Below are 144179 nucleotides of genomic sequence, written 5' to 3' on the forward strand. Positions count from 1 at the left end.
TTTTGTAGAGAGGACAATCATATTTAATGTGTCCTGATTTCTTGCATTTGAAAGACACAAAATCTCTTTTCTCTTCCCATTTCTCATTGTCACCATGAGAAGAAGATTCCTTTTTAGAAAGGTCTCTTCTAGAAGTGAACCTTCTTCCTCTAAACCTTTCACCCCTCATGAATTTGTTGAATTTTCTTTTGATGAGGGCTAAATCTTCATCTTCTTCACTTTGTTTTTCTTCTTCCACTTCTTCTTCTTCCTTAGTTGTAGCTTTGAGAGCTATGCTTTTTTTTTGTCTTCACCTTCTTGTTGCTTCTTTGCCAAATTGATCTAATATGTCATTTGATTACTACTCAAAAATTGCTATTTGATAGCTTTTAATTAACTCTTTTAAACACTTTTGAGTAGTAGTTATTACCTTTTAACTCAATTGGCATGTTAAGGACCCTTGCAATCAATTCTAATCAAATTGTGTTAAGTTTTGGTGTCTTGATAGCTTTTTGATCACCAAAGCAATATGAGATTGAGGAGAGTTCTTTGGAATCCATGGCAAAGCAATGGAAAGCTCAGAAACATGAAGAACCAAAGCTTTGAAGTCCTTTGCCATAAGCAAATCCGGAATGCAAGGAGGGGAAGCAAAGAGAAATCTGCCATGAAGCATTCTTGATGTCAGTCATGTCAGCCACTTTTGGAGCATTTCCTGAAGTCCATTTTCTACATGCTATATACCATTTCAAAGCTCAGGAAGTCAAGATTCCAATGCTTCAAACGGTGTGCGATTCGGAGTTGAAATGAAGGAGTTACAGCCATTGGAAGCCAATTACTCCAAGCTGAAGGAAGAATTTTGCACAGCTACGAAATCACCCTTTTGCTGCGAAATGATTTCCCAGCCATTTTGCACAGTGCTGTGGAATCCCTCCTGAAGTTTCTCGATATTTGCGACACGTTGGAATCCAAACACCGCAAGCTGAAAGCCAACTTCGCAGCGCTGTGAAATCAGCCTTTTGCTACGAAGTGATTTCGCAACCCTTTTTGTGCGTCTGTGAAATCTCGCAGACCTCGTTTTCACCTGCTAAATGGTCCTTAGTGCTTCCCGATATTTGTGACCGACACTTTTGGATATTTTGCTTCAGATTTTTGATGTCTAAATCCCCATTTTCTCCTTGTAACCCACAATTATAGGATTTCTTAGTTATGAAGTTTGGAAAATGGGTGAATAACCTCAGATATTTTGTTTTGCAATTTTCTTTATATATAGCTCTCGGGAGGATCATGTAATCCGACGGGATAGAGATAGATATATAAATATATAGAATATACAGAGCCTTGCTCTATTTTTTTTCCTTCTCTTTCATTTTCATTTTCTTTTTCTTTCTAGCCAATCAAACTCTGAGGATTTTTTCTCAGAGGATGAGAGGCTAGACTCTTCGCCTCTTGGAGCTAAGGTAACCGGGTAAGTTTCCGCATGCATAAATTGGAAGTTTTGTTGTTTTAGTTTTTAATGAAGAGAAAGTGTGACCCATTAATGGTTTTTATCTTTTTAGTTAACTTAAAACGCCTTTAAGTCACCTGGGCTAACACTTGGTAAGACAAGTGATCTCCGTCCATGGAGATTCACTAGTTTATCTCTTGCGAGCCTTTGGGAGGTGGTTTGAAGGTAGGATTTTCTAGAATAGCCAACACTTGGTAAGCTTTTGGACTCCAAGGAGACATCCATTAGTTATCTCTTGCGAGCTTTTGACGGGTAATCCAAGGTTAAAGATCACCTTGAATGGCAAGTGCTAGGTGAGAGGTATGAGCCATTGCAAGGTGCATCAGTGAAAGGGATTTAGTGTTTGAACCCATTAATGGGAAGCATCTGTACAACACCGGTTAGAGAATTAACTATATGTTAATTCTCTAATGCGAGGAAAAGAAACAAGTGACCGGAACTCCCTTTTTGTATGAGGAACCTAAGCCTAGTGATTTGAACTCCAAGAAACACTTTTCTTCATAAGTAATTCCCATTACTTTCTTTTTAGTTAGCTTAAAACCAAACCTTTTTCATTCAAACATCTTTATGTTTTCTTTTAAAGCTAACCTTGAAATGAAAAGGCACCAATTCAGCTTTGAATTAATATCATTTGCAAAGTGAAAACCCATCCCAGTGAACGATCCTAGAGCCACTATGCTATAGTAGCTTTGTCTTTGCTACCCTAGTATATGGTGTAATAGGTTATAAATTTTGTTGATTACTCCCTCAATCAAGGAGCACCAGCTGGACACGAATCAGCCGAGACACCAATTGGGTACGAATCATCATTAATGACCCTATGAGCTCCATCATAGGTAGCTTGGTCAAGTCTTTGGCTTCTTGAATTGCGGTGAATGCCACTTTGATGGAAGTGACCTTAAGATCTTCATCAACTTTTCAAATTCTTTGTAGGTCTTTCCCAATGCTTCAAGACCATTGACAATGTCGGTGAACCTAGTGATCATCTCAACGATAATCTCATTATCTTTCATAAAAAACAATTCATAGCTATGAACAAGTAAATTGATTTTTGACTCTTTCACTTGATTTGTTTCTTCATGAGTTATTTCAAGCAATCTCCAAATTTCTTTAGCCGATTTGCATTGACATATTCTATTATATTCATTTCTATCCATAGAGCATTGCAAAGTATAAACGACCTTAGCATTTAATTGAAAGTTTCTTCTTTCACACTCATTCCATTCTTGCTTAGGTTTTGGAACCATGACTCCATCAACTAGTTTTGAAGGAAAAGTTGGGTCATCTTCAATGACATCCTATACATCTAAATCAGTTGATTGTAAAAACCAAGTCATTTTAGTTTTCCAATAGGGATAATCGGTTCCCATAAAACATGGAGGTCTATTTTTTGCAAAACTTTCAATGTGGGATGAGCTTGATGGAATAGCCATTTCCTCTTAGACGATTAAGTCTTAAACAAGAGGCCTAACTCTGATACCTATTGAGAAAATAAAAGCTAATCTTAAATGAGAAAAACACCCAATAAGGGGAATGGTGAATTGGGTTGTTAAAAAAAATCCTTTTTAAACACAACAAATTTAAGCACAATAGAAGCAAATAAATAGAGATAGAGTTAGAAAAATCAAACATGGATTTTATAGTGGTTCGACACTTCCTTGCCTACGTCCACTCTCCTCAAGCTCCTAACCGAGTGAGGGGTCCACTAACTTGAAGCTTCAACCAACCTTCTAATCTCCTTTACACTTCGATTCCAGCTCCAATAGGCTCTTACACAATCTCTTCAATATTCAACTTACTTAAAGGATTTAACACTCAATTTATAAGAATGAACTTCTCTCAATCTAGCTCAATAATAGCTCAAATTCAAATCAAAGCTAGGATGAATCACAAAGGTGCACTAAAAGATATGCAAATGGGATTTAATGCACAAAGAAAATAAATGAGAGCTTTTAAGGCAAGAACAAGTGGGTAGACAAATAAATGCAAGTGTACTCTTTCTCATAAATGAAGTAGAGCTCTCTATTTACAGGTTTCTAACCTCTGGAGCCAAGAAAATCAAAAAGCAACCTCAACCGGTCGAGTTAGGGGTTGACCGGATCACTAGCCGTTGGAGCATTTAATGCTTTGGTAGGTTACCGTTGCTTCAACCGGACTTCAATCGGACCTCAACTGGAGGTCGACTAGGAAGGGAATTACCTCGATCGGGAAAGGAAGGCTATTGGAAGAGAGAGAGTGCTTTTTGCACTCCTCAATCAAACCTTGATCGGACAAAGGGAATCGGTCGACCGGTACCCTAGCCGGTTGAGCCGATTGGCCAGTGCCTCGACCGGTTCACCATTTTTGGCCTGAAAACCTATATTTTTATGGTCTTTTCTCTTCTAACACTTAGGCAAGGTCTTTAGGTAAATTGATATGCCAATTTTGAAGTAATTTGCCTAAGGTTCATTTGATAAAACTCAGGTTTTGATGAAACTGTAACTTTGAAGAATAAACCGAGTTTCTGAAAAATGCATGAAATGATATGTAAACCCTAAGTGCACCCATGCATTCATCTTATATTTGTTTCCTATGATTAAAGGTCTTCCAAAGGTCTTGATTTTGCATCCATTAGGTCTTTTGATGAATTTCCAAATTAATACTTGAAATTCTTTATAATTCAAACCAATTAGTAACATAACCATGGTTTGTTATCATCAAAACCTGATTAGGAGAACCCTTGGGCTGACAATATATATGATTAAAAACGCATTTTGATTCATAATTTAAAATTTTGATAGTATGCCTTTTTTTAAAGTTGTTTTCCAATAATTGATCTCATCAATAAACTAGGTTTTTGAATTGTTTTAGAAAAAAGATAATATATCATCAAATTATATTGCCCATAATTAACATTATATTTACTTTATATTAATTCAACTTCTTTCTTTCACTTCATAATTTTTTAATAGAAGTTATGTTAATTATAACTCAATTTAACATACTTCATGATTGTGACTTAACTTTATTTAAATGGACTTTACATAATATATCAACTTGTCGATCGAATGCATCCTACATGATAATTTACTTTTTTTTTTTTTTAGATATTCAACAAACAATGAAATAAATTATGATAGAAAATTTATACAATTTAATTATTTTGTAAATAAACTATTGGAAAAATGATATGTGAACTAAATGGAACAGAAAATAACTCTTGATGAATACTATTGTATAAAAGAATGTATGGTTATTTGTCCTTGTGAATATTTTCAAGCTGATGGTTACATAATGTAATTATATAGTAGAATATATCAACAAGTCATGTATAATTTGGAAATTTCTATGAAGTGGTTTGACAAATATGTTCGTTTAATTTGAAAAATCATATGAACAATTAGAATAATAAAAAGACATAAGTTTTGTTCAAGTATGCTAATAATCTTTTGTTGAAAGTGTTTTAAAACTAAAATGTGATCATGTTTTAAAACTCAATCATTATTGCAAAAATTAAATAAAAAAATAAAATACATTATGAAACTTTAATTAAGATCCGAAAAATTCCATTTTATTTAAGAAAGTCATTGGATAATCACATGACAATTGGCTTTGAGTAAATTCCCTTGATTTTGGTTCATGTAAATTTGATTTATCTTAATTTTCTGAAATAATTCACACATATACACTTAAAAAAATTTAGTAATCCAAACTTAAAAAATATATAGGATTTTTTCATTTTTTGAAAACTAATTTTATATCTCATTCATAACAAGATCAATCTTAGTCTCTTTATAATGGATTGCTTTTATATTTAAAACCTATCTTAGTCTCTTTTAAGTATAAAATTTCAATTTCTAGAAAAAGAAAAATGCTACCCATTTTATTCGATATGCAACTCGGAAAGGTTTTTAAAAAAGAATTTTGGTTTTAAATAGTGAATTAAAATTCATAGTTCCAACTAATGGATTCTTTATGAACGGATTCATGTATAGATTAAATGGGATTCAATAAATCCCTACATACAAAATTCTTTTTTCAAAAATGAAGTTTTCCATTGACACTGTTGATAGCCCACTCCATATTTGAAATCGTAAATTATAATCCAACCATTTATAAACTCTTTAAAAATTTTCTAATTATTCCATGATATTCTAGACTCTTTAAACTTAATTTTAGAATTTTATTTCATTCAAAAATGATTTCTCAACTAAAAGATATAAATTGTTCTTTCAAAAGGTCCAGATTTCACTCTGTTTTTTTATACTCAATCTTACTTTGCAAAATTAAATTATTAAACGATCTCATTAAAATCATTGAATTTTTTTTTCCCTTAACCTAAACTTCCCAAATTTAACTTTTGACACATAAAATATTAATAAATAATTTATTTTGCAAGCAAAGTTATAAAAATATTTTTAATTAATTAGTATAAACCACTTTTCTTAAATGAAAATAAATTGAAATACTTTTGTAAATAAGATTGGAAGAATTCATCATTTTTATTTAGCAAAATAAACAACAATTATTTTTATTGTAAATAAAACTAAATTGATTTTTTTTTAAACAATGAGTGTAAATAACATTCTTGAAAATTGAATACAAACGAAATTGAATCAAATCACTTATTAAAAGTAAATTCAAACTTTTTTAAAAAAATAAATGAATTCTAATCATTAACTCAATTTTTTTCATTAAAATAAATTCTTTCAAAATGTCCTAAAATTGTGTTGTGAAATTTGAAATAATAAAAAAATTTTAATTAATTTAATCAATCAATTCGTGTCTTTATCTTTTCATTTATTTTGCCTATTCTTGTGATTTGATTTTAGCATGACTTGTACATATTTATTCATATTATTCTTGGTATTCATGATTAATTAATTAATTGTCACAGTTTCTTTCATTCATTTAGTAGAGACTATATGCAGATAGGCTTAGACGGGTGCTATGACTTATCACGTATCTTTCCAATAAATAACCTAACCCCTAGATTTAGACTCGATTTTTGCAAACATGTCTTTTCCAAATAAGGAGTCACACAAGGTTTTCTTTCTTATTTTGTTTTCCCTTTTAAAAATAAACTAAAATATGTGGCAACTCCAACTTTTTCAAAAAAAAAAAAAAAAAATCAAATTTTCACCAATAAAAAGCGAGTCTAGTCGTTTAAGTGGGGGTGCACTTGAATAATGAGGTTCCACAAAAATGCAATTCTACTGGGGAAAGCATAGAGGGTCAAACTTGAATTCAAGTTGAGACAAATGTGGCATTTGATTAATCAATCTGTGGACACCGACTCATGGTGCCTTTGTAATATATTTGCATGTTTTAGGGCACGTGAGCATTGACATGATGATTATTTTGAATACATTTATTGAATATGTCTTACTATATGTTGATTCTTGTTATCATGTGTGTCTTCATATATTTGTTTATGTTTGTATATATATCTGTTTTGAATGATTGTGTACTACATGACCACCATTTTTTTGCATGATGATTGTCACGCTTGATTGTGTTATGATCAGTTGTGATGTTGAATGTTGATTATATTGATTAATTCTCTTGCCATGATTATCCTGCTCACTTTGAGATTCATATTCACATTATCTTATTCGTCTCGATCTCTATTGTACATCATTTTGATCAACTTTGAGTATGTTATTTATTCTTATTGTATATTCATCTCCTATTTTTTTTCTTGCTTAGCTTGTGTGTAGATATGGATGATATACTTGCTTTTGGTATGATTTCTTGTTGCATGACTACACTTTTTCTACTTAATACATGTATTGATAACTACCTTGAAGGTTAAAAAATAAAAGATGACTCATTTTTTTTAAACATGTTTTTTGTTCTCTTAAAATTATTTAAATTATTAAAAAAAAAATTGTCAACCAATTTCCAATGTGGGACACACATCTATCTCCTTATCTCCAATTCCTTAGTCTCGATCGACCTTGTTTCCCTTGATCTTGTATTTGATATGAGACTTGTTGTCTTGTTTGTTCTCTAACTAAGCTAGTGATTTAGAGTAGAGTCTAGCGATGGCCTGTACTTATGTTTAGGAGCATTTTGGAGGAGGTCGACATTTTGATGTTGATTGGAGTCTGATTTTTAAAGACTTGTATATCCTAGAGCTAGATTTTAGGATATTTGTGTGACTGATGTGTTTTCTTTCTAGTTTCATAGGATTTTCAAATGCACCCACACCATTCAGTGTGAACCTTAGATCGCATTAAGTAATCAAAGTTGTGAGATGTGTCAACCATTAGGAAAGCCTTCACCATAAGAAATCCCTTAGGATGCGAGGTAGTGTATGTGTGGAGGTGATGAACACTTTGCATGGAAGCGCCCCATCTCTTCTGAGGCATGCAGGAGATTGCGTACCGTCAAAGGGTATGACCGCTTCTACTAAGGATCCTTTAAACTCCACCATTTTTCTTTTTACAATTGCCTTGATCTTGTAAGTTGAGCCTTAGATCCTTAGGATTCCTTTCCTACACATAGGAGCATTTGAGAGCCTTTAAGGCGACTGTGGTCACAATATAGATCCAGTTCTCCATTTTTTTGGTCTTTAGTTGAGTGTGCTCAAAGATCGGTGTGAGTTTGTGTATTAGTTGAACCATCCTTTGCCACGTTGCGTTAGATTCTTCCTTTCGATCTTTGAATTTGATGTGTTTTCTCCCTAGGGCTTTATTTAGTCTCTTTTTCTTAACTTGACACATTCTTTAGTTTGTTGTTACATCCTTTGCTTGGTACTTTGGGATATGTTTGTCGATCATGATCATTTTTTTGTATTATACACCTATCACAGGCTCTGTACCTTATTCTTTATTTAATGTTTGATTTCATTTTTACTTCGATGCTCGTATTTTCACTACCAAAACGTGAGGGGCATGTTTTCACATTCACACTTTTTTTAAGAGATTCGTCTTTATTACCTTATCATTTTCCTTTATAGAGCTCGGTTTGGAAGTTGAGTTAAGTACATCTAGTTACAAATGGAGTATTGATCTCGTGATAGTGTTATTCTACATACCTCTTTTATCTGGGATTATTGATATGAATTTTCTAGTCACATTTGTAGCCATCTCACTATGAACATCTTTATGACTCTAGAGTCTTTATCAAACATCCAAATTTTGCATTGCCACTTTAAGACCATGTGTTTGCATGTCACATTGTTATCTTTAGAGTCTTATCTTGTGTTCCACATCTGTTTTGATTGCTTTGCATTGTAAGGAGTTAGTTTAGGAATTGGTTGGGTCTGGAGTTGCAACCTTAAAGGAGGGTTGGAGGCTGATTGACTAGATCAAATTCATATTAGAGTTTGGACAGGTCACTTGAGATGTCAGACGAGTTAGCTGCCACACCGACTTCTATTAAGGAGTTCATGGTTGGGATGAGTGAATAAAAATCTATCTTTACAAAGAGTAAATCAAAATTCAACCTTTTATTTCATTATTATTATTATTATTATTATTTTAGCAAAGCTGTCTCTTTAAATATTTAAAAAAAAAAAAATTAAGTTGGGCAAAATCCTCTTTTAGATAAAATTATAATACTTTTTTAAAAGACAAAATTCTTTTTTTAAAAGTAAAGTTAGATAAGAATTCATTTTTAATAAAAGTCAAACAAAATTCCATTTTTCTTAGATAAAATTATAAAAGATTTTTTTTAAAGGTAAATTCTTTTTCTAAATAATTTATAAGCATCTTCTTTTTTCAATAATAAAAGTAAATCGAATTCTTTTTTTTTTTTTAGATAAAATTGTCAAAGTGTAAACTTATTTTCAAGCAAATAAAGTCCTTTTAAAAGAAAACAAAATCAAATTAGAAAATCAAAATGGGATGCTTTCATGAATAAAATATGAAAAATTGATTTTCTTTAAATAAAATTGGATAAACTCTTTATTTTATTTTATTTATTTATAAAATTCAAATCTTTAAAGACAAATAGAATTAAATATTTATTTTTAAGTTCTAATAATATTGGAAAACTTTCCTTTAAATCAAACAAAGAAAAAATATCTTCTTCTATCAATCCTTTTTTAATAAAATCAAATAATAAATCATTTTTGATAAATAAAAAAAGGAATTAAGACACTTTTATAAATATTTTTCAAAAAATTCACTTTCCTATTAATAATTTTTTTATTAATAAAATTTGATTGAATTTTAATATTTTTGTAAATAAAGCTATAAAAGTCTTTTTAATTAAAATTTCTTTTGCAAATAAAGTTATAAAATATTTTTTAAATAATTAGTATAAACCACTTTTCTTAAATGAAAATAAATTGAAATACTTTTGTAAATGAGATTGTAAGAAGAAATCATTTTCCTATAATAATTTTTTTTATTATTAATAAAATTGGATTGAATTTTAATATTTTTGTAAATAAAGCTATAAAAGTCTTTTTAATTAAAATTTATTTTTCAAATAAAATTATAAAATCTTTTTTTAAATAATTAGTATAAACCATTTTTCTTAAATGAAAATAAATTGAAATACTTTTGTAAATAAGATTGTAAGAATTTATCCTTTTTTTCTATAGCAAAATAAATAACAATAATATTAATTGTAAATTAAACCAAATTGATTTTTTTTTAATGATTTTTTTCTCTTAACATTGACCGTAAATGACTTTCTTGAAAATTGAATACAACGAAATTGAATCAAATCACTTATTGAAAGTAAATTCAAACTTTAAAATAATAATAATAATAATAAATGAATTGTAATCATTAACACATATTTTTTAACGAAAATAAATTATTTCAAAATTTCTTAAAATTGTTTCATGATATTTTAAATAAACATAATAAAATCTTTTTTAATTAATTTAATAAATCGATTTGTGTCTTTCTCTTTTTATTTATTTTGCTTATTCTTGTGATTTGATTTTATCATGACTTGTACATATTTATTCATATAATTATATTATTGGTATTCATGATTAATTAATTAATTGTCATAATTCCCTTAATTCTTTTAATAGAGACTGTATGCATACCAGCTTAGAGGGATGCTACGACTTATCACCATACATTTTCTATCAATGACCTGACCCTCGAATTTGGACTCAGTTTTTACAGAGATATTTTTTTCCAAATAAAGAGTCACATAGAGCTTTATTTCTTATTTTGTTTTCCCTTTTCAGAATAACTTACAACAAATCATGATTTTAACTTTTTCAAAAAATCAAATTTTCACCAACAAAAAGCGAGTCTCGTAATTCGAGTTAGGAACATACGTAAAAAATGCGAGTCCACAGTGTTATAAAAAATTATTTTAAAAAAACCAACAATCTAAGTGACTTTACAAAAATAAATTTAATTGATTTTTATTTATTTTTAAATATTTTTAAAAAATCTATCACCAACCTATTTTCCTTTGGAAAATATTTGCATATATTAATAAACACTCTTAATTCTTATAAAATTACTCTTAAGTAGATTCTAATTGGGTGTTTAGTAAATTAACTTAATGTCTTAATAAATTCAACATATTTAACAAAATAACTTAATATGACAACTTAAAGTTAAAAACAAATTTAAGTGATAAATTAAAATGAATTACTTATTCTTAATTCCAACTCTTCATTTTACCAATTTGGCATAATTTCAAACATGTTAAACTTGATTAACTTAAACCTTATTACTTGTTTTTTACTTTAAGTATTGAAGTTGTTTGATAAAGTTATTTTAAAATTGATTCTAAATCATCAAATTAATATATTTACCTCGCAAATTTTAATTAATATTTATATTTTTACTATTTGCACCCAGGACGTACAACAGTTCATGCACGCAGTAATTAAATAATTAAATCTGTCTAATTATCTCCAAGCATAAAAACTGAAATAATTAATGTCTAATACTGTCTAATTTATTGCAGTTTTTATGCTTGGAGATAATTAGACAGATTTAATTATTTAATTACTGCGTGCACGAACTGTTGTACGTCCTGGGTGCAAATGGTATCAGAGCCATTTTCTACTTGAGAACCAAGTGGTGTTATGAATTGGAACAGTAATTAATCGCACATTTAGTCTTGACTTAGTTCGGGTTGAATTTCCTGTGAACGGTTTGGTCAGCCTGTGATAAGCGGTGTTTAAGGGCAGAAGGAGCGTAAGTCCCGTGTTGATCCGCTTGTGGTGGTCCCTGTTCAAGAAATTATCTGAATTAATTAAGGATAAAATTGTGATTATTTTCTGTGACGATGAGTAATATTATTAGGAGATTAAGTAGAGGTAGTTCTTCCAAATCACTTAGGTCTAATGATAGTTCTGCATCATCATCTGCATCATTAACTGCATCATCACTCACTCAAAATATAGTTAATAGTCAAGAAATAAATATTGCTCAAATAGAGAGTCAACTTCATAATTGGTCAATTCCGCACATGAAAATTAATACAATATATCAACAAGGAAATTTTGAATTTAATCAAAATTATTCAATAAAAACTGAAGAAAAAACTATATCTCTTAATCAAAACTTAGAAAGTCTTCAATTGTTAAGTCAAAATACTATTAATCATCATAGGAAGAAATTCAATTATATTCATATAGGATTAGTTCAAGTTGCTATAAAACCTTTATTTAGGCTAGGATTAGATATTCCTGTATTTACATGCCTTAGAGATGCTAGATCTATAAATTTTACTGATTCAATACTTAGCATGATAGATTCAAACCTTGCTAATGGTCCTATTTATTTTAATTGTTTTCCAAACTTTTCCATGAACATAAATGATCCTAGTATACTTTCTAGTTTAACCTTAAATATTAAAACTAAAAATATGAATTTTGTAGAAGAAGCTCAAACTATAGCAATAATTTATAGGATATATTATAAAGTCATGACTACTCAATTAAATCCTAGAGCCATATGTCAATCTGTTAAGGATGAAACATTATTATTACAATATAATCCTAATAATACTCAAGCTTTTGTTCCTAAAAAATTAAAATGGAATGAAATTACTCAAGGAAGTCAATGGGAATTAAAAGATTTAACTAATCCAAAACCTATTAAACCTTTAACAACTCCTTCAAAAATTATTCAACATACTGATGGTACTATTCAAATAGAATTTTCTCCAGCTTCTAGATATTCTTTCAATCAAGATTTCGTGAATTCAAGACCTTCTACTTCAAATGCTAGTTTAAATAGTGTCAATTTTGCTCCAAAAATCCCTATTCCTGTTTATCAACAAAATGAATCTCCTCTTGTGTCTCCTACTCATTCAGATATGTTTCCTAATCAAGTCAACATAATTCATAAGAAAAATTACAAAAAGACTCCTTTTACTCCTAATATAGAATGGATAAAATCAGATTATTTTTCTCCTAAAAATGATTCAAAAAGAGTTTATTTTCAAACATTTCCTCCTCAAACTAGAAATGCATTAAGAAAACAATATGAAAAATATATGAATCAAAAGAAAATTACTATTCCCTTTTTCTATTGGTTTTTCAAACTTAAAAAACAAAGAAAACAAATTATAACTTTAAGAGATAAAGAAGGACACCAATTAGCCTTAAAACACTCAGAAAATATTCAAAAAAGAATTTTAACAATAACCTCAGAATTAGGTTCACTACCACCCTTAAATAATCATCAATTCAATTTTGACAATAATTCAATTTCTGCATCACCCTTTAAAATTCCAAGAACTAAAGATGAACAAAGTCCCATAATTTACAAAGACATTAGACAAATTCAACAACAATTAAATTATACAAATCATTCTCTTCAACATGTGAATCAACAGACAACAAAAATTTCTCAATTTTTGTTTTCTTCTGTCCCGGGAGAGAGGATAGGAGAAACAACATCAAAATTACAATTTTCTTCAAAAGTTTCTTCAACTTTATCATCATCATCATCTTCGTCATCATCATCTTCTAAGTGTTCAGACCAACCCTTTATTATTCCTATAAATGCTGCAAAATCAAATATTCAATTAGCCACACCAACAGAAATAATGTTAAAAGAAATACAAATGAGATTAGATAAACTCAATATTAATGGTATCAATCAAACTAAGAATCAAATTCAAACCATAACAAAAGGAAAATCAGAAATCAATAAAATAGAAGAACAATTCAAAATGTCTCCGGATTCAATAGTAAAACCTCCTGCAACAGTCAATGCAATTTCTAATAATTTTGTAAGTAGAAAAAATTATTATTCAAAACCCTCTTTTCTTGATGTCCAATTAGAAGAAAGAAATTATCAATTAGCTGCTAGTTATGATGGTAGTAGTTTTTATGAATGGAATATAGATGGAATGAGTGAACATCAAATAATCAATTTACTTCATGAAATGATGATGGCTGCTAATGCATATAGAATCAAGACTAGTAATTCTGACTTTCATGCTGCCGGTGCCTTGGTCATAGGATTCACTGGTTTGCTTAAAGGATGGTGGGATCATTATTTGAGTCAAAATGATAGAGAATATATATTAAATGCAAAAAAGACAATAATCAAAGAAGAAGGAACATCAGTCCAAACTTATGAAGAAGATGCTGTCAATACTCTAATATTTGCAATAACAAAACATTTTATAGGAGATCCAGTCTATTTTCAAGAAAGAACTTCTGAAATCCTTAACAATCTTAGATGTCCAACACTTCAAGATTTTAAGTGGTATAAAGATATGTTTTTAGTCAAAGTTATGTCAAGACCTGATTGTGGAAATCATTATTGGAAAGAAAAATTTATATCAGGATTACCCACCTTATTTGCAGAAAAAGTTAGACAAAGAATAAGAAATATTCATAATGGTAGGATTCCTTATGAGTCATTAACATATGGAGAATTAATTACTTTTGTTAATAATGAAGGTTTAGCTCTTTGTACAGATCTTAAATTAAAGAGTCAAATGAAAAAAGAGAAACAATATAACAGAAAAGAATTAGGAAAATTTTGTTCATATTACGGTTATGATACATTAGTTGCCCCTTCAAAAAGAAAAAATAAACAAAATAAAATAAAAAGTAAAAAACCTTCAACAGAATCAAAATTTCAAAAGAAGTTTGTAAAATCTACTCCTAATAAATCAAAACCTCCAAATAAATCAAATTTAAAAAAGAAAACACCTACCTGTTATAAATGTGGAAAAGTAGGTCATTATTCAAGAGATTGTCAATTAGAAAATAAAATCAATTCATTAGAAATAAGTGATAAACTCAAAAATTTAATGATAGGATTAATGATTGATAAAGAAAATGATGAATCAAGTGAAAATTATGAATCAGAAGAAGATAATCAAATCCTCATAACTCAAGAAATATCAAGTGAAGAGTCAAGTCTAGAAGAAGAATCAGATAATCAAAAAGATTGTGATGGTATTTGTGCATGCTCATATAAGTCAATAAATGTGATTTCAAAATATTCAAAAACTCATTTTAATATCATTATTAGAAATTATGTTCCCCTCATGAACTCAATATATTTTCAAATTTGGTATGATAAAGACAAAACCATTAGATATTTGTTTTATTCTTCAATAAAGATACTAACATTTAAACTTTGTGTACAGATGGAGCAAGAAAGAATTACATTTGGGAAATTTACTCTTCTAGTATTTCCTAAATGTAATATGTCATTTCGGATTCATAAAGATATTGAAGGTTTAGACAGATCACAAAAATGCATTTTAGACAACCTCTGGAATGCAAAAAGTGATATTCAAAAGTTGGAAGCTTTAAATGCATTATCTTTCCATTTTAAACAGTTAAATGATAAATTAGAAAGTTTTTCTAACCCTTCAAGTTCTGATATACATTGCACACCAATGGATACAGATCTTGAAAATTTCATTTGCAGGAAAAAAGCAAAAGGATCCAAAGATGCATTTTCTAAAGATTTTCAAAATGAATTTCAAAAAGAACTTTCAAAACTAAATGAAGATTCAAAACTTTCCCAGGAAGGCCAAGAATGTCAAATTTCCAGATTTTCATTTTTCAAGTTGAAAATTTTGGACCTTCTTGAAAGCATTAGACAGATGATATGTGAAAAGGCTAAAGCTACAAGAGAAGCAAAGCAAGAGCATATCATGCAATTTCTTGCTGACTGTAGCACTTTTGGAATTACTATTCAAGGGATGAGCTTCACTTGGATTTCTTGTTATGACAACACTTATAATAATTGTCCAAAGACCGATCCCTTGTGTAGAGAAATTCCATTAGAAAGGCATGACTGTAAGTGTGCTCTTACTTACAGTATATGCAAAGCCAACATTAACCTAGACAGTTATAAACCAATAGTCATTAAATTCAACAATGAGTCAATAGAACTAACTCCAACCCTTCTCATGGACTATGGAGTTCTTTATCAATTGATTTTCTCTCATCCTGATCAAACTGATAAATTTGGAAGAAAATTAGCTATTTGTGTTTTAAATGCCTTCATCAATGATTTCAAATCTGTTGAACTCATCATAGAAAGTAAACCTCCTGAATGGTCGAATGATGGAGGAGTCTACCCTGCTCAGCATCTCATTTTACTCAAAGCCAATCAGAGAAAACATCAGTTGTTTGGTACAAAGGACCCTTGGCCCTGTACTAAATCCAGTCTCAAAAAACAAATCAGACATTGGAGATCAAGAATGATTGCAAGAGACCTTGATTCCGAGATTTATAGTTCTTCTAACTATAATCTCATTACTGAAGACAATATTCAAAAAATCATCTCTGCAAATAACTTTCATGAAGTCCCTCTTTTGTTTCAAACTCAATTTACTCATCTTGTTGATAAGTATAAAAAAGAATATGTGCTTGAAGAAGAAGCCAGAAAAACTTTTGAGAAATATCTCTTAGAAATGCTCGGCTAAGAGATATCAAGAATCAAGAATCTTTTGTACATCTGTAAAGTAGCCCTCTTGTGATTATCCAGTATAAAAAAAAAAGAAAAAAAAAAAAGAGAAGAACAGTATATAAAGTCTGATGAAGTGCACAGTGCACAGTTTGTAAAAAAAAAAAAAGGTGAATAGTGTTTTGTGAATAGTAAAATCCGTCCTTTAAAGTAAAAAGCAAGATGACTCATTGCCCATGTGATGAAATGAAGAAGAAGAAAGCAAATTTACCTCCTGCATACACGTGGAAGACATCCAAGGCATAAAGTCTTCAAGCCTTTGCTATAAATAGGGCTCAAAGGCTTCCTCCCAAGGCAGAGGTCGGCAAGAGAGAGGTCGGCAAGAGAGAAGTCTGCAAGGGTTCAAGAGTTTCAATAGCTAAGAGAGAGTTTCAAGAGTTTTGAGAGTTCAAAAAATTAGTGAAAAAATTCTGAGAGTTCAAAATTTTCTCTTGTAATTTTCTTTGAGTTAGAGTCATTCCTCTGCTGTCAACAACCTGTAGTCATCAAACTCTCTGTAATCAAGGTATATTTTCAATAAACAATATTTTCAGATTCAAATATTTGTGTTATTATGCTTAAATTTCTGCAATAAATTAGACAGTATTAGACATTAATTATTTCAGTTTTTATGCTTGGAGATAATTAGACAGATTTAATTATTTAATTACTGCGTGCACGAACTGTTGTACGTCCTGGGTGCAAATGGTATCAGAGCCATTTTCTGCTTGAGAACCGAGTGGTGTTACGAGTTGGAACAGTGATTAATCGCACATTTAGTCCTGACTTAGTTCGGGTTGAATTTCCTGTGAACGGTTTGGTCAGCCTGTGATAAGCGGTGTTTAAGGGCAGAAGGAGCGTAAGTCCCGTGTTGATCCGCTTGTGGTGGTCCCTGTTCAGGAAATTATCTGAATTGATTAAGGATAAAATTGTGATTATTTTCTGTGACAATGAGTAATATTATGAGGAAATTAAGTAGAAATAGTTCTTCCAGATCTCTTAGGACCCATGATAGTTCTGCATTTGCATTAAATAATCCTGCATATAATTTAGAAAGTTCTTCATATAAGTTAATGAGATTTTCAAATGCATCCACTACATCATCATCTGCATCATTACCTGCTGCATCATTAGCTGCATCATCATGGTGTCATCACATAAAATTTAATAATTCAAAATTTAATAAAGAGTTAAATCAAATAGAAAATCAACTAAAAATTAGTTCAAACTTTGTTCCTGAAATTTCTCTTTTTGAAGAAGAGTCTGAGTCAAAAATTTTATCTCATGATAAACCTCCTTTAAACATAAATATCATTAGGAAAAGATACATTAAAAGAAATCCTTTTGTTCCTGACGTAGAAGTAATTAAAGCTAATTATTTTTCTCCTGAAAATACTGCAAAAAGAAATTATTTTCAACAACTTCCTCCTCAAGTTAGAAATGCATTAAGAAAACAATATGAAAAATATATGCAACAAGTTAAGATGACTATTCCTTTTTTCCTTTGGTTTTTCAAATATCGGAAACCCCTTAAAAGAATTGCAACATTAACTTCAAGAAAAGCAATAGAAAATTCTCCACATAATAAAAAACTGTTAGAACAACAAAAAACAAATCTAGAAGAGTCAAGTAAAGAATCAAAAGAAGAATCAAGTGAAACAAAATTTAATCAAATTTTGTTTTCTTCTGCCCCGGGAGAGGTGGAAGAAACAGAAACAAAAACAGAAACAAAAACAAAAACATCAACAGAAACATCAAAAACAACAAAGATAGAAAATCCAAAAGAAATCAAAAAGATAAATGTAATATCTTCAAAAGTAGATAAGCAAATATTTTTTGATGTTGTAGACAAAATTCAAGATGAAGAAATACAAAGAACTTATTTACAAAATTTAAAAAATTTAATTCTCACTGAAAATCCAAATAAAACTCAAGACATCAAACCTAATCAATATTCAATGGATGAAATTTATAATAGATTCAAAAAGACTCAAAGGCCAATAACCATTAAAGACTTGGAAGAAGAAATAAAAGAAATAAAAAGTCAAATAAATCAATTAAAATTAGATAATGAACAAATAAGATTAGAAAATGAAATAATAAAACAAGAAAATGATCAAATAAAACAAGAGAATGAACAAATTAGAAACGTAATACAATATAAACAAGATTTAGCTGAAACTTCTGAAAACCAAGAACCAGGAATAATAATACCCAATAAAATAACTCCTATAGAATCATTTATAAATACAATATCAAAAATAGATTTTCAAAGATGGTATACAAATATAAAAATTATAGTTGAAGATTTTGAAATAGAAATAGTAGCATTAATAGACTCAGGAGCTGATATGAATTGTATTCAAGAAGGAATAATTCCTACTAAATATTATGAAAAAACAGAACAAGAACTTTTTGCTGCAAATAAAGGAAAATTAGAAATAGAATATAAACTTCAAAATGTTCATATATGTCAAGATAATTATTGTTTTAGAACTCAATTTATATTAGTACAAAATATGAATGAACCTTTAATATTAGGAACTCCTTTTATTACCTTACTTTACCCTTTTCAAGTAAATGATGAAGGTGTCAAAACTACAATATTAGGAAATACCATATTTTTTCCCTTTATATATCCATTAACTAAAAAAGAAATACATCAAGTTCAAAGTGATTCAATAAATAAAAATATAAATTTAATTCAAAGAAAGAAAGCTCATATAAATTATCTATCAAAAGAAATTCAATATAAAAAAGTAGATGAACAACTTTTAGAAGATAAAGTTAAAAAGAAAATAAAAGAGATTCAAGATCTTTTTCAAAATGAAATTTGTTCTGATCTTCCTAATGCTTTTTGGTCAAGAAAGAAACATGAGATAAGTTTGCCTTACATTCAAAATTTTGATGAGTCCAAAATTCCTACTAAGGCTAGGCCGATTCAAATGAATGAAAAGCTTTTAGAATATTGCAAACAAGAAATTGATTCATTATTAAAGAAGAAATTAATTAGACCCTCAAAATCTCCTTGGAGTTGTGCTGCCTTTTATGTTCAAAATGCTGCTGAGATAGAAAGAGGAGCACCTAGATTAGTCATTAATTATAAACCTTTAAATAAAGTATTACAATGGATAAGATACCCTATTCCTAATAAGCAAGACTTACTCAAAAGACTTCATAGTTCTGTCATTTATTCAAAATTTGATATGAAATCAGGATTCTGGCAGGTTCAAATTAGAAAAGAAGATAGATACAAAACTGCTTTTACTGTCCCTTTTGGTCATTATGAATGGAATGTCATGCCTTTTGGTCTCAAAAATGCCCCTTCTGAATTTCAAAATATTATGAATGATATTTTTAATTCTCATTTTCAATTCATAATTGTATACATTGATGATGTTTTAGTATTTTCTGATTCATTAGAAAAACATTTTATTCATTTGAAAAAGTTTTTTAATGTCATTAAAGCAAATGGAATGGCTTGTTCTGCTCCAAAAATGAAATTGTTTCAAACAAAAATCAGATTTTTAGGTCATGAAATTTTTCAAGGAAAAACAAAACCAATTCAAAGGTCAATAGAATTTGCTGACAAATTTCTTGATGAAATAAAAGATAAAAAACAATTGCAAAGATTTTTAGGTTGTTTAAATTATGTTTCGGATTACTTCAAAGATTTGAGAATCATTTGTGAACCATTATACAAAAGACTAAGAAAAAATGCACCTGCATGGAGTAATCATCATACTAATTTAGTCAAAGAAATTAAACAAAGAGTCAAACGTTTACCATGCATCAGCATCCCTCATCCAAATGCATTACTCATTGTAGAATCAGATGCATCTAATTTAGGTTATGGAGGCATATTAAAGCAAGAATATAACAATCAAGTGCATATAGTTAGATATCATTCAGGGATCTGGTTGGGCGCTCAAATAAATTATTCAACTGTCAAAAAAGAAGTTTTATCAATAGTTTTGTGTATTTCAAAATTTCAAAGTGATTTGATAAACAAGAAATTTCTTTTGAAAATTGATTGCAAAGCTGCAAAAGATATTTTACAAAAAGATGTTAAAAATTTGGTTTCAAAACAAATTTTTGCAAGATGGCAAGCTTTACTTTCAAATTTTGATTTTGAAATCGAATTTATCAAAGGAGAGTTGAATTCCCTTCCTGACTTCCTTACTCGGGAGTTTTTGCAGGGTAAGGATCCTTCTCCATCCTAATGGGTACTCCCGTTAGGCCCCAACTTCCTTCTTCATCAAAGAAAACCAAAGCTTCATATGCTATGATTTCAAACTTTTCAAATGTTCGTCCTACTTTTCCTTTGCAAACATCAAATTCCTTTCAAGTTTTGAGTCCAGATTTTCCTCCTCTTCAACCTTCAAAAAGTTTTATTCAAGCTTCTAAATCATCTCCTAAAAATATTGTTGTTCAGAGTCAATCCAGTCCCAACACTATTTCGACATTACCTTCTCCTTCTCAGTCTCCTTCTCCTTCATATTCTTATAGTCAATATGTCAAAAAACCCAAAACCTTAGAAATTGCTTTCATTGAGCCAGAGTTCAATTTTGAAGAGATTCCTAAAATTCTTCCTTATATCTTTCCTCAAGGAGTCAACTTCAATTCAAATGATCCTTTGAAAACTCGTCAATTCTATGAGTTCATCTTGGTGGACACTGATTCAGTTGAAATTACTCATAACACTGATAAAAACATCCTCAGAGGATTGCTTTTTCCAAATGTCAAATTCTCAGAGTCATGACCATTGCAGATTGGAATAAAAAACCCTTCACTTGCAAGGCTTTTAGTCAACCTTTCCATCCCATGAGCTACAATTACATAGACTACATGAATGCTTGGTACAATATGTTTTACTTGCAAAGCTACCAGCATTCCTGGTTCATCCAATTTTCCAGAAGCTGCAATACCAAATTTCCTGCTTGGTTTCAAAAATGGTGGACTTTCTTTGGTCTACTAGATTCAGTATTTCCTCCTGATATTCAAGAAAAATTTAACTTCTACAAGAGCAAGACTTCATCACAGAATATCATTCAGCCTAGACTCCTGACGTTCTGTTCGAGATTAAGAATTCCATGGATTCTCACATGGAACATCATCAAGAAGCAAGAGCAACCTCTTCCTTTTCCATTATCTCTTTCTAGAGAATTCAGCATCAAATGGTGGGACAAATTCAATCATGATTTTGTATGTCAACAGAAGGTTTTGCAATTAATATCAACAAGGCCAGGTTCATCAAACTCAAAAGATTCAACTAGTTCTTCTCAAGGACCGACTCAAGAAGAATTCCTAACTTTGAAAAGCAAATGTCAAGCTTCATTAGCAGCCGCTACTGATTTAGAGCAATATTGTCAAGGACTTATTCAAACCCTCAAGAAGTTTGGAGATCAAGAAAATGAAGAAACAACTGAAGATGCAGTCTTATCAGATGATTCATACGTAGACCCTGAGTTTATCCTTTACGGAGGACCTATGGGTCAATCTAGATAAAAGATTTCAAAAATCTTTTGTACATCTGTATATCTGTACAATTGTCTCTTTGTGTTTATCCAGTAAAAAAAAAAAAAAAAGGAAAAGTATGAAAGTGTAAAAAGTATGTGAAATCTGAAGGTGTGCAAAGTTTGTAAAAAAAAAAAAAAATCCAATAAGTCAAAAGATGAATAGTAGACTTTGTCTACCAACTTACTTGGAAAGCAACGTGGAGCTTTGGGAAAGAAAAGAATATCTCTTCTCTTTCTTCTCTCACTCTTTCTTCTACAGAATGCTCCACCTGGCCTACATGTGATGGAATTCAAAAACTTTCAAGATTGAAGATTCATCTGAAGTCCGAATCCTCACCTATATAAGCAGCTTCAACCTTCTTCATCAAGGCAGAGGTCGGCAAGAGAGAAGTCTGCAAGGGTTCAAGAGTTCCAATAGCTAAGGGAGAGTTTCAAGAGTTTTGAGAGTTCAAAAAATTAGTGAAAAAATTCTGAGAGTTCAAAAATTTTCTTTTGTAAATTTCTTTGAGTTAGAGTCATTCCTCTGCTGTCAACAACCTGTAGTCATCAACTCTCTGTAATCAAGGTATATTTTCAATAAACAATATTTTCAGATTCAAATATTTGTGTTATTATGCTTAAATTTCTGTAATAAATTAGACAGCATTAGACATTAATTATTTCAGTTTTTATGCTTGGAGATAATTAGACAGATTTAATTATTTAATTACTGCGTGCACGAACTGTTGTACGTCCTGGGTGCAGTTAATGATGCAGATGATGATGCAGAACTATCATTAGACCTAAGTGATTTGGAAGAACAAATAATAAATTTATTTATTAAACATTCATATTTAAAGTATTGTAGATATATAACATAATTAAAAATAATACTTAATGTAAGAGATGAGTTGTAAGGACAAACTTATAATTGTAAAATATAATTTAATTAAATATGGGTAAATGAAGTTAAAAAGAAATTGAAATTAAGAAAAAAGTTAATTATCTTAACTTAATACTTAAAGTTATTTTTTTATTTTAAGTTGTGATATTAAGTTAATTTGTCAAACATACTTAAGGGGTATTTGGTAAAACTTAGTACTATTATTTAATGACTTAAATTAACTTTAAATTAAATTATACTTAAGTTGTTAACTTAAAATTTATTACTTAATTTTTATTTTAAGTATTAATGTTATTTGATAAAATTAACTTAAAATTTATTTTAAATTATCAAATTGATATATTTATTCTCATTAATTATAATTAAGGTAAAGAAAATCGAGTAATAATGAAGGTTATAGAATAACAAAAAGGATCATTGAGGTAATTGGAACATATGAAGATAAAAAATATAGACTTAAAAATAAGAATAGTTTTTACTTATTATTTAAAATTATTTTTTACTTTACATCATATTATTTAATTATTTTATCAAATATATTTAATTTATTTAATAACTTAAATTAAATTATTAGGTAACTTTAAGTTTGAAGATGATCATTAACATCAACCAACATCATTAAACTAAACTTATTGATAATAAGTTCACTTTAATTATGTTGGTTAGTATCAATAAGGTATTTTTAGCTGAATAGAAAAAGCCAAAATATTTAGCTTTTTCTATTCAGCCAAAAAACAAACACCACCTTAGTTACCGGACATAGTGCCAACCGGGCTAAAATGCTTGCACACCATCCTTCCAAGAAACTGCCATCTCTGTTTTCTCTGTACACAAGAGTCCACGTGGTTTCGTCTGACTTGGACTTAGCTTGTCCAAAGGCATTCCAAGCGTTATCCACGTGTCTACATCCAACGAATTACTGTATCTTTCTCAGCTTCTCACTATCTAAACAAAAAATGACATGCAGACTTGATCGGCTGATCCTGTGGGGCCAGTTACTGTATCCAAGGAGGGAGGTCAATCCATCACAACCAATTCGGGTTAAGAAGCCCATTTGATCGGATTCGGGTGGGATCCGAAACAACCTATTTCCAAGCAGAAGGTTCTCGAGCGTTGGCTGCATCATCAGATTCGTCCTCATCAGAAGTGAGTCTTGCTCGGTCATCGTCTTCTTGTTGATCCTAAAAACTCAGGAGGCAGATAGTATCATCAGATGGCTATGAGATATACTGTGAGTCAAATCAGACTTAATCGTTTCATGGAAGGTTATAGGAGAAGTGCTCCTCGCTACTTCAGCGATGACAAAGGCAGGGTTCTGAGCGAGGAAGAACGAGCTGCTGAGAACGTTTACATCCAGGTTCTTCGTTAGTTTAGTTAGCTTTCTCTGCCTTTTTTTTTTATTAATCACATCCGTTTGATTCGAGAGATATTGTAGGAAAGTAATGGAAAAGGAGATTAAAAAAAATTTGAATCATAGATTTTGCGTCAGTAAAAGCCTGCGAATATAAAAACTCCTGATAAGCGATGCGTTCGTAACATGTTTATTTTATTTTTCTCAGCGACCAAACAGATCTGCTTGTACGTTTCATTTTTTTTCTTTTATTTATTATTTATTTTTATTTTGCTTTCTCCGAAAGCAGAAAATGGAGAGAGAGAGGATGGAGAAACTGAAGCGTAAGGCGGAGAAGGAAAAGGCAGCTGCAGAGAAAGAGAAAGCCGAGAAGGTATTGATCGTTAGGGTTTCTTGGGATTTTTTTTTGGTCTCTTTCATATATATATATATATATATATGAGTGTGTGTGTGTGTGTTGCAATGGTGGAGGAGGATTCAAAACTAACAGTTGATTGTCAACACGGTTTTGTTTCAATGGAAGCCTAAATGGTTTTGTAAAGTTTACTTAAATTAATTTGGGGCTATTTGTTATATATGAGTGTGTGTGTGTGTTGCAATGGTGGAGGAGGATTCAAAACTAACAGTTGATTGTCAACACGGCTTTATTTCAATGGAAGCCTAAATGGTTTTGTAAAGTTTACTTAAATTAATTTGGGGCTATTTGTTGTGTTTTGTGGTTATATATAAATATGTAAGAAGTGAAAGAGGCTGTGAACACACACACACTGATATATCTGTGTGTGTGTTCACAGCCTCTTTCACTTCTTATTTTCTTAACTTTAAAATCAAAAGTGTGTTTTGGAGAATGCATCCTAGAAGGACTGTTCAATGGCCAAATTAAGTGAAGGAAAATGTTGTCCATGTTTGGTCCAGGTATTTTATTTTTCCAGGAAATGGAAAATAATTCTTTTTTTTTTTTCCCTTTCTTTTGTTGTACAAGTTGAAAAGAGTTTTGATTATAATTAAACTAGAGATCCTTCCCTCTTCAAAAGTCCAAGCTTCCAATTACTTCTGAAATCCTTCTTTTCAAAACTCTCTAGATTCTCATTGTCTAAGAAAATCTTCTATTTCTAAAATTTTCTTGTAATGGAGAAGAGTGTTACTCTGTTTGTGAGATGAATACTATATGGTAGCGGCATGAAATTCTTTGGCACTGAATCAGGCTATTCAGGAAGAACAGGTTGTTCCAGCTCCTTATAGGCTTTTTATATGCTATTCATTCTACAAGAGTAAGTAAATTAAAATAGAAATTTGTTGGGCCTAATAGAAGTGGGTTTTAAGGTGTGCTCAAATAGGTTTTCTGATCACCAAAGTTCAGGAAGGAAATGTTATCTGAATGTCATTTCCGTTTTGTGATCTTTGATTGAGCTTAACTTCATTGTGGAGGGATTATTGGATTTGGGTTGTATTGTGCTCAATATTTCTAGATAACACTTGGACATAGAGTGCAGTGATGATTAAGAAGGGTCTATATAGAAGTCTTGCAAGCTAAGGATATAAAAATATAATATTCAACTTGCAAACATTTCCAAATCAAACTAAGAAGATTTTGATGAGATACATTGGTTACTATCCAGCATATCTCAAACATAATTAGAATGAATCAAATTGTAATATCCCATTGGTGGGGATCATGGGGATTTAGCCAAAAGCTTAATGAACTTGAAATTTGTTAAAGTAGTCCTGTTTCTCACATACTAGCTTTGAGTGCCTAAGGCAAGGCTTTGAGGGGCTAAAGAAAGGGATCCCCATGGGTCATGTTGTTGAAGAACAGGACCCATGGTTTGAAAAGCAATTGAAGATCTTTTTAATATAATATCAGAAGACAGGAATAATTGGAAAGAAAGAAGGATGGAAGGAACTTGAAATCAAAAAGAGATAGATTCAGATATGTTTGACCTGTTCTGCTGTTATGAAGACAAATTGAATTTGATGAACAATGGCTTGATATTTATAACAAACCCTGATAATGGTTTGTATATAAGCCTTAGAACCTAAATGTAGAAACTAAAAATTTTCCAAATATTCCAACCTAATCAAATCCAATATGCATCAAGTAAAGAAAATTGTAATGGGAGACACTGTTTCAGTATATCTCATACATTATTGCAACTTTCCTAGTTATAACAATCCTATATGGTGTGGGGTTTGGGTGCTTAAATCCTTATGCTTTCAATTGTGTGTGTCTACATCTCAGTACATCTCATGTATCTATTATGTGCATATGCAATTTATTTATGCTATATTATATATATTTAAATGTTTTTATGTTTGCACCTGTGTAATTATAGTGTACCTTGGTGATCTATTTTGTGCTGTTGAACCCAAGTTCTGCTCTCATCACCCAGATTGAACATACTGAACTAAATATTTTGGTCTTCCTCCCAATCCATTGAAGGATTTGGAATTTGGTGCTAGAGTTCTTGTTACTAATAACACTAGGTCCTCTTTACTTAAGTAAATCTGATTAATATTTATAGATATGCGTCATCTTGTAGATATTATGATGGGAGCTTGTCCATTTTTGTTTTTAAAGATAATTTTGGGTTTGAAGCTGTGATACAACCATTCTATATCAGTCTTCTTGAAGTGGTGCTCTATACATACATACATACATACATATGTACACACACACACATATATATATGATTGCAAGAATATTTTCTCATCTGACAGTTAGTCATTTAAGTCAGATTCTTTGTGTTTGCTCATGCACATGCATATAATATGGTTTCCTTCATTTGAGTTTAGCAAGCTGGTTTCAGTTTGTGAGTGTGGCACAAGGGGAGCTGTTTTATAAAGGGGGCCTCTTATTTTAGACCTGGGCATGCCTATTAGACATCCAACTTGGCCACTGAGAATATCTATTGCGGTTCAGTTTGTTTTGAATCTTCCATGTAGAATATTGTCCATATTTCTGTTTTTCATCAATATGTTTTATTTTATTTTTTACCTTTTTACATAGAAGAAGACATATCTCTGTAACATATTTTAGATGTGTGGTTGAACATTTATAGACTGATAAGGATATACTTTTGAGTGTTTCCTTGTATCCATCCTGTGTTCCAGGTTTTGCCCCCTTCTGGTGCTTTTCTATGAATTCTTACTTGGCCTATCATGAAGAGTTGGGGACAAAATGTGGGGAAAAACATACTTCTCACATTTTATTTAATTAGTTTTTCTAATTAGAACCCTAAAATAAATTTAGGAAATTATGAAAGTAACTTAATGCTATGTTCAAGTTTGTGGTGCATATATTTTATTTCTGATTCAGGCTTAGATTGGTAGTACCAATTTCCCTCCTTCAGATTCATTGTCTCTAACTTTTGTTCCTTATCATCCTTCTTAGAAGGCTGAAGAAGGTACCCACAAGGGCTGACATGGTCAATCTTTGCTTACTGCTGAACTCTTCTTGGAGGCAGCTATGAGGAATAAATGTATATAACATACATAAACTCTTGATGAGACTTGGCTTTTGTAAGGAGTTGGATGCTACTGGTTTTGTCTCATAAACAGTAATAATCTTAACTGTTAACAGGTGCTGTCCTTCGAGCCTTTACCTTAATTACCTTGTTCTGTTTTTCATTATATTTTTGCATTTGTGATTGGTGAACTTTGTTTTGTTTTGTTTTGTTTTTGTTTTTGTTTTTCCGTCTTGTGTTGTATGTGTTGTCTGCTGTCTGGTTTATTGATTTGATGCATTTAAGTACTGTATGTGTTGTTCAGATTCAGGATTTCGATGTAGGTCTAATTTACCACTTATTTGACAGAGTATATAATTCCACAATCATGAATTTTGCTTAGGTGTTTGGATGTGCATCCTTGTTTTTTTTTTTTTTTTTTTCCAATTTTAATTTATTTTTTATGTGAATATATTTTACATATCAGTGATGAAAAACTCGAAGCCTTGCAAGAGATGACAAAGCTTGCTTGGAAGGGCATAGGTGCCTCATAATTTTCTATAGGGTTGCAACTTAGGCAGATTGGTTGAGTTGATGACTAGTCTTAACCCAAACTCGACTCGAATTAAGAAACACCCAATCCAAGCTCAATCCAAGCCCAACTCAACCTCATTTTTCTAAACTCGGGTTGAATTCGGGTTGGTAAAGTTAGACTCAGTTTGATTGGGTTACACTTGGCTTGGTCAGATTACTTGGGTTGCATGATTCAAAATCCACATAGAGTGGTTTTTAATTTTTTTTATATATATTTATGCAAAAATTTAAATAACAAATAACACAAAAGTTCAAGATAATAATAAAAAAATAAAAAAAAACTTTTATATCTTTTTTTTTATAAAAAAAAGTGTATGATATAAAAATAAAATAAACTTGTATATCTTTTTTAAAAAATGAAAAAATATATGATATAATTATAATTTGATATTTAAAAAAAAAATCTAAAAAGAAAATGAATATTGTCATATGGGATAATAAACATTATACATATTATAAAAATATTAAATTGAGTTCAGATTAGGCTTAGGCTTGGCTTGGGTTGTTCGACCTTGACTCGAGCCTAATCCAAATTAGGTTTGAAAACCAAGTCCAAGTCCAACCTGAGTAATGAAATTGTTTGTCCAACCTCGTCCAAACATTGGGTTTGGGTTGGGTCGGGTCGGGCCAACTTGTCTAAGCTACACTACTAATTTTCTATATGTGGGTGTAAGCATCAATTTTCCCACATAAAAAAATTATAGACAAAATTGTAAATTTGATAATTTGAGGGGATGATCTCCAATATGTGCTTTGATTATTCTTACAAAGATGGAAACATTCTATTAAGCTATTTACTTAATTTTGAATCGGTTTCATCTACAATTTCAATTCTTCAAGAAATTTTCGACTTTTCCTAAAGTCTTCAAGAAACCTTGAGTTTTCAAGGAATTTCTTTCTTTGATCTTCCTAATGTTAGGAATTTCTTTAAGAGTTATCCAAATTTTATTTTGATCTTCCTAGCGTAATTCAAGAGATATTTATCTTATTTATTATGATAACTGTTTATTTTAATTATGGAGATAATTATCACAATTACATTTTTTAGAGATAATTGTCTTATTTATTGTGATAATTGTCATTTATTTTAATTATCATAATAAATTAATTATGATAATTGTAATATTTGTTTATTTTTTTAGATTATTTTATGTGGCATGTCAATATATCATCAGCCAATTGTTGACATGTGACAATTAATGAATGAACAAAATTTGTCCCTTTATCAATGCCTTCAAAAATTTGTTCACATACACAATTTGAGAGTAAGTGAACAATTTTTTTTTGAAACTTTGCTTTACCATTCTTTTTTTATTGATTCGTATTGTTTTGATTTTTTATTTTATTTTATTTTTTTATTGGCAATTAGGAATCCTCATGCAAAAGTATTTGAAATAAGAAATTTTATTGACCAAAATTTTAAGTTAATGATAAAAGTTTTTGAAACTTTGGAGTTTGTTTAGTTGTGTGATATAAAAACAATTTTTTGTTTTTGAAAGGACAAAATTGTTCTTAAAATTTTCTAACATTGTTTAATCGTTAGTATCTAAAAAAAATGAAGTGAGAAAATAATTTTTAGAGAATAAATAAAAATTGTTTTTATCGATTTTTTAAAATGAAAGGAAAATATAGATTTTTTTTTTTTTGAAAAAAAAACATGAATATGATATCATTCCCTTTCTCATTTAATGTTGATATTGAAAACCTTTAAATATGATTTTTTTTAATTACACATGTTTTTCTAAATCTTTTTTAACTTCTCTAAAATTTTTCATTAAGTAAATTTCAAATCAAATTGTACTTGATACATAAAATATATTATTTTTAAATAATAATTTAAAATTTAAACATCAATTTAATTAAAACTAAAAAGTCATGAAAGTCTATAAAACATATCTCCAAAATAACATGGGAAGTGATAAGAAACCAATTATCGATCTTATTCTATTTATCCAAGTTTGATATTTTCTCTCCACTTCATTTTGCAATAGAGTCCTTGGAGTATATAAATGAGATATAATCCTATGCTCCAATGGAAAGAATCAAACGTATTAGGTATACCACCACAATCTAATTGAAGTGATTTGGTATGTATACCCAATGGTTATTCGACCTTGCCTTGAATTCAATCAATATATCTAAGACATCGGATTTCCTATGTGCATATCCAAACCTAGAGTATTCATCATTAAAAGTGACGAAATACTCATACTCTCTCCATGCATAGACACTAAAGGTTCCGTACTTGTCGATATGCACTAACTTCAAACATTTTTTGGCTCTAGTCTCTTAATCATTTTACCATCTATATAGGATTTTCAAATGGGAAGATCTTTTGGAATCAAAGAGTCCAAACTTGACCAATTTTTGGATCTTATTTAGATTAATATGACTTAGGTCTAGATATCAAATAAACTCCAAATTAAGTAAAATTTAATATTTTGGATTCATAACAAATCTAGTAATTTTTAAAAATAACTTGAAATTCAAATGAAGATCCAAAAAATTTATGGACAAAAATTGGTTTAGAATGACTATTGTTTCTATTTTACATAGAATCATTATTTTATATTTTTTTTCATTGGACAAATAAATTCGAAATGAAACAAAACTTAATGGGTTAAATTTGTTAATAAGTTCAGTATTTTTAAAAATAATTTGGGACTCAAAAAATAAACTTATTAATTCAAAAAATTTATACATAAAAATTGGTTAATAATGACTTTATTATTTTTTTTTGCACATATTTATAATTTTTTTCAATGTAAAAATGAACTTCAGGTACACATAAACAAAACTTAATGGGTTAAATTTGTTAATAAGTTTAGTAATTTTTAAAAATAATTTAGAACTCAAAAAATAAATTTATTAATACAAAAAATTTATGTATAAAAATTGGTTAATAATGACTTCATTATTTTTTTCTCCACATAATTATGTTTTTATAATTTTCTCATTATAAAAATGAACTTCAAATCAAGGGACACTTTGTATTGAATTTATTAATAAGTTTAACAATTTTTTAAAAATAATTTGGAACTAAAAAAATAGATTTAGTCATTAAAAAAAACAATAGATCAAAACTGATATATTATGAGTCATGATTTTATTGTTTTTTATATACATAATTATATTTTTTGAATTTAGGTAAATCAATTATAAATTAAGATATAATTAATAATTTAAATTCTTTAATGGGCTTTTTAATTTTTAAAAATAATTTTGAATTTAAAAAACCAATCTAATTGATTGCAGATTAAACCAAAATATTCTAAAATATTATATTCATAATTCAATATTAATTGTGCACATGAAATAAAAAACTTGACTCATTTACATGTTAAAAAAGTTAAACTTTATTCATTATTAATTTTAAATAATATATTATTAAAAATAATTATTTTTAATTATTATTACTCATTTTTAGCCCAATTTTTTTTTTTTTGAAATTGATAATGTCCTTATGTTTCTAACATATACTGAAATAATATATTTTTTATGAAGGAAATATAATTTATGATTTTATCATAATATTGTTATTCACGTTTTACTAAAAACTATTTATTTTTAAATTTATTTATAATTACAAAACTATTTTTATTTTTAATAAGACTTGAATTAAATTTAAAATATTTTTAAAATAATTATTTTAAAATATTATTATTCATGTTTAGCCCAAAAAAATCTATGAAGTTGATAATGTACTTATGTTTCTAAAATATACTAAAATAATATTTTTTTATTTATAAAAAACAATATAATTTATAATTTTATTATAATATTATTATTCAAGTTTTACTAAAAACTATTTATTTATTTTTAATGTATTTGTAATTCCAAAATTATTTTCATTTCTAATAAAATTTAAATTAAATTAAATTTATATTATATAAATTGAATTTACAATGTTTTTACAAAATCAAAACCAAAAATTATTTTTAAAAATAACTTATTGAAGAAACACAATTAAAAATAACAAACATAATATTACCGTGAACATAAAAAACAAATTCAAGAAGAAAATCAAAATAATATAAACTATTTAGAAGAAACACAGAAAAGTTAACAAAAGCCCTTGTATGGCCTTCTTGCCCATTCAAATAATATTTACATTGTTTTTTTCTTTCTTTACTTTTTTTTTTATCCAAAACTTTCCAGGGTTTTTATATTTTGTTTTATAATGTCGTTTTTTACTTCCAGAGCTTTCATAGTCAAATAACCCTTGACCTGAACCCATTTTTACTGAAAAATTGGTGTGTTAAGGAGATTTTGTCTTGTCAGAAGGACGGTATTACCTTGACAAAATGATGTTTTTAAAATTTGAACTTATCCAAAAAATTTTGAGATATTTGATCTTCAAAAAACTATATCTATGCAATAAATGCTTTCACACTAAAATGTTATATTTGTATGTCGAAAATGTTACACAAGTAATAAAGGCTCAATAAATGTCTTCACATTGAAAGGCATTTGGTTTTACACTAAAAGGTCATTTGCTTTACCCAATGAAAGGAAAAGTTTTGCTTTGATTGTGAAAACTGTGGAAGTTGGTATCAGAGCTTATGTGTATTGATATATTAATTAGGAACAATCAATCTTGATTAAGACTAATTTTTTAGACTATTGAACTTTATTTTACCCATTAAAAGTTTGATTATATTTACTTGATTAGTTTATTTTATCTGTCTATTTTATGAAATTTAGCCTGTTAATTTGATATGAATTAATGTCTTTTATTCCTTATCCTCATGGTATATAAAATTTAGATTATGATTGTGTATAAGAACTTAATAATAGATTGTATGTTCAACGTAAATAATTTAGAGAAACCTGTGATAAACTGCATACTTTAAGGACTACTATAAAAGATTTAATTAAAAATATTAAAAACTTAACCTCTCTTAAATATTTGTATGAACATGAAGCAACTATAAAAGAATCATTTGATGAACTTTTTTGCTACAAAAACCTTAATTAAAAGATAAATGATAAAATAGTATTGTAGACCCTTATTTTGGTTTAGGTTTTATTTATTTATTTTAGGAGAGCACATTTGGACCACTTTTTGGGGGTTTTTTGGCAGCCGGTATGAGAGAGTGGGTTGGGGGAGCAATGACTTTTTCTGTAAGCAACCAGAGAGTGACACGTTGCCATGGGAATATTTTGGCCGTTATGGAGGAGCGTGGGTTGCTTGGGCGGGGGGTTTTTTTTTTTGTTACAGAGGAGCCTAATATTCTAAGGGGGGCAGTGAGGAAAAAGGTAGTTGAGATTCTTGAAGAGGAGTGAGCTTTTACAGAGGAAGAGAACCAGAGAGAGGTGGAGGTTTTGAGAGATCCAACTATTTTTACTTTGGGGAGCATTCGGGTAAGTTCATCGCATATCCTTTGCTTTATTTTTACTACCACTGTTCTTCCTCTTCTCCTCTTGCTGTTTGGGGTTTTTGTGTGCTCACCTGGTCACGAGTAACAGGAGTTACAAATGGGTTTTATTGATCTCTTGCTTATTCATGTGCTTGTTGTTTTTGTTTTGTTCATTGTTCTCTTTGGTGTTATTCAAATCTAGTGAATCTCTTCTTCATTTTGATTTTTTTTTTTAGATATTGGTAGTCTTTTCTTTGTTTGAATCTGCCGTTTTTTTTTTCTCCCCCACCAATCTCGGCTCGTCGATTAAAATATGAGACATGGCCATGGTCAATTCATTTCGATGCCTTCATTTGCACTTTGTTTTCTTGTTGTTTTCCCCTGCTCCTGATGTCTATCTGCAGGGAGTTGGGCACTACAAAATATGAAGCATTAAGAAGGCGTAGGCGATCATGGGATGAGAATATTGATAGAATTTGTTTTGTGGGAAGGTTCTCAACTGCCTTGATGCTGAGATTGGGATTGATTTTCATCATAATCCATCTTATTGAGTCTGTCATAACTTGGGAAGAGAAATAAAACCTATAGGAAGCACTGGCCGCTTCATTACTTCCCATGGCTTCTATAGGACCCACCATGCCCAACCATTTTTCAACATTGCAGGCAAGAAAGCCCGCTTCAACGTAAAAGAACCAGTCCTAGAGAGGAACGGGTGTGGCCTAGTTGGAGAGGTTGAGGGTGGAAGAGTGGTAGAGGATGATTGGGATCGCCCATCTCCAACCAATGACTCTTCTCGATCATTTTCGGTATCAGATTCCCTAGCAGTTCATTGATTCGCCTCCGACGCCGGCCAATGATCCGCTACAACCGAGGTTGGGCTCGTCGAGGTGGGTTCCAAGGTTTCAGGTGGTGTTACATGGAGTCGTCAACATGCAGCTGTCGAACCATAGGCTCTGGGACATAGTTGATGATTTTGTGTATCAGTTTCAGAGCTTTTGCCAGTACAGGGCCAAGATGAAGAACAAGGCGGAGCAGGAGATTATCCTTTTGAGGCAGTACGGTTAGGCTTGGAATGTGTATGGTGTGCTCAACTCCTTGCAAGCACGGGTTGATCAAGAAGTCCATGATCATTCAGATTTTGGAGCAGGAAAAGGAAGGATTTAAACAGTTCACTGCTACCGATGGATATGATTACAATGTTGGAAGTAATGTCTTGAAGGCGCTTGGATATTTCAGCATGTTAGGCTTGCTTTGATCTCTGGATGTCACAGTCACCAGAAAATGTACGTCAATTCTACCAACTATTTCACCAACTAACTGCTCATATTCTCAGAAATGATCATAGTGAGTTTCGAAGCCATGAAAACTTAGTAAGAAAGGCTGGTAATCTAAGATATTGGATGGCGGCATGCTTGCTTAGTTCTTGGAGCTCATGAGTATGCAACAAGAGTCTGCATCAGCATTACCTCTTGGATCACTAGCGACGGTTACATCAGACTCAAATCAGATTTTGCTTTCTACAATCTCTGTCAATCTTGTTGTGCAACTGCTTGAGCGGGTTTATTATGCGTTGAATTGAATATCCCTCTTACACTCCCAGGGGGTGCTGTTGAGCCTCATCCACTACTTCGTATATCTCTCAACTTATTGGAATTGAGAACTGCTCAAAGCCCACTGATCCAGTTCAGAGAGCAACAATGCCTGTGCCATTAACCTCCCAATCCAGGATAATATGATTGATTCATCCTATCGCCACGACGTAAAAAAAGAAAGTTACTGTTCTTGGGTTCCTCTTGCATTTACCTTAAGTTTGCTCCACTACCGACCACTCTTCACATCTACCTAATTTAATTCATCCCACTATTCATCTCCCATCAAATCATTTCCATTATTTTCCTTGTGCATGCAACCTCCACATAACCTATCCAAAACCCAACACCTTGGAAGAAGACATTTATGATTCCTTTCTCCCTACACTTGGATGCTCCACGCAGAATGCTTCTCCCAAATCCTGAAATTAGCACCAAGGTCAAGGGAACAGTGTTTTACACCGACACCAATGGGACACTTGTAGACATTACTGTAAAATCTTCAGCATACTTGTCGGTTTATGAGGCAATCACTCATAAAATAAAACACGTGGAAGAAGCTGGGATTGACATTACTCTCAAAGCTGTCACATGTCAAGATGGAATGACAACAAACTGGTACAATTTTGACCTGAGTTCCTTGATGACGTGGCAAGAAGAGGTCTTACCTCTCCCTAAGAGACATGGGAAGATTAGGTGCAAGATTTATGATGTTAATCTCTCTGACCTAAAATGGACAGAAGTGGTTGATAAAGTCCATAAGAGAGAAGAAATTGCTTGGCCCCAGGAACCCAAACCAGTGTCAGAATAATGCAAATTGATAACCGAGAAAATCCCTACTATGAAAGATGAGGATGACCCCTCTCTCTTGTTGGATGAATGGGCAGAGCTTCTCTAGCCTAACAGGATTAACTGGATTATTTTACTTGATAGATTGGAAGGCTTGAGAAGCCAGGGTTTCCAACCGGACACAAAGGATTGCCGACAGCCCGAGAAATTTGATCTTAATGGAATCCCCTCAGCTCCAAGGGGAAAATGAAATCGAGGTCACATTTGAAGTCTTTAAGGCGCCTCATCTTAGTGCACCAGAAACGAGTTTTCTGAACATGTGGAAGCAATAATGTTCTCTTGATATTGGGTCTTAACCAAAATAATGGGATTGATCTGTCAGAGACTTTTCCTATTAATACATCTCAACACAGTTGCACCCCTGGGGACCCACTCTTGCATGGTTTGCATGGCCACCTTTGGGCCACGTGTCCTATCTTTTTATTTCATCATCTTTGATTTTAAAATAATTTCCCAATTTCTAGTTTTTAAATAATTTTCTAAATTCTAGTTTTTTTTTTAAAATAATTTTAGCTCCTCAATTTTTCATCCTTAGATTTTTTTTTAGGTCCCAAAAATTCATTTTTAAATAAAATTTGCTGTTATTTTCTTCGGCAAGCAATTTTCACATTTCTCTTGATTTTTAAAAATGTTTTAAAATAAGCATGAATTAAATTTTGTAATTCCAAGTGATGGAATTTATGGAATTGATCCATACAAAAATAAATTGGGCTTTGGTGGGGGCCCAACAGTAAACGTTTTCTTTAAAACTAAATTTGAGTGAAGTGCAATGTTTGCCATTGGTGATTCCTTATCCTGTTTAGTGATGTATGTGACATATTTTATGATCATTATTGTGCACTAACCTCATTTCATGATAGCGTATTACGGCTTGCTGCTAAGGTACACACTCACTCTCACTTTGATCGTTCTCCTTGCATGTTTTGGCTCCCAGTGTATGATCACTTTTTAGTATCCACGTTTAATCAATCAATTGCCACACGTACTTCATTTTATTAGTAGAGACCCATTTTTAGGGACTTAGAGGAGTGCTACGGTCCTTACCATACCTTCCCGATAAGTAACCTAACCCTCGAGCCCATATTTGGTTTTTCGCAGACTATCTTTTCCAAATAAGGAGTCACACTTAGTGTTTTCTTTCTTATTTTGCTTACCCTTTAAAAATAAAACAAAAATAAGTGGCGACTTCAAGTCATTTTCTAAAAAATAAATCATTTTCAAAATATAAAAACGAGTTCGCCATCGAGTGGAAGCACATGAGCGGAAATGCGGGGTCCACAAAACGGCGACTCCGCTGGGGATCATTAGAGGGTCAAGCTTGAACATAAGTTGAGGCAAATGTGGCGTTTGATTGGTTGATCAGTGGGTACCCACCTTTCTTTGTGCGTGTGTTTGCTTGACTGTTGATTTCACATTGAGAGCTCTTGGTATCATTATCCTTGATGCATGCTTGGTTCTTGTATTCGTTTGAGGCATTGGCATGTTGATTATATTGATTGATATTTTCGCTTATCCTCACATATGGACTCTCCTTGTTGTATGGTCACTCTGCTCACCTTGACATGTACATTCTTCTTGTTGCTTATCTCGTTCATCTTGACATGATTGATTATTGGTTGTATATTATCATGATTGTTATTAAGCATGCTATCATTTCCAGATATTTATCTCGATTAGCTTGTGTGTAGATTTGGATGATATATACCTATTTTGTATGGTTGTATGGTGCATGACTACTCTTATCCTGTATGATTACATGCTGATTGTATGTGTGGGCCGCACATCTATCCCCTTACCTCTAACCCTCTGGTTTCGGTCATTTCCTTCATTTGGTTCTTACATTTGTAAGTGTGAGGCCTTGTGTGTGCTTGTTTCTCTGACCGAGCCAAATGCTAGGGGTAGGGTCTAACAATGGGCTATATCGATGTTTGAGAGCATTCTGGAGGAAACCGACACATTGATGTTGATTGGGGTCTAATATTTGAAGACCTGTATAGCCCAGAACTAGATTTCAGGATATCTATGTGACCAGTGTGTTTTCTTTTTAGTTTCATAGGATTTTCGGATGCACCCACACCACTCACTACGCACTTTAGATCGTCGATGAGTGATCAGATTTGTGAGATACCCCAGCCATTAGGAGAGCCTTCACCATAGGAGCCCCCTAGGATGTCGAGGCAATGCATGTGTGGGGGTGATGACCACTTTGCATGGAAACACCTTGTCTCTTCGGAGGCATGCAGAGGGTTGCGTACCACCGGAGGGTATGATCGCTTCTGCTAGGGACCCTTGAAAGCTTACCTTTCTCTTTTTAAAGCCACCTTGAACTTATAGGATGAGCTTAGATCCTTTAATTAGGATTCCTTCCTCACATGTGGGTGCATCTGAGAGCCTTCAGAGCTGCCTTAGTCACCACCTAGGTCTAGTGTTTTCTCTTTTGGTTTCCATTTGAGAGTGCTCAGAGATCGGTATGAGTTTGAGTATCAGTTGGATAACCTTTTGTCATGTCGCCTTAGATTCTTTCTCTCGTTTGATGAGTTTAACATGTTTTCTCCTTAGGGTTTTTGTCTTCCTTTATTGGCTTGGCTCATCCTTTCACCTTATCGTCACTTACTTGATGCTTTGGGATATGTTCATTGATCATGATCATCTTTTTACATTGTACACCTATCATGGGCCCAGTACTCCATTCTTTGTACAATCACTGATTCAATTTTCAACTCGATGCTCATATTTTCATTACAGAAAGATGAAAGGCACGTTTTCACATTCACGTTTTTTTTGAGAGATTTCGCCTTGATCATCTTATCATTTTTTCTCTTTATGGAGTTTGGGTTGAAAGTTGAGTTAAGGACATTTGGTTATAGATAGAGTATTGATCTCATGATAGTGTGTTTCTCACACTTTTTTCATCTTGGATTATTGATAAGAATTATCTAGTCACATTTGTAGCCATCTCATAGTGGACACCTTTATGACTTCAGAGTTCTTATCATACATCCAGATTTCGGATTGCCACCCTAGGACCATGTGCTTGCATGTTGTACGGTTGTCTTTTAGGGTTGTATCTTGCGTCATTCATCCATTTTGTTTGCATTGTAGGGAGTTAGTTTAGGAGTTGGTTGAGTTTGGAGTCACATTCTTGGAGGAGAGTTGGAGGTCGATTGATCAGATTAGATTCATATCAAAGTTCAGACAGTTCAGTTAAGATGTTAGACGAGCTAGCTTCCACACTTGCTTCTATTAAGGAGTTCATGGCAGGAGTCAGTAGACGCTTGGATTAGATAGAGAGTTCTTGCCAGGATCCTCATCCAGTTGGCATGGTCATTGATGAGACAGTTCCTCATGCATCTCAGACAACACAAACTCTTCCAGCTGGGACTTCACTTGGTATTCCATTCCATCTGGTAGATCAGATTACAGGATGGAGGTTTGACTTGGGATGATAGGGATGGCATACTGGCGGCTAGCTTGCCTGCTAAGTTTCGCATGCCAGACATTGAGCGTTATAGTGGGATTGGTTGTCCAAAGATCGACTTGAGACTATATAGCATAGTCATGAGAGCACACGGGATAGATGATGCATAGTTGGTGACCCTTTTCCCCATGTCACTTAGTGGGGCAACTTAGAGATAGTTTGCTTCAGTTGAGCCTTTGAGACTTCGCACCTGGGAGAATGTTGCTCATGAGTTCCTTACTCAGTTCGCTTTTAGTGCCGACATTGATGTATCCAGACGAGAGTTGAAGGCACCAGTTAGAGGTTAGATGAGTCTATTTCTTCTTTTTTTCAGTTGTTGGACGACAAAGGTGGCTGGTATGATAGATCAGCTTAAGGAGCAGGATTAGATTGATATGGTTCTTCAGCACCTATAACCGAGGTTTTCTAGACGTCTTGTGGGCATTCTGTTTTAGGATCTTAAGAGTCTAGTTCATGCAACTTTCAATGTCGAGGAGGCCATCGCCCGAGGATTATGGACAAATACTGCTCCTTCCCCTGACAGTAAGGGGAAGAGGCCGGTTGGATCATCTAGTAGATCTGGAGAGGTTAACGGTATTAGCTATTGGCATCAGAGGCCTGCACATCACTCACCTTACAGGCCTCCTACAGGAAGAACTCATTTTTCTCATCCACAGTATCTGTATCAGTCGGTTTATGTTTAGCAGCCTTACATTGCTCAGACTAGCATGCAGCCACGACCACCACATCTAAGAGCCACTACTCACCCGCCACCTAGACCATATGCACAGAGGCCTGTAAGACAGTTCACTCCATTGGGCATGACTTTGACTAGAGCTTTTGAGAAGCTCAGAGACGCTGGTTTGACTGTTCCTTTAGCGCTACGCCCCTTGCCACATCCTATTCCTCTTCATTTCCGCTCACAAGCATTGCTTACATCATCAGATTCAGGGGCATGATACTGAGCATTGTGCGACACTCCATCATGCGATACAAGACTTTATCGATTCAGGGTTGGTCAACTTGAACTTAGACTGATTTGCAAGCTGAATTTCTCAAGAAATTTTTCCCGAATCATAGGACCAACGGCTTGAAAAGGCAAATTTCAAACTTCTCAACTAAAGAGAATGAGAAATTCTATGAGTGTTGGGAGAGATACATGGAAGCTATCAATGTTTGTCCGCACCATGACTTTTATACATGGCTATTGGTGAGTTATTTTTACGACGGTATGTCTTCCTCAATGAAGCAACTCTTAGAAACGATGTGCGGAGGAGACTTCATGAATAAGAATCCGGAGAAAGCCATGGATTTCTTGAGTTATGTAGCTAAAGTTTCAAGAGGATGGGATGAACCGAATGCTAGAGAAATGGGAAGAATGAAATCTCAACCTAATGCTTCTAATGCTAAGGCTGGGATGTATACTTTGAATTAAGACACCGATATGAAAGCAAAATTCGCAGCTATGGCAAGAAGATTGGAAGAGCTAGAAGTGAAGAAGATACGAGAAGTGCAGGCCATTTCAGAAACACCAGTGCAAGCTATGCCATGTTCAATTTGTCAATCTTTTGAGCACTTGGTGGCGGAGTGTCCTACAATTCCAGTTGTGAAAGAAATGTTTAGGTATTAAGCAAATGTTATTAGACAATTTAAGCCCAATAACAACGCTTCATATGACAACACCTACAATTCAAATTGGAGGAACCATATTAATTTCTCATGGAAGCCAAGGGCACCTCAATACACTCAACCTGGCCAAGCACCTCCACAAGCCTTAAATCTTGAACAAGCCATTGTGAATCTTAGCAAGGTCATGGGAGACTTTATTGGAGACCAGAAATCCATCAATGCTTAGCTTAGTCAAAGAATTGACAGTTTAGACAAAATGATGGATGAGAGGCAAAATGATCTATCTCAGAAGATAGATAATCTCTAATATTCAATCTTAAGGCTCACCAATCTCAACACGGTGCATGAGAAAGGAAAATTTCCTTCTCAACCTCATCAGAATCCCAAGGGTATCCATGAAGTGGAGGCTCAGGAGGGAAAATCTTCATAGGTGAGGGAAGTTAAAGCAGTGATCACTCTAAGAAGTGGTAAAGAGGTTGATCTGCCTACATCCAAGTCAGAGCATGAACCAGAGAGTGAAGCAGAGAAAGAGAAGATGGAGGAAATCAAAGGAAAGAGGAAAAAGAACAGTTCAAAGAAGGAGGACCTTGAAGCTACTGTGAATGAAGAACCGGAGAGGACCATCAATCAGGAAGATCTAATGAAGAAACACACGCCTCCACCATTCCCACAAGCTTTGCATGGAAAAAAAGGGAATCAGTAATGCATCAGAAATTCTTGAAGTGTTGAGACAAGTGAAAGTTAACATCCTTTTGCTAGACTTGATCAAACAAGTTCCGACTTATGCAAAATTCCTGAAGGACTTATGCACTATAAAAAGAGGGTTGAATGTGAGTAAGAAAGCCTTCTTAACTGAGCAAGTAAGTTCCATTATACAGTGCAAGTCTCCAGTGAAATACAAAAATCCGGGCTGTCCTACCATCTCAATGATGATTGGAGAGACGTGTGTGGAGAAAGCTTTGTTGGACTTGGGGGCAAGTGTGAATTTTCTACCTTACTCTGTCTACAAGCAATTGGGGCTTGGAGAGTTGAAGCCAACATCAATCACTCTATCTCTAGCAGATAGATCTGTGAAAATTCCAAGAGGCATGATTGAAGATGTCCTAGTTCAAGTTGACAAATTCTACTACCCAGTGGATTTTGTTGTTCTTGATACGAACCCGGTTGCCAAATAAACTAACTGTATTCCTATCATCCTTGAAAGACCATTCCTAGCTACATCAAATGCTATCATCAATTGTAGGAATTGAGTCATGCAACTTACATTTGGCAACATGATGTTATAGCTCAACATCTTCTATATGTGCCAGAAACAATTCCATTCGGAAGAAGAAGAAGGACCAGAAGAGGTGTGCATGATAGACAACTTAGTGGAGGAGCATTGTGATAAAAAAATACTAGAAAATTTGAATGAGAGTCTTGAGGATCTTGATGAAGGGTTACCTGAACCCTCAGATTTGCTTGCTACTCTGCCCTTTATGAGGATGAGGGAATAAATTCTCCCTTTATTCAATGGGGAGGAGACATAAGAAGCTGTTAAGGACGAGCCCCCAAAGCTTATTCTGAAGCCATTACCCACGGAGTTGAAGTATGCATACCTAGAAGAGAACAAGCAGAGCCCTGTTGTTATTTCTTTATCTCTTACCACTACTCAGGAGGATTGTCTACTTGAAATCCTCAGGAGATGCAAGAAGGCGATAGGGTGGAAAATTTCTGATCTGAAAGGGATTAGCCCTTTAGTCTGTACTTATCATATATACATGGAAGAAGAAGCTAAGCCAGTTCGTCAACCCCAGAGAAGGTTGAACCCTCACATGCAAGAGGTGGTGCGAGCTGAAGTGTTTAAGCTACTTTAGGCCGGTATTATCTACCCCATATCAGATAGCCCATGGGTGAGTCCTATGCAAGTCGTGCCAAAGAAATCAGGGATCACAGTGGTGTAAAATGATAAGGGAGAAGAAGTTTCTACATGCCTCACATCAGGGTGGAGGGTGTGTATTGATTATAGAAAGTTGAATGCTGTAACAAGGAAGAACCACTTCCCGTTGCCATTTATTGATCAAGTACTTGAGAGGGTCTCAGGCCATCCATTCTACTGTTTCTTGGATGGCTACTCCGGGTATTTTCAAATAGAAATTGCTGTTGAAGACCAGGAGAAGACCACTTTCACATGTCCATTCGGAACCTACGCATACAGAAGAATGCCTTTCGGCTTATGCAATGCACCAACAACATTCTAAAGATGTATGTTAAGATCTTCAGTGATATGGTGGAGCGTATTATGGAAGTCTTTATGGATGATATCACTGTATATGGAAGTGTGTTTGACGAATGCTTAGTCAACTTGGAAGCTGTGCTGAACCAATGCATTGAGAAATACTTGGTGCTTAACTGGGAGAAATGACATTTCATGGTACCCTAAGGGATTGTCCTTGGGCATATCATCTCAAAGAAAGGAATTGAAGTGGACAAAGAAAAAGTTGAACTTGTTGTCAAGTTGCCATCGCCAACAACTGTTAAAGGAGTAAGACAATTCCTTGGCCACGTTGGGTTCTATAGGAGGTTTATCAAAGATTTCTCTAAACTTGCAAGACCTCTTTGTGAACTATTGGTAAAGGATGCTAAATTTGTATGGGATGATCGATGTTAATGGAGTTTTGAAGAACTGAAGCTATTCCTGACAACCACTCCAATTGTGAGAGCTCCCAACGGGCAATTGCCCTTTGAAGTGATGTGCGATGCCAGTGACTTTGCTATAGGAGTTGTTATTGGGCAAAAAGAAGATGGAAAGCCCTATGTGATCTACTATGCGAGCAAAACGTTGAATGAAGTGCAAAGAAACTACATAACCACAGAGAAAGAATTGTTGGCTGTAGTTTTTGCCTTAGACAAATTCCACGCTTACTTAGTAGGGTCTTTCATTGTGGTTTTCAATGACCACTCAGCCTTGAAATATCTGTTGACTAAACAAGATGTAAAAGTGAGGCTGATTAGATGGATTCTCTTGCTTTAAGAGTTCAATCTTCAAATCAAAGACAAGAAAGGAGTAGAAAATGTGGTAGCCGACCATCTGTTAAGGCTAGCCATCACACATAATTCCCATAGTTTACCAATTAATGATGATTTTCCAGAGGAGTCACTCATGTTGATAGAAGCCGCTCCTTGGTATGCTCATATTGCTAACTATTTAGTTACCGGAGAAGTCCCAAGTGAGTGGAAAACACAAGATAAGAAGCACTTCTTTGCAAAAATTCATGCCTACTATTGGGAAGTGTCATTCCTATTCAAATATTGTGCAGATCAAATAATACGGAAGTGCGTCCCTGAGCAAGAGCAACAGGGGATCCTTAGTTATTGCCACGAAAGCGCATATGGAGGCCACTTTGCTTCTCAGAAGATAGCTATGAAGGTATTGCAATCGGGTTTTTGTTGGCCATCACTTTTCAAAGATGCCCTCACCATGTGCAGGAGCTGTGACAAATGCCAGAGGCTTGGGAAATTAACACGTAAGAACATGATGCCTTTGAACCCCATTTTAATAGTTGATCTTTTTTATGTTTGGGGCATTGACTTCATGAGACATTTTCCTATGTCCTTTGGCTATTCCTACATCTTGGTGGGAGTGGATTATGTTTCTAAATGGGTTGAAGCGATCCCGTGCAAACGCAATGATCATAGAGTTGTTATCAAATTTCTCAAAGAGAACATCTTCTCTAGATTTGGAGTACCCAAGGCCATAATCAGTGATGGGGGTACTCATTTTTGCAACAAGCCGTTCGAAACTCTCTTAGCCAAGTACGGGGTGAAGCATAAGGTAGCTACACCTTACCACCCCCAGACTTCTGGGCAAGTTAAGTTAGAAAACCAAGAGATAAAAAACGTACTGATGAAGGTGGTGAATACGAGCAGAAGAGATTGGTGTGTTAAGCTTCATGATTCATTATGGGCTTACAAAATAGCTTACAAGACCATTCTTAGAATGTCTCCTTATTGCCTAGTCTATGGAAAAACGTGCCATCTCCCCGTTGAAGTGCAATACAAAGCTTGGTGGGCAATCAAGACGCTTAACATGGACTTGAACAAAGCCGACATGAAGAGATTTCTAGACCTTAATGAGATGGAGGAACTGAGAAATGACGCCTACAATAATTCAAACATTGCAAAACAAAGATTGAAAATGTGGCATGATCAGTTAGTCTCCCACAAAGAATTCTAGAAGGGACAAAGAGTCTTGCTGTATGACTCTAAGCTCCACATCTTCCCGGGAAAGTTGAAGTCAAGATGGATAGGTCCGTTTACTATCTAACAAGTGTATTCAAATGGAATAGTAGAGCTACTCAATTCCAACAACACCGGGACTTTCAAAGTCAATGGCCAATGTCTTAAGCCATTCCTGGGAGCCATTTTCTCGAGACAAGGAGGAAATCAACCTCCTTGAGCCAAATCAAGCTTAAAAAGACAAATGGTTAGATGGACTTAGTCTGTCGGAAGACACTAAGTCCCTATTTTTTGTTTTAATGTTAATTTCAAGTTTTATTGATTTTGTATATGTTTTAAATTAAAATTTCTTGCTTTAATTTTATTTTTTTGTGATTTAATTTTATTTTTGATGATTAATTGTAGGTGGATTCCAAAACAGATGGAAAAACTTTTCAAATTTTTTCTGAAGGATGAAAAACAGAGCATTTCGCAACCCCAAATACAACTTGCGAAAATTTCGCAAACCAGCTTTGCCTTGTGAAAACCTTGCGAAATTTAAAAGAGGTTGCGAACTCAGTTCGCAACTCAAAAACCCATTTCGCAACCTTGCCAATTCCAACGGTCTCTATGCGAAATACCAACTGTCAAGGGGAAATCAAAAGGTCACTTAAACAAGCATATTTAAAGACCTCCAAAGCCTCTATTCATTTCGCAAGCCCAATCTGCTCCTTGCGAAACCCTGCACCACCTTGCGAATCGGCTTTCTCTCCAGTAGACATCCCATGGCCACCCATTTGAAGAAGCGACCTCCACTTTTCGCCCCATTTCGGCTATGGCACGCATCAAAGGAGGCCATACCGACCTTTAGTATCTCGCGAGGCCAAGCCAAGAACCTCCGCTCCTCAGGATTCATCTCAGGCTCTTCAGTCCCCAACCGGTCCGTCTTCTGAGGGTAAGGTACCCTCTAGCCCTCCTCAGCGCCGATATGTGACACAGAGACCACTGATTCATTCCCAGTTGGTGTACCTTGAGTTTGGTCCTCAGACAGGAGTAATTAACAAAATTTATAACCTATATCACCATGTACTAGGATAGCATAAGCTAGTATAGCATACTGGCTCTAGGATCGTTCACTGGGAAGGGTTTTCAACTTACAACTGATACCAATTCAAAGTTAAATTGGTGCTTTTTCATTTCAAGGTTAGCTTCAAAAGAAAACATATACTTTGGTTGAAAAAGTTTTGGTTTCAAGCTAACGAAAAAGAAAGTAATGGGAATTACTTATAAAGAAAAGCGTTTCTTGGAGTTTTAGGATCACTGGGGTTAGGCTCCTCATGCAAAAATAGAGTTCCGGTCACTTTGGTTCTTTTCCTCGCATTGGAGAATTAACATATAGTTCATTCTCCAACCGATGTTGTACAGATGTATCCCTTCCATGGATTTCAGCGCTAATTCCCTCTCACTGATGCATCTTGCAATGGCTCGTGCCTCTCACCTAGCATTTGCCATTCAAGGTGATCATTAACTTTGGACTTCCCTTCTCAAGCTCACAAGAGATAACTAATGGATGTCTCCTTAGAGTCTAAAAGCTTACCAAGTGTTGGAAATTCTAGAAAGTCCTACCTTCAAGTCACCTCCCAAAGGCTCGCAAGGGGTAAACTAGTGCATCTCAATAGACGGAGATCACTTGCCTTACCAAGTGTTGGCCCAGGTGAATTGAAGGCGTTTTAAGTTAACTAAAAACATAGAAACCATAAATGGGTTACACTTTATTTTCATTAACAGCTGAAACAACAAAACTACCAATTCTTGCATTCGGCACCTTACCCAGCTACCTTAGCTCCAAGAGACAAAAAGTCTAGCCACCCATTCTCTGAGGAAACATCCTTAGAGCTTGTTTGGCTAGTAAGAAAAATACAATCAAATTGAGTAGGTAAGGCAGAGCAAAGCTCTGTATTTTACTTCCTTAAAAAACTATACAAAAAGATGATTGTCTATGAGAACAAGCTCCCGAGATATCTCTGTAATCAAAATTACAAAACAATATATATGAGGTTATTCACCCTTTTGTTCTTACTTAATAACTAAGGAATCCTATAATTGGTGGATTACAAGGAGAAAATGGGAATTTAGACATCAAATATCTGAAGCAAAAAATCTAAAAATGTCGGTCGCAAATATCTGGAAGCACTCAGGAAGATTTCGCAGGCGTGCAAGATGGCAACAAAATTTTGTAGCCAAAGGCTGATTTCGCAGCCTGCGAAATTGGCCTTCAACTTGGTGTGATTGGCTTCCAATGGCTCTAACTTCTTCATTTCAACTCTGATTTGCGCACCGTTTGAAGCGTTGGATTGCTGACTTCCCGAGTTTCGAAACGACATATAGTATACATCAAATGGACTCCAGAAAGTGCTCCAAAAGTATCAAACAGTTGATGTCTTCTTGAATTCTTCATGTTAGATTTCTCTCTTTGCTTTCATCCTTGCATTCATGATTCCATAGAGCTCTCCTTAATCTTGGATTGCTTTGGTGATCAAATTACTATCAAAAGCACCAAAACTTACACAATTTGATTAGAAACGATTGCAAAGGTACTTAATATGCTAATAGGGTTAAAAGGTAATAATTACTACTCAAAAGTGTTTAAAAGAGTTAATTACAAGCTATCAAATAACACTTTTTGAGTAGTAATCACTCCCCCCAACCGACATATTGCTAGCCCCTTAGCAATAAAGGAGAGAAAAAATAAACTAAACAGTAATATACTTTACAAAATCATGCTGATCACTTCAAAAAATTTTAAGTGGCATGATGATCAAGCTCTCACATGGGACATTAACGATATAAAACTCAAATTTCAGCAAAAGTTATCAAATACTTTACCTAATCACAATTCATAAAGAGAAGACATTATGCAAATTGAAGCTTTAAAATCATTTCCACTTCCAAAGGACCAAACCTTACTCTTCCACAAAAATCTAAGTGTTACTTGATAGCTTCCGAATATAGTATGCTAAACTAATCTCTCCCCCCAACCTAGTTCTTTTCCAACACTTAGCAAACTGACCAAATTCAATAGGCTAAGAACGCACCCTTTTATTTCACAATTTTTTTTCATTGTAGGAGTACAATGGTTAAAGGTATTCTTTTCTAAATTGTCCATGTAATGGGAGTCCATCGATGACTCCCAACCAATTAAGGTTTAGGGCATCAAGCTTTAAGGATCTTTCAACCACTAACTCCTCGGATTTTACCCCGGACTTTTGAGAATGAATTTTAATACTCAAGCACCTACAGTATGTTAAACTCCACCTATTCACCCTTGTAACGAGCATTGAGGTCGGTGACTCCCAACCAATGAAGGCTTAGGGCACCAGGTTTTAAAGATTTTCACCATATACCCCTCAGACCTTGCTCGGGTTTCAAGGCAAGCAAACATTTTTCTTTCTTTCTTTTTTTTTTTTTTTTCAAAAGCTCATTGGCCTTTTATAAGGTGTCCCAACACTATTAAATGAGGTCAAAGGTACCAAGTCTAAATTTTCCTAAGTCAAGAGGGAAATAGTTTTTCATCTTATAATCGGAACCTATTGTGCATAGTGTGTGAATAGCTTAAAGTGGAAGAACTACGGTTGAATTCAATAGAAGTTCAACAATTCATCAACTTTAGTAAGCATAATACAAACTCTAAGCCAAGTAAAAACAAAAATTCGATTTCTCTTATTTTAATTTGAGAATTTTTCCTTAATAACCATGGAGAGTAGAATAAAAACTTAAAAAATTTTAAAATTAAACAAAACTAAATTACCAAAATACTTAGTATTAACAACAAAAAAAACTTCATTCTTCAACTTCCTTCCTCAACTCTCCCCCCAACCAAGTTGAACATTGTCCTCAATGTGGTATGAGCGATTGAAATTACAAGGAGGAAGTGATGCCTCCTGAGTGATATGAAGTTCGAGTAGAATAGGAGAAACCACATGTTTCAAAAACAACAAAAGATATGAGTAGAGGAATTAAAATAAAATAATGCTAAGAGTGCTCAAAAATTGATAGATTTGTATTACTTCATGAAAGTACAATATAAAGGAAAACAAGTAATACAACCAATCCTAATATATAAAATATCAAAAGCATGGGATTACAAGTGCTACTATAGTAAGGAAATACATAAAGGAAATTATGCAAATGATCAGATAGTGGGAAGATGATGATGTGAAGATGATGGCTCAGCTGTAGAGGACGGAATGTTGGGGGTGGATGCCTCTGCCTCTCCTGTAGTCGGCTCCTCAGAGGGCATAGTCTGCTCTACGAAAGGAGGGGCTTGTGATGGCTCTATGGGCTCTGAGAGGATAGGAATGGGGTGCTCAGGAGCTAATGGAATACCCAGATGGTGCTGAATCTGCCTCAGGATGGCAGTATGCTAAGTCTGAGTGGCGATAATCTGCTCCTGATGAGTATGAAGAGCTGTCATCTGCTGAGTAAGGATGCTCTGAGAAGTGGCCAATGCCTGCAAAGTGTGACATAGGCCTCTGTACTCGGAAATGGATATGGCGATCCTAGGCTCAGATGAAGGAGGGGGCTCTGATATGAATGGAATAACAGAGGGAGTGCGTGGTGTGGCAGGAGGAGCAGAGGGTACAACCTCAGGTATAGACTCTATAGAGGGCACTGCAGGGGCCGGTGCTCTCATCTCAGCTAGTATCTCAACCGGCTGTGGCTCCTCTAGCTGCTCTGGATGTGGAATATCTGGATGCTCTGCTCCAGCTAGGGCTCCTTGCTCTGCACTATAGGCTGTCATACTCGTCCATTTGTCGAGAGTGAATATCTCTCGGCAAATGCGTCTGCGCTCAAGCTGAGGCTCTGATGGGTACCCCAAGTGCTCCAGAATCTGACATAGCAATCTAGGGAAGAGAAGTGGAATAGCATCCGCTCTGAGCAGCTTCTTCCTATGGACCTTCTCTTCAAAGTACAGAAGAGCGACCATAATGAGATGATGAGGGCCAAAGAAGAATCCCTCAGATATCTAAACAATGCCTCTAGCAAAACTCCTCTCCTCTGCACCCAATGCTGAAGTGGAAAGATGTTATGGCGCAGGAGTGCATCTATGAAAAACATGCTAGGAGAGAGCTCCTTCCTCAACAAATACTGGTGTGTGGATGCCCCTCTGGACAGAATATGAACTATCTCACTCTGGGAAGGATGAGTCCAGACTCGATAATCCTCTGGACGGGCTGGCTCGTAGGGAATACGCAATGCCTCTGCTATGTGTCTAGCTCCCAGAATACCATGGTGTCCATCTATGGTGAAGTGGATGACAGTAGGATCTCGGACCTAGTGTGTGGTCATGGACTGATAAAAGTCCATTGCTACACGGGGATAGAAAAAATCCCTGGGAGTCATCAAGTGCTCCATATGGTACCTCTGCAGCAGATGGAAGGAGTCCCTGAGCTTGGGCTGAAATCTGAAAGTGGCTGTGTCAAAGCAGAGCTCAAAGTGGAATGGCCTAGCCCTGTAATCCAAATTACCCTCAATGGGCGGCTGAGTGACCATGGGACGTCTGATAAGCACCTTAGGAGTCATGCCTGAGGGAATCTGAGACTCTGTGGCTGGTGGTTGAGACGACTAAGGCTTTGGCGGAGGCTCTGAAGACGGCTCTGATACCCTGGCTTTCTTCTTTGGGGGACGGCTAGTTGACTTTTTGGGACGAGAGGAGCTTGCCCCAAGTGTGGTGGGTGGTCTCCTAGTCTCATAGCGCCTCGAAAGAGGACTCAATGGTGCGTCCTCAACCGAAGGTGGGACGACTAGTGGCCGTGGAGGCTCGGGCATGGAGCCTTGAACAGAGGTCTCTCTTGGGGCTCTCAAATGGCCTGAAGGAGACGAAGACTTAGCTCCTCGGGTTTTTGCCATGGCTATTTCAGAGAAGATAGCCAAAGGTGCGTGCGCGGCTTGGGTTCAGATGGGAGGGAGAAGACGGAAGGTTGCTGTGGTTTGGCTCCTCTTTGGCACCTATTTAAAGTTCAAATGACCGGTTTAAAACGAAATGTGGAATTTATAACGTTTAAAAATGGATGCCAAGGGATGGTTTTTATTTTCGCAAAGGAGGGCCGATTTCGCAGCGGAGGGTCGATTTCACAACGAAGGGGCATTTTCGCAGCCCATTTCACAGCCCATTTCGCAGCTGCGAAATGGGGAGTGGTGGCTGCGAAATGACACTCGTGTGCCAAAGGGTGGTTTCGCAGCTGCGAAACACCCTGCGAAAATGGGGCTTTGGCTGCGAAATTTGGAGTTTTAAGGCTTTGGGGATTTCGCAGCCCATTTCGCAACTGCGAAATGAAGTTGAGGGCTGCAAAATGGCACTCGTGTGCCAAAGGAGTGTTTCGCAGCTGCGAAAATTTTCGCAGAGGGAGCTATGAGGCTGCGAAATCATTTCGCAGCCAAGGGGCTATTTCGTAGCGGAGGCCTGATTTCACAGCGTCTTCCTTGGGGCTACGAAATCATTTCGCAGCCAAGGAGCTATTTCACAGCGGAGGCCTGATTTCGCAGCGTCTTCCTTGGGGCTACGAAATCATTTCGCAGCCAAGGGCCATTTTCGCAGGGGGCTATTTTGGGTTGCGAAATTTCGCAGACCACTGAATTTTCATGTTTTTGAGCTCCTTTTAGCTCCTTGAGGCCTTCCTTCAATTTCTTTGCAATTCCTCCTAAATTAGATCATTAAAAAAGATTAAGTTACCTATAAATAACACAATTTAAGACCAAAATTAAAATCAAAAGAATTAACAAAGCTTTTAAATTAACAAAATTTAACAAAAAATATGGACTTTGGTGAAACCAAGCCCATCTAATCCTTTTCTGATTAGGCTTTCTGTGGCTCAAGGAGGTTGATTTCCTCATTTTCTTGCTTGTATGGCTCAATGAATGGCTTGAGACGATGACCATTGACCTTAAAAGTGTCAGTGCTATTGGAATTCCACCACTCCATTGGGATGCACTTGGTGAATAATGAAAGGGCCTATCCACCTTGACTTGAGCTTCCCTGGAATGATATGGAGCCTTGAATCATAGAGTAAGACCCTTTGTCATTTCCGGAATTCTTTGTTGGAGATTAATTGATCATGCCACCTTTTCATCCTCTGTTTTGCAACTTTGGAATTGATGTAAGCATCATTTCTTAATTCCTCCATCTCATTAAGGTCTAAGCACCTCTTTGCCTCGGCTCTGATCAAGTCCATGTTTAACTTCTTGATTGCCCACCAAGCTTTATATTCAACTTCCACAGGGAGATGGCATGCTTTGCCATAGACTAGGCGATAGGGAGACATGCCAAGAATAGTCTTATAAGCTGTTCTATATGCCCATAGTGAATCTTGAAGCTTAATAGACCAATCTCTTCTGCTCGTGATCACCACCTTCATCAATATATTCTTGATTTCCCTGTTTGCTAGCTCAACTTACCCGGAAGTCTGAGGGTGATAAGGTGTAGCTACCTTATGCTTCACTCCATACTTGGCTAATAGGGTTTCAAAAGGCTTGTTGCAAAAATGAGTACCTCCATCACTGATTATGGCCTTGGGCACCCCAAATCTTGAGAAGATGTTCTCCTTAAGAAACTTGAGAACCACCCTGTGATCATTGTGTTTGCAGGGGATTGCCTTAACCCATTTAGAAACATAGTCCACCCCCACCAAGATATAAGAGTTACCAAAAGACATTGGAAAAGGTCTCATGAAGTCAATGCCCTAAACATCAAAGAGATCTACTATTAGAATGGGGTTCATAGGCTTTGGCATCTATCACAGCTCCTACACATGATGTGAGCATCTTTGAAGAGTGATGGCCAACTAAACCCTGATTGCAACACCTTCATGGCTGTTTTCTGAGAGGCAAAGTGGCCTCCACATGCACTTTCATGGCAATGGCTGAGGATTCCTTGTTGCTCTTCTTCAGGGACACACTTCCTTATTATTTGATCTGCACAATACTTGAAAAGGAAAGGCTCTTCCCAATAATAAGCATGAATCTTTGCAAAGAAGTGCTTCCTGTCTTGTGCTTTCCACTCACTTGGAACTTCACCAGTAACTAGGTAGTTAGCAATATGAGCATACCAAGGAGTTTTTGCTAGCAACATAAGTGATTCCTCAGGAAAGTCATCATTAATAGGTAAGACATGGGAATTGTGTGCTATTACCAACCTTGAAAGGTGGTCAGCTACCACATTCTCCACTCCTTTCCTATCTCTGATTTGGAGATCGAACTCTTGTAGTAAGAGAATCCATCTAATCAACCTTGCTTTTGCATCTTGTTTTGTCAATAAATACTTCAAGGCTGAATGGTCAGTGAAAACAATGATGAAAGACCCTACTAGATAAGCATGAAACTTGTCTAAGGCAAACACTACAGCTAACAATTCTTTCTCTGTAGTTGTGTAGTTCATTTGAGCTTCGTTCAATGTCTTGCTTGCATAGTAGATCACATAGGGTTTTCCATCTTCTCTTTGGCCAAGCACAGCTACTATAGCAAAGTCACTGGCATCACATATTACTTCAAAGGGTAGTTGCTAGTTAGGAGCCCTCACTATTGGAGTTATTGTCAAGAATTGCTTCAGTTAATCAAAACTCTTTTGACATCTTTCATCCCATATAAACTTAGCATCCTTAGCCGAAAGTTCACAAAGAGGCTTTGAAAGATTAGAAAAATCTTTTATAAATCTCCTATAGAACCCTGCATGGCCAAGGAATTGCCTTACTCCTTTTACAGTTGTTGGGGATGACAATTTGACAATAAGTTCCACCTTTGCTTTATCAACTTCAATGCCTTTCTCGGAGATGATATGGCCAAGGACAATTCCTTGACGTACCATAAAATGACATTTCTCCTAGTTGAGCACCAAGTCCTTCTCAATGCATTTGTTAAGAACCGCTTCCAAGTTGACTAAGCATTCTTCAAATGTACCTCCATATATGGTGATGTCATCCATGAAAACCTCCATAATTCGCTCCACCATATCGCTAAAGATACTCAACATACATCTTTGGAATGTTGCAGGTGCATTGCATAAACCAAAAGGCATTCTTCTGTAGGCATATGTTCCAAATGGACATGTGAAAGTGGTCTTCTCCTGATCTTCAACATCAATTTCAATTTGAAAATATCCGGAGTACCCGTCCAAGAAACAATAGAAAGGATGGCCAGAGACTCTCTCCAAGACTTGATCAATAAATGGCAATGGAAAATGATATTTCTTTGTCACAACATTCAATTTTCTATAATCAATACACACCCTCCAACCTGAAGTGAGGCGTGTAGTAATTTCTTCTCTTTTTTCATTTTGAACCACAGTAATCCCTGACTTCTTTGGTACCACTTGAGTAGGACTCACCCAAGGGCTGTCAGATATGGGGTAGATAATACCTGCTTGAAGTAGCTTCAGCACTTCAACTCGCACCACCTCTTGCAAATGAGGATTCAATCTTCTTTGAGGTTGACGAATTGGTTTAGCTTCTTCCTCCATGTATATATGATGTGTACAAACCAAAGGACTAATGCCTTTCAAGTCAGATATTTGCCATCCTATTGCTTTCTTACACCTCTTGAGAACTTCAAGTAGACACTGCTCCTGAGGACTAGTAAGAGATGAAGATATAACAACAGGGCATTGTTTATTCTCTTCCAGGTATGTGTATTTCAACTCCATGGGCAGAGGCTTCAAATTGAGCTTTGGGGTCTCTTCTTTAGCAGCTTTTTATGTCTTCTCTTTATTGAACAAAGGTAGAATCTCTTCTCTCCTCCTCCAACCTTGTAGAGTAGCAAGCACATCAGAGGGTTCAGGTAACCCTTCTTCAAGATCCCCAAGACTTTCATTCAACTTGTCTTGCATATTCTGATTACAGTGCTCCTCCACTAGAGTGTCAATAATGCATACCTCATCTGGACCTTTTTCTTCCGGAGTGATTAGCTTTTTAGACATATAAAAGTTATTGAGCTCAAGTGTCATGTTTCCAAAAGTGAGTTGCATGAGTCCATTCCTACAATTGATGACTGCATTTGAGGTAGCAAGGAATGGCCTTCCAAGGATGATAGGAACATAATTAGCTTCCTTGACAATGGGGTTCGTATCAAGAACAACAAAATCTACTGGATAGTAGAAATTATCAACTTGAACTAAGACATCTTCAATTACCCCCCTTGGAATTTTCACTGATCTATCTGCTAGAGATAGAGTGATTGATGTTGGCTTCAATTCACCAAGTCCCAATTGCTTGTAGACAGAGTATGGTAGCCAATTCACACTTGCTCCCAAGTCTAACAAGGCTTTTTCCACTACCTTTCCTCCAATCATGATTGAAATGGTAGGACATCCCGATCTTTGTACTTCAAAGGAGACTTGCATTGTATGATAGCACTTACTTGCTCAGTCAAGAAGGCTTTCTTGTTCACATTCAACCTTCTTTTGATAGTACACAAGTCCTTTAGGAATTTTGCATATGTTGGAACTTGTTTAATCATATCCAGCAATGGAATATTGACTTTCACTTGTCTCAATACTTCAAGAATTTCTGATGCATTTCTGATCCCCTTTTTCCCATGCAAAGCTTGAGGAAAAGGTGCAGAGGTGTGTTTCTTCAACATTTCTTCCTTAATAAGTACTTTCTCTGGATTTGCATTCACTGTTGAATCATGGTCCTCTTTTCTTTCACTGATATCTTTCTTCTTTCCTTTGATTTCCTCCCTCTTCTTTGTCTCTTCTTCTTCTTCTTCTTCAACATGTGGCTTGGGTGTTGGCAGCTCAACTTTTTTACCACTCCTTAGAGTGATCAAGGCTTTGACATCTCTCACCTGTGAGGATTCTCCCTCATGAGTTTCCACTTCATGGATACCCTTGGGGTTCTGGTGAGGTTGAGAAGGAAATCTACCATTCTCTTGCACTGTGTTCAAGTTAGTGAGCCTTGAGATTGAGTATTGAAGATTATCTATCTTTTGAGATAAGTCATTTTGCATCCCATCCATCCTTTTATTCAAAGTATTCTCTACACTGTCAATTCTTTGACTGAGTTGAGCATTGATGGCTTTTTGGTCTCCAACAAAATCTCCCACAACCTTGTTGAGATTTACTATTGCTTGTTCAAGGCTTGAAACTTGTTGAGATGGTTGAGCCGGCTGTTGGTACTGAGGTGCTCTTGGCTTCCATGAGAAATTTGGATGATTCCTCCAACTTGAATTGTAAGTATTTCCATACGAAGCATTGTTATTGGGCTTGAATTGTCCAATGACATTTGCTTGATCTCCAAACATTTCCCTAGCAGCTGGAATTGTAGGGCACTCCTCCACCAAGTGTTCATAAGATTGACAAATAGGACATGGCTTTCCTTGCACTGGTGTTTCAGCAACAGCTTGCACTTCATGCATCTTTTTCAGTTCTAGCTCCTCCAATCTTCTTGTCATAGCTGAAAACTTTGCTTTCATATCAACATCTTCACTCAAGGTGTACATTCCAGCCTTAGCATTAAAAGCATTCAGTTGAGACTTCATCTTCCCCACTTCTCCTTTGTTTGTTCATCCCATCCCCTTGAGACTTCAGCCACATAACTCAAGAAATCCATAGCTTCCTCCGGATTCTTACTCATGAAATCTCCTCCACACATTGTCTCGAGGAGTTGCTTCATTGAAGAAGACATCCCATCATAGAAATAACTCACTAATAGCCATGTATCAAAACCATGGTGAGGACAAGCATTGATGGCTTCCATGTATCTTTCCCAACACTCATAGAATTTCTCATTCTCTTTAGCTGAGAAGTTTGAAATTTGCCTTTTCAAGCCATTTGTTCTATGAGTAGGAAAAAACTTCTTGAGAAATTCAGCTTGTAAATCAGTCCAAGTATGGATACTCCTTGGCCTTAAAGAATTAAGCAAAATCTTGGCCTTATCCTTTAAAGTAAAAGGAAATAACCTAAGTCTCATCAAGTCGATTGAATCTCCTCCTTCTTAGAATGTATTACAAACATCTTCAAATTCCTTGATATGTGCATAGGGATTCTCACTTTCTATCCCATGGAAAGTTGGTAGAAGTGGAGCAATATGCGGTCTGATCACTAGCTGTTCTGTAGGGGGCACTATACATGATGGTGCACTCATACGAGGTGGATGCATGCGGTCCCTCATTGATCTGAAAGCATTGGGATTGTCCTGGTGACCATGGTGACTATGCTGATCTTTAGGTGTAGCTTCCATGATATTCAAGCTCGATTCCAATTCCTTGTTATGAGGTGTATCACGTTTAACAAGCCTTCCTCCACTATCTTGTATCCAATTTGGCATACACAACTAGTATCAACTGTAACTAAAACAAAAACAAAAGAAAACAAAAGAAAACAAGACTACAAAAAGACTAAAATGAACTAAAACTGAATTAAAAGATATATTAGAATATGAACAAGTAAAAGAAATAATTAAAAATTAGTAAAATGACATAAAAGTCACCAAACTTGTGATGAAAATCAAAAATACTCTGAAATAATATCACCCTGAAGTTGGCACCTTCCCCGACAACGATGCCATTTGATTCATTCCCAGTTGGTGTACCTTGAGTTTGGTCCTCAGAAAGGAGTAATCAACAAAATTTATAACCTATATCACCATGCACTAGGATAGCATAAGCTAGTATAGCATAGTGGCTCTAGGATCATTCACTAGGAAGGGTTTTCAACTTACAATTGATACCAATTCAAAGTTAAATTGATGTTTTTTCATTTCAAGGTTAGCTTCAAAAGAAAACATAAACTTTGGTTGAAAAAGTATTGGTTTCAAGCTAACGAAAAAGAAAGTAATAGGAATTACTTATAAAGAAAAGCGTTTCTTGGAGTTTTAGGATCACTGGGGTCGGGGTCCTCATGCAAAAACAGAGTTTCGGTCACTTTGGTTCTTTTCCTCGCATTGGAGAATTAACATATAGTGAATTCTCCAACCGGTGTTGTATAGATGTATCCCCTCCATGGATTTCAGCACTAATTCCCTCTCACTGATGCATCTTGCAATGGCTCGTGCCTCTCACCTAGCATTTGCCATTCAAGGTGATCATTAACTTTGGACTTCCCTTCTCAAGCTCGCAAGAGATAACTAATGGATGTCTCCTTGATACGTTCCCAATTGGTGTCTCAGCTGATTCATGTCCTCTCAATGGTCCCTGTCAGTGGTGCCATTTGATTCGTGTCCAGCTGGTGTCCCTTGATTGTGGTCCTCAGAAGGGAGTAATCAACAAAATTTATAACCTATTACACCATGTACTAGGATAGCCTTAGCTAGCATAGCATAGTGGCTCTAGGGTCGTTCACTGGGATGAGTTTTCACTTCACAATTGATATTAATCCAAAGCTAAATTGGTGCTTTTTCATTTCAAGGTTAGCTTTAAAAGAAAACATAATCTTTGGTGGAAAAAGGATTGGTTTTAAGCTAACCAAAAATAGTAGTAACTGATTTTAATTACAAAGAAAAGTGTTTCTTGGAGTTTCAGATCACTAGGCTCAGGTTCCTCATACAAAAAGGAGAGTTCCGGTCACTTGTTCTTTTCCTCGCATTAGAGAATTAACATATAGTTAATTCTCTAACCGGTGTGGTACAGATGCTTTCCCTTAATGGGTTCAAACACTAAATCCCTTTCACTAATGCATCTTGCAATGGCTCATGCCTCTCACCTAGCATTTACCATTCAAGGTGATCTTTAACCTTGGATTACCCGTCAAAAGCTCGCAAGAGATAACTAATGGATGTTTCCTTAGATACCAAAAGCTTACCAAGTGTTGGCTATTCTAGAAAATCTTACCTTCAAACCACCTCCCAAAGGCTCGCTAAAGGTAAACTAGTGCGTCTCAATGGACGAAGATCACTTACCTTACCAAGTGTTGGCCCAAGTGATGTAAAGGCATTTTAAGTTAACTAAAAAGATAAAAACCATTAACGGGTCACACTTTCTCTTTATTAAAAACTAAAACAACAAAACTTCCAATTTATGCATGAGGAAACTTACCCGGATCTCTTCACTCCAAGAGACGAAGAGCCTAGTGATTACTACTCAAAAAGTGCTATTTGATAGCTTATAATTAATCCTTTTAAACACTTTTGAGTAGTAGTTTTGCCCTTTTAACTCAATTGGCATGTTAAGGACCCTTGAAAGCAATTTTAATCACTTTATGTAAGTTTTGGTGTTTTTGTTAGTAATTTGATCACCAAAGCAATTCAAGTTTGAGGAGAGTTTTGAGGAATCTTGGGTAAAGCTTAGAAGTCATTTTCCAAGAGTAAATCCGGATTGCAAGGAGAAAAAGTAAAGAGAATCTGCCATGAAGCATATTCTTGATGACAGTCGTAGCAACCACTTTTGGAGTACTTTCTGAAGTCCAAATGATGCATGCTATATACCATTTCAAAGCTCAGGAAGTCAACAATCCAATGCTTCAAATGATGTGCAATTCGGAGTTGAAACGAAGAAGTTGCAGCCATTGCAAGCCAATCACTCCGAGCTGAAGGAAGCATTTTGCAAAGTGCTGCGAAATCACCCTTTTGTTGCGAAGTGATTTCGCAGCCTTTTTGTACAGTAGGGTGTATCTCCTTCTGAAGTTGCCCGACATATACCGCGAGAAGGAAGCTTGAAACCTCAAGGTGGAAGCCAACTTCGCAGCCCTGCGAGTTTAGCTTGTTGTTGCGAAAATATTTCGCAGCCCTCTTGAGTGTCTGCGAAATCTCGCAGACACCATTTTTCTCATGCGAAATGGTTCCTGGAGCATCCCGATATTTGCTACCGACATTGGGAGATATTTTACATCAGATTTTTTGTTGTCTAAATCCCAAAATACTCCTTGTAAGCCACCAATTACAAGATTCCTTAGCTTTGAAGTTAGTAAAATGAGTAAATATCTATGTAATAATTAGTTTTATATTATGTTCATATAAATACCTCTCGGGAGCCTGTTCTCGAAGGGGAGACCTTCTTTGAAAAGTTCTGAAAGGAAGAAAAGTTCAGTTCTTTGTATTGCCTTACCTTCTCACTTTGTATATTTTATTTTCTTACTAAGTTATGAACTCTCTGAGGAGTTTTCCCTAGAGAATGAGTAACTAAACCTCTAATTCCTTGGAGCTAAGGTTGCTGGGGAAGGTTCCAAGTGCAAGAATGCAAAGCTTTGTGGTTTCAGCTATTAATGAAGAGGAAGTGAAATCCTTTAGTGATTTCTATGTTTTTAGTTAACTTAAAACACCTTGGAGTCACCTGGGCCAACACTTGGTAAGGCAAGTGATCTCCAACCGAGGAGATGCACTAGTTTACCCCTTGCGAGCCTCTGGGAGGTGACTTCAGGGTAGGATTTTCTAGAATAGCCAACACTTGATAAGCTTTTGGACTCCAAGGAGACATCCATTAGTTATCTCTTGCGAGTTTTTGACGGGTAATCCAAGGTTAAAGATCACCTTGAATGGTTAAGGATTAGTGAGAGGCTTAAACCATTGCAAGTTGCATCAGTGAGAGAATTAAAGTGAAATCTAATTGAAGGATGAATCTGTACAGCACCGGTTAGAGAATTGACTATATGTTGAATCTCTAACGCGAGAAAAGGAACCATCTGACCGGAGCTATGTCTTTTGCATGAGGAACCACCCCAGTGAAGCTAACTCTCCAAGGAATGCTTTTCTTCCTAAGTTATTCCGAGTACTTGTTATGTTAGTTAGTTTAAATCCTTACCAATCAAAGTTTGTGTTTTATTTCTTAAGCTAACCTTGAAATGAAACAAGACCAATTCACTTGGAATTGGTATCATTGATAGCTTGCTAATCCTTCCCAGTGAACGATCCTAGAGCCGTTATACTATAGTAGCTTTTTCTTTGCTACCCTAGTATATGGTGTTATAGGTTATAAATTTTGTTGATTACTCCCTCTATCAAGGAGCACCAGCTGGACACAAATCAGCTGAGACACCAATTGGGCACGAATCAAATGGCGCCGTTGCCGGGGAAGAAACCAAGTTTATAGTGATACCATTTTTTGAGCACTTGTGATTTTCATCACAAGTTGGTAACGTTTCTTTCACTTTACTAATTCTCATTCTTTCTTTACTAATTCATAATCCAAATTTATCTTTTAGCTTAGTTTAATTTTGTTGTAGCCCTGTTTTCTTTTGTTGTCCTTTATTTTCATTTAAGTTACAGAAAGATACTAGTTGTGTATGCCAAAGTGGATACGAGACAGTCGAGGAAGGCTTGTTAAGTGTGATACACCTCAGAGAAAAGAATTCGAATTAAGCTTGAATATCATGGAAACTACACCTGAAGATCAGCATAGTCACCAAGGTCGTCAAGACAATCTCAATGAATTCAGATCAATGAGGGACCGCATGCATCCACCTCGTATGAGTGCACCATCATGTATAGTGCCCCCTACAGAGCAGCTAGTGATCAGACCGTATCTTGTTCCACTTCTACCAACTTTCCATGGGATGGAAAGTGAGAATCCGTATGCACACATCAAGGAATTTGGAGATGTTTGTAATACATTCCAAGAGGGAGGAGCTTCAATTGATTTGATGAGGCTTAAGTTATTTCCTTTCACTTTAAAGGATAAAGCCAAAATTTGGCTTAATTCTTTAAGGCCAAGGAGTATCTGTTCTTGGACTGACTTACAAGCTGAATTCCTCAAGAAATTTTTCCCACTCATAGAACAAATGGCTTGAAAAGGCAAATTTCAAACTTCTCAGCTAAAGAGAATGAAAAATTCTATGAGTGTTGGGAAAGATACATGGAAGCTATAAATGCTTGTCCTCACCATGGCTTTGATACTTGGCTATTGGTGAGCTATTTTTATGATGGTATGTCCTCTTCAATGAAGCAACTCCTCGAGACAATGTGTGGAGGAGATTTCATGAGCAAAAATCCAGAGGAAGCTATGGATTTTTTGAGCTATGTAGCTGATGTTTCAAGGGGATGGGATGAACCAACTAAAGGAGAAGTGGGTAAGATGAAGTCTCAGTTGAATGCTTACAATGCTAAGGCTGGGATGTATGCCTTGAAAGAAGATGATGACATGAAAGCAAAGATGGCAGCTATGACAAGAAGATTAGAGGAGTTGGAGCTGAAAAGAATACATGAAGTGCAAGCTGTTGCTGAAGCACCAGTGCAAGTGAAGCTGTGTCCCAATTGTCAGTCATATGAACATTTGGTGGAGGAATGCCCTGCAATTTCAGCTGAAAGGGAAATGTTTAGAGATCAAGCAAATGTTGTTGGACAATTCAGGCCCAATAATAATGCGCCTTATGGAAATACCTACAACTCAAGTTGGAGGAATCATCCAAATTTCTCATGGAAGGCCAGAGCAACTCAGTACCAACAGCCGGATCCACCATCTCAACAATCTTCAAGTATTGAACAAGCAATAGACAATCTCACTAAGGTAGTGGGAGATTTTGTTGGAAAGCAAGAAACCACCAATGCTCGAGTCGATCAAGGAATTGATAGAGTAGATGATTACTACTCAAAAAGTGCTATTTGATAGCCTATAATTAATCCTTTTAAACACTTTTGAGTAGTAGTTTAGGCCTTTTAACTCAATTGGCATGTTAATGACCCTTGAAAGCAATTTTAATTACTTTGTGTAAGTTTTGGTGTTTTTGTTAGTATTTTGATCACCAAAGCAAGTCAAGACTGAGGAGAGTTTTGAGGAATCTTGGGCAAAGCTTGGAAGTCTTTTGCCAAGAGTGAATTCGGAATGCAAGGAGAAAAAGTAAAGAGAATCTGCCATGAAGCATATTCTTGATGACAGTCGTAGCAGCCACTTTTGGAGCACTTTCTGAAGTCCAATTGATGCATGCTATATACCATTTCAAAGCTCAGGAAGTCAACAATCCAATGCTTCAAACGGTGCGCAATTCGGAGTTGAAACGAAGAAGTTGCAGCCATTGTAAGCCAATCACTCCAAGCTGAAGGAAGCATTTTCCAAAGTGTTGCGAAATCACCCTTTTGTTGCGAAGTGATTTCGCAGCCTTTTTGTACAGTAGGGTGTATTTCCTTCTGAAGGTGCCCGATATTTGCCGCAAGCTGGGAGCTGAGAACCTCAAGGTGGAAGCCATCTTCGCAGCCCTGCGAAAATAGCTTGTTGTTACGAAGTGATTTCGCAGCCCTTCTTGAGTGCCTGCGAAATCTCGCAGACACCATTTTCTCTTGCGAAATGGTTCCTGAAGCACCCCGATATTTGCTACCGACATTGGGAGATATTTTGCATCAGATTTTTGTTGTCTAAATCCCAAAATACTCCTTGTAAGCCACCAATTACAATATTCCTTAGCTTTTAAGTTAGTAAAAAGAGAAAATATCTATGTAATAATTAGTTTTATATTATGTTCATATAAATACCTCTCGGGAGCCTGTTCTCAAGAGAGAGGATCCTTTTGTAAAGTTTTGGGTAAGCAAGTAAAGTTCAGTTCTTTGTATTACATTACCTTCTCACTTTGTATTTTCATTTTCTTACTAAGTTATGAACTCTCTGAGGAGTTTTCCTCAGAGAATGAGTAACTAAACCTCTAATTCCTTGGAGCTAAGGTTGCCGGGGAAGGTTCCAAGTGCAAGAATGCAAAGCTTTGTGGTTTTAGCTATTAATGAAGAGGAAGTGAAATCATTTAGTGATTTCTATGTTTTTAGTTAACTTAAAACACCTTAGAGTCACCTGGGCCAACACTTGGTAAGGCAAGTGATTTCCAACCATGGAAATGCACTAGTTTACCCCGTGCGAGCCTCTGGGAGGTGACTTTAGGGTAGGATTTTCTGGTATTGCCAACACTTGGTAAGCTTTTGGACTCCAAGGAGACATCCATTAGTTATCTCTTGCAAGCTTTTAAAGGGAAGTCCAAGGTTAAAGATCACCTTGAATGGTTAAGGCTTAGTGAGAGGCTTAAACCATTGCAAGTTGTATCAGTGAGAGAATTAAAGTGAAATCTAATTGAAGGATGTATCTGTACAATACCGGTTAGAGAATTGACTATATGTTGAATCTCTAACGCGAGGAAAGGAACCATCTGACCGGAGCTATGTCTTTTGCATGAGGAACCACCCCAGTGAACCTAACTCTCCAAGGAATGCTTTTCTTCCTAAGTTATTCCGAGTACTTGTTATGTTAGTTAGTTTAAATCTTTACCAATCAAAGTTTGTGTTTTATTTCTTAGGCTAACCTTGAAATGAAACAAGACCAATTCACTTGGAATTGGTATCATTGATAGCTTGCTAATCCTTCCCAGTGAACGATCCTAGAGCCGCTATCCTATAGTAGCTTTTTCTTTGCTACCCTAGTATATGGTGTTATAGGTTATAAATTTTGTTGATTACTCCCTCTATCAAGGAGCACCAGCTGGACACGAATCAGCTGAGACACCAATTGGGCACGAATCAAATGGCGCCGTTGCCGGGGAATGTGTCAAGTTTATAGTGATACCATTTTTGAGCACTTGTGATTTTCATCACAAGTTGGTAACGTTTCTTTCACTTTACTAATTCTCATTCTTTCTTTATTTATTCATAATCTAAGTTTATCTTTTTAAAATTTAGCCTAGTTTAATTTTGTTGTTGTAGCCCTGTTTCCGTTGTTGTCCTTTATTTTCATTTAAGTTACAGATAGATACTAGTTGTGTATGCCAAAGTGGATACGAGACAGCCGAGGAAGGCTTGTTAAGTGTGATACACCTCAGAAAAAAGAATTCGAATTGAGCTTGAATATCATGGAAACTACACCTGAAGATCAGCATAGTCACCAAGGTCGTCAAGACAATCTCAATGAATTCAGATCAATGAGGGACCGTATGCATCCACCTCGTATGAGTGCACCATCATGTATAGTGCCCCCTACAGAGCAGCTAGTGATCAGACCGTATCTTGTTCCATTTCTACCAACTTTCCATGGGATGGAAAGTGAGAATCCGTATGCACACATCAAGGAATTTGAAGATGTTTGTAATACATTCCAAGAGGGAGGAGCTTCAATTGATTTGATGAGGCTTAAATTATTTCCTTTCACTTTAAAGGATAAAGCCAAAATTTGGCTTAATTCTTTAAGGCTAAGGAGTATCCGTTCTTGGACTGATTTACAAGCTGAATTCCTCAAGAAATTTTTCCCCACTCATAGAACAAATGGCTTGAAAAGGCAAATTTCAAACTTCTCAGCTAAAGAGAATGAGAAATTCTATGAGTGTTGGGAAAGATACATGGAAGCTATAAATGCTTGTCCTCACCATGGCTTTGATACTTGGCTATTGGTGAGCTATTTTTATGATGGTATGTCCTCCTCAATGAAGCAACTCCTCGAGACAATGTGTGGAGGAGATTTCATGAGCAAAAATCCAGAGGAAGCTATGGATTTTTTGAGCTATGTAGCTGATGTTTCAAGGGGATGGGATGAACCAACCAAAGGAGAAGTGGGAAAGATGAAGTCTCAGTTGAATGCTTACAATGCAAAGGCTGGGATGTATACTTTAAAAGAAGATGATAATATGAAAGCAAAGTTGGCAGCTATGACAAGAAAATTGGAGGAGCTGGAGCTAAAAAGAATACATGAAGTGCAAGCTGTTGCTGAAGCACCAGTGCAAGTGAAGTTGTGTCCTAATTGTCAATCATATGAACATTTGGTGGAGGAATGCCCTGCAATTTCAGCTGAAAGGGAGATGTATAGAAATCAAGCAAATGTTGTTGGACAGTTCAGGCCCAATAACAATGCGCCTTATGGAAATACCTACAACTCAAGTTGGAGGAATCATCCAAATTTCTCATGGAAGGCCAGAGCAACTCAATACCAACAGCCGGATCCACCACCTCAACAAACTTCAAGTTTTGAACAAGCAATGGCTAATATCAGCAAGGTAGTGGGAGATTTTGTTGGAAAGCAAGAAGCCACCAATGCTCAACTCAATCAAAAAATTGACAGAGTGGAGAGTATGTTGAATAAAAGGATGGATGGAATGCAAAATGATATGAACCAAAAGTTTGATAACATCCAATATTCAATTTCAAGGCTTACAAATTTGAACACACTGCAAGAAAAGGGAAGATTACCTTCTCAACCCTACCAAAACCCTAAAGGTGTCCATGAATTGGAAAGCCAAGAGGGAGAATCATCACAGGTGAAAGATGTCAAAGCCTTGATCACTCTAAGGAGTGGTAAGAAAATTGAGCAGCCAACACCCAAGCCACATGTGGAGAAAGAAGAAGAGATAAAGAAAGGGAAGGAAATGGAAGATAAAGAGAGCGAGATCAGTGAAGAAAAGAAGGACTCTGATTCAACAATGAATGCAATTCCAGAGAAGGAACTTCTGAAGGAAGAAAGGCTGAAGAAATCAATTTCTCCACCTTTTCCTCAAGTATTACATGGGAAAAAGGGGGTTAGAAATGCAGCTAAAATCCTTGAAGTATTGAGACAAGTGAAAGTCAATATTCCACTGCTGGATATGATTAAACAAGTTCCAACGTATGCAAAATTCCTAAAGGACTTATGTACTATCAAAAGAGGGTTGACTGTAAACAAGAAAGCCTTCTTGACTGAGCAAGTAAGTGCAATCTTACAATGTAAGTCTCTTTTGAAGTACAAAGACCCGGGAAGTCCTACCATTTCAGTCATGATTGGAGGAAAGGTAGTGGAGAAAGCCTTGTTAGACTTGGGAGCAAGTGTGAATTTGCTTCCATATACCGTCTACAAGCAATTGGGACTTGGAGAGTTGAAGCCAACATCAATCACTCTATCTCTGGCAGATAGATCAGTAAAAATTCCAAGGAGGGTAATTGAGGATGTATTGGTTCAAGTGGATAATTTCTACTATCCAATAGATTTTATTGTTCTTGATACAGATCCTACTGTAAAGGAAGCTAATTTAGTTCCTATCATCCTTGGAAGGCCATTTCTTGCTACCTCAAATGCAATCATCAACTGTAGGAATGGGCTGATGCAACTTACTTTTGGCAACATGACACTGGATCTAAATATTTTCTATATGTCTAAAAAGCAAACCACTCCGGAAGAAGAAGAAGGTCCAGAAGAGCTGTGCATTATTGATACTTTGGTGGAGGAGCACTGTAATCAAAATATGCAAGACAAGTTGAATGAAAGTCTTGTGGATTTTGAGGAAGGTTTGTCTGAATCTCCTATTGGGCTTGCTACTCTACAAAGTGGAGAAAGATAGAAGAGATTCTACCTTTGTTCAATAAAGAAGAGGAGGCAGCTGCTGAAAAAGAAATTCCAAAATTCAATCTGAAACCTTTACCTGTGGAGCTGAAATATACATATCTTGAAGAAGATATCAATGTCCTGTTGTAATATCTTCATCTCTGACCAGTCATCAAGAGAAGTCACTAATGGAAGTTCTCAAGAGGTGTAAGAAGGCAATAGGATGACAAATATCCGACTTGAAAGGCATTAGTCCTTTAGTTTGTACTCATCATATATATATGGAGGAGGAAGCAAAGCCAATTCGTCAACTTCAAAGAAGATTGAATCCTCATGTGGACCCGCATTTTTCACGTGCGTCCCCACTTGATCGGCGAGACTCGCTTTTTATTTGTGAAAAATTGATTTTTGAAAAAAAGTTGGAGTCGCCACTTATTTTATTTTTATTTTTGAAGGGAAAATAAAACAAGAAATAAAACCCTAAAAAAAATGACTCCATAATTTTTGGAAAAGCGTGTCTTTGAAAACCCAAGTCTTGGTCCGGGGATCAGGTTACTTATTAGGAAGGTACCTCTAGGAGGTAGCACCCCTCTAAGCCCTAAAGAGGTCTCTACTGACTAAGTTAAGGGAAGCGTGACAATTAAATGGTTGATCTCGGATACCTAAGTAGGCTAGGTGATTCCAAAAAAAACATAACATATCAAACAAAATCAAATCACAATTAAGGAGAGTTAAAAATGCGTACCTGGACGGCTTCCCAAGCGCTATCATAAAACATAAGGGATTAATTTGGAGATACATCATACAACCTTTGTTTTATTCAAGCAAATCAGGCATATATCAAGACATCCAAGAATCACATCAAATATGGATATGGTTATCAATGACATACAAGTCTATAGAGTTCTAAGAAAAATAGATGAGAAAGAGAGCGTACCTGGATAGCAAGCTAGTACTCCTCTATGGGAATCAAAAGCATCTCAACAATAAATACGAAACGAATTCATGTATGTCATCAAGGAGAATAAAAAAAATCAGCATATCAAGCAAACAATATTGAAGAGAGTATCATAAATGTCGGGCCCCCACCAAAGCCCTAATTAATTTCGCTTGAGTTGATTCCATAAATTCCATGACTTGGAATTATGGAGTTCGTTCATGCTTGTTGAAAATCGAGAAAATCATGAAAATAGCTGAAAATCAAATAAAATAGTGAAAACGCATGCCGGAAGGAAAATGACAGCAAAAGATTTGTTGAAATCTGGATTTTAAGCCTAGAAACTCCTAAAGAAGCTTAACGAAAACTAGAGTTATTTTGATGGAAAATGGTTTTGAAATCTAGATTTAAGATGTATAAGATCACAAAAATAAGAAGAAGAAACATTAGAAGGAGTATGGTATGTGGCAAGGCGGCCAAGCTGGATTAGTGTCTAGGCTGCTTTTGAGACTGAATTACTTGGGTCGCCTGAGGATGCTTCTGTAGATTGTTGAAATGGAATTCTTCACAACCAGAGCAAGAACTTGATGCACTCTGACTGATGCCTTCCAGCATTTCTTCTAATTCAAGTTCAGAGAATGATATGAGGTCGTTTGAGTGTAATTAACATCTGAGTTCTGCTTCTATCATCAACCTGCTCACAGATAATTTTCTTCAATTGAGTGCTCATGTCTTAATTGATTTTCAGATATCCAGTTCCTTAGATGACTCCTCATTCTTCAGGGGTATCAAATTGTCCATAATAAGAAATTAACCCTCAGTCGAAAGGATTCAGCAACTTAGTTGTGTGTGTGAAGGCAAATAGGCAGTAAGCTAGAGACTTTCTGATGGATCTTGCATTTCTGGACTTTCGAATGTGGCTGCCAAGAATACACCAAGCTCATGGTTTTGATCTCCTACTGCTCTATCACCAATCATCTCGTCTTCAGTTTCAAATTCATTCTTTAACTGTAGATTTTACTTTCTTTGCGGGCTTAGAACTCATCAGTTACAAATCAGCAATATGAAATTGGATCTAGAAGCAAACAGTCACATGAATCTGGTTTTCTCTGACTTATGGTATTGATTCTATATTATTTTGCCCCTCATCCTTCTCTTCTCTAAGTTCAGTTAGAGGCAATTTGCATTCAATAGTCTCTAAAATTGGAACTAGAAATCCCTGACTTCCAACTATCTCCTCAGAAGGTTTGAAATTGACATGTCCATCAATGTTGGATTCCCGTCATCCGAATACATCAATTCACATCTAACAGCCACTGGAAACTACAGAAGTATCAGTGTTTCTAGACGAGTCTTCCCTGAAGATACCATGCAAAACATATATCCTTTCAACTTCGGTTTCTATGCCTTTGCCGTAACGCAAACTGAACTGTCGCTTAGCTTCAGCCAGAAGAACTGGAATTCTGGACCTTCGTGATCTGGATGGCAAATCAGCTATTGCGGAATGATTGGCGACTAGCAAACGTAAACAATTTCAGGTACTTTGAAAGCAACCCACATTGATAACCGAGAGAAGTATGCTAGATGCTGAATTTGGTGGATGAGTTGATGATGATTTTAGTAAAGGGTGTGTTCAAAATGAGGACGTGAAGAGTGGTTGGGCGAGCATGCTGATGTGAGACAAACTGGAATGTAAAAATGGGACACGCTGTGTGTGAGCACATACAAAGTCCACTACCTTCTGAATAATGCCAACTTGTCATCTTTATAGAATGCATTGTTCAGCATCTTAACTCTCTCTCCATATCAAATATGTTGGCCAACTCTTTATAAAGTTCTCTCCATTGCCCACGCATTGGCAAATCAAGAGTCTGACCTACATCCTCTGACTTCAAGAGCGCTTTGCTGTGACCAATCTTTAGACCAAGATCAGCTTCTTTGGTGATCTTTGTACCAAGTGAGGAACTTCTGGGATATAGCGGACTATAGTAGCAGCGACATTGTCAAATGCAGAAAATGGACTACTTGTTGGCAAAGGTGGAAGCATGGGCAGTCCTCCTTCATCAAGAAAATTAAAAAGGATGTAATGAGTTCTGGTAAGAATAAAATGCAGCTGTAGGATAGCATGCATTGTTCCTGATGGAAGTCGGTTCTTGGTACCAAAACAAGCAATCTCAATAGGTCACTTCTGCTCATGCATATCTATGTTTTCATCATCTGCTGAATCTTCATTCCCGCTATTTTCAGTCCATGAATCTGTCGAAATAAAGTATCTGTGCAGATTGTCACCATTAAGAACGTTCTCATACTCCTCCATAAGAGCTATAATGATGGCTTGAGCATCATTAACAGCATGTGCAGCAACAAGAAGCTGGACAAAGCTATCACCATGTCGAAGTCATTCTCCATCAGTGGCCCAATCTGACCCGTCCCAATTTGAGTCATACACATACATTGGATTAGTGATGAAGTAGTTTCCTAGGGCTTTTGTCCTCGTGAGCAAATATTTGGATTTGTTCTAGCATAAAGGATTTGTTATCGACAGCGAGATGACCATTAACTTCACCAGAAAGTCAAGCTGTTTACCATTTCTGCAGCCCTCTTTAATCCTCAATTTTGCATCCCAAACACGACCAGAACGTTCTATGCTTTGAACATAAATCCTTTCTTTCCAGATCTTTACAAAGCAGTCTTTATTGGTACTGACTTGAACAGCCAGCATCTGAGAACTGTACTTCCTAGACTGCATCATTAGTCTGAACATGGTGTCGATGAGGCCGCTGATGAACGTATATCCTGCGTCCCAGATGGTAGAGAGTGCAGCTAAGAACCTCCAGAATGGTCTTTGGAAGAATTCTACTGGAATTGATTCTACGACTTAGAAAGTTGAAAAAATCGTCTTCAAAATCCACCAACCCAATGGACTCTGGGAAGAAAGGTTCAGCCTGATACATGCTGTTAGCACTGGAAGTTGTCTCGAACATAGCAAGATCAATCAAACTTTTACCTAGTTGATTTCTTTAGAACTAATGATTTAATGTTCCCACTAGCCAAAGCGTCATCATCCTTATTTCAATCATGGCATCTTCGAGGAGCAAATCTGTCGTTGGACTTCATGTCGCACACATACAATAGATGGAATAATCAGTGCTTCTCTGAGAACTTGGCAAAAGCAATGTGTTTTTCATCAGCATTCAAATCAAGCATTGGAATTTTCTGTAGGTTGGCGGAATTGTTGGCAATTTCGGCGTCATATATTGCAGCAAGGCTGAAATTCTGACTTACACTTCTAAGTGTTCCAGAGAACTTAGTCATGTCTGCCTCCTATGTCATCTCTTGATAAATCTGGTCCTCTTCAAATGCTTCCAAAGGTTGAAATTAGGGCCCTTCCTCATCTCAAAGAAACAAACTACAAGAGCAAAATGATCGTCAACGTATTCAAATTCCGGACTCTTCATAAAATCACTAGCGGATATGGTTTTGTCTAAAGGAACCAGACCTTCCAATCAACTCGGGGAAATATCCATGGTTCTAAGGATTGGAATGGATGCTAACTATGATATTTGAAGCAGAAGCCTGATAGTGTAACTAGGAGTGCAGCCTCAGGTGCTTTCAACTTTCTTCGTAGAATCAAGTATGATGAGTTTATTGCATATAAACCCTCAAGGCGAGCTTTGCCACTTGGAAGTTTATACTCTGCTTCGTTGGCTGGTGTCTTTTGAACTAGAGGTTTATTAGCAGTATGGATACTGCTGCTCATTGCCTCACTCTTCTTTTTAACCGGAAGAAGCCCACTTCTAACTGTCTTGGTATAACCATTCTGTCAATGCGTCACTAGGAGCATCAAGCACTCTGTCATCCAGCGTTCAAGATTGCACATGTGTCCATATTCGATCCAGATCATGCTTGCAATGAAACTGGAGAACATCTGTCTGCTTGTATGCTTCACAGCATGTACGCATCACAGTCCGCAGCACATTCTGAGATACCTTACTGCATGCTGAAGGTGATGAGCTTGCTTCTGTTAGAAACTCATCAATATTATCCTCCACCCTTAAATTATTCGACACAATTTTTCCCAAACTTTGTAGAAGGCAAATGGATTCTGTTTGCTAACTACTCTTTGTTTGGATATCACAATCTTCATTCAAACCATTATGAGAACATGATAAAACATCATAGTCAAATTCCGGATGGTCATTATCCGAGAATATCATCTGAATACCAGAATCCTCATCTTCATTCATACCAAAAGAAGCTGAATTGTCACTTCCCTTTTTCTTTCCTATGAAGAGGATCACTCAAAGCTGAATGCTGGATCAAAGAGGACTATGACATTCGAGAAACATTTGCTGAATAGCATGGGGGCTTTCGTTCATGGCTCCGAGACGGGTAAAGGCACATCTCATTGAACTTTTGGGGGTGTTCGTTTAAAATTTTAACCAGCAGTTTCGATGAAAGAAAATTATCTGTCGGAACAACCATAAACTCTCTTTAGAAGATCTAGTATTCTCGGGATCCATGGATACCACAATCTTTGCTTGAACCAGAAAGAAGTAGCACTCTCCTTTTCAGTTCCTTTCACAGAGCCTAAATGTATCATAGAAACTGGTGGCTTTTTCTCTGTATTCAAATCTTCATTAACATTATTCTTTTCGCCATCTGGTTCCAATGATACCCTGTCTTCTCAGCCCGGAACCGAAAAATGAAAATGAGGCAGCAGCCAAATCTGAAAGATAACCATTTAATCTATTGGGCCCCTCCCTCTTGGCCTCCACACAGAACTCACCTCACCTTTCTCTTGCAATCTCCCCAAACCCAATGGATTTTAAACTCTGACCCCATGGCCTCCATGAAGAGAAAGAGGGAAACACAACTGAAGATCCCTTTTAATCAAACTGTAAGAGAACATCCGTATCTTTAGACTTGATATTCTGTCTTGCATCAACTGGATGATATTTACTGGCAATATTGACTGCTACCTAGATGTCTTAGTGGTCCTTTTTTATAACTGAAGGTCTTGCACCAATTTTCTAGGATTGATGAGGTTACATATCGTAAATCACTCTGACAGGACCACTTTAAATGGGGTTCACAAGCAATGGGATATTCTCTCCATAGAACTTCAGCATGCCATCTGGTTACTTGTTCCGTTTCCACACACTCCTCGCATGATTGGCCCAGATTCATAAAATAAGCTCCGGTTATGGAATGTCAGCGGGACCCAAAGCTGAAGAAATTCAGACCACATATTCACCACTTTTCTAGTAATCCGTGTCTCAATCAGTGTAAGGCATCCCGGGCTTTGATATCAAAGTTTCAGCAGGCATTATCATTTGGTGGAACACATGCGATTATGCAGCCAAAATCCCTCATGAAGAACAGAGGGATGCAACCGGGAAAACAGAGTATAAAGGACGAAAACAAAACAAAGGAAAAAATTAAATGAATAAATAAAACTGAGGAACTCATGAAAGCCTTATTTTAAATTTTATTCAACGGGCTCGGATTGGTGGGAGGATGATCAGGAACAGATTCGAGGCAAACTAGCAAATAACCAATACAAACAATTTTGTGGCCCTCTTCGTCCACACCAAAGAACATTATATTAAACATTAAAACGAACATACAGAAGAAAAATCAGATATGGGTAAGAATTCCAAAAGTAATGAGAAGAATACCTGGACGAACTCGGTTGCACTTGCTCGTTTCCTACTCCTTTGTGCTTTCTCCTCAAAAATCCTCAGAATTTTTCCCAATCCTCCCATGCGTGCTTCCTCCCAAGAAAAATCCTCTCATCTCTTTTCCTTTTCTCCTCTATATATATCACCCCTCAAGACCTAAATTTCTTTCCAAAAAGGAAAATTCTCCTATTTTCTTTCTTCTTTTCTTCCTTTGTTTAAATCTTCCAATCAAAAGCAATCTTCCCAACTTCAAATTCTCCTCCAAAACCTTCCAAGGAGAGTCCCACTTTCTTTAAACTCCAATGGTAAGTTTCCTTGCAAAAACATGAAATTTTAGAAGTTAAATAATTACATGAATAGATAAATAAGTAAATAAATTAAAAAATGGTAAAAAAATAAAAAAATAAAAAAATAAAATAAAATAAAATAAAAATAAACCAATAAACAAAAGCCGAGCCCAAAAGCCATGTAACCATGCAAGTCATACAAGTCACGCTAAAAATGTCCAAATGGGCCAAGTGTGCCTAAATGGGCCTATGATGAGACTAAGCGGGCCTAGGGTGGTGCCTAATGGGCCAAGTGTATCTAAAGGCTATCCTAAAAAAACAAGAAAAGCCTAAGTCTAAATTAGGGCTGCCAAGGGGTCACAATAAGGGATCAAATAATCCCTCAACCAAAGTCTCCAAGGTGACTCAGAAAAAGGTAAGTGGTGAGTAGTACTGGGCCACCAAGGAACTACTGTGGAGCACTGAAAATGAATTTAAAGACATGTGCTAAAGGAACAAAATTGAGGGTCTACAACCTGTGGAGCTGAAATATACATATCTTGAAGAAGATATCAATGTCCTGTTGTAATATCTTCATCTCTGACCAGTCATCAAGAGAAGTCGCTAATGGAAGTTCTCAAGAGGTGTAAGAAGGCAATAGGATGGCAAATATCCGACTTGAAAGGCATTAGTCCTTTAGTTTGTACTCATCATATATATATGGAGGAGGAAGCAAAGCCAATTCGTCAACTTCAAAGAAGATTGAATCCTCATCTACAAGAGGTGGTGCGAGCTGAGGTGCTGAAGCTACTTCAAGCAGGAATCATTTACCCTATATCTGATAGCCCTTGGGTGAGTCCTACTCAAGTGGTACCAAAGAAGTCAGGGATCACAGTGGTTCCGAATGAAAAAGGAGAAGAAATTACTACACGCCTCACTTCAGGCTGGAGGGTGTGTATTGATTATAGAAAGCTGAATGCTGTAACCAGGAAAGATCATTTTCCATTGCCATTTATTGACCAAGTGCTGGAGAGAGTCTCTGGACATCCATTCTATTGTTTCTTGGATGGGTATTCAGGGTATTTTCAGATTGAAATTGATTTGGCAGATCAAGAAAAGACCACTTTTACATGTCCATTTGGGACATATGCTTACAGGAGAATGCCTTTTGGTTTATGCAATGCACCTGCTACATTTCAAAGATGTATGTTGAGTATTTTCAGTGATATGGTGGAACGAATTATGGAGGTATTCATGGATGACATCACCGTATATGGAGGTACATTTGAGGAATGCTTAGTTAATTTGGAAGCAGTTCTTCACAGATGCATTGAAAAAGACCTGGTGCTCAATTGGGAGAAATGCCATTTTATGTTACGTCAAGGAATTGTCCTTGGCCATATCATCTCTGAAAAAGGCATTGAAGTTGATAAAGCAAAGGTGGAGCTTATTGTCAAATTACCATCCCCAACAACTGTGAAAGGAGTAAGACAGTTCCTTGGCCATGCAGGGTTCTATAGGCGGTTTATAAAAGGTTTTTCAAGTCTTTCAAAACCTCTTTGTGAGCTGTTAGCTAAGGATGCTAAGTTTATATGGGATGAAAGGTGTCAGAATAGCTTTGATCAACTGAAGAAATTTTTAACAACAACTCCAATAGTGAGAGCCCCTAATTGGCAATTACCTTTTGAACTGATGTGTGATGCCAGTGACTTTGCTATAGGAGCTGTGCTTGGCCAAAGGGAAGATGGGAAGCCCTATGTGATTTACTATGCAAGTAAAACACTGAATGAAGCTAAAAGGAACTACACAACTACAGAGAAAGAATTATTAGCTGTGGTATTTGCTTTGGACAAATTTCGTGCTTATTTAGTGGGGTCTTTCATCATTGTCTTCACTGACCATTCAACCTTGAAGTATTTATTGACAAAGCAAGATGCAAAAGCAAGGTTGATTAGATGGATTCTTTTGTTACAAGAATTCGATCTTCAAATCAAAGATAAGAAAGGAGTGGAGAATGTAGTAGCTGACCACCTTTCGAGGTTAGTTATAGCACATAATTCCCATCCCTTGCCTATTAATGATGGTTTTCCTGAAGAATCACTCATGTTCCTAGTGAAAACTCCTTGGTATGCTCATATTGCTAATTATTTAGTAACTGGTGAAATTCCGAGTGAGTGGAATGCATAGGACAGGAAGCACTTCTTTGCCAAAATTCATGCTTATTATTGGGAAGAGCCCTTTCTTTTTAAGTATTGTGCAGATCAGATAATAAGGAAGTGTGTCCCTGAAGATGAGCAGCAAGGGATTCTATCTCATTGTCATGAGAATGCATGTGGAGGCCACTTTGCCTCTCAGAAAACAACCATGAAGGTGTTGCAATCAGGGTTTACTTGGCCATCTCTTTTCAAAGATGCCCACATCATGTGTAGAAGTTGTGACAGATGCCAAAGGCTTGGAAAGCTAACAAAAAGAAATCAAATGCCTATGAACCCCATTCTAATAGTTGAGCTATTTGATGTATGGGGCATTGACTTCATGAGACCTTTTCTAATGTCTTTTGGTAATTCTTACATCTTGGTGGGGGTGGATTATGTTTCCAAATGGGTTGAGGCAATCCCCTGTAAACAAAATGATCACAGGGTGGTTCTCAAGTTTCTTAAAGAGAACATTTTCTCAAGATTTGGGGTGCCCAAAGCCATAATCAGTGATGGAGGTGCTCATTTTTGCAACAAACCTTTTGAAGCTCTGTTATCTAAGTATGGAGTGAAGCATAAGGTAGCTACACCTTATCATCCTCAGACTTCCGGGCAAGTTGATCTAGCTAACAGGGAAATAAAGAACATATTGATGAAAGTGGTGAATTCCAGCAGAAAGGATTGGTCTATTAGGCTTCATGATTCATTGTGGGCATATAGAACAGCTTATAAGACTATTCTTGGGATGTCTCCCTATCGTCTTGTCTATGGCAAAGCATGCCATCTCCCTGTGGAAGTTGAATACAAGGCTGGGTGGGCAATAAAGAAGTTGAATATGGACTTGATCAAGGCAGGAGAAAAGAGATATCTAGACCTTAATGAGATGGAGGAATTAAGAAATAATGCTTATATCAATTCCAAAGTTGCAAAACAGAGGATGAAGAAGTGGCATGATCAACTCATCTCCAACAAGGAATTTCAGGAAGGGCAAAGAGTTTTACTGTATGACACAAGACTCCATATCTTTCCTGGGAAGCTCAAGTCAAGGTGGATAGGTCCGTTCATTATTCACCGAGTATGTTCCAATGGAGTGGTGGAATTATTGAATTCCAATGGCAAGGACAGCTTTAGAGTCAATGGATATCGACTCAAGCCATTCATGGAGCCATTCAAACCAGAAAAGGAGGAAATCAACCTCCTTGAGCCTCAAAAAGCCTAAGCAAAGAAGGGTTTGCTAGACGTGGTTTACCACAGTCCGAAAATTTTGTAATTTTTGTAAATTTTCAAGTTTTTTCCATACATTTGATCTTAGTTTTTGATCTTAAATCATGTTTTTATGTGTGTTTTAATCTTTTTGAATGATCCCAGGTGGAAGAAATTTCAAGGAAATTGAAAAAAAAAAAAAATCAGATTTAAATCGGAGCAAAAACAGAGTGAAAACAGAGGAAAAACATAGCTCTGCGAGATTTCGCAGCCTCTGCGAAATGAGCACTTTGTTGCCAATCCATTCCGCAACACTGTAGAAGTCTCTGCGAGGGTATTTCGCAGCTGCGAAAGCAAATTTGGCACACGAGTGCCACTTCGCAGCACAGGAGCCCCCATTTCGCAGCTGCGAAACGGCTTGCGAAGTGGTAAAGCCCAGATTTCGCAACAAAAGTCCCATTCCGCAGGGTATTTCGCAATTGCGAAAGCGATTTTGGCACACGTGTGCCACTTCGCAGCACAGTGACATTCATTTCGCAGTTGCGAAATACATTGCGAAGTTGCTGTGAAAATGGCATTTTGCTGCGAAATTGGCGTTTTGCTGCGAAACTCAAACTGACCCTTAGTCTTCCGTTTTTCCTATTTATACCGATCATTTGAGCTACGAAAAGGGTTTCAAAATCAGAGCGCGCCATTCTAGCAAACTGTCCATCTCCTTCCTCAAGCCTCACCGCGCAAGCCTCCGGTCATCTTCTCCGACCATCAGTTCCGGCCAAATTTCGGCAACCTGAAATGGCGCGAACCAGAGGAGCCAAGTCTTCATCTCCTTCGAGCCGCAAGAGAAGCCTGCGAAAGGAACCAGTTCCAGATCCTATTCCTGACCCTCTGCAACCGAAAGCAATTCCTCATTCGGTGAAGCCCGCGCTGCCAAAGCCTTCGGTGAAGCCTGCGCCGCCAAAACCTCTGGCAAAACGATACCTAACCAGGTCAGGGGGTCGGCTACTGCAAAAGAGAACCAGGGTTGAGAGCTCAGAACCCATCGATTTGACTGAGCAATCTCCAGAGCCTTCGCCAATTCCATCACCGGTTCCAACTCCAGTGCCGTCTCCAGTTCCCTCGCCGAGTCCCATGCCAGTTCCGTCGCCGGTGCTATCTCCGGCGCCGCAAGAAAAATCTCAGGAGCCTCAGCCACCACTTCCCGAGCCCCAAATTCCATTCGAAATAGCTCCGGAAGAAGTAATCAGGCGGCCAATGCTAACTCAGCCCCCAATTGAGGGAAATTTGGATTGTAGAGCTCGGGCATTCCATTCCGAGCTATGCTTCGACATAGCCGCATTCAGAATGAGGCCGAAGCTTGCACAGACATTCAACCTGCTGAGGAGATACCACATGGAGCATCTGCTAGCTCCGAGAGACTTTTTCTACCCCCGGGTAGCCATGGATTTCTATCAATCCATGACAACCAAACAGGTCAGAGATCCAACTTTAATTCATTTCACTATTGATGGGAGGCATGGCATATTGGGAGCACGCCATATTGCTGAAGCCCTGCAAATTCCATATGAGCCAACCCAATTCGATGATTTTAGAGCTTGGACCAATCCTACTGAGCTGGAGATGGTGCGCACCCTATCCAGAGGAGCTGCAAATCGATCACATTTGTTGAGGGGGGAGCTTCCTCCAGTTATGTTTTTTATTGATGCATTTTTGCGTCATAATCTCTACCCATTGCAGCATTGGACTCAAAGAAGGGGAGTCCTCTTAGAAGCCCTTTACAAGATGTCAGAAGGATTTTTCTTTGGGCCTCATCATCTAATCCTGGCAGCCCTTCTCTATTTCGAAGAGAAGGTGCACAAAAAGAAGCTTCAGAGAGCTGATTGCATTCCCCTCCTCTTTCCAAGGCTGCTATGCCAAATTCTGGAGCACTTGGGGTATCCTTCTGAGCCTCAGCTGGAGAGAAAGCGAATTTTCTGTGAGCCATTTACTCTTGATAAATGGAATAACATGACGACCTATAAAGTTGATCAGCCTGAGCAGCCTCAGCCAGCTGCAAGGAGAGCATCCCCACGACATATACCTGAGGGTATAACAGTTGCTACTCCTGCCATTCCTAGAGCTCCACCAGCTACTCCAGCTTCATCTCAGCCATCCACATCAGCTGAACCAAGGATGGCCATTCCTATATCTGAATATCGAGAGTTGTGCCGTGCATTGGAGACTCTCACAGCTTCTCAGAGCAGTCTTGCTCAAGAGATGGCAGCCATTAGAGCATGCCAAGAGCAGATGTTGGCCACTTAGGCTCAACAAGCTGCCATCTTAAGGCAGCTCCAGCTTCATTTCGATCTGCCACCAGCTGTAGAGCCCTCCACTTCTACTCTAGCAGTGCCACACTCTCATCCCTCAGAGTCTCATCCTCCAGAGCCCCAAGCCCCAACTGAAGCACCTACTGAAGAGGCAGACCCATCTGCCTAGCCCCACCACCCCACTCATCAGACTATTATATATCTACTATTTTTATTTTTATTTTTAGTTGAAAAGAAATCCCATTATTTTGGTACTATATTTGGGATTGCTTGTATTACTTTTCTTTTGCATTGTACTCAACTGAATTTAAAGTAATACAAGTTTAATATTTTTTTGTTACCAGTTAACATTAATTTATTCTTATTTCCTTTTCTCACATATTCTATTCTTTTTGAAACATGTGGTTTCCCTTTAATTACAGTCACTCATATCACATTGAGGACAATGCTCAGTTCGGTTGGGGGGAATGAGGAAGGAAGTATGCTAAATCTTTTTGGTAATGCAATTATATTGGTTAATTAGTTGTAGTTTTTATTTTTTACTCTTTTTATTCTATTCTCCATGAATCTTGAGGAAAAATTTTCAAATTAAACCAAGAGAAATTGAACTGTTGTTTTTCACTTGACTTAGAGTATGGATTATGCTCACTAAAGTGGTTCAATTGTTGAAGCTTCTATTGAAATTGAATTTAGTTCTTCCACTTTAAGCTATTCACACACTGTGCACATTAGATTCCGATTATAATATGAAAAGCTATTTCCCTCTTGACTTAGGATAATTTTGGGACTTGGTATATTTGACCTCATTTGATAAAAATGGAAACACCCTGCAAAAGGCCAATGAGCCTTTGAAATAAAGAAAGTTGTTTGCTTGCCTTGAAACCCGAGCAAGGTCTGAGGGGTATATGGTGAAAATCTTTAAAGCCTGGTGCCTTAAGCCTTAATTGGTTGGGAGTCACCGACCTCAATGCTCGTTACAAGGGTGGATAGGTGGAGTTAGCATATGGTAGGTGCATAGGTATTAAAAATTCATTCTCAAAAGTCCGGGGAAAAATCCGAGGAGTTAGTGGTTGAAAGATCCTTAAAGCTTGGTGCCCTAAACCTTAATTGGTTGGGATTCATCGATGGACCCCCATTACATGGACAAGTCAGAAAGAGTACCCCATAAAGCTACCTTAAAAAAAGAAGAAGATGAAAGTGTGTTCTTTTCTTATTGATTTTGGTCAGATTGCTAAAAGTATTGAAAAGAGATAGGTTGGGGGGAGAGATTAGTTTAGCATATTATTCTCGGAAGCTAAGAAACCAATACACATAGTTTTTTTGTGGAAGATTAAAGTTTGGTTCTTTGAAAGTGGAAATGATTTTAAAACTTCAGTTTGCATAATGCACTCCCTTGATTGACAGTGTTTAGCATAGTTTGTTATGACTCTTGTTGAAATTTGGGTTTGTATTTCTTTAAGGTTTCATGTGAGAATTAGATCATCATGCCACTTGAGAATTGTTTTTGATCAGCATGATGTTGTAAATTTTAGTATAGGTTGCTTTTTATTTTCATTTTTCTCTCCTATATTGCTAAGAGACTAGCAATATGTTGGTTGGGGGGAGTGATTACTACTCAAAAAATGCTATTTGATAGCCTATAATTAATCCTTTTAAACACTTTTGAGTAGTAGTTTAGGCCTTTTAACTCAATTGGCATGTTAATGACCCTTGAAAGCAATTTTAATTACTTTGTGTAAGTTTTGGTGTTTTTGTTAGTATTTTGATCACCAAAGCAAGTCAAGACTGAGGAGAGTTTTGAGGAATCTTGGGCAAAGCTTGGAAGTCTTTTGCCAAGAGTGAATCCGGAATGCAAGGAGAAAAAGTAAAGAGAATCTGCCATGAAGCATATTCTTGATGGCAGTCGTAGCAGCCACTTTTGGAGCACTCTCTGAAGTCCAATTGATGTATGCTATATACCATTTCAAAGCTCAGGAAGTCAACAATCCAATGCTTCAAACGGTGCGCAATTCGGAGTTGAAACGAAGAAGTTGCAGCCATTGCAAGCCAATCACTCCAAGCTGAAGGAAGCATTTTCCAAAGATTTGGGAAATCACCCTTTTGTTGCAAAGTGATTTCGCAGCCTTTGTGTACAGTAGGGTGTATTTCCTTCTGAAGGTGCCCGATATTTGCCGCAAGCTGGGAGCTGAGAACCTCAAGGTGGAAGCCATCTTCGCAGCCCTACGAGAATAGCTTGTTGTTGCGAAGTGATTTCGCAGCCCTTCTTGAGTGCCTGCGAAATCTCGCAGACACCATTTTCTCTTGCGAAATGGTTCCTGAAGCACCCCGATATTTGCTACCGACATTGGGAGATATTTTGCATCAGATTTTTGTTGTCTAAATCCCAAAATACTCCTTGTAAGCCACCAATTACAAGATTCCTTAGCTTTTAAGTTAGTAAAAAGAGAAAATACCTATGTAATAATTAGTTTTATATTATGTTCATATAAATACCTCTCAGGAGCCTGTTCTCAAGAGAGAGGATCCTTTTGTAAAGTTTTGGGTAAGCAAGTAAAGTTCAGTTCTTTGTATTACCTTACCTTCTCACTTTGTATTTTCATTTTCTTACTAAGTTATGAACTCTCTGAGGAGTTTTCCCCAGAGAATGAGTAACTAAACCTCTAATTCCTTGGAGCTAAGGTTGCCGAGGAAGGTTCCAAGTGCAAGAATGCAAAGCTTTGTGGTTTTAGCTATTAATGAAGAGGAAGTGAAATCCTTTAGTGATTTCTATGTTTTTAGTTAACTTAAAACACCTTAGAGTCACCTGGGCCAACACTTGGTAAGGCAAGTGATATCCAACCATGGAAATGCACTAGTTTACCCCGTGCGAGCCTCTGGGAGGTGACTTTAGGGTAGGATTTTCTGGTATTGCCAACACTTGGTAAGCTTTTGGACTCCAAGGAGACATCCATTAGTTATCTCTTGCGAGCTTTTAAAGAGAAGTCCAAGGTTAAAGATCACCTTGAATGGTTACGGCTTAGTGAGAGGCTTAAACCATTGCAAGTTGTATCAGTGAGAGAATTAAAGTGAAATCTAATTGAAGGATGTATCTGTACAATACCGGTTAGAGAATTGACTATATGTTGAATCTCTAACGCGAGGAAAGGAACCATCTGACCGGAGCTATGTCTTTTGCATGAGGAACCACCCCAGTGAACCTAACTCTCCAAGGAATGCTTTTCTTCCTAAGTTATTCCGAGTACTTGTTATGTTAGTTAGTTTAAATCTTTACCAATCAAAGTTTGTGTTTTATTTCTTAAGCTAACCTTGAAATGAAACAAGACCAATTCACTTGGAATTGGTATCATTGATAGCTTGCTAATCCTTCCCAGTAAACGATCCTAGAGCCGCTATACTATAGTAGCTTTTTCTTTGCTACCCTAGTATATGGTGTTATAGGTTATAAATTTTGTTGATTACTCCCTCTATCAAGGAGCACCAGCTGGACACGAATCAGCTGAGACACCAATTGGGCACGAATCAGTAGAGAGTATGTTGAATAAAAGGATGGATGGAATGCAAAATGATATGAACCAAAAATTTGATAACATCCAGTATTCAATTTCAAGGCTTACAAATTTGAATACACTGCAAGAAAAGGGAAGATTTCCTTCTCAACCTCACCAAAATCCCAAAGGTGTCCATGAAGTGGAAAGCCAAGAGGGAGAATCATCACAGATGAAAGATGTCAAAGCCTTGATCACTCTAAGGAGTGGTAAAAAAATTGAGCAGCCAACACCCAAGCCACATGTTGAGAAAGAAGAAGAGATAAAGAAAGGGAAGGAAATGGAAGATAAAGACAGTGAGATCAGTGAAGAAAAGAAGGACTCTGATTCAACAAGTAAAGTAATTCCAGAGAAGGAGCTTCTGAAGGAAGAAATGCTGAAGAAATCAACTTCTCCACCTTTTCCTCAAGCATTACATGGGAAAAAGGGGATTAGAAATGCAGCTGAAATCCTTGAAGTATTGAGACAAGTGAAAGTCAATATCCCATTGCTGGATATGATTAAACAAGTTCCAACGTATGCAAAATTCCTAAAGGATTTATGTACTATCAAAAGAGGGTTGACTGTAAACAAGAAAGCCTTCTTGACTGAGCAAGTAAGTGCAATCTTACAATGTAAGTCTCCATTGAAGTACAAAGACCCTGGAAGTCCTACCATTTCAGTCATGATTGGAGGAAAGGTAGTGGAAAAAGCCTTGCTAGATTTGGGAGCAAGTGTGAATTTGCTTCCATATTCCGTCTACAAGCAATTGGGACTTGGAGAGTTGAAGCCAACAGCAATCACTTTATCTCTAGCAGATAGATCAGTGAAAATTCCAAGGGGGGTAATTGAGGATGTTTTGGTTCAAGTGGATAATTTCTACTATCCAGTAGATTTTATTGTTCTTGATACAGATCCTACTGTAAAGGAAGCTAATTTAGTTTCTATCATCCTTGGAAGGTCATTTCTTGCAACTTCAAATGCTATCATCAACTGCAGGAATGGGCTTATGCAACTCACTTTTGGCAACATGACACTTGATCTCAATATCTTTTATATGTCTAAAAAGCAAATCACTCCGGAAGAAGAAGAAGGACCAGAAGAGTTATGCATTATTGATACTTTGGTGGAGGAGCACTGTAATCAAAATATGCAAGACAAGTTGAATGAAAGTCTTGTGGATTTTGAAGAAGGTTTTTCTGAATCTCCTATTAGGCTTGCTACTCTACAAAGTTGGAGAAAGATAGAAGAAATTCTACCTTTGTTCAATGAAGAAGAGGAGGCAGCTGCTGAAAAAGAAATTCACAAAGTCAATCTGAAGCCTTTGCCTGTGGAGCTGAAATATATATATCTTGAGGAGAATAATCAATGCCCTGTTGTGATATCCTCATCTCTGACCAATCATCAAGAGAATTGTTTAATGGAAGTTCTCAAGAGGTGTAAGAAGGCAATAGGATGGCAAATATCTGACTTGAAAGGAATTAGTCCTTTAGTTTGTACTCATCACATATATATGGAGGAGGAAGCAAAGCCAATTCGTCAATTTCAAAGAAGGTTGAATCCTCATCTACAAGAGGTGGTGCGAGCTGAGGTGCTGAAGCTACTTCAAGCAGGAATCATTTACCCTATATCTGATAGCCCTTGGGTGAGTCCTACTCAAGTGGTACCAAAGAAGTCAGGGATCACAGTGGTTCAAAATGAAAAAGGGGAAGAAATTACTACACGCCTCACTTCAGGTTGGAGGGTGTGTATTGATTATAGAAAGCTGAATGCTGTCACCAGGAAAGATCATTTTCCATTGCCATTTATTGATCAAGTGCTGGAGAGAGTCTCTGGACATCCATTTTATTGTTTCTTGGATGGGTATTCAGGGTATTTTCTAATTGAAATTGATTTGGCAGATCAGGAAAAGATCACTTTTATATGTCCATTTGGAACATATGCTTACAGGAGAATGCCTTTTGGTTTATGCAATGCACCTGCTACATTTCAAAGATGTATGTTGAATATTTTCAGTGATATGGTGGAGCGAATTATGGAGGTTTTCATGGATGACATCACCGTATATGGAGGTACATTTGAGGAATGCTTAATCAATTTGGAAGCAGTTCTTCACAGATGCATTGAAAAAGATCTGGTGCTCAACTGGGAGAAATGTCATTTTATGGTACGTCAAGGAATTGTCCTTGGCCATATCATCTCTGAAAAAGGCATTGAAGTTGATAAAGCAAAGGTGGAGCTTATTGTCAAATTACCATCTCCAACAACTGTAAAAGGAGTAAGGCAGTTCCTTGGCCATGCAGGGTTCTATAGGCGGTTTATAAAAGGTTTTTCAAGTCTTTCAAAACCTCTTTGTGAGCTGTTAGCTAAGGATGCTAAGTTTATATGGGATGAAAGGTGTCAGCATAGCTTTGATCAACTGAAGAAATTTTTAACAACAACTCCAATAGTGAGAGCCCCTAACTGGCAACTACCTTTTGAACTGATGTGTGATGCCAGTGACTTTGCTATAGGAGCTGTGCTTGGCCAAAGGGAAGATGGGAAGCCCTATGTGATTTACTATGCAAGTAAAACACTGAATGAAGCTCAAAGGAACTACACAACTACAGAGAAAGAATTGTTAGCTGTGGTATTTGCTTTGGACAAATTTCGTGCTTACTTAGTGGGGTCTTTCATCATTGTCTTCACTGACCATTCAGCCTTGAAGTATTTATTGACAAAGCAAGATGCAAAAGCAAGGTTGATTAGATGGATTCTTTTGTTACAAGAATTCGATCTTCAAATCAAAGATAAGAAAGGAGTGGAGAATGTAGTAGCTGACCACCTTTCGAGGTTAGTTATAACACATAATTCCCATCCCTTGCCTATTAATGATGATTTTCCTGAAGAATCACTCATGTTCCTAGTGAAAACTCCTTGGTATGCTCATATTGCTAATTATTTAGTAACTGGTGAAATTCCAAGTGAGTGGAATGCACAGGACAGGAAGCACTTCTTTGCCAAAATTCATGCTTATTATTGGGAAGAGCCTTTTCTTTTTAAGTATTGTGCAGATCAGATCATTAGAAAATGTGTCCCTGAAGATGAGCAGCAAGGGATTCTATCTCATTGTCATGAGAATGCATGTGGAGGCCACTTTGCCTCTCAGAAAACAGCTATGAAGGTGTTGCAATCAGGGTTTACTTGGCCATCTCTTTTCAAAGATGCCCACATCATGTGTAGAAGTTGTGACAGATGCCAAAGGCTTGGAAAGCTAACAAAAAGAAATCAAATGCCTATGAACCCCATTCTAATAGTTGAGCTATTTGATGTATGGGGCATTGACTTCATGGGACCTTTCCCAATGTCTTTTGGTAATTCTTACATCTTGGTGGGGGTGGATTATGTTTTTAAATGGGTTGAGGCAATCCCCTGTAAACAAAATGATCACATGGTGGTTCTCAAGTTTCTTAAAGAGAACATTTTCTCAAGATTTGGGGTGCCCAAAGCCATAATCAGTGATGGAGGTGCTCATTTTTGCAACAAACCTTTTGAAGCTCTGTTATCCAAGTATAGAGTGAAGCATAAGGTGGCTACACCTTATCATCCTCAGACTTCCGGGCAAGTTGAGCTAGCCAACAGAGAAATAAAGAACATATTGATGAAAGTGGTGAATTCCAACAGAAAAGATTGGTCTATTAGGCTTCATGATTCATTGTGGGCATATAGAACAGCTTATAAGACTATTCTTGGGATGTCTCCCTATCGTCTTGTCTATGGTAAAGCATGCCATCTCCCTGTGGAAGTTGAATACAAAGCTTGGTGGGCAATAAAGAAGCTGAACATGGACTTGATCAAGGCAGGAGAAAAGAGATATCTAGACCTTAATGAGATGGAGGAATTAAGAAATAATGCTTATATCAATTCCAAAGTTGCAAAACAGAGGATGAAGAAGTGACATGATCAACTCATCTCCAACAAGAAATTTCAGGAAGGGCAAAGAGTTTTACTATATGACACAAGACTCCATATCTTTCCTGGGAAGCTCAAGTCAAGGTGGATAGGTCCGTTCGTTGTTCACCGAGTACATTCCAATGGAGTGGTGGAATTATTGAATTCAAATGGCAAGGATAGCTTCAAAGTCAATGGATATCGTCTCAAGCCATTCATGGAGTCATTCAAACCAGAAAATGAGGCAATCAACCTCCTTGAGCCTCAAAAAGCCTAAGCAAAGAAGGGTTTGCTGGACGTGGTTTACCACAGTCCAAAATTTTTGTAAATTTTGTAAATTTTCAAGTTTTATCCCTACATTTGATCTTAGTTTTTGATCTTAAATCATGTTTTTAGGTGTGTTTTAATCTTTTTGAATGATCTCAGGTGGAAGAAATTTCAAGGAAATTGAAAGAAAAAAAATCGGATCAAAATCGGAGCAAAAACAGAGTGAAAACAGAGGAAAAACAGAGCTCTGCGAAATTTCGCAGAATGAAGGAAACTTCTGCGAAATGACCATTTTGTTGCCAAACCATTTCGCAACACTTTGGGATTCTCTGCGAGAATTTTCGCAATTGCGAAAGTGGGAATGGCACACGAGTGCCACTTCGCAGCACAGGGGCATCAACTTCGCAGCTGCGAAAAGCATTGCGAAGAGGAAAAGCCTGATTTCGCACCAAAAGTCCCATTCCGCAGGGTATTTCGCAATTGCGAAAACGATTTTGGCACATGTGTGCCACTTCGCAGCACAGTAACATTAATTTCGCAACTGCGAAACTCATTGCGAAGTTGCTGCGAAAATGGCATTTTGCTGTGAAATTGGCGTTTTGTTGCGAAACTCAAACTGACCCTTAGGCTTCCGTTTTTCCTATTTATACCGGTTATTTGAGCTGCGAAAAGGGGTTCAAAAATTAGAGTGCTATTCTCGCAAGCTGTTCATCTTCTTGAGTGAGCCACGCTGTCCAAGCCTCCGGTCATCTTCTCCGATCAGCAATGTCGGCCAAATTTCGGTATCCCGAAATGGCGCGAACACGAGGGGCTAAATCTTCATCTTATTCGAACCGCAAGAAAAGTCTGCGAAAGGAGCCAGTTCCAGATTCTGCTCCAGAGCCTTCGCCGTCAAGACCAATTCCCTCTCCAGTAAAGCCCGCGCCGCCAAAACCTCCGGCAAAACGATACCTAACCAGGTCAGGGGGTCGGCCACTGCAAAAGAGACCCAGGGTGGAGAGCTCAGAACCCATCGATTTGACTGAGCAATCTCCAGAGCCTTCTCCGATTCCATCACCGGCTCCAACTCCATTTCCCTCGCCAATTCAGCCTCCGGTGCCATCTCCGGCGCCGCAAGCAAAATCTCAGGAGCCTCAAGCGCCATTTCCAGAGCCCTAAATTCCGACTGAAATAGCTCCGGAAGAAGTAATCAGGAGGCCGATGCTGACCCAGCCCCCAATTGAGGGAAATTTGGATTGTAGAACTCGACCATTCCACTCCGAGCTAGGCTTTGACATAGCTACATTCCGATTGCAGCCGGAGCTTGCACAGTCATTCAACCTGCTGAGAAGGTACCATATGGAGCATCTGCTGACTCCGAGAGACTTTTTCTACCCAAGGGTGGCCATGGATTTCTATCAATCCATGACAACCAACCAGGTCAGGGATCCAACTTTGATTCATTTCACTATCGATGGGAGACATGGCATATTGGGAGCACGCCATATTGCTGAAGCCCTGCAAATTCCCTATGAGCCAACCCAATTCGATAATTTTAGAGCTTGGGCAAATCCTACTGAGCTGGAGATGGTGTGCACCCTTTCCAGAGGAGCTGCAAATCGATCACATCTGCTGAGGGGGGAGCTTCCTCCAGTTATGTTTTTGATTGATGCATTTTTGCGTCATAATATCTACCCATTGCAGCATTGGACCCAAAGAAGGGGAGTCCTCTTAGAAGCTCTTTACAAGATGTCAGAAGGATTTTTCTTTGGGCCTCATCATCTGATCATGGCAGCCCTTCTCTATTTCGAAGAGAAGGTTCACAAAAAGAAGCTTCAGAGAGCTGATTGCATTCCTCTCCTCTTTCCAAGGCCGCTATGCCAAATTCTGGAGCACTTGGGATATCCTTCTGAGCCTCAGCTGGAGAGAAAGCGAATTTGCCGTGAGCCATTCACTCTTGATAAATGGAACAACATGACGGCCTACAAAGTTGATCAGCCTGAGCAGCCTCAGCCAGCTGCAAGGAGAGCATCCCCACGACATATACCTGAGGGTATAACAGTTGCTGCTCCTGCCATTCCTAGAGCTGCACCAGCTGCTCCAGCTTCATCTCAGCCATCCACATCAGCTGAACCGAGGATGGCCATTCCTATATCTGAATATAGAGAGTTGTGTCGTGCATTGGAGACTCTTACAGCTTCTCAGAGCAGTCTTGCTCAAGAGATGGCAGCCATTAGAGCATGCCAAGAGTAGATGTTGGCCACTCAGGCTCAACACACTGCCATCTTAAGGCAGCTCCAAGTTCGTTTCGATCTGCCACCAACTGTAGAGCCCTCCACTTCTACTCCAACAGTGCCACACTCTCATCCCTCAGAGTCTCATCCTCCAGAGCCCTAAGCCCCAGCTGATGCACCTACTGAAGAGGCAGACCCATCTGCCTAGCCCCAGCACCACCCACTCATCAGACTATTATATATCTACTATTTTTATTTTGTTTTGTTTAGTTTAAAAGAAGTCCCAGTATTTTGGTACAATATTTGGGATTCCTTGTGTTACTTGTCTTTTGCATTCTAATCAAATGAATTTAAAGTAATACAAGTTTAATATTTCTTATTAACACTTAGCATTAAGTTATCCTTATTTCCTTTTCTCACATATTCTATTCTTTTTGAAACATGTGGTTTCCCCAATCAATATTCGAATTTGATATCAGCCAGGAGGTACCACTTCCTCCCTTTAATTACAGTCACTCATATCACATTGAGGACAATGCTCAGTTCGGTTGGGGGGAATGAGGAAGGAAGTATGCTAAATCTTTTTGGTATTGCAATTATATTGGTTAATTAGTTGTAGTTTTTACTTTTTACTCTTGTTACTCTTTTCTCCATGAATTTTGAGGAAAAATTTTCAAATTAAACCAAGAGAAATTGAACTGTTGTTTTTTCACTTGACTTAGAGTATGGATTATGCTTACTAAAGTGGCTCAATTGTTGAAACTTCTATTGAAATTGAATTTAGTTCTTCTACTTTAAGCTATTCACACACTGTGCACATTAGAGTCCGATTATAAGATGAAAAACTATTTCCCTCTTGACTTAGAATAATTTTGGGACTTGGTATATTTGACCTCATTTGATAAAATTGAAACACCCTGCAAAAAGCCAATGAGCCTTTGAAATAAAGAAAGTTGTTTGCTTGCCTTGAAACCCGAGCAAGGTCTGAGGGGTTTATGGTGAAAATCTTTAAAACCTGGTGTCCTAAGCCTTAATTGGTTGGGAGTCACCGACCTCAATGCTCGTTACAAGGGTGGATAGGTGGAGTTAGCATATGGTAGATGCTTGGGTATTAGAAATTCATTCTTAAAAGTCCGGGGAAAAATCCGAGGAGTTAGTGGTTGAAAGATCCTTAAAGTTTGGTGCCCTAAACCTTAATTGGTTGGGAGTCATCGATGGACCCCCATTACATGGACAATTCAGAAAGAGTACCCCATAAAGCTACCTTAAAAAAAAAAAAAAAAAAAAAAAAGATGAAAGTGTGTTATTTTCTTATTGATTTTGGTCAGATTGCTAAAAGTATTGAAAAGAGATAGGTTGGGGGGAGAGATTAGTTTAGCATATTATTCTCGGAAGCTAAGGAACCAATACACATAGATTTTTGTGGAAGATTAAAGTTTGGTTCTTAGAAAGTGGAAATGATTTTAAAACTTCAGTTTGCATAATGCACTCCCTTGATTGACAGTGTTTAGCATAGTTTGTTATGACTCTTGTTGAAATTTGGGTTTATATTTCTTTAAGGTTTCATGTGAGAATTAGATCATCATGCCACTTGAGAATTGTTTTTGATCAGCATGATGTTGTAAATTATAGTTTAATTTGTTGTTTATTTTCATTTTTCTCTCCTATATTGCTAAGGGACTAGCAATATGTCGGTTGGGGGGAGTGATTACTACTCAAAAAGTGCTATTTGATAGCTTATAATTAATCCTTTTAAACACTTTTGAGTAGTAGTTTTGGCCTTTTAACTCAATTGGCATGTTAAGGACCCTTGAAAGCAATTTTAATCACTTTATGTAAGTTTTGGTGTTTTTGTTAGTAATTTGATCACCAAAGCAATTCAAGTTTGAGGAGAGTTTTGAGGAATCTTGGGTAAAGCTTAGAAGTCATTTGCCAAGAGTAAATCCGGATTGCAAGGAGAAAAAGTAAAGAGAATCTGCCATGAAGCATATTCTTGATGACAGTAGTAGCAGCCACTTTTGGAGTACTTTCTGAAGTCCAAATGATGCATGCTATATACCATTTCAAAGCTCAGGAAGTCAACAATCCAATGCTTCAAACGATGCACAATTCGGAGTTGAAACGAAGAAGTTACAGCCATTGCAAGCCAATCACTCCGAGCTGAAGGAAGCATTTTGCAAAGTGCTGCGAAATCACCCTTTTGTTGTGAAGTGATTTCGCAGCCTTTTTGTACAGTAGGGTGTATCTCCTTCTGAAGTTGCCCGACATATACCGCGAGAAGGAAGCTTGAAACCTCAAGGTGGAAGCCAACTTCGCAGCCCTGCGAGTTTAGCTTATTGTTGCGAAAATATTTCGCAGCCCTCTTGAGTGTCTGCGAAATCTCGCAGACACCATTTTTCTCATACGAAATGGTTCCTGGAGCATCCCGATATTTGCTACCGACATTGGGAGATATTTTACATCAGATTTTTTGTTGTCTAAATCCCAAAATACTCCTTGTAAGCCACCAATTACAAGATTCCTTAGCTTTTAAGTTAGTAAAATGAGTAAATATCTATGTAATAATTAGTTTTATATTATGTTCATATAAATACCTCTCGGGAGCCTGTTCTCGAAGGGGAGACCTTCTTTGAAAAGTTCTGAAAGGAAGAAAAGTTCAGTTCTTTGTATTGCCTTACCTTCTCACTTTGTATATTTTATTTTCTTACTAAGTTATGAACTCTCTGAGGAGTTTTCCCCAGAGAATGAGTAACTAAACCTGTAATTCCTTGGAGCTAAGGTTACCGTGGAAGGTTCCAAGTGCAAGAATGCAAAGCTTTGTGGTTTCAGCTATTAATGAAGAGGAAGTGAAATCCTTTAGTGATTTCTATGTTTTTAGTTAACTTAAAACACCTTGGAGTCACCTGGGCCAACACTTGGTAAGGCAAGTGATCTCCAACCGAGGAGATGCACTAGTTTACCCCTTGCGAGCCTCTGGGAGGTGACTTTAGGGTAGGATTTTCTAGAATAGCCAACACTTGATAAGCTTTTGGACTCCAAGGAAACATCCATTAGTTATCTCTTGCGAGCTTTTGACGGGTAATCCAAGGTTAAAGATCACCTTGAATGGTTAAGGCTTAGTGAGAGGCTTAAACCATTGCAAGTTGCATCAGTGAGAGAATTAAAGTGAAATCTAATTGAAGGATGAATCTGTACAGCACCGGTTAGAGAATTGACTATATGTTGAATCTCTAACGCGAGGAAAGGAACCATCTGACCGGAGCTATGTCTTTTGCATGAGGAACCACCCCAGTGAACCTAACTCTCCAAGGAATGCTTTTCTTCCTAAGTTATTCCGAGTACTTGTTATGTTAGTTAGTTTAAATCCTTACCAATCAAAGTTTGTGTTTTATTTCTTAAGCTAACCTTGAAATGAAACAAGACCAATTCACTTGGAATTGGTATCATTGATAGCTTGCTAATCCTTCCCAGTGAACGATCCTAGAGCCGCTATACTATAGTAGCTTTTTCTTTGCTACCCTAGTATATGGTGTTATAGGTTATAAATTTTGTTGATTACTCCCTCTATCAAGGAGCACCAGCTGGACACAAATCAGCTGAGACACCAATTGGGCACGAATCACCTAGCCTCTCATCCTCTGAGGAAAAATCCTCAGAGTTTGATTTGCTAGAAATAAAAATAACGAGAAAACAAAAATATGAAGGAAAAACCAGAGCAAGTGCTCTGTAAAATATATTTTTTTCTTTTGCCGATTACATGATTATTATCTCTGAGAACAAGCTCCCAAGATTCTTTTCTTTAAAGAAAATTACAAATTATATATAAGAGGTTATTCACCCTTTGTTCTTACTTAAAGACTAAGGAATCCTGATTACTAGTCAAAAAGTGCTATTTCATAGCTTGTAATTAACTCTTTTAAACACTTTTGAGTAGTAGTTATTACCTTTTAACTCAATTAACATATTAAGGACCCTTGCAATCAATTCTAATCAAATTGTGTTAAGTTTTGGTGTTTTGATAGCTTTTTTATCACCAAAGCAATCCGAGATTGAGGAGAGTTCTTTGGAATCCATGGCAAAGCAATGAAGAGCTCAGAAACATGAAGAGCCGAAGCTTTAAAGTCCTTTGCCATAAGCAAATCCGGACACACCATCGGAGGGCGGCGGAACATGGGCTGTGGCAGGCTGTCGGAATGACGTAGCAAGGCTTGTGCACTTTAGTCAATGATCCGGACAACATATCCGGATAGGATACGCTATCGTTCGGATGTGATGATAGCGAGTGCCGTGTGCTTCTCCCTGAGGGAGTTCGGATAGGGGAGCGCGCCGCGTGTCCTCTTGGGGAATCCGGATGGAGTTGCTCCGGATAGCGATGCACGCTCCGTGTCGTCAGGGGGAGGGGTCCCTACACCATGCACACGCGGACGATCCCCCTTGCGACGTTCCATCTTCTCCGGATATCCCACATTCGGAATTCTGTTCGGGTGACGTTCCACATTCTTCGGATATTTCACATACGGCAAACATATCCGGATGGGAAAGGAAGGCGTTTCAACTTCCTCGGTCAAACATATCCGGATCCGCTGATAGCGCTTACCCGGAGAATTTTGCAGCCATTTTGCACAGTGTCGCGGTGTTCTCCTGAAGCTTCCCGATATTTGCGACCGACATTTTGAGATATTTTGCTTTAGATATTTGATGTCTAAATCCCCAAAGTCTCCTTGTAACCCACCTATCATAGGATTCCTTAGTCTTTAAGTAAAAACAAAGGGTAAATAAACCCATATTTAAAGGGGGAGCTTGTTCTGAGACGAGTAATCTTATCTTTGTACAAGTTTTGGAAGGAAGTAAAATACAGAGCCTTTGCTCTACCTCACCTATTTGTTTTGATTGTTTATATTCATTTAATTTTTCTTACTAGCCAAACAAGCTCTGAGGGAGTATCCTCAGAGAATGAGTGGCTAGACTTTTAGTTCCTTGGAGTTAAGGTTATCGGGAAAGGTTCCAAGTGCAAAAATTTATAGCTTTGTGGTTTCAGCCATTAATGAAGAGAAAGTGTGACCCGTTAATGGTTTTTATCTTTTTAGTTAACTTAAAACGCCTTTAAATCACCTGGGCCAACACTTCGTAAGGCAAGTGATCTCCGTCCATTGAGATGCACTAGTTTATCTCTTGCGAGCCTTTGGGAGGTGGTTTGAAGGTAGGATTTTCTAGAATAGCCAACACTTGGTAAGCTTTTAGACTCCAAGGAGACATCCATTAGTTATCTCTTGCGAGCTTTTGACGGGTAATCCAAGGTTAAAGATCACGTTGAATGGCAAATGCTAGGTGAGAGGCACGAGCCATTGCAAGATGCATCAGTGACAGGGATTTAGTGTTTGAACCCATTAATGGGAAGCATCTGTACAACACCGGTTAGAGAATTGACTATATGTTAATTCTCTAATGCGAGGAAATGAACCAAATGACCGGAGCTCTGTTTTTGCACGAGGAACCTCCCCTGTGAACCTAAACCTCCAAGGAATGTTTTTCTTCATAAGTAATTTCCATTACTTCCTTTGCTGTTAGCTTAAACCTAAACCTTTTTCAATCAAATTTTGTGTTTTATTTCTTAAGCTAACCTTGAAATGAAGAAGCACCAATTCACTTTGAATTGGTATCATTTATGAATTGAAAACCCTTCTTAGTGAACGATTCTAGAGCCACTATGCTATAGTAGCTTTGTCTTTGCTACCCTAGTTCATGGTGTAATAGGTTAAAAATTTTGTTGATTACTCCCTCAATCAAAGAGCACCAGCTGGACATGAATCAGCTGATACACCAAGTGGGCACGAATTAAATCCTATGATAGGTGGGTTACAAGGAGAGTTTGGGGATTTAGACATCAAATATCTAAAGCAAAAAATCTCAAAATGTCGGTCGCAAATATCAGGAAGCTTCAGGAGAAATTCCGTTGCGCTGTGCAAAATGGTTGCGAAATTTTCGCAGCAAAAGGACAACATTTTCGCAGCCCAAGGCTGATTTCGCAGCCGTGCAAAAATTTCCTTCAACTTGGAGTGATCTTCTTGCAATGGCTGTAACTCCTTCATTTCAACTCCGAATCATGCACCATTTGAAGCATTAGATTGTTGACTTCCTGAGCTTCAAAACGACATATAGCATGCATAAATTGAACTCCAGAAAGTGCTCCAAAAGTGGCTTACATGACTGTCATCAAGAATGCTTCATGTTAGATTTCTCTTTGCTTCCCCTCCTTGCATTCTGGATTTGCTTATGGCAAAGGACTTCAAAGCTTTGGTTCTTCATGTTTCTGAGCTTTCCATTGCTTTGCCATGGATTCCAAAGAACTCTCCTCAATCTTGGATTGCTTTGGTGATCAAATTACTAACAAAAACACCAAAACTTACACACTTTGATTAGAAATGATTGCAAAGGTCCTTAATATGTTAATTGGGTTAAAAGGTGATAACTACTACTCAAAAGTGTTTAAAAGAGTTAATTACAAGCTATGAAATAGCACTTTTTGAGTAGTAATCAGTCCTTAGAGTCCAAAAGCTTACCAAGTGTTGGAAATTCTAGAAAATCCTACCTTCAAGTCACCTCCCAAAGGCTCACAAGAGGTAAACTAGTGCATCTCAATGGACGGAGATCACTTGCCTTACCAAGTGTTGGCCTAGGTGAATTGAAGGCGTTTTAAGTTAACTAAAAACATAGAAACCATAAACGGGTTACACTTTCTCTTCATTAACAGCTGAAACAACAAAACTACCAATTCTTGCATTCGGCACCTTACCCAGCTACCTTAGCTCCAAGAGACAAAAATTCTAGCCACCCATTCTCTGAGGAAACATCCTCAGAGCTTGTTTGGCTAGTAAGAAAAATACAATCAAATTGAGTAGGTAAGGCAGAGCAAAGCTCTATATTTTACTTCCTTCAAAAACTATACAAAAAGATGATTGTCTCTGAGAAAAAGCTCATGAGATATCTCTGTAATCAAAATTACAAAACAATATATATGAGGTTATTCACCCTTTTGTTCTGACTTAATAACTAAGGAATCCTATAATTGGTGGATTACAAGGATAAAATGGGAATTTAGACATCAAATATCTGAAGCAAAAAATCTAAAAATGTTGGTCGCAAATATCTGGAAGCACTCGGAGGATTTCGCATGCGTGCAAGATGGCTGCGAAATTTCGCAGCCAAAGGCTAATTTCGCAGCCATCACCTTGTGATTTCGCAGCCTACGAAATTGGCCTTCAACTTGGTGTGATTGGCTTCCAATGGCTCTAACTTCTTCATTTCAACTCCGATTCGTGCTCCGTTTAAAGCGTTGGATTGCTGACTTCCCGATCTTCGAAACGACATATAGTATGCATCAAATGGACTCCAGGAAGTGCTGCAAAAGTATCAAACAATTGATGTCTTCTTGAATTCTTCATGTTAGATTTGTTTCTTTGCTTTCATCCTTGCATTCATGATTCCATAGAGCTCTCCTTAATCTTGGATTGCTTTGGTGATCAAATTACTATCAAAAGCACCAAAACTTACACAATTTGATTAGAAACGATTGCAAAGGTACTTAATATGCTAATTGGGTTAAAAGGTAATAATTACTACTCAAAAGTGTTTAAAAGAGTTAATTACAAGCTATCAAATAGCACTTTTTGAGTAGTAATCAACCACCCCCTAAGCCATCAGTACACCACATTCCATCTAAGGGAGCCAGGACCTCAAGCCCTGGAGAGACGTCCAGGCATGCACAGCTTGACCCTCAGACCCCAGCGAATTCTCAACGTTCTTCTGGCATTGCACCGGAAGCCATCATCAAGAGGCCTATGGTCACCGTGCCACCCATTGAAGGCAATTCAGATTGTAGAGCCAGACCATTTCATTCCGAGCTTTATTTCGACATTGAAGCCATGTAACAGCAGCTGGAGCTTCGGGATTCATTCGAACTGCTCCAGAGGTACCATCTTGAGCGCTTTATGACTCCTAGGGAGTTCTTTTACCCTAGAGTGGCGATGAACTTCTATCAGTCCATGACTACTCAGGGCGCCCAAAGTCCTACCGCCATTCATTTCAGCATTGATGGGCGCCAGGGTATCCTAGAGGCTAGGCACATTGCTGAGGCTCTCCATATTCCATATGAGCCAGAGGATTCAGCACATTTTCGGGAGTGGTCCCCTATATCTCAACGGGACATGGTCCGCATCCTATCCAAGGGGACTTCTGGAGATTCATTCCTTCTATGTAAGGAGCTTCCATCTAGGATGCTCCTAGTAAATGTATTGTTGTGGTCCAACATTTTTCCTCTTCAGCATCTAGTGCAGAGGCGAGGAGCCATCCTGGATGCTTTATTCAGGATATCTGAGGGCTTCTATTTTAGACTACATCACTTGATTATGGCCGCTCTCCTCCACTTTGAGAAGAAAGTTCACAGGAAGCAGCTATAGAGAGCCGATACTATTCCACTGTTATTTCTGAGGCTGCTCTGTCATATATTGGAGCACATGGGCTATCATACTGAGCCCCACCTTGAGAGCCACCACCATTGTCGAGAGCATTTCACTCTCGACAAATGGACACAGTTGGCGGGTTATTCAGCACCTGTAGCAGCACCGCCCAGGCCAGAATCTCCAGTGCCACCACAGGCTGAGTAGCAGGACGAGCTTCCCACAGAGTCTGTACCACCTGCCCCTGCAGCACCACCTATGCCTGAGGCCACTTTTACTACGCCTCCTACCACTCTTGCTACATCTCTTGTTCCACCAGCTGCACAGTCTACATCGGAGGCCTCATTCACCATTTCTGCCACAGAGTTTCATGCCATGATACATTTGTTCCAAACACTGACCACTACACATAATGTTTTATTTCGACAGATGGCCGACATATGTGCTCAGCAAGACCAGCATACTGCTATTCTTCGTCAGATTCCACAGCATTTGGGACTCCTGCCACCACCTCAGACTGACATTCCGGGACCATCAGAGCCCATAGCTCTAGCTGAGGAGACCACCAGAGCCGATGTCTCGCCTTAGGCCACTCAGGAGGCAGCCACAAAGCCATCATCTCCACCAAAGAGCCCTACTACTTGATCATTTCTTTATTTTGTATTTACTTAGTTTATTACTTGTTTTGATATTTTATATTCTGGGATTGGATGTATTACATGATCATATTTCACATTGTACTTTCTCAGAGTAATATATACATATCATTTTTGTTTATACTTGGCAATTTTTTCTATTTCCTTTACTCATTACTCTTTTGTTTGTTTGAATCATGTGGTTTCTCCTATGCGACTCAGACTTAATGTCACTCAGGAGGTACCACTTCCTCCCTTTATTTGCAATCGCTCTTGCCACATTGAGGGCAATGTTGATCTTGGTTGGGAGAGAGTCAAGGAAGGAAGTTTTGTTAATAATGCTAAGTTATTTTGTTAATTTAGTACTTTTTGCTTAATTTTAAAATTTTTTGCTTAATTTTAAAAGTTTTTACTCTACTCTCCATAATAATTAAGGAAAAATTCTCAAAATGAAATGGGAGAATTGAATTCTTACCTTTTTACTTGAATATTAGAGTTCGTATTATGTTTATTAAAGTTGATGAATTATTGAAACTCCTATTGATTTCAACCTTATTTTTTCCACTTTAATCTTACCACACACTGTGCACATTAGGTTCCGATTATAAGATAAAAAACTATCTCACTCCTTGAACTTAGGAAAATTTAGACTTGGTACCTTTGACCTCATTTTAATAGTGTTGGGACACCTTATAAAAGGCCAATGAGCCTTTGAAAAAAAAAAGAGAAAAAAGACAAAGTGTTACACGTGCTTTGAAACCCGAGCAAGGTCTGAGGGGTATATGGTGAAAATCTTTAAAACTCGGTGCCCTAAGCCTTGATTGGTTGGGAGCCACCAACCTCAATGCTCGTTTCAAGGGTGAATAAGTGGAGTTTAACATATTGTAGGTGCTTGGGTATTAAATTTCAATTTCAAAAGTCCGGGGTAAAATCCGAGGAGTTAGAGGTCGAAAGATCCTTAAAGCTTGATGCCCTAAACCTTGATTGGTTGGGAGTCATCGATGGATCCCCGTTACATGAACACTTTAGAAAACAATACCTTTAGCATTGCACTCCTACAATGAAAAAAATGTGAAATAAAAGAGGTGCGTTCTTAACCTATTGGAGGTTGGTCAGTTTGCTTAAGTTTGAGAAAGAACTAGGTTGGGGGGAGAGATTAGTTCAACATACTATATTCGGAAACTAATAAGCTCAACACATAGATTTTTTTGGAAGAGTAATGATTGAGCCTAGGAGAGTGGAAATCCTTTTAATACTTAAATTTGCATAATGCCTATTCTTTATGAATTATGATCAGGTAAGATATTTGATATCCTCTTATTGAAGGTTGGGTTTTGCTTCTTTAATGTTCCATGAGAGAGTATGCTTTACATCATGCCACTTATGATTTTTTGGAGTGATCAGCATGAATTTGTAAATTATTTTACTTTTTCTCTCCTTCATTGCTAAGGGACTAGCAATATGTCGGTTAGGGGGAGTGATTACTACTAAAAAAGTTCTATTTTATAGCTTCTTATAAACTCTTTTAAACACTTTTGAGTAGTATTTATTACCTTTTAACTCAATTGGCACATTAAGGACCCTTGCAAGTGTTACTAATCAGTTTTTGGCAAGTTTTGGTGTTTTTGATAGCTTTTTGATCATTAAAACAAGCCAAGAATGAGGGAGAACTTGGTATGACTAGTCCATGGCAAAGCAAGATTAAAGCTAAATTACACGAAGAATCGAAGTTTTGGGAGAGCTTTGAAGCCTTTTCCAAATCAATCAAGTATGCAAGGAAGAGAATCAGAGAATGAATTTAACATTCAACAATTTTGCAGCCCCTTGTGAAATATTCGCAAGCTTGCGAATTGCCCAAGAAGGAATTCCGCAAGCTTGCGAATTGCCCAAGAAGGAATTCCGCAAGCCTTGCGAAACTGAGAATGAATTTCGCAACCCCTTGCGAAATTCTCGCAAGCCAGAAGGAATTTTGCAAGCCTTGCGAAACCAAAGCTGAGGAAAATCAATTTCACAACCCCTTGCGAAATTTTCGCAAGCCAGAAGGAATTTCGCATGCCTTGCGAAATTTTCCTGTAATCTTCAGATATTTTTGCACTGACTCCGTTAGATTTTTATCTCAAGATATTTTGTGTAATTACCTATTCTCTCCTTGTAATCAGCTAAAGATCTTTTTAGATATTTAGGATATCTAATTGAGGGGTTAAAAATATCTCTCTATATATGTCTTAAAATATCTCTTTTTGTAATATCTCAGAATCTCAGAAGAAATTCTTGGGGATCACTTGTACATTTTTAATAAGAAATATACAGAGCTTTGCTCTGCCTTACCTACTCATTTTGTATTTATTTTCTTTTTAGCCAAACAACCTCTGAGGCTGTTTTCTCAGAGGATGAGTGGCTAGGCTTTTTTGTTTCTTGGACTGAAGGAAGCTAGGTAAAGGATCCGGATACAAAAGTGGGAGTTTTCCTTGATTCAACCCTTTTCAACCAACTTTATGTTTTTTTTTAAAGCTAACTCATAAAAGAAAAACCACCATTTCATTGCTGTAACTAATATCATGTGTGAAATGAAAACCCATCCCTGTGGACGATCCTAGAACCACTATGCTATGCTAGCTATGCTACCCTAGTATATGGTGAATTAAGTTTATAAATTTTGTTGATAACTCCCATCTAAGAACTGAATCAAATAGGTACACCAATTGGTGACGAATCAGCTTCTCCAGCTTAACAGGATTAACTGGATTATTTTACTTGATAGATTGGAAGGCTTGAGGAGCCAGGGTTTCTAACTGGACACGAAGGACTACCGACAACTCAAGAAATTTGATCTTAATGGAATCCACTTAGCTTTAAGGGGAAAATGAAATCGAGGTCACATTTGAAGTCTTCAAGGCACCTTATCTTAGTGCACCAGAAATGAGTTTTCTGAAGGACATGTGGAAACAATAATGTTCTCTTGATATTGGGTTTTCACCAAAATAATGGGATTGGTCTGTCAGAGACTTTTCCTATTAATACAGCTCAACATAGTTACACCCTCGGGACTTACTCTTGCATGGTTTGCATGGCCACCTTTGGGCCACATGTCCTCTCTTTTTACTTCATCATATTTGACTTTAAAATAATTTCCCAATTTCCAGTTTTTAAATAATTTTCTAAATTCTAGTTTTTTTAAATAATTTATGGTCCTCAATTTTTCATCCTTAGATTTTTTTTAGGTCCCAAAAATTCATTTTTAAATAAAATTTACTGTCATTTTCTTCGGCTAAAAATTTTCACATTTTTCTTGATTTTTAAAAATGTTTTAAAATAAGCATGAATTAAATTTTGTAATTCCAAGTGATGGAATTTATGGAATTGATCCATACAAAAATAAATTGGGCTTTGGTGGGGGCCCAACATCAGTGAACGTTTTCTTTAAAAATAAATTTGAGTGAATTACAGTGTTTGCCATTGGTGATTCCTTATCTTGTTTAGTGATGCATGTGACATATTTTATGATCATTATTATGCACTAACCTCATTTCATTCTAACGCATTACGAATTGCGGTTAAGGTACGCACTCACTCTCACTTTGACTGTTCTCCATGCATGTTTTGGCTCCCAGTGTTTGATCACTCTTTAATATCCACGTTTAATCAATCAATTGCCACACGTGCTTCATTTTATTAGTAGAGACCCGTTTTTAGGGACTTCGAGGGGTGCTACGGTCCTTACCGTACCTTCCCCATGAGTAACCTCACCCCTAAGCCCATATTTGGTTTTTCGCAGACTATCTTTTCCAAATAAGGAGTCACACTTAGGGTTTTCTTTCTTATTTTGTTTATCCTTTAAAAATAAAACAAAAATAAGTGGCGAATTCCAAGTTATTTTCTAAAAAATAAATCATTTTCAAAATATAAAAACGAGTTTGCCATTGAGTGAAAGCACATGAGCCGAAATGCGGGGTCCACAAGTATATTGTTAATTTATATGCTAGTTTATTTTATTAGAAATATTGAAAATTTATGAACCCTCATCTATAAAACCAAGAGGTAAAAAAATTAAAATATTTGGTAGAAACGCAATTAAAAATAACAAACGTAGTATTACGAGAACATAAAAAACAAATTCGGGAAGAAAATCAAAATAATACAAGCTATTAAGAAGAAACCCAGAAAAGTTAACAAAAATCAAAATAATACAAACTATTAAGAAGAAACCCAAAAAAGTTAACAAAAGGTCTTAGAAAAATTCAATAGAACCCTAGGACTTAGGAAATAAGTTAGAAGACTTTAAGAACTATAATTTATTAAGAAATAACCTAGATTACATTAAAGAACAACTAGTCAAAGACGAAAAATTTGTTAGAAAAGAAAGTGTACAAATAAAGGTAGAACAACAAAACTTAAAGGAAATACTAGAGAAAGTTAACCTAAAAGTAGATAAAATTTTAGAACAAAAAAAGGTAGGATCATCAAAAGAACTAAAATTAAATAACCTTTTAAAACAATTTGAAAATTTTAGTTTAAGAGAAAAACCAATAATTAGGATAGAATGAAAAATAAATCATTTTGAACCAAATAGTTTAGTAATAAAACCATGGAAATAGTAGAAGCTATAAACCTTAAAGATAATGTAAAAGAATTTGTGGAAGACAAATTGAAAAGGGCAGTAAAGGAAGTAACACCTTACAAAAAATAGTTATCTCAAAATTCTAAAATAACTAGATTTTTAAAAATAACTCAATTTTGTATAGATCTTAAGGAATTCATAGAAAAGATAAAAATAACAGTAAATACTAAAGGTTATGATATGAAATTAGGAAGTAAGAACCTTAGCATAGCTATAGGATTTATAGGAAAAACCACTAATGCTTTAAGCCTAAAATGCATGATGGAATTTGATGATAGAGTATAAACTTTTGGAAGTAAAGCTGTAAATATGGTAGAAGCAAAACCTGTAAAAGTAGACTATTTATTAGGACAAGAATGGGAAATACCTCAAATAAATAAACTTGTAATAAAATATCCAACCTCTAGTAGTTTATATGAAAATCAAGATGGAAGTGTTAGTATAACTTTTGAAAACTATAAAACTATAAATGTAAAGGTAGAGTCAAATAGTGAGATAAAATTTGTAAATATTATCACAATATAGGAAGATATTTTATTAAATATACAAACAATAGAAAATCTATATAAGAATTCAAAACTAGTTAATATAATGTTAGAAGAATTTAGTAACCCAACGTTATTAGTAAAACAGGTAGATCAAGAAAACTTTGCTAACATAATGTGTAAAAACTATATAGATGAACAAATAATTGAACAACTTTATAAAACCAATTTGATTAAAGAACTTATAGATATAGAAACAATAAATCAATTTGCTATTCAACCAAAAACTAAAAAACACCTAGAAACAATTTAAGTTGAGTTAGTAAATATGATAAAAAATAAAAAATAAAAGGGAATTTGTAAACGTAAAAACTGAAATAGTAAAGTATAGTAAGTCAAAACGACCTCAATGGAAAACCAAAACAGAACCTTCTAGTTCTTTGCAACCAATATATGAATATGAAACAATATTAGATATAGACAATACACAAGACCTTAAGAAAACCATAGAAAATTGGGAGCAATCCTTAAATTCAGCTGATGTAGTAGTATCATTTGAAAATCAACAAGAAATTTATGAATTTTGTAAAAGTACTCTTAGAGGAACCATATTGCAATTGTTTAGAAACATGGAACAAGAAAATAGTAGTTATTTTTAGGAAGTCAGAAATAATTTTAGTATATTTGTATTTAGAAATTTAATAAAGCTATATTTTCTAGGAACAACCTAAGAAGATATAAAAGAGCCCTCAATATATCTCCATAAGTTAGAACAATTGAAATTATGTAACTTGTCATATATAAAAGAATATGAACAAAAATTTAGGAAATATGCAATTCTTGCTAAAGTAGACAAAACACATGAATATTTAAATAAATATATATTAAAAATACAAGGACCTATAGGACTTAGATTATGGAATGAATTTTCAACCTCCGAATATAAAAACTCTCCTTATATAGGTGCTAGAATAGAATTTGTAAAAAATTGGTTAGAAAGAGAATGTATGAGCATAGGGGAAAAAAGCCAAATAAAGAAACAAGATATAAATCGATATAAATCAACAACTTTGTAGAAAATTGTGTATAGGAGAAAATCTAGACATAGGATGTAGAGAATGTAACCTTAGAAGACCTAAGAAATATGATAGATTTTTAAGAAGGAAGTCCAAAACCCTTTCTAAAAAACGACATTATCAAACAATATATAAAAAAACCTGGAAAGTTTTGGATAAGGAAAATGAGTAAAGAAAGAAAAAGACAGTGTAAATGTTATTTGTGTGGGTAGGAAGGTCATGTAAGACCTGAATGTCTTGAACTTAAAAAACCATCAAATGAATGAAGTAAAAAAAACCCAAGCAAAAATCAACCAAATAAATGAATATTAGGTAGACAGTGAAGAAAAAGAACTTACTAGTGAATTAGATTTTGAAAGCAAAAATTCAAGTGTGTATAGTTTAGATGATAGGGAAACTAAAATGGAAGAAATTTGTATGGTTATTGGAAAAGAAGAAAATCAACCTAAGAAAACCCCTTTAAACCTAGAAAACCTTGTGCTATCTTTAGAAAGTAAAATAAATTCTTATAGTCTATGGAAAGATTTACAAATAATAATTAAAGGAAAAATCTTAGAAGAAAATGAAGACAATTTAAACTCTAAAGAAGTAAAAGAACTAATAAATACTGCAAACACAACTATACAAATAAAAGAACAAGTAAATGTGAGAAAATAAAGTTAAATGTATTATATTTCCAACAACAATTAAATTAAAAACCATAGAATTAAAAGTAGATGCAATGTTAGATATTGGAGCTAGTAAAAACCTTTTATTTGAAACTTTAGTACCTTAGGAAAACCAACAAACTTTAGTCCAACCAGTGGAATTAGTTTAATATAACCAACAAAAACTAATATTAACTAAGTATATTTCAAATGCGATGAGGGCACGACTAACAAATGGAATGCAACTCCTATTCAAGTTCTAGTTGGTTTGGTTACAAGGGCTTGAGCTAAAAAGTTCAAGGAAACTCTCAATGGACTGATTCAAAATATTTAGGCTGAGGTAAAATTCGAGGAGACCCAAGGAAGATTCTCCATGTGTTCCACAAGGTTGGATTTCCATGATTCAAGCTTTTGAATAATCTAGAAGAATCCCTCAAAGAGAACAACTCACAAATTGTGTGGATTTAGTGGAGTTTTCTAAATTGGTGATTACCCAAATTTGATTCATCAAGGAGAATGGTTGGCACAATTTAAAACAATCTTTTAAAGAAAACTAAATTACCTTTCTTATTTATTATTATATTTTATTGCTTAGTTGTATGGTTTGCATGCCAATTTAGATATTGTCCTTATTGGCTTTTTAATTTTCAAATTGTACGGGGAATGAAGGAATTCGAAATTCCCTTGTTCTCTTTTATTTTGGGGTAGGCGTGACTTTAGGAAATATTGGATTCAATTTTTAGAATTCAACTTAGGATATTTTAGTTTCCATTTTCTAGTTATCTGCGAATCCTAGGCAGCATATTTGAGGATTTTCTAGCTGCCAAATTCATGGGACTTTTTTGTACTTAAATAGCCATTACCTTGTTGAAAAAAAAAAATCAAGATTTCATTCATAATTTTGTGAGAGAAAATTCTCTTTGGTTCTTTTAAAACTCTTTGAACTTATCGAAAAAATTTCTGTGGTGTTCTCCTTTGACTTATCAATCAATCCTTCCATAATTGATTGTGGCGTCTTCATTATACTAAGGTTCTTGCTTCCATATAAGCAACATGTCACAGTTTCATATAAATCTATTTTTAGATGATCTTGGAGTCATTCTTGATCTCAGTTTCTTGGTGTGGATCGTATCAGTTGGTATTAGAGCCTAACACTAGTTGAAGCTTTGCCTATTTTTTGTATTTGAAATTAAAAAAATGAAATTAAAAAGAAGAAATGATATTGCGATTCAACTCCTGTAATTCTTGTTTCAATTTTACATCTTTGTGTTCCTTTTTGATTCCATAAATCCGAATTTCTTGCTCCAAACAAACCCTAAATACGTACACTCAAAAGAACTGTTTCTTTTGTGCGAAATTTGAAGCCCTTAAATCCGAATTTCTCTTGGTGAGTTCTTAGTGAATTGTTGTTGGAAATTGTGATATTTGTTTGATTTGTTTGATAATAACCTATAGAGGATTACTACGAGTGTAAAAAGGCAAGTTGTGGACCCGCATTTTTCACGTGCGTCCCCACTCGATAGGCGAGACTCGCTTTTTATTTGTGAAAAATTAATTTTAAAAAAAGTTGGAGTCGCCACTTATTTTATTTTTATTTTAAAGGGAAAATAAAACAAGAAAGAAAACCCCTAAAATGTGACTCCATAATTTTTGGAAAAAGCATGTCTTTGAAAAACCCGAGTCTAAGTCCGGGGATCAGGTTACCTATTGGGACGGTACCTTTAAAAGGTAGCACCCCTCTAAGCCCTCTAAAGGTCTCTACTAACTAAGTTAAGGGGAATATGGCAATTAATCGGTTTAATTATGGATACCTAAGTAGGCTAGGTGGTTCCAAAAAATAGCATGCCAAACAAGATCAAATCATAATAAAGGAAGGTTAGGATGCATACCCGGACTGCTTCTCAAGCGCTATCATGAAACATAAGAGATTAGTATGGAAATGTGACACATTATATGTATTTTATCAAAGATGATCAAGCAAGCATCAAGACAATCAAGCATGGCATCAAACACGGTCATATCTCATGAGATCATACACATTCATAGAATTTTAGGGTTGTGGGGTAAAAAGGGCGTACCTGATTAGCGAGCATCCACACGTCTATGGGAACAAGGGTATCTCAAAATATAAAACGAATTCATGTACGTCATCAAGGAGAATAAAAAATCAACATATCAAGCAAACAATATTGAAGAGAGTATCATAAATGTCGGGCCCCCACCAAAGCCCTAATTAATTTGGCATGAGTTGATTCCATGAATTCCATTGTTTGGAATCATGAAGTGTATTCATGGTTGTTGAAAATCAAGAAGATCAATTGAAAATCAAATAAAATAGTGAAAACACGTGCCGGAAGGAAAATGGCAGCCAAGAATTTATTAAAGGTCTAGATTTAAATGTCTATGAACTCCTAAGGATAAAATTTTAAAGGAAATAATAGTTATTCAATGGAAAATATTTTGAAATCCAAATTTAAAATGAATGTATAAATTCACAAGGGAACGGAAGGAGCATCAAGAGGATAAGTGAATCAAGCCAGCCATGTTGGAGAGGGGCCTGTGACTATGCTACTTAATCTCTGTTTGTGCCTGGACAATTGAACCTTTCCTATAGTTTATTCTTCTGTCTTTCGAAATTCTCTGTATTGAAGCATGCCTCAAGATGAGTTAGAATTGTCCTGTTTGACAAAGACTCCCTTAAAAGAAACAGGAAGAAGATCTGTATCCCCATTAAAAGCTCTACTAATTCCATAACAGTTCCAGAATTCTGCATCAATTGGTCTCTTAGCTGGACAAACAAACAAAGTCTGTATGTGCTTCCTGTTTATCCATCAAGGGCAAATTGAAGATTTCCCTGATGTCACATCGCGAGCTTCGTTCCATCCAAATCTGAGAAATTCAGACCATTGCCACGAGTCCTCATTTTTCCTCTCCATGAATCTGAAAATAATGTCTTGAAGTGGGGCGTTGCATAGGAAAAATTGTTGCTTTAGTTGTGAGAGCTTCCCCATTTCGGTGTAGAGAAGTCAGCTGCATCTTCCCAATCATCTGGCTTGGCCTTAGGCTGATCATCTTTATCCATCCCTCAATAATGCACTAATGAAAACTGTGCCACTTGTCGAAATGGACCCCTTTTCCAGCAATTTGGTAGAACAATCATGAGCTGTTGAGCTTGCTGATGCTGCATATGGTGAGTTCCTGGCTGGTCAATGCCACTAGGAGTTTTCTCTATAAAGGAGAAGTCAAATAAAGAACTTGAATCATCAGAAAATCGGGTACTGATTTCAGAATACCAAACTGCATGAGCTGTTGAGCTTGCTGATGCTGCATATGGTGAGTTCCTGGATGGTCAATGCCACTAGGACTTTTCTCTATAAAGGATAAGTCAAATAAAGAACTTGAATCATCAGAAAACCGGGTACTGATTTCAGAATACCAAACTGCTTCAGTGTGCTCCAACTTCAAATGTTTTAGAACAGAATACGTTCACTGCTGATTTTGAAAAGGCTTCAATTCATTATGTCCAATACTGTCAAGCTCCCTCAAACTGCTGAAATCGTATCTATTTGAGACTTGATATGTTAGATCATTAGCAGTGTTTCCCAAAGATTCATAATCAAATTCAGTATCAATCAAGGAAACCTTTTTCCCTTCAGTCAGCGTCAAGTCACCAATGCCTGTAAGGTTTTTATCTGATTCCACATTCTTCTCTCTAAATGAACTATAGAATACTCCACTAGTAATGATTTTTTTTTCTTCTTCCATACATCTCAATAGACTGCGCATAATGCCATTCTGAAACAACTAGCTCCATGAAAGTGATTAGCCCAGTTTTCAATTCAATTAGTGACTTATTTGAGTACTTCATCTTCATCACCTCCAGTATTATGAACGTAAACTAGTCGCAACAGCCATTCACAAACTCTCATCACAATTCATAGGCCGTAAATGAATCTCCAACTAATGGTGCAAGCAGCAAGCTGAATGTTGTTAAAAATCTGAGCAATGGGTGGAGTGTTATGCGTTAAGAAACAGAAAATGGTTATATCCCTTCCCACCAAAATATTCTTTGCGCTGGAGAGGATCTTCAATCTGCCAGTTTAAGTGGCAGTCCAACAATGTAGACAAGGCTGCAGATTTTACTTCTCTTTTCGGGCGCATTGGAAATCTGTATTCTGGTTGCTGGCATAATACAATAATTCACCAAAATTACTCATGAGCGTGCCGAGCAAGATTCATAGAGGCGGCCTTATTGAGAGGGTCTTTATGTTTCAGCTTCAGAAAACAACTCAGCCACAGAGAATAACACTTGGGAAGATGATCGGCATTATATAGCCATCAACATTGCTTAACCTTCCACAAAGCCTAGGTTGTGTTGCATTAAAACTATTCTGGACATCTTCCACTGTGGTAAGATTGGCACCTAACGAAAAATCAGAACTAAAAGGTCCTTGTGCAATCCAGAAATTCAACTTCTTTATTTGTAGCAGAAACAGAGGAAATTGAGTCTGGATCAAATCCTGTCTTTCTGAATATGAGCCTAATCATTCGGGTCAACATTACCTTTGATGCTGTTTGGTTTATAGGACTTTTAGGAATAGTGCTATCAGATGACGAATTATCAACTCAACCGCACACCGTATTCAGAATGCCCATGAACAGTAGCGCATTTCTATAGATAAATGGATGCTTCATTATTTCTACTGATGGATATAGCTGGAAATGGGACAGCTTCTTCTCTAACACTGACTGAATCATAAGCTGCTCAGTCAAAACTCCCATGCACATCATTGCACCAAGTCTTAAAAGAATTGAGGACCTCAACGATCCAGTCTACCAAATCATCAATGGGAAGTGCAACTTTATAAAAGCTTTTATGGATTTCAGTGTCTGCTTTACTGTCCTTTCTGAAGTGATTGTTTGAAGGTTCTTGAGATGGAATTTCTAGTTCAATCCTTCTTGGCCTGGCAGGTGGCTCTTTGCATGGTCTATTCTCTTGGCGTTATTGTCTGCTGCTTCTGAACTTGACTTCTGAACCCATACTTATTTCTCATGAGTTTCTAGACACGCTGAATAACCTTCATAACCTCATCCCACCCGTCTACTTTGTTCAATAAAGTAATGGAAAAGCACCAAGGTGGTCATATATGTGAAGAAGAGAACCAATAGTAAGGTAAAATTGAATTTGACTGAAAGAGGGATAGCCATTGGGTTATCCACATGAAGATTCAGAAGGATGGTTAACTTATGGAGGAATTGGCTGTTCTGCATGTGGCATCTGCTGAGTGGGAGATACTGTCATTTCTGGATGAGCGAGGGACTGCCAGTCATCCAAATTAAATGAGATCTTCTCATAAGCAATGGCAGCATCCAGAGAGTATATGCAGAGGGCAAGGGAAGAAACGATAGAAGTCTTGGCAGCAGTAGAGAGTGATGACCAATACCACCATCCATTCATCAAGTATTCAATCTTAATCATGTCCTCGAGCATGATTGTTGCTTGAACCATCTCAAAGATTGTCTCTGCAGATTTAACAAAAGCGCGCCATGCCAATTTCTTTTCTAAGTCAGGCCTTGATGGCCTTAGAACCTCATCAGGGAGTGCAGCATCCATATCAAGTAAGTTAATCTTGAATTGCCTCAAAATCTGTTGAACTTTGCCAACTAATGGTCTTAAAGACTAAAGGACTACACAACAGCGACTAATCTCCACTTCTGGACCATTATTATTTAAAGAGTACTTTTTATCTCTTTGCTCCAAAGCTAGTTTGTCAGTTCTAGATGCTGCACTGGTTTCATTTGCAACAGAATCTCTGGAAGAATTATCAGAAAGGCTCCCACTACCTCCAGCAGAAATCTTATTCCCATCCAAGCACAAACCAGAAGACCAAACCTTCAGTTCTCTCCTTAACATCGCTTTCAGTTCTGCGAGATGGTGTCTTGAAATCAGTAAGAGATTAAAGAAGAACGGAATATGAATGAGAGCATAATGAATAACAGGAATCAACTTCAACACAGCAATCTTAGTAGCCCTTTCCGTCCACACCAATCAACAATATAAAAAATATTAAAACGAAAAGACGACCAAGTGGAGAAATCGAATAGGGATAGGAACATTGAGAGTAACAAGGAGCATACATGGACAGTCTTTTGCTGCAATCACTCTCTTCTCGTTGCTGCGTGCTTTTCCTCCCTCCTTCTCCAATGCCCCCAATGCGTGCTTTTTCTCAAAGAAAAATCCTCCCACAAATAAAAAAAAGCTCCTCTTTTCTCCTTCCTCTCTCACGTATATATACGCCTTTCCCTCAAACCTAAATCTCCCTAAAAAAAAGGCCAAATCTCCTATTTTCTCTCTTCTTTTCTCCTTATCCTTTTTTAAATCTTCCAATTCAAAAGCAATCTTCCCAACTTCAAAATCTCCTCTAAAACCTTCCAAGGAGAGTCCCACTTTCCTTAAACTCTAATGGTAAGTTTCCTTGCAAAAAAAAAACATGAAATTTTAGAAGTTAAATAATTGCATGAATAGATAAATAAGTAAATAAATTAGAAAATGGTAAAAATAATAAATAAATAAATAAGTTAAGGAAAATAATATAAAGAGGAAAAAAAAAAAAAAAAAAATAAACAAATTAACAAAAAAAATGGGCCCTACGAGCCGTACAAACACACAAGTCATATAAGTCACGCTAAAAAAAATCTTAATAGACCCAGTATACCTAAACGGGCCTAAGGTGAGACTAAGTGGGCCTAAGGTGGTGCCTAAAGGGCCAAGTGTATCTAAAAGCTATCCTAAAAAAACAAGAAAAGTCTAAGTCTAAATTAGGGCTGCCAAGGGTCACAATAAGGGATCAAATAATCCCTCAACCAAAGTCTCCGAGGTGACTCAAAAAAAAGGTAAGTGGTATGAGTAGCTATGGGCCACCAAGGAACTATTGTGGAGCATTGAAAACGAATTTTAAAGACATGTGCTAAAGGGACAAAATTGAGGGTCTACACAAGTGAGCACATAAGAGGGTAAAAGCCAAACTGATTTTGTGTGAAAACAAGAGTGAAAGTTGAGTGAATCATTCTTTGAGTGAAACACGTGAGGGAGTGTGTGATGTTCTTTTTTTATTTTTTATTTTTTTATAACTTTGTTTTTCAGCAAACATGTTAGAAAACAAGGACAAAAATACTTTCGAAAATGCATTGGAAGAGGCTGATTTGAAGTTTCTCATGAAAGCTTTAATGGGCGAGATGAGGAGAGTGTTGAGAGAGGAGATGGAGCAGGTTCATGAACGGATAGATCGGGTAGAGAATGCACATGTGGAGCATCTACAAAATGCTCTTAATGTGCGTAGGAGAGAGAGCTCAACCTAGGGAAGTGAGAGTTCAAGATGAAGAGTATTATGGGGGTGGTTTTGATGAAGAAGATGATCGAGATTCAATTGTTGGCAATAGGAGATATGGTGGGCGATTTAAAGAAGTTAGGAATCAAGAAGATAATAACTTGGGTAGTATTAAGATGAAGATTCCGTTGTTTCAAGGCAAAAATGATCTCAAAGCTTACCTTGAGTAGGAGAAGAAGATAGAATTAGTATTTGATTGTCACAATTATTCCGAGCTTAAAAAGGTAAAACTTGCAGCCATTGAATTTTTTGATTATGCGATTATTTGGTGGGATTAACTAGTTTAAAATATGAGGAGAAATAGAGAGCGTCCAATAGAGACGTGAGAGGAAATGAAAACCGTGATGAGGAAATGGTTTGTTCCAAGTCATTACTATCATGAGTTGTACCAAAAATTGCAAAGTCTTAGACAAAGTAATTGAAGTGTGGAGTATTATTATAAGGACATGAAAATCACTATGATTGGAGTGAATGTATAGGAGGACCGAGAGACTACTATGGCTAGATTCTTGGTTGGTTTGAACTGAGAAATTGCTAATTCAGTGGAATTGCAACGTTATGTGGAGTTGGAAGATATGGTGCACATGACTATCAAAATGGAAAATCAACTCAAGAGGAGAGGCAACAATACATGGCAAAACCCTAGCTTAGAATCATCACGGAGACCAAATTTTGTGAAGAAAGAGAAGAAGCAAGCCATTGTCAAGCCCAAAATTGAGCAAAAACAAGAAGCGATCAACCATGGAAATCAAGGTAAATTCAATTCTTCCACCAATTAGAATCGTGTTAAACGCCAAGGCAGGGGTCACATAGTGAGCCAATGTAAAAAAAAAAAGAGTTATGATATTGTGAGATAATGATGAGATTGAATTCGAAGACTAAGATGACGCCAAATCTATGCCACCATTGGAGGATGTGGATGATGAGGAATACACTACCCAAGGTGAATTGTTGGTTGCGAGGAGAGCTCTAAGTTTCAGGTGAAAGAAAACAACAATGTGCAAGGAGAAAACATCTTTCATACTAGATGCCATGTGAAAAACAAGGTATGCAGTGTGATTATTAATGGAGATAGTTGTACTAACGTTGCTAGCACTACAATGGTGGGGAAATTAAGGCTGACAACAATTAAACATCCCCGACCTTACAAGTTGTAATGAATCAATGATAGTGGTAAGGTGAAGGTTACTAAACAGGTGTTAGTATCTTTTTGCATCGGAAAATATGAAAATGAAGTTTTGTGTGATGTAGTTTTGATGCAAGATGTACACTTGTTACTGGGCCAACCATGACAATTTGATCGACATGTTAAGAACGATGGTTTCACCAACAAATACTTGTTTGTGCTTAATCAAAGGACAATCACTTTAGTCCCTTTGTCACCAAAGCAGGTCTATAAAGATCAAGTGAGGTTACAAAAAGATAGTGAGAAAAATAAAACAAGTGAAAAACAGAAAATAAAAAAAAAAAAAGTCAAGAAAAATGAAAGAGAAAACAAGAGGGCAAATTCGACCATTGAGAGAAAAGTAAAGAGAAAAACAAATTCCATGCAAAAGTGATTGAAATAAAAAGAGTAATGTTTTTAAATCAGCCAATGATTGTATTTTTGTACAAAGAGACGTATTTAAACACTAACAAACTTAACGCTTCTTTGCCTAGTTCAGTTGTTTCTCTTTTGTAGGAGTTTGATGATGTCTTTCCTGAGCTGGTTCCACATGGTTTACCTCATATTCAAGGTATTGAACATCAAATTGATTTCATGCTCGATGCTTCCATTCCAAATTGACCAGCTTATCAAAGCAATCTCGAGGAGACAAAGGAACTACAAAGGCAGGTTAGTGAATTGATGGAAAAGAGGTACGTACGGGAAAGTATGAGTCTGTGCATTGTGCTGATGATTTTGGTTCCTAAGAAGGATGAGACGTGGAGAATATGCTTTGATTGCCAAGAAGTCAACAATATAACGGTAAAGTATGATCATCCTATTCCTCACTTAGATGATATGTTAGATGAACTACATGGTGCTTGTGTATTGATTGCTACTCAAAAAATGCTCTTTTATAGCTTCTTATAAACTCTTTTAAACACTTTTGAGTAGTATTTATTACCTTTTAACTCAATTGACACATTAAAGACCCTTGCAAGTGTTACTAATCAGTTTTTGGCAAGTTTTGATGTTTTTGATAGCTTTTTGGTCATTAAAACAAGCCAAGAATGAGGGAGAACTTGGTATAATCCATGGCAAATCAAGATTGAAGCTAAATTACATGAAGAATCCAAGTTTTGGAGAGCTTCAAAGCCTTTGCCAAATCAATCAAGTGTGCAAGGAAGAGAATCAGAGGAAGAATCTAACACTGAAGAATTTCGCAACCACTTGCGAAATTCTCGTAAGATAGAAGAAAATTTCGCAGCCATCTTTCATCACTTGCGAAATTTTCGCATCTCCTTTTCATCACTTGCAAAATTTTCGCATCTCCTTTCCCTCTTGCGAAATTTTTGCAGCTCCATATCTCAATTGCGAAATCTTCAGATATTTTGCACCGACTCTATTAGATTTTTATCTCAAGATATTTTGTGTAATTATCTATTCTCTCCTTGTAATCAGCTGAAGATCTTTTTAGATATTTAGGATATCTAATTGAGGGGTTGAAAATATCTCTCTTTATATATCTTAAGATATCTCTTTTTGTAATATCTATCTCAGAATCTCGGAAGACATTCTTGGGGGATCACTTGTACATTTTTAGTAAGAAATATACAGAGCTTTGCTCTACCTTACCTACTCACTTTGATTGTATTTTTCTTTCTAGCCAAACAACCTCTAAAGATGTTTTCTTAGAGGATGAGTGGCTAGACTTTTTGTTTCTTTGACAGAAGGAAGCTAGGTAAGGGACCCGAATAAAAAAATGGAAGTTTTCCTTGTTTCAGTTTTTAATGAAGAGAAGGCTGTGACTCATTAATGTTTTTTATCTTTTTAGTTAACTTAAAATCCCTTATAATCACCTGGGCCAACACTTGGTAAGCTTTTGGACTCAATCCATAGAGATTCATTAGTTATCTCTTGTGAGCCTCTGGGAGGTGGTTTAAAGGTAGGATTGCTTAGAATAGCCAACACTTGGTAAGCTTTTGGACTCCCTGGAGACATCCATTAGTTATCTCCTATGAGCTTTTGAAGGGTAATCCAAGGTTAAGGATCACCTTGAATGGCAAATGCTAGGTGAGAGGTATGATCCATTGCAAGATGTATTAGTGAGAGGGATTTAGCATTGAAACCATTAATGGGAAGCAACTGTAACACACCGGTTGGGAGGATAACTATAGGTTAAATCTCCAATGTGAGGAAAAGATCCGGAATCTCCCATTTTGTATAAGGAACCTGAACCTAGTGACCTGAAAATCCAAGAAACCTCTTCTTTGTAATTAAACTCAGTTACTATTTTTAGTTAGCTTAAAACCAACCTTTTTCAACCAAAGATTATGTTTTCTTATAAAGCTAACTTATAAAAGAAAAACCACCATTTCAATGTTGTAACTAATATCATGTGTGAAATGAAAACCCATCCCAGTGAACGATCCTAGAACCACTATGCTACCCTAGTATATGGTGAATTAGGTTTATAAATTTTATTGATAACTCCCGTCTGAGGACTAAATAAAAGGTACACCAATTGGGGATGAATCATGTATTTTTTAAGATTGATCTAAAGAGTGGGTATCATCAAATAAGAATGAAAGAGGGCGATGAATGGAAAACTGCTTTTAAAACAAAATATGGTTTATATTAGTGTTTAGTTATGCCATTTGGATTAACTAATGCACTGAGTATTAATGAACCATGTCTTGTGTGCTTTCATGGGTAGATTTGTTGTTATTTATTTTGATGATATTCTCATTTATAGCAAAAACTAGGATGATCATATTGTGCACTTAAATTCAGTTTTGGATGTACTTAGAAAAGAGAAGTTATTTGATAACTTGAATAAATGTACCTTTTGCACCGATAAGCTTGTGTTTCTTAGTTTTGTTGTGAGTACATAAGGAATACAGGTTGATGAAGAGAAGATCCACGCAATTCAAGAATGGTCGAGTCCCACGAGTGTAGGTCATGTTTGTAGTTTTCATGGACTCACTAGTTTTTATAGGAGGTTTTTGAAAGACTTTAACATCATCACCTCACCGCTTACTGAAGTCATCAAGAAGGACGTTGGATTCAAATAGGGAGATGAACAAGAGAAGGCGTTCTAATTGATCAAGGAAAAATTAGCTCATGCTCATTTACTTACTTTGCCTGATTTTACTAAAACGTTTGAAATTGAATATGATGCTTCAAGTATGGGTATAAGCATAGTTTTTATGCAAGGAAGAAGACCAATTGCATATTTGAACGAGAAGTTAAGCGGGGGAGTCTTAAACTACCCTACTTATGATAAAGAATTGTATGCATTGGTTTGAGCATTGGAAACATCATAGCAGTACCTTTGGCTTAAGGAGTTCGTGATTCACACCAATCATGAGTCCTTAAAGCATTTAAAAGGCCAACACAAATTGAATAGGAGACATGAACGATGGGTGGAATTCGTTAGGACATTTCTATATGTCATCCGATACAAGCAAGGTAAGAAAAAACATCGTTGTCAATGCACTTTCTCGAAGGTACATATTAATTTCTACTCTTGATGCAAAATTAATTGGTTTTGAGAACATTAAAGAATTGTATCCTTTAGACCATAATTTTTGTGAGGAGTTTCAGGCCTGTGAGAAAAACGTAGTGGGTAAGTTTTTTAGGCATGAGGGTTTCTTGTTTCGGGAAAATAAATTGTGTGTGCTGAATTGCTCTTTGCGTGATTTTTTAGTAAGGGAATCCCATGTTGGAGGGTTAATGGGACACTTTGGAGTTGCTAAGACCTTAGCAATTTTGAAAGAACACTTCTACATGTAGGTAAGCAAAATCCCGAGTGCAACCCCATGGTTCATACATGCCACTGCCTATTCCTAGTGAGCCTTCGATTGATATTTCGATGGACTTTGAGTTAGGCTTGCCTAGGTCTAAATGTGGTAGGGATTCAATTTTTGTGGTTGTGGATAGATTTTCCAAGATGAAAATTTCATTCCATGTCATAAAATTGATGATGCTTCACATGTTGCTGATTTGTTCTTTAGAGAAATTGTAAGATTACATGGTATGCCTAGAACAATAGTTTCAAATAGAGATGCTAAGTTCTTGTGTTACTTTTGGAAGACTTTGTGGTGTAAGTTAGGAACTAAGTTGTTATTTTTTACTACTTGCCACCCACAAACTGATGGTCAAACCGAAGTAGTGAATAGGACTTTGTCTACTTTGTTGATGGCTATTTTTAAAAAGAATATAAAAACTTGAGAAGAGTGTTTATCACACGTTGAGTTTGCTTATAATCGTACTATTCATTCTACTACTAAGTTTTCACCATATGAAATTGTTTATGGTTTTAATCATTTAATTCCATTGGATTTAACGCCATTATCTTTGTCTGAATGTGCTAACTTGGAAAGAAAAAAAACTGAATTTGTTAAGTAGATACATGAGAAAGTAAGACTCAACATTGAGAGGAGGATGAAGCACTATGCAAAACAAGCTAATAAAGGGCGCCAACAACTGATTTTTGAACACCAAGATTGGGTTTGGTTGCATACGCAAAAGAAAGATTTTCAGCACAAAGGCAATCTAAGTTGCTTCCGAGAGGAGATGAACCTTTTCAAGTCCTTGAGCATATCAATGACAATGCATATAAGTTGAATTTTCCAGGTGAGCACAATGTTAGTACCATTTTCAATGTTACTAATTTAAGTCTTTTTTTATGTAGGTGGTGATTTGAGGACAAATCCTTTCCAAGAGGAGGGGAATGAGGGCATGACTAACAAATGGAACGCAACTCCTATTCAAGTTCTAGTTGGTCCAGTTACAAGGGCTCGAGCTAAAAAGTTCAAGGAAACTCTCAATGGATTGATTCAAAATATTTGGGCTAAGATGAATTCATGGAGGCCCAAGAAAGATGTTTCACGTGTTCCACAAGGTTCGATTTCCATGATTCAAGCTTTTAAATAATGTAAAAGAATCCCTTAAAGAGAATAACTCACAAATTGTGTGGATTAAGTGGAGTTTTCTAAATTGGTGATTACCTAATTCTGATTCATCAAGAAGAATGACTGACTCAATTTAAAGCAATCTTTTTAAGATAGCTAAATTACCTTTCTTATTTATTATTATATTTTGTTGTTGAGTTGTATGGTTTGCATGCCAATTTAGATATTGTCTTTATTAGCCTTTTAATTTTTGAATTGTATGGGGAAGGAAGCAATTCGAAATTCCCTTGTTTCCTTTTATTTTTGGGTAGGCATGATTTTAGGAAATATTGGATCCGATTTTCAGAATTCAACTTAGGATATTTTAGTTTCCTTTTTCTAGCTATCTGTGGATCCTAGGCAGCATATTTGGGGATTTTCTAGCTGCCAAATTCGTGGGCCTCTTTGCACTTAAATAACCATTAGCTTATTGAAAAACAATCAAGATCTCATTCATAATTTTGTGAGAGAGAATTCTCTTTGGTTCTTTTAGAACTCTTTGAACTTATCGAAAGATGTTTCGTGGCATTCTCCTTCGACTTATCAATTAATCCTTTCATAATTGATTGTGGCATCTTCATTATTCTAAGGTTCTTGCTTCCATATAAGCAACGGGTCAAGGTTTCATATAAATATGTTTCTAGATGATCTTGGAGTCATTCTTGATCCACAAGTTTCTCAGTTTCTTGGTGTAGATCATATCAAAATGTTTCAATCATAATTAATAATATAACCTTAATACTACCTCAAGCCTATCTTGTCTTTACTATAAGTTTATATCTTTTCATTTTAGATTTAAATTTTGTACATTCTTTATAAGGAGGAATAACAATACAAAATAACCAAGTTAGCTTTCATCCTAAAACTACAACAATTGTTTATACAAATATAGAAAATGCATCAAATAGATCTTATAATGTAACCTCTCATCAAATTAACAAAGTAGAAGAGCAAAAGGATAGTGTGATAAATGAGTATTTAGAACAATTAAGGAACACAAGTAAGTAAAAAAACCTTATATTAGAAGCAAAAAAAAAAAAAAAAAAAGAATTATAAGAGAAAACCCACAAAAATATTGGAATAGGAATAAGACAACTAGTAAAATACCAATTAACAACCCAGATTTAACAATAAAAACGACAGATATAGCATGTAACCTTGGAGATGCAAAGGAATTTAAAACTCAAATAGAAGAACTATTGCAAAATAACATCATTAGGTCAAGCTTTAGTGGCCATAGATCCTTAACCCTTTTAGTTAGAAACCATAATGAAGAAAAAAGAGGTAAAGCTAGGATGTTTATTAATTATAAAAGCTTAAATGATAATACATATGATAATGCCTATATGATTCCAAATAAATATTCTTTAATTAATTCTAGTCAAGAATGTAAATATTTTTCTCAACTAGATTGTAAAAGTGGATTTTGGCAAATTAGATTAGAAAAAGAAAGCAAACCATGGACAATATTTTCATGTCCTTATGGATTATATGAATGGAATGTAATGCCATTTGGACTAAAAAAAAGGCTCCACAAATATTTCAACGAATGATGGATAATATTTTTAGTAAATATTCTTTTGTTCTTGTATATATTGATGATATTCTTGTTTTTTCATATACCTTTCAGGACATATAAAGCATTTAGAATTTATTTTTGAAGAATTAATTAGTCATAGGTTAATAATAAGCAAAAAAAAAAAACTGAAGTTATTCAAAACACAAATAAAGTTTTTAGGAATAGAATTAGAAATGGACAAATAAAACTTCAAAACCATATAGTTTAAAAAATAAACAATTTTCCTAATAAATTAGAGATCTAAAAACCCTTCAAAGTTTTTAGTATTTTTAAACTATGCTAGACCGTATATTGAAAACCTTAGTAGATTAGCTGGACCCCTTTATAGTAAAACTAAAAATATCAGACATAGATATTTTAACCAAGAAGATATTAAGATTGTACATAAAATAAAGGGACTTGTAAAGCATCTTCCAACCTTATATTTATCCTTAGAAAGTGAATATAAAATAGTTCAAACTGATGCTAGCCAAATAGGATGGGGATGTATACTTTTAGCAATTACTAACAATGGAGAAGAAAAACTTTGTAGATATTGTAGTGAAACTTTTAATGATTATCAAAAGAATCTTAGTTCTACAAACGTAGAAATAGAAGCAATAATTTTAGTCTTAGAAAAATTTCAATTATTTTTAAACCAAGAACAATTTACTTTAAGAACTAACTGTGAGAATATTAAAAAATTCTCTTGTCCACAAAAAGATGTATAAAGTGTCAAAACTCTCTAATTGGTTTTAAACCTAAATTTGAACATATTAATGGGAAATATATTAGTAGATTTGTTAAGTAGACAAATAATTGTTAATAATGTTAATGATACCAATGATTGATTTTATTTTACCAGAACATGGCTCAAAGAAAACCAACTAAAGCTAGAACCTTTCAATATGGAACTATATGTTTGAACGAAGTATTAAATCCAAATTTAAGGTTTAATTCTTTATATTCTCAAAACCTTTTTGAAGAACATGAGGTTATTGTAGATAATTTTTGGTCTTTAAAACCACAAAGCTTTCCCAACCAAAATTTAGAAAATGCTTATGGCAAAACTATGTTAGCTTTAGCTCAACATGTACAAAATCTTCAAAATCAATTTATTGCCTTAAAAACCCAAAAATTTTAAAACCTCAAAATCCAAGAAAATCAGGAAAAATTGATAAAAGATTTGAAAGCCAATACAATGTCAACAAGTCAAACTAGTTTTTGGAATGCTTAATTTAATTAGAAAATCAACTCTTCTTTCTAAACAATATGAAAAACTTCTTATTAAAAACCTAATTGGGGTTGAAAACTACTCTTTAGTTAAAACTTTCTTTCTGCAAACCCAATATAACAGAGTGTTTAAAATTCAAGAACTCTTATACAAACATTTTAAAACCAAAAACGCTAGAATAAAAATAGGGTATGTAGCATACCATGACCTTTATTTTTCTTTGTTATATATTTAACTTATGTAAATATGTCTATTGTAAAAATATTGTACCATGTTTTTATTCCAATATTTTTTGTTTTAAAATATAAAAAAGAAGAACTCATGATCATGATATGCTACATACCCTGTTTTTATTCCAATATTTTTTGTTTTAAAATGTTTATACAAAAGTTCCTGATTTTTAAACACTTTGTCATATTGAGTTTGCAAAAATAAATTTTTAACTAAAAAGTAATTATCAGCTTCAATTATATTTTTAACAAGTTTTTCATATTGTTAAGAAATAAGAGTTGATTTCTTAATTAAATTAAGCATTTCAGGTTGACTACCATGACTGGTTTGGCTAGTTGATGCTATGTTGGTTTTCAAATCTTTTATCAATTTTTCTTAGTTTTGAAATTTTGGGTTTCTAAGGCAATAAGTTGATTTTGAAGATATTGTAAATATTGGGATAAAGCTGACACGGTGTTTCCATAGGCATACTCTAGATTTTGGTTAAGAAAAAATTGTGGTTTTAAAGACAAAAAATTATCTACAATAACCTTATGTTATTCAAAAAGGTTTTGAGAATATAAAAAGTTAAACCTCAAATTTGGATTTAAAACTTCATTCAAACATATGGTTTCATATTGAAAGGTTCTGACTTTAGTTAGTTTCCTTTGAGTCATGTTCCTATAAAATAAAATCTACCATTAACATCATTAACAATTATATATCTACTTAACCAATTTGTAATACATTTTCCTTTACCTTAATATGCTCAAATTTAGGTTTAAAACCAATTAGAGAGTTTTGAAACTTTATCCATATTTTTGTAGACAATTTTGAAGAGTTTTTATTTTCAAAGAATTTTTTAATGTTTTCACAGTTGGTTCTTAAGGTAAACTGTTCTTGGTTTAAAGATAATTGAATTTTTTTTTAGACTAAAATTATTGCCTCTATTTCTAAGTTTATAGAACTAAGGTTCTTTTGGTAGTCGTTGAAAGTTCCACTACAATATCTACAAAGTTTTTTTTTCTGCAATGTTAGTTATTGCTAAAAGTGTACCTTCCCATTCTATTTGACTAGCATCAATTTGGTCTATTTTGTATTCACTTTCTAAAGGTAAATGTAAGGTTGCAAAATGTTTTACAATCTTCTTTATTTTTTGTACAAGTTTAATATCTTCTTGGTTAAAATATTTTTGGCTTGTACTTTTAGTTTTACTATAAGGGAGTGCTTGGTACGCGAGAATAGGGAGTGGGAATAGACATCTCATTCCTTTTCTCCTTCATTCTCATGTTTGGATAAATTTTAAGAAGGCATAAATGGAATAAAAATGATTCCAACAGAAATCAAATCCTACTTATAAGTCATATTTGAATTCATCAAAAGTAAGTGGTATTCTGATTCATTGAACTCATTAGATAATATAAAATAACCTGAACTTATCATTTTACTCTTGGATTTCATTCTTCGAGCTTGATGTCTTTATCTTCTCTACAAAGCTAGAGACCCATTCATCAGTCACTTCTCTACAATAGGTGATTATCCCAAACCGAATCAATCTAACCTCTACAACATTTAGAAAAAAAATTAAATTTCTAATTTTTAGGGTTTTGGATGTTTATTTTGATTGCTGGATCCAGGATTCGTCATTGTTCTCTGCAATTAGGTTCCAACAACTTCCTTCTACATCTCCTATTAGGTTTACCTTATTCTTTCTTTTTTCTTCTACTCATTTCTTTGTCTTTATTTTTCTCTATAAATCGAATGTTATTTATTTATTTATTTATTTTTTATTGATTTGTGTTTGGAATCTTGAGGGGGTTTTTTTTTTTTTTTTACAAACTTAAGGGGTGTTAGGTACAATCGTGTTTGCTTGAACCATCAATTTTTTTTTCCTTTGATTTTTCTTACTCCATTCTTTGCTTTGGTTTTGTAAATCGTAGAGCATCTTTGATCCAATGGATCACCAAGTGTTTGATTTGGGAATTTGGGTGTGTGGGAGTTTTGGTGGATTTTGTGGGTGTGTTGTGTGAATTTTTTTAGGCTTCATCCTTGTTATTTTAGGTCATTTCAAACAATTGTGTTCTTCAGTTATGAACATGTCCATGTTGGCTTCCTAGCTGTGTTGGATTTAAAGTGATTGTTATTTTGATTAGGTTCCTAAATTCTTATTTTCTCAACCTGATGATCATTTGAAGTTATTCTATGAAATGACTTCTACAAGCAGCTTCGCTAAGATGTTGGGGTAACGAATTACAATTTAGGATTCTGGTTTCTATTGCTCTTATGCAGAGGTTATCTTACCCATTATATATATAAAACGAACATTTTTTTCTTTTTTTTTTTTTTTGTATTTTGAGGGGAAAAAAAGATGTATATATTAAGCATTTGAATGCTTTGGAGTTGGGAAGATATTGGAACTAATTGAAGACTTGGTAATGAAGTGAAAAGATTAAAATATGTAAAGGAAAATGAGTATTGTTGAATTGTTCGGGTTTATTCTAGAAATTTTCTAATAACTTTGGATTTATTTGTAAAGTATAGAAGAATCCTAGAAGGATTTTGTGAAGTGTGCATGCTTACGGTGATAAACTTTAGTTTTGGGATATGTTTGGTTTTCTGAAGAATCAGGAGGCTGGGGAGGTTGGTGATCTCGAGTTGATTAAAAAGCATAATGAATTTAGTCCTAGATTCATCATAGGATTTTAAGGATTGGGAGTTGGTGGTATTGAGTAGTTGGAGATTATTCAGGGTCTTTAGAGGCAGGAAGGGAAGAGGAGATGAAATTTGATGCACAATGTTGAGGGGATTTTGTATAAAGTCTCATTGTTGGGCTTTTATACATAGAGTAAATAGAAAATCATGTAATTAGGTGACAAAAAAATAAAAATAAAATAAGTAGACCGACCTTTAATCAATGCTTTCTATAAACCCATCCTACCTACAAAGTCAAGAATTGATAGTTTCCATGCTGAAGGGCAGTTGTAAACCATATAACATGAGACTCTAACAAAATATCTTTTAGCTTGGAAATATAGAGTTTCTACCTCTTCAAGAACTCTTTGATTTTTTTTTTTATTTGGTCCAAAAAACTGCCTCTCCAAGACTCCTAAGTATTCTTAATAGAATAAAGCTTAACTTGAGGAATTCTTAATATGGAAAAATAATAAAGCTTATTATTACTCTATTTTGGATCACTGCTACATCAGACTTTTGTTATTGTGCAGTTTAGTTTACTTTTTCTCGGGTCCTGAATAATATTTTGAATACTCTGATTCAAATATCTAAGTGAATTTTATCTTCAAGTTGCCTCAGAAGTTCCAATAACTAAAAAAATTGAATTTGATATATATGTTGGATGGATTCTAAAATTGATGCAATAATGTATTTTATCTTTGCAAAAGTAATAAAGTTTTGGATTTTGATGACATTTATATATATGTTGTACTTGAATTTGATATTTGATTCTTCTAATTAAGAGATAAAAATAAATAAATACCATGTGGTCAATATGTTGAATGAAGCAATGTCTAGGGTAGGCTTCTTTGACTTCTAAATTAATTTTTGGATTTAACAGCCAAAGAATTTGAATAGTGTTTGACTTTGGGCCCATGAAAGAATATGGGTTTTAACATTCAAGAATTTATAAGCATGCATTCACATTTGATCTATCCTACAATTAAACCCAATAGACTCCATCAGCTTATAGTTAATTTTAACATAATTTAAATAACCATTAAAAATTATGTTTATACAGATACAAACATATACAAATGTTATGTATAAACTTTATGACTACTAGAACTTTGATAGTCATATTATTGAACTTCAGAAAAGGTATGCAAACTAGTATTAGTTTGGTACAAATGAATTTGCATATATTATTTTTTCTTTGCTTATAGAAAATTAATAATGAGGTCAAACATAGAATATTTAATCTTTTTTGTTCCTATTAAAAACACAGAATGTTTTTTTTTCTCCTTTATGATTAGGACTCTTGCATAACCATGGACCTCATTGAGATGGAAATGAGAGAACAACTTACCTTGATTCTACATGTTATAGTGAACATACTTAATATGTTTATTGCACTTTGTATTACTACAAGGAAACCTTATCATAGGTGAACATTGATGGAAAAACTTACAAATAGAGTATTTTTGCAAGTTGAAAATCTTAATCGATTGATTTATGGAAGTGATATAGCATGTATGGAGAAACTTAGGATGGATAGATATACTTTCACCACATTATGTTCTATGCTTCGTATTATTGGTAAACTAAAGGATTCAAAATATGTTGATGTAGAAGAAGTAGTTGCATTATTCTTGCATATTTGTACACATCATGTAAAGAATCAAGTTATAAAATTTCTATTCTTAAGGTTTGGAGAAACTGTTAGTAGACATTTCAATGCAGTATTGAATGCAATCATTTGCCTACAAGGAGTATTACTTGAAAAACCAGAACTAGTCTCTAAGAACTCCACATATGAGAGATGGAAATGGTTTAATGTGTATAAATTATAAATTTACTTTATATAGGTTTAATTAATTCATATTATAGCAATACTAATACTTTATTTAAATAGAATTGTCTAAGAGCTTTAGATGGAACTTACATTCGAGTGAATGTACTTGAGGGAGACAAGCCTAGATATCGAACAAGGAAGAATGAAATTGCAACAAATGTCTTAGGAGTTTGTTCTCAAGACATGTTGTTTTTTTATGTATTGCCATGTTGGGAGGAATCGGCCTTTGATTCTTGAGTGCTTTGAGATTCAATTAGTAGGAGAAATGGACTAATAGTTCCACATGATAAATGTGCTTTTTTTTTTAGAAACTATTGATTTCTTTTTAATATGTGATATATTTTTTAAAATATTTTTTGGAATATTCATTTTAGGTTATTGCTAACTTGTTCATGCTAGCTATACAAATGGAAAGGGATTTCTTACCCCATATAGAGGGCAAAGACATGATAGGGACATGTGCCAACAACCCATGAAGAGTTTTTCAACATGAAGCATTCTGCAGTAAGAAATGTTATTGAGAGATGTATTGGTTTGCTTAAACTACGTTGCATTATACTTAGGAGCCCTTGTTTCTATCCAATAAAGACACAATGTAAAATCAATCTTGCTTGTTGTCTTCTTCATAATCTCATAAAAAGAAAGATGCATGTGGACCCATTGGAACAATAGTTGGATGTGCAAGACCACCAAGTTGTAGGTGAACTAATAATTATAATTGAACCATAAGATCAATGGAGTGCTGATTCGTGCCCAGTTGGGTATTTTAATAAAAAATGTTTATAAATCCTATGACCTTATACTAGCGTAGCAAAGCTACTATAGTACAGCAGCTCTAGGGTCAAACTCTGGGATGGGTTTTCACTCTACCAGTGATAGACTCAAGATTAGAAATTGAATCTGATGATTTCCTTTGTCAAAAACTTAAAGTTTAAAAGAAAATAAAATTTGTTTTGAAAGTGGTGGTTGAAACTAAACTAACATAGAACTAGGTAAAAATGGAAGAAAGAAAGTCTCCCGGAGCTAAAGATTGCTAGGATCAAGTTCAGAATGCAAAGTGGGAAATTCCGGAATTTTCTCCTCGTATTGGGGACAACAACATAAAGGATGGTTGTTTCCCGAACCGGTATAGGTTTAACAATGAAGATTTAATCCATAAAAAGTCAATAGAAATGGTAGTCAAGTTCCATTAATGGCTTTAGACACTATGGGTCTTCACCTTGAGCCACTTTCTAATGGCTCGTACATGATAACTAATGGTCTTAAGTGGATCTAGCAATAAGTATCCACATAGATCTAAAAGCTTATCATGTATTGGTCATTCAAAGTGATTCTAAGGGATTTAAAGTAAAACTTTAGATTTAAAAGCCATTTATGAACTCCAACTACCTGTATTTAAAGCACGAGAGTTTTCCACTTTGCATCTGGACTTTTCACCTAGCTTCCTTCACTCCAAGAAACCAAAGGTTTAGCCTCTCATCCTCTGGGAAAACATCCTCAGAGGTTGTTTGGCTTCCAAGAAAAAGAAAATAGAATAAAAATAATGAGAAGGTAAAAGCAGAGCAGAGCTCTGTATTTTTCTTCCTTTGAAAATTATACAAAAGTTGCGTCGTCTCGAGAACAGGCTCCCGAGAGATATTTATATGAAAATTACAATAATAATATCTACAAGGTTATTCAACCTTTTTCCAAACTTAATAACTAAGGAATCCTATAATTGGTGGGCTACAAGGAGAGTTTGGGGATTTAGACATCAAATATCTAAAACAAAATATCTAAAACAAAATAGCTAAAGAAAAATATCTAAAGATAAATATCTAAAGATGTCGGTCGCACATATTGGGAAGCTTCAGGAGAACACCGCGGTACTGTGCAAAATTGGCTGCGAAATTCTCCGGGTAAGCGCTGTCGGTGGATCCGGATATGTCTGATCGTGGAAGTTGAAACGCCCTCTTCTCCCATCCGGCTCCTGAATTCCGGATGCAATACATCCGGGTGGAATGGTGGCAGCAGATTTCCGGATGTAATACATCCGGGTGGAAGCGACGGCAGCCGGATGTAAAGTGGCGGCGACAGCCGGGTGTAAAGTGGTGGCAGCCGGATAGAATGGCGCGGCAGCCGGATGGAATTCCTTCTCGGGTGGAATGTGCAGGATCCCATACTCCTTGTATTCTGGATTTGCTTAAGGATTCCAAAGAACTCTCCTCAATCTCGGATTGCTTTGGTGATCAAAAAGCTATCAAAACACCAAAACTTAACACAATTTGATTAGAATTGATTGCAAGGGTCCTTAATATGTTAATTGGGTTAAAAGGTGATAACTACTACTCAAAAGTATTTAAAAGAGTTAATTACAAGTTATGAAATAGTACTTTTTGAGTAGTAATCAAGTGCTTGGTGAATAAATTTAGCAATTCAAATATTTAATGAATGGAGGACATTACAATATATTGTTTATTTTAGGAGAAAAAATATTTTTGATGTTGTAGACTTATCATTTGCAAATTCTGAATGACTTGTATGGATTATTATATGATGAACTAGTTTGAACTGAATTTGAAAATGTTTTTCTATTGTTAAATTTGAGATATAGTTAGACATATGTTTATTATAATTGTCTTCATATTATATTTGTTCTTAAAATATAGTTATATAATTTGATATGTTTGAAACATAGGATGGATTCTACATCAAGTGGTCAAATAAGGGGGAATGGAAGTAACAAACAAGTGTGGACTCCTAGTGAGGATGAAAGATTGGTTGAGTGTCTTGTTGAGTTGTGTGTTTCAAGGAAGGTAAAGTGTGCTGATGGGTTTAAATTAGGAGCATTTTCACAAGTGGAGAATACGTTAGAGGAAAAGCTTCCAAATAGTGGACTTAAAGCAAGTCCACATATTGAATTGTGTGTGGAGACTTTAAAAAAACAATCCAATGCCATAATGGATATGCTAACCCATGGTAGCAAGTTTTCTTGGGACAATGAAAAGAAAATGGTTTTATGTGATCAAGATGTATTTGAAGGTTGGGTCAAGGTAAATATATTTACAATACTTCTTATCTTGTATTTTTATTCTACAACATCTTGTTAATTTATTTCATACATTGGTATATTCTTTTGCTTCCAATATATTATGTATTTTATATGTTGTAATATCAATTACATTTTAATGCATAATATATTCTTTCTCTTTGGGTATCTACCATTGATGCTTTTCGGAAAATAATTAGGAGCTATAGTTGGGAGTGATCATAAAAATTCAAGTAGACCCTATTATATAATTAATTTCATCAAAGGAAAGAAATGATACATATTCTTGATCATTTATCCTGTCTTCAAACCAATATGGCATGAGATTAATATTTCTTTAAGTTAGTAACTTTTATGTTAAAGATGCTAATTATTTTTTGTATATTTTATAAGGGCATAAAGATGTTAATGGTTTGAGACTCAAACCATTTCCACATTTTGATGATCTAAGTCTTGTTTTTGGTAAAGATCATGCTAATGGAAAAAGAACAATGTTAATTGCTGATATTTGGAGGAGTTAGATCAAGATGAAGAAAGCAATGACATTGGAATTGATGACTTAGAAGTCGAAGTTGATGCCTCTCGTACTCATACAGTTGCATTTACTCCAAATGGAATAGAATGTTCATCACTATTCGTAAGAAAAGAGCAAAGAATGATGACACGACTTTAATTAATGTGATAACAATAACATGCAATGCATTAGAGAGCCTTGTTACTAACTTCAACCAAAAAATGGAAAGAGAAAACATAGTGGTTGGTGAATTGGAGAAACTTCCTAATCTTTGTAGGTTGGACATATTGAAGTTACGTCAAACTATTATGAATAACCTGATGAAAGTCAAACTTTTGTTCAATTTAGATGAAGATATCAAGGTTGAATAGGTGAAAAAACTTCTTCAAACCCCATGAATTTCCATGTTGCATCCTTGTTGATTTATTGTCTTTAGGTTGGATTGATAGAAATTTTAGGTTGAATATTTTGTTTCATCAATTTCCTATGAACTTTTTATTGATTTGTTGGTTTAATTTTGGAGGATGTACTAGTTGTGGGCTTTAGTAGATATGGTACTTATATTGAGAACTAAAATGAAGTTTGTGTTTTTTTCTTTCCTCTTTTACAAATAAGAAATAAGTATTTGGTAGCTTTGACAATTTATATGTTCTTATTTTTTTTTCTTTTTATTAATTTTTTTTATTTTTGGTAAAATATAATTCTATAGCCTTTTTTGCATGACAAATTATTTAAAATTTTGATAAAAGAAAAACTAAATATTTAAAAATTTTAAGGTTATGGATTTTATTGGATATGATACCTGTTGAAAATTAGAATGAAGTTTGAATTCTTTTATTTCCTCTTTTGAAAATAACAAAAAACATTTGCTAGCTTTGAGAATTTAAATATTATAATAAATATATTTTATAGCTACTTAAGCATGAAAAATTATTCAAATTTTTAATAAAAATAATAATTGAATATTTGTATATTAGGGTTATATGATTTTTTATTGTTAATTTTTTATTTATTCAATGTATATATTTTTTGTCTTATTGTTTAATAACAAAAAAGGTCTCAAAATTTATTTTTATTTAAAAAAAAAAATCATTTTAATCTATATGTAAGGATATTATTGCAAATTTATTTCTTTTTCTTTTCCATCATATTATTACCAAACATTAGAATGGAAACAAATAATCATTCCAATCTTGCATTCCTAAGTTCATCCAAACACTATAAATGGAATTATTGAATTCATTTCCATTCACTAAGAAATAGGAATGAAAATAAAATATCCATTCTCATTCCCTATTTCGACGTACCAAACACCCCCTAAAGGGGTTTAGCTAATCTATTAAGGTTTTTGAAATAAGGTCTAGCATAGTTTAATAATCCTAAAAAGCTTTGAAGGGTTTTTAAATCTTCTAGTTTATCTAGAAAATTATTTATTTTTTGCACTATATGGTCTTACACTTTTATTTGTCCATTTTCTAATTCTAATTCTAAAAATTCTATTTGGTTTTTGAATAATTCCAGTTCCTTTTTACTTACTATTAATCCATGACTAATTAATTCTTCAAAAATAAATTCTAAATACTTTATATGTTCCTAAAAAGTATGTGAAAAAACAAGAATACTATCAATAGATACAAGAACAAAAGAATATTTGCTAAAAATATTATCCATCATTCATTGAAATATCTATGGAGCATTTTTTAGTCCAAATGACATTACATTCTATTCATATAACCCACAAGGACATGAAAACGTTGTCCAAGGTTTGCTATCGTCATCTAATCTAATTTTCCAAAATCCACTTTTAATTCTAATTGAGAAAAATATTTACATCCTTGAATAAAATTAATTAAAGAATATTTGTTTGGTATTTTATAGGCATCATCATATGTATTGTCATTTAATCTTTTATAATTAATGGCCATCCTAGCTTTACCTTTTTTTTCTTCATTATGGTTTCTAACTAAAAAAACTAATGATCTATGAGGACTAAAGTTTGGTCTAATGAGGTTGTTTTGTAATAGTTCTTCTATTTATATTTTAAATTCTTTTGTATCTATAAAGTTACATGCTATATCTACTATTTTTATTGTTAAATATGGGTTCTTAATTAGTATTTTACAAGTTTTATTCCTACTCCAATATTTTTTAGGGTATTTTCCTATAATTCCCATTTTTTCTACTTGTGATATAAGGTTTTTTTAACTTGCTTGTATTCTTTAGTTGTTCTAAATAATCAATTATTATATTGTTTTTTTGTTCTTTTATTTTGTTAATTTGAAGAGAGGTTACATTATGAGATTTGTATTAACATGTTTTCTGTATTTGTATAAACAATTGTTGTAGTTTTAGAATGAAAGCTGCTAACTTGGTTATTTTGTATTGTTATGCCTCATAGTAAAGAATGTACAAAATTTAAGCCTAAAATAAAAGGATATAAACTTACAGTGGGTATAAGATAAGTTTGAGGTAGTACTAAGGTTATATTATTAATTATGATTGGTACATTTGAAATATACTTAGTTAATATTAGTTTTTCTTGGTTACATTGGACTAACTTTACTGGTTGGATTAATGTTTATTGGTCTTCTTGAGGTACTAAGGTTTCAAATAAAAGATTTTTGTTGGCTCCAGTATCTAACATTGCATCTACTTTTAATTCTATGGTTTCTAATTTAATTGTTGTTGGAAATATAATATATTTAACTTTATTTGTCATATTTACTTGTTATTTTGTCTATATGGTTGTGTCTACAAGATTTATTGGTTCTTTTATCTCCTAAGAGTTTGAATTGGTTTTCTTTTCTACTGAGTTTTTCTCTTTTATTACTTTTTGTAAATCTTTCCATATATTATAAAGGTTTATTTGACTTTCTAAGGGTTGCACGAGATTTTTTAGATTTAAAGGGATTTTCCTAGGTTGATTTTCTTTACTTTCAATAATCATACAAATTTCATCCCTTTCATTTTCACTATCATCTAGACTATATACACTTGAGTTATCGATTTCAAAATCTAATTCACTAATAAGTTCTTCTTCTTCACTATCTACTTGATATTCATTTATGAGGTTAATTTTTACTTAAGTTTTTCTACTTCGTTTATTTGGTGGTTTTTTTAAGTTCAGGACATTCAGGTCTTATATATGGTCTTCTTGTCCACACATAAAATTTACACTATTTTTTTCTTTCCTTGGTCATTATTCTTTTTATCCAAAAATTTTCAGGTTTTTTATACCTTGTTTGGAAATATCATTTCCTAGAAAAGGTTTTTGACTTCCTTCTTAAAAATCTTTTGTAGTTCTTGGGTCTTCTAAAGTTATATTCTCTACATCTTATATCTAGATTTTTTCCTATATGTAATTTTCTACAAAGTTGTTGATTTATGTCTTGTTTCTTTATTTGACTTCTTTCATCTATACGTATACACTCTCTTTCCAACCAATATTTTACAAATTCTATTCTAGCACTTATATAAAGAGATTTTGTGTATTCAGAGGTTGAGAATTCATTCTATAGTTTTAATTGTTCTAGCTTATGGAGATATATTGCAGGTTCATTTGTATCTTCCTAGGTTGTTACTAAAAAATATAGTTTTATTAAATTTATAAACACGTTTATGCTACTATTATTTCTAACTTCCTGAAAATAACTATTGTTTTCTTGTTCCATGTTTCTAAAATATTCTAACATGGTTCCTCTAAGGGTGCTTTTACAAAATTCATAAATTTCTTGTTGGTTTCAAAGGGTACTACTACACCAACTAAATTTAAGGATTGCTCCCAATTTTCTATGGTTTTCTTAAGATCTTATGTATTGTCATATCTAATATTGTTCCATATTCATATATTGGTTGCAAAGAACTAGAGGGTTTTGTTTTTGTTTTCCATTAAGGCTTCTTTGGTTTACTATACCTTACTATTTTGGTTTTCACATTTACAAATTCATTTTTATTTTCTTCTTTTATCATATTTACTAACTCATTTGGAGCTATTTATGTTTTTTCTTCAACTTTTGGTTGAATAGTAAATTGATCTATTGTTTCTATATCTATAAGCTTTTTTAATCAAATTGGTTTCCTAAAGTTATTCAATTATTTGTTCATCTGTATATTTTTACACATTATGTTTGCAAAATTTTCTCGATCCACTTGTTCTACTAATAATGATGGGCTGCTAAATTCTTCTAACATTATATTAACTAGTTCCAAATTCCTGTATAGATTTCCTACAGTTTATATGTTTAAAAAAATATCTTCCCATCTTTGTTTTCATATAAACTACTAGAGGTTGGATATTTTATTACTGGTTTATTTATTTGAGGTAATTCTCACTCTTGTCCTAATAAATAGTCTATTTTTACAGGTTTTGCTTGTATCATATTTATAGCTTTACTTCCAAAGGTTTTTACTATATCATCAAATTCCATCATACATTTCAAACTTAAAGTATTAGTAGTTTTTCTTATAAATCCTATAGCTACATTGAGGTTCTTACTTCCTAATTCCATATCATAACCTTTAGTATTTATAGTTATTTTTTATTTTATTTTATTTTATTTGTGAATTCCTTAAGATCTATACAAAATTGTGATATACAACCAATGAATGCATAATTTTGGTTCATATTAACTTTTGCACTAGTTAAAAGAGTTCTTCTTATTGTGTTATTTCTAGTATCTAAAAGGATAATATTTACAAGTGTCCCAATTTCTTTACGATGGAGTCCTATTATTCCTATTAAAATTATTCCTAAATGTATATATTTGTTAGTTTTATTTTTTAATAGTTTATGTTTTGTTTATGGAGAGACTAAATCTAAATATACACTATTTCCTATTGAACTTATGGTATATTTGTTTAAAAATCTAGCTATTTTAAAATTTTGAACTAGTTTTTTGTAAGGAGTTGCTTCCTCTACTACCCTTTTCAATTTTTGTTCTACAAATTCTTTTACATTTTCTTCTGGGTTTATAACTTCTACTATTTCCATGGTTTTATTGTTAAACTTTTTGGTTCGAAATGATTTATTTTTCGTTCTATCCTAATTATTGGTTTTTCTCCTAGACTAAAATTTTCAAATTGTTTTAAAAAGTTGTTTAGTTTTAGTTCTTTCGATTATCTTGCCTTTTTAACTATTTGTTCCAAAAGTTTATCTACTTTTTGGTTAACTTTTTCTAATATTTCCTTTAGATTTTGTTTCTCTAGTTCTTTTCTAACAAAATTTTCTTCTTTAACTAGTTGTTCTTTAATATAATCTAGGTTATTTCTTAACAAATTATGGTTTTTAAAGTCTTCTAGCTTCTTTTGTAAGCCCTAAAGTTGTATTAAAATTTGTTAAAGCCCTTGGTTGATTTTTTTTGAGTTTCTTCTACATAGTTTATATTATTTTTATTTTCTTCCTAACCTTGTTTCTTATGTTCTTTTAATACTATGTTTTTTATTTTTAATTGAGTTTTTACCAAATATTTTAAATGTTTTACTTCTTGTTTTTGTAAATGAGGATTTATAAATTTTCAATATTTCTAATAAGAGGAACTAGCATATAAATTATCAATATAATATTTTACAATTTCTCTTTTAATTAAGGTTTCTATAGCAAAAAGTTCATCAAAAGATTCTTTTATACTTGCTTCGTATCTCAAACGATATTTAAGAGAGGTAAAATTTTTAATATCTCTAGTTAAATATTTTACACTACTCCTTAAAGTATGTAGTTTATCACAAGTTTCTTTAAATTCTTTATGTTAAATATATAACCTATTATTAAGTTCTTTTACACGATCATAATCTAGATTATATATACCAGGAGGATAAGGAATAAAAGACATTAATTCATAGCAAACTTATCAGGTTAAATTTCATAAGATAAACAAATCAAATGAACAGAATTAGACTTTTAATGGGGTAAGATAAAGTTCGGTACTCTAAAAATTAATTTGAACCAAAAATTATTTTTTCCTAAACAATATATAAACAATATACATGAAGCCCTGATACCAACTTTTATTGCAAAGCATAATAATTCCAACAAAAAGGGGAAATAAAGATAAATAGTTTGCTTAAAGGTCAGATTTTTTTAGAATTTTTTTTTAATAAAATCAAAATTTTAAAATCATGACAACACCCCTCTTCCGACTAGACAAAGTCTCCCAAAAACATGCCATTTTTCGGCAAAAATGGGTTACAGGTCAAGGGTTAAGACTAAAGACTTTAGTTATATTATATAGCCAGAAGCTATATAATTACTATCATTTATAACCCGAAGTTATGCAAATGAGAAAATTAATATTCATTGTATTAATCAAAGGTTATGCCAAAGTTGTTAATATGTATTTTTCTTATAGCTAGAAGTTATTTTGAACAAAATTAATTTCGTACTAATTTATGAAATTCATGTAACCGAAAGTTATAATGAAATATATTATAGCCTGAAGCTATGATACCAAGCATATAAATAATATTTAATATTATCAAAAGATTAATATTTTGTATATCAAGCTATATAAATATATAAGTGCTTGATAATTTTTTTATGAACTCCTATTATTAGAAGTTATATTGTCATTAGTAGAAATATTTACATATAGATATGAAATTTTGGGTTGCATGAAAGTATGATATTTATACTTAATATTCTTGTATTAAATGTAATATTTTGAAATATTTTTTTATTCTAGTTGTTTAATACATAATAATCTTTTAATATAATAGTTGAAATTAATCTTAATATTTATTTTCCAATATCTAATATAAAATATGCTTGTTATTCATATAGAAAGTTGAGATTTTTGGATAGCAGATGCGATTATATCTTGAAAATTCTAGATGGCATCTTTTTATTTGGTTGTATATGATATCAATTTTTAATGTTTTAAAAGGCATGAATACGAATTCCTTTCATGATAAAAAGTTTGGATTTACATGTTAAGAATTTAATAATGAAATTATGTGTTGAAAATTTTGATTACATAATTTGTTTTGGATACATGTGGAATATATGACTTGGTCATATGATTAATAATTTGATTCCTATATGTCAACTTTTTTAAGGCCTTTTTTTTTATGATTGGAAAATTTTAAGTTAAATAAAATAATGTATATTATTGCATGTTGTCACATATGGTATTTTTATTAATGCAATAATTTCATTATCCAAGAACAATTTTTCAATTATAATAGGTTTGACTATTGTTTTTAATATATTTTGTTATATCTTTGCATATATATATATATATATATTTAAATAGATTTGTGGTATTTCAATTAAAGTTTTGAGAAATGGAAAAATTGCAAGACACTTTAAATCATAATGTGTTATCTTGAAATTTTGATCTATGAATTAATTTTTCCACATTGATTTAGATCATAATATTATTTTGAATAAAAATTATTAATATATCATTGAAATTAGTTTGATTATTGAAATATTTTTTAGTTATTTCATGCATAAATTGTTTCACACTTACAAATCAAATGTGTGAGATATGTAAGAAATATATAACTTTAAATTATCTTTTCTCTATTTTTTGTTATGTCATATATATATATATATATATTCTCATTGTTTTTACGCAACTTGTTAAGTTGGATCCTCATCAATGACTAGTATTTTTCTGTTGATTTCAACTTTTCATTTATAATAAGATTTCTTCAACTCTATAAGGGCGAGGTCTTTATGACATGTTTTATGATTTGTTATTTTAATAAAAACTCTTGTCTCATTAATTGTGCAACATTGATAACAAACGATGTTCATACTATATTAGATAATAGAAACTTGATTAAAGGCTCTAGAAGAGCTTATACTATGCCACTAGTAGTATTTGAATTCATGTGAATAATACTTTATACTATGCTAGATCCAGGAGAATCTTATAAAACCAACTTGGTCCCCCGAGGTAAACGATGATGCATGAATTCATTGTAAAGTCATATGGATAAAACTAGAAGTTTTTATCTAGTGACTAGTCTACCTATACACTTGAAAAGTAGAATGACATCTATGCAAATTATCATTTTAATGAGACAATTTTCCTATTGTTAGGGAGAGAAGAGCCAATGTTAGAAGAATGACGTGAAATTATTTAGAATGCATTGACTTTGACTCATCTTGATCCTCGTACTAATCAGTGTGATTTAAAAGTTTGAAAGATTATTCATTTGCAAAAACTTACAAATTAACTACCAAATGCTTTCATTGATGTAAAGAAAGTGATAAAATCATTTTCACTGATTGAGAATATTCCAATACAGATTGATGTCCTTGAAGGACAATTAAATATGAGTTAATATCCCTGAAAAACAATTAAATAATGAGTCTAAGGCATGCTTGAAGTGTGGTAAAGCCTGAAGAGGCAAACACATTTCCTAGAAGAGGAAAACATAAGGAAATATATATGAAAAGGTGGCACTCTTAAAAAAAGTTGCATCTAAAATGGGTTATTAAAATGATTGGTCAGTCTCAAGTAGCCCCTAAAGAGATATAGTTTAAACAAATAACCCTAGAGGAGGCATATATTATATAGTTAGCTCCTAAAAAGGTACAAGTACCTAATAATGATGAGATCTCAATTATCTACTTACATATGGAGAAAAATGGGATCGAAATACTTTTTTCATTGATAAGATATTTTCTTTCCAAGTGGTCATTGACATCATAAGAAATGATAATGACTATGAACCATAGGGTGTGGAAGAATGTCAACATTGAAAAGATTGGTCAAAATGGAAAGAATATATCCTGATAAAATTCGACTCATTAGAAGAATGAGAAGTAATTGAACTTGTAGTCCAAACACTTGAAGTTGTCAAGCTTGTTGGATATAAATGAGTATTTATAAGAAAGTGCAATGAGAAAAATGAAATCACGAGATATAAAGTGTGACTTATAGCTCAAGGTTTCTCGTAGAGACCTAGTATTGTCTATGAGGAAACGTATTCTCTTATGATGGACGCAACCATATTCAGATATCTAATTTGTTTAGTAGTCTTAAAAGGACTAGATATGCGTCACATGGATGTCGTTACTGCATATTTATACAGATATTTAGATAATGACATATATATGAAAATTCTTGAAGGATTTCAAATGCCTGAAACAACTAATTCAAAACATTGTAGCATGTACTCAATTAAGTAACAAAGATCCTTATATTAATTAAGCAATCTAAAGACATGTGGTACAATCACCTTAATGAATATTTGAATTGGGAAGTATATGTGTATTACCTTATTTACCTATACATATTCATTATGTGAAATATTTGCAACTATTATAGTATATGTGAAATATTTGAATTTTTTTAGAACTCTTGAAAAGCTTACAAGAATAGTTAACTATTTGAAAAGTAAATTTGAAATGAAAGATCTTGAAAAACAAAAATGTTTGCCTCGGCCTACAGATTGAGTAATTTTCAAATAAAATATTAGTTTATTAGTTAACATATACAAAGAAATTCTTAAAGTACTTTCATATGGATAAATCGCATCCATTAAGTTCTTCAATAATAATTCATTCACTTGAAGTGAAAAAGGGATCTCTTCTGTCCTAAAGAAGATAATGAAGAACTACTTGATCTAGAAGTACCATATCTCAGTATCTCAATATTATTAGTGCACTTAGGTATCTTGCAAATTATACACGACCAGATATTGCATTCTTTATTATATTACTTGAGAGATATAGTTTTGCACCAATTCAGAGACATTGGAATAGAATCTGTACCATAATGGCATGAGTTTATTTTATTCGAAATGATCAAAATTTCAATTGTTTTGATATGTAGATACTAGCTATCTTTCAAACCCCCACAAAGCTTGATCTCAAATGAGGTATGTTACCTATGGTAGTACAACAATATCATGGAGATCAGTCAAGCAAACAATGGAAACATGAAGAGTACCCTCCATCAAAGGTAATGCTACCAAGTTATATGAAGATAATGTTGCATACATTGCACAAAGTAAAGAATGATACATTAAGGGTGATAAAATTAAGCATATATCACCCAAGTTCTTTTACATTCATCAACTCCAGAAGAGTGATGAAATTGTTGTTTAACGAGTAAAATAAAGTGACAATTTAGTAGATCTATTCGTAAAAGCATTGTCAACGACAATACTCAAGAAGCTCATTGGAATGCATCGACTCAAAGATTTCCATGCTATGCTACTAGAGAAAATATAATCATGTCAACATGAGGGGGAGCTCATTGATAAGAATATCATTATGCCGTACTTTTTTTTCCCTTCGTCTAGGTTTTGTCCCATTGATTTTTACTACCAAGGTTTTTAGTAAGACAGTTGTAGTAGTCCAAAAGAATATTATACTATTTTTCCTTCACTAGGGTTTTTCCCATAGAGAGTAACGTTTTAGTGAGACATATTTTTATGATCATCAAAGGGGTGGGGAGGGGGGAGGGGGGGGGGTGTTATAAAGTATGAGAATTTATCGGATTATGGGAACTTGTGAATGATCATCCATATTGATGTATATCTCTTTATGACTCTCTATAAAAAGGGAGACCTATAATGAAAATTAATCATTTCGTTTTCTTCCTACATTCTAATTTTTTTTTTCTCCCACTTGATTATTTTACAACAAAATATACTTTTTAAAAGTAATAATTTTTTTTAAGTTATTTATAAATGGTGATATAAATATAAGGTATCATTAAACTTAGATAGTGAGTTGTAAATTAATCAAAGTTTAAATCTAAATATTTTAAAAAATAAATAAATATTTGATTAAATCTAAAGATCTAAACATTTTAAAAAATCTTACAAGCAAACCAAAAATAAACCTGCACCAAAGAAAAATGATAAAATATCAAATATTTAAATAAATTTTGGTTTTATAAAAAAACATATATAATTCAAATAATTGTGTAGTTATTTTTAATGTAATAATTACATGATTAAATGTAAAAATCCAAATCCAAACATTCAAAAAATCTCACAATCAAATAGAAGATAACACACCATTAAAAAAAATATTTAATAAAATATCGAAATTAAAAATAAAATCGTTTTATTAGAATATATATATATATATATATATATATTAGGAAATAAAATTAAAAATTAAAAACAACTAAATATTTTATAAAAATTTGTTTAATATCTGTACTTATGTAATTTTTTATTCAATTTTTTTTCACACACAAAATTAGTTTCTTAGGGAGGCAAACTTGCATTTTTTTTTTTTTAACTTTTTAAAAATCTCAAATAAATAAAGAAAATTATTATTTTTATAATCTCATATCATATGTGAGATATTTAATACATATCACATAATTATTTTGATAATATTACCATTTAGATCCCAATAATGATTTTTTTTTAAAAGTAAATTTAATTTAGAAGGAAAAAGCAACTATAATGAAATATATAAGAAACATAAAATTACAGGAAAGGAGAAAAACAAAGATTAATATAAAGCGAAAAAAAACCAAGAAGGAAGCATGTTTATCTTGATAATAAAAAATAACAATAAAGTTAGAATCTTCCATTGCAATTTTAAAATACTAAGATTTTGGTATAAAAAAAAAAAACCTCATATAAATCCCAAAGTGTTAAAAAGTTACCTTTACAAAGAAATATTTAAACTCACACATGAGAGAGCTTGTCATGAGAGAGACAATCATGACTTGTCATGAAGAAGGAAGAGACACATAAAGATGGTTGTAAATATGATCAAATTTGAAAAAGGGAATGTAAAAGAATGGTTATTGTGGGAAGAAGAATAAATAGGTGTCCAAAGGGAAATAAATAGTATGAACCTGAAAGTCACTATGGATAGGAAAATGAATCGGCGTTTACATATAAAGGGCATAAATGAGTATGAACTACAAAGCTAGTTGTGAACCCCGCATTTCGGCTCATGCGTTTCCCACTCGATGGCGAACTCGATTTTTGTTTGAAAAATTGACTTTTTATTGATTATTTGAAAATGACTTGGAGTCGCCACTTATTTTTGTTTTATTTTTAAAAGGGTAAACAAAATAAGAAAGAAAAACCCTAAGTGTGACTCCTTGTTTCGGAAAAGGTGGTCTATGAAAAACCGGATCGGGTTCGGGGATCAGGTTACTTATCGGGAAGGTACGGTAGAGACCGTAGCACCCCTCTAAGTCCCTAAAAATGGGTCTCTACTAATAAAATGAAGCAATCACGACAATCGATGAATAAATCAATGAATACCTAGAATGACCATGCTCATGTGGAAATCAAAATACTCAATAAGAACGAAGTGGGAGCGGAGCGTACCTTGGCATCAAACGATCAGCGCGCTATCAAGAAAAGGGGGTTAGCGCACAATTAAGAAATAATATCATGCATGTATGTTAGAGAGTAGGGTAAATCAATCATGTATAGCAATCGATAAAATATTGGAAATTAGAAAATGAACAAACTGAATGAATAAACGTGAGGATTGGAGATTAAATTTAAAAATTGAAATTTTGATGAATTTTAAAGATGGAATTTTACATAAGAGAACAGGTGGGCAATCAAACAAATCGAATAATGGCAATGACGAAAATAGAAATGATTAAGTAAAAGATCGTGGGAATTTAGAAATTTAGGGAATTGTAAATTGAATTTAGAAATAGGAGATTTGGAGGATTGATTAAGGAAGGAATTTTTGAATAAATAAATAAGCGGGCATATAGATAATTGAATGATGATTATAACGGAAATAGTAACAATTAAGTAAATAAATGCGAAAATTTAGAAATTGAATTAATGAATTGGGCAATTTGAAAAATCAATTAAGGATTGAATTTGAAATAAATGAAATAATGGGCAAATAAACAAATTGGATGATAATTATAACGGAAATAATAATAATTAAGAGAATAAATGCGGGAATTTGGAGATTGAATTTGTGAATTTGGCAATTTGAAAAATCAATTAAGGATTGAATTTTAAATAAATGAATAAATAAGCAAGTAAGCAAATTGGACGATAATCATAATGGAAATAATAATAATTAAGTGAATAAATGGGGGAATTTGGAGATTGAATTTGTGAATTTGGCAATTTGAGAAATTAATTAAGGATTGAATTTTAAATAAATGAATAAATAAGCAAGTAAGCAAATTGGATGATAATCATAATGGAAATAATAATAATTAAGTGAATAAATGCGGGAATTTGGAGATTGAATTTGTGAATTTGGCAATTTGAAAAATTAATTAAGGATTGAATTTTAAATAAATGAATAAATAAGCAAGCAAGCAAATTGGATGATAATCATAATGGAAATAATAATAATTAAGTGAATAAATGTGGGAATTTGGAGATTGAATTTGTGAATTTGGCAATTTGAAAAATTAATTAAGGATTGAATTTTAAATAAATGAATAAATAAGCAAGTAAGCAAATTGGATGATAATCATAATGGAAATAATAATAATTAAGTGAATAAATGGGGGAATTTGGAGATTGAATTTGTGAATTTGGCAATTTGAAAAATTAATTAAGGATTGAATTTTAAATAAATGAATAAATAAGCAAGCAAGCAAATTGGATGATAATCATAATGGAAATAATAATAATTAAGTGAATAAATGTGGGAATTTGGAGATTGAATTTGTGAATTTGGCAATTTGAAAAATTAATTAAGGATTGAATTTTAAATAAATGAATAAATAAGCAAGTAAGCAAATTGGATGATAATCATAATGGAAATAATAATAATTAAGTGAATAAATGGGGGAATTTGGAGATTGAATTTGTGAATTTGGCAATTTGAAAAATTAATTAAGGATTGAATTTTAAATAAATGAATAAATAAGCAAGTAAGCAAA

At 34.9% G+C, this 144179-nt stretch overlaps 2 long non-coding RNA genes across 3 annotated transcripts; both read left to right on the forward strand.

The window, feature by feature from the left end:
- The first annotated feature begins 23681 nt into the window (after positions 1-23681).
- On the forward strand, positions 23682-27715 carry LOC100265295 (uncharacterized). Of its 2 annotated transcripts, none has more exons than XR_787205.3 (3): positions 23682-24091; positions 24375-24458; positions 27477-27715. It is a non-coding gene; the product is annotated as an uncharacterized LOC100265295 (long non-coding RNA). The 2 variants fall into 2 exon arrangements; XR_787206.3 differs by having other exon boundaries at positions 27480-27715.
- A 5618-nt stretch (positions 27716-33333) lies between these two features.
- Positions 33334-99092, forward strand: LOC132254991 (uncharacterized). Its single transcript, XR_009467478.1, has 2 exons — positions 33334-33486; positions 98781-99092. It is a non-coding gene; the product is annotated as an uncharacterized LOC132254991 (long non-coding RNA).
- Positions 99093-144179: the final 45087 nt, after the last annotated feature.

This window comes from Vitis vinifera, chromosome 13 (assembly GCF_030704535.1).
Source record: "Vitis vinifera cultivar Pinot Noir 40024 chromosome 13, ASM3070453v1".
Classification (NCBI taxonomy): Eukaryota; Viridiplantae; Streptophyta; class Magnoliopsida; order Vitales; family Vitaceae; genus Vitis; species Vitis vinifera.